Consider the following 144,179-nt stretch of genomic DNA (forward strand, 5'->3'; position numbering starts at 1 on the left):
CCCCACCACCTCCCCCAGCCGGAAATAAAAATGAAAATGAAGGCTTTCCTTGGGATGCCCAGACCCTGGACAGGGAGACAGCCATTTTAGAACAGAGCTGAGAAGCAATCACTTAATACAGAGTTTATAAATTTTTGGGATTCTGCAGCCAGAATTCTGTGTAGCCTCAGTCCATTTAAGGCAGAGGTTATTATTTGAGGTCAGGAGTTGTGAGATCTGTGGCAAATTGTGGATGAGGCAGAAAATGAGCTCTGGTGGCAGAGCAGATTTTGTGGGTGATTGAACCACCCAGCTCCTATTCCCAACTGAAATGCTGGTTACTCTCAACTTCCCATGGATGCCGAGTGACCGGAGTTTCCCCAGCCCTATTGTGCAATGAAGCTCCTATTCCTGCCTTCTTGGAAGCATGTGTGGAGCAGAAAAGGAAGTGAAGACCGTCTGAGAACATGAAGCCTTTGGTAAATGAGCTCCTTTTCTGGGACAAGGTGCCTTGTTAACAAGTGTATGTACTGATTGCATCATCGCCTGATTTGGAAATAGAAGTGGCCAGAAATGCAGAATGCTGCACAAGGTAGCAGACAGAGCCAGGCCCATCATGGGCTCTGATTTTCCATCAACGTAGGTGAGGCACTGCCCTCAAGGCAGCCAATATCAGAAAGGACACCCCATCCCCCCTCCCCCACCATCACCCTGGTCACAACCTCCTCTCACGGCTCCCTTCAGGCTGAAAGGACAGAAGCCTGAAAACCGCATTTCTCAGTTCAAGGACAGTTCCTTTCCAGCAGCTAAGGTGCAAGAGCCTGGGTGCTGCTCTTTGCAAAGTCTTGCACTGGACGAGAGAATCAGGATTGAAAATCTCCTCTTATGACTCTAATCAAGGAGTTGTTCCAACAGCACAAAAGGACTGACTGAACTCTTGTTTTGCACTGGGATTATTCTACATATTTATTATATAATTATTTTATGTATTTATTTTTAATTCAATTAAGTTTATTCTCATAGGTTATTTTACAAATAACCTGTTCAACTGCAGCAAGTAACAATTTTAGTGCATCAAGTGGGATCATATCATTCAGGGAAGGGGAACTCAGAACAATGTCCTAGGAATGTTGGCCTTAAGGACGCACAGCACCTGAACAGGGGATGTGAGGACCAATTTCATCTCACACACATCTTTATCTGAAAGGCACCAAATAAAACCCTGCAGGCACTGGAGTGGAGAAGACTGAGGGGTGATTTGAGAGGCATTTAATATTATGATGGGGGCAGATAGAGTCAATGCCGACAGGCATTTCCCCCCCCCCTCCCCCCATTGAGAGTGGGGGAGATTCAAACAAGGGGGCGGGGTTTGAGATCGAAGGGGGAAAGGTTTGGGGGAATTTCTTAACTCAGAGGGTGGTGGGAGCGCGGAATGAGCTCCCGAGATGCAGCTGGATTTTAATATGCAGGGAAAAGTTGGATATGGACGAGAGAGGGTATGGGCTGGATGCGAGTCAAGGAGGATGAGGCGGGAAAAGGGGTTGGGCATGGACTAGAAGGGCCGAACTGGCCTGTTTCTGCTCTGGAGAGAGAGAGAGAGAAGCGAGCACGTTTCAGGGGCCAGACTTCTTCCCCCCGCCCCACCCCACCCCTCTCGCCCCAGCCGCGACCGATCTCCGTCGTGGGAAGGGCAGCCGGGCGGCGATCACAGCGGCGTTCTCGTCCCGTCTCTGCGCCCAGCCCCAGCGCAGCTCTGGCCGGGAGCCGCCGGCAGCAGGTGGAGCTCCGCCTTGCGAACAGGGCGGCGTGAGGCTGCCAGACCCATGGCAGAGTGGCGGGACCTCCTTCTCCCCCCCAAGGGCAGGGAGAAGTGCCAAAGCTGGACGGGGAGCCCGGGACAATATAAAGGGCAGACCCGAGGAACTCAGCGCGGCGAGCTCCTTCCACTGGCAACCCACCCCCTCCCCTCCAACCGAGGGGCTTCACAAAGGGAAGGACACCCCCTCACTTCAGCAGCCTGAACGGATTTAAAGGGCAACTCTCTCGCAGGTGAGCGCTCGCCAGTCGTTTTAATGCACAACTTTGCTTGCAATTTTTAAAAAATCCCAAACGTGTTTCTTTCCTTGTTGCTTTGCTCTATAATCTCTGCAGTGGTTTCATTGCCTTCGAACTGAACTTTAACAGGTCAGTCAGCAGAGACAGGTAAGAAAAGTCATTTTGATTTAATATTCCACCAGATTGAGTCGATTTGCAACCGGGGAGAGAGGAACGGGGGCAGATTTCGTGCATTCGGGAGCTGGCTGGGATCTACCCGGTTTCCAGTCTTAACCTCCCAGAATTTCTCATCCCTTCCAGCTCCCCAGTTGTTGGGGATGGTCCCCAATTTCCAGCCCGTGCATAGGTTTCCCCACCCCCCCCCCTCCCTCTCCTTGCAGGGAGCGGACAGATCTTCCGTTGGCACAGCCGGACCTGGAGCTGCAGGGTCCCGACCCCACTCTATCATAGTTCGAATGAACAAGGGGTGAGGGGGAGAAAAAGAGACGAGCGGGGAAGAGGAGTGAAAATCAAAAAGAAAAGAGGCCAGAAAACGGTCATCATGGGCAGAGAGGAGCAGTCCAGGTTTCAATTCCAACTACTAGAGGTGGGAAATGTTTCTCTGTCTCACCGACTCTGAGAGTCTCCAGCATTTCCCAATTTTATTATCTGAATTATTGCGGACAGACTCTATCCCCTCCCACTTGCTTCTTCCCTCTGTTTTGTCCACTTCCCTCCCCTCTATCCTCAGCCTCTCCTTCCCTGTCCCCCTCTCCCACTGGATCCCTCTTTCCAACACCCCCCCCCCCCCCCGCAACTGTCTTGGCATCCTTCTCTCTCTCCCTTCCATCCACTATCATCAACTCTCGGCCCCACTCCATTCAGCATCCTTCCTCAACCCTCTTTCCTTGCCCAGCTCTCACCCTCACCTCTTCCCCTCTCTCTAACCTCTATCCCATCGCAGTTTCCACCATCCCTCACCCATTCCATCCCCTTTCCTATCTTTTACACTCTTTGGTCATTCCTTTCCCTTCTTGTCCCCACCTCCTCCCTGCCCCTCTCCCTTTTTAACCTTCTGCCACACACCTCATGATATCCTCCTTTTACCTCCTCCCTGCCCCCTCTCTTTTTATCCTTCCACACACCTCATGATATCCTCCTTCTACCTCCTCCCTTGCCCCCTCTTTTTTAACCTTCTACATCTTCCCTTCTTACCCCTCTATCCCCTTCCAGTTTTCCTTGTGTCCATCCCTCTTTTCCCATCTTCTACTCCTCTCAATGCATTCTGCCCCTTCCCTCCCTTCATTTCCTTCTTTTCTCTCCTCTCTCCTGACCTCTTCTCCCATTCCTCCTCCCACCGTTTCCCCTTCCCTTCCCTGCGCTGGCAGCCTTGATGGATGAGTTAGGAGACCTTCAGTTCTCAAGGCAGCTTCCTTTATCAATGCATGGTAGAAGATACTGGCTAATGATAGAGAAGATTGTCTAGGAGTCAAACCAAGTGTTAAAACCAAAGAAAAGAGAGGGAAAGAAACATGGAATGAAGCAGGAGGTGGGGAAAAAGAAACACTGGCCACCACTATCCACCGATGTAGCTGAACAATTTAAATTTTGCTTCTCTAGGGGAGGGAAGTTGTATTAATAATTAACAGATTATTTAAAGGATAATTACCAGCTTTAACTTCTTCTGTGGTAAGTTTAATGGATTTCAGCACATTTTTCTAATATTGGGAAGTGTAAGGATGTACCTTTCTGTCAGAAGCAGGAGCATAGACTAGCAATTTCTGGAGGTACAAATTCATGCTGTGGATTCCTGGCTAGTTTACACACCGTGTATCCAGTAAAACCTGGCCTCACCTCCAGGAAACAGGCAGGGTCTCCAGTGTAGCAGGGAAAACCTGGAGTCTATGCTTCCTCAGGACGGTGGTAGTCTGACTTGTGCAATGGACCATATTGAAGGTGCTCATGCCAAGTCAAGTCTATCGTCTGATATGACAAGTACAACCCAACGAAACAGCATTCTCAGGTCCTCGGTGCAAAACGCACAGACACATAGTTGTTTTGTGACTATGAGAGCCTCAGATGGTCAGTGTGAGCAGTTCCTTTGGTCGTTCACCATTCTCACTGCCTGTGGGAAGAAGCTGTTCGTCAACCTAGTGGTGCTGGCAGTGATCCTCCTATATCCCTTTCCTGACTGGAGTAGCTGGAAGATGCTGTGTGGGATGGCAGGATATTCTCCCATATCCCTTAAATCCCCTACTGTGGGGAAAAAAAAAATCTATCCAACCTTGTCTTAAATATATTTTCTGAGGTTGCCTCCACTGCTTCAAAGGGCAGGGAATTCCATAGATTCACCATCCTCTGCCTCTCCTGCAGAAAAGGAAACTCAGGGTGAGATGTGCTGACAATAAATCTGAACCCTCTGCGTAAAGCAGTTCCTCCTCATCTCCGAAAGATACTGTGCGCAGGGTGGAAGGGGTCCTCCACACTGCTCCCCCTAAGCTGTGTGGGTGTGCACGCGCACGTTTTCCGACCAAAGCACCAAATTAATCTGCCCACGAAAGGTTAGTCATTAATAATTATACTTGTTGAAACAGTTTCAAGTTTACATTTGCACAAGCATTCAGTGCACGTATACTTTTGTCACAGGAAAAAAACATTTGCACAACAGAATTTATATGCACACACTGATAACTAGAAATTGGAGGGGACATTGGTCCTCCGTGGTTTTCAGACAACAACCCCGGCATGTGTGTCTGTGAGGTTGTTAGAGGAGGTCTACAGTTCGAGGACGTCGAGTGAAATTTTCAAGGAGCAAAGAAGTCATGGCGAGAAAGGTGAACAGAGTAGATTGGAGAATTGTGGCATGAAGAGAGGTAAATTAAGAGAGGGAGAGATGTCAGAACCGAGTGGGTTTGGGGGATGAAAGAGATTAATGACTAATTACAAAACCTTGCAATGGCAAAATTAGAAAAAGGACACAGTGCCAATTACTGCCACTCAGACGGAGGCAAAACACCAGCAAACCATTAAACTATCAACAGCAAAGGATGAATGAATCAGAGAGCAGGGTTACACTGCAGATTTCTCCAACACCATTGGTTCCTTCATTTAAATCGTTTTTGTAAAGAATTAATGTCACTGAAAAGGAGAAAAATTAAAGGGTTATATTGAATAAATCGGGTAGGCACCACTCCAGGAAATCCCCATCCTTCTGAGATCGGAGATGCACTGCAGGATGGAATGCAAAGGTTTACTCAGGACAGAAGCAATGGCAGGAGCCAAGAAAAAAAAATTAGATGAGAAGAGAAGCTTCTGGGTCTTGTCATTGGGCTGCTGGGTAAGAGAAAAGGATATTGTGAAAGGTGGCCAGCACCATGGGACCAGGGTGGGAGAGAATGGCTTGGGCAACATGCCATTGGCTCGGGCTCTGCTGAGTGTCAAGCACACCTGGATTCTCACTGGATGCATGGAGTTCTAGAATCCATGCCAGAGGCTGGTAGCGGGGTGGGGGGGGTTTATATTAACGTGGATGGAGAGGTGGTTAAAGGGAGTCAGGCAATGATGGAATCAATGAGTCATTTTTACTTCAGCAAGCACTGTGTAGTGGGGCACCACAGGGATCAGTGTTGGCACTCAAGCTATTTTCTTTCCAAGGTAATAATGCAAATGAAAATTCAGGATGTAATGTTTTCTAATTGGGAAAATCAGCTTTGAGAATATTTCAAAGGTGTGCAGACAGGCAAGTGAGTGGGTAAAAGGGCAGGAGGTGGGATGTAATGAGAGAATGTGAGGTAATTAATTTTGGTAGGAATAACAGACATTTAGAATATTTTTAAATGGTGAGATTAGTAAGTGGGAAGTGAAGTGAAATGTCTCTTAAAATTAAAGGGATTTGCAAAGCAGGGATCGGGAAGTGTGGCTGCAGTTATACAGGAGGTTCTAGTGGCCCACTCATGGATCAGTTTGTGTAGTTAAGTCTCCTTGGCTAGGAAGGGCACACTGATATTGCGATAATGCTAAATAGGTTCACTGGGCAGATTCTCGCTACGAGGTTCTTCCACGTGGAGAATGAGTGTGATCGATTTATTTTTGGAAAAGGGATGAATATGATCTCACTGCAACGCACATTACAGTAAAAACCTCTGGTATCTGGCACCTCCAGGGGTTGGTAGATGCCGGATAAGCATGTTTTCCAGTTGCTTGAGACTCACTCTTAAAATGCCTAACTAATGCAATATTTGAAAGACTAAATCACTATTCTGTACTTACACTGAACAAAATTGACTTGCATGAATATATAAACCTTAAAGCATTTTACTTTATTTTCAGTCACATTCTTTGAAAACATTTAACCGTCACTGTATCTGCAGGTTCCTCCCCCTCCACGGAGCTGATGATTGACCCAACCCCGTGATTGACCCAACCCCCCCCAAGTTTACAGATGAAGGCTTACTAATATACTTAATAATAGGCTCTTACTAAGCAGGGATAAGGAGACACTTTAAGAGAGTCACTGCCTCAACAGTGAGTGGCATCAACCAGCTCTTCATCCTTGGCAACGCAATTTTATTCAAACAGCCGCTATGAGCAAAGCCCAACCAAAGCCCTCCACTGGCTGAATATTTGCTCCCATCTTCACCAAAGATTTATATGTTACTTTATAGAACATTTACTTTTATAATTTTAAACTTAAAAAAAAAAATTATACTTATTTATTTTAAATTTTTAAAACATTATTTGCTTTTTTGATTTTTTTTTTGCTGGTTGCTTGAATTCTGTTTAACCGAGGTTTTACAGTATTCTGAGATAAGGAATTGATACAAAATCCTGTTTACTTGGAAGAAGAGTTTTGACCTATGTGGAGTAGTCTTAGGGGAAGGAGTGCAGTATTAGGAACTGTTTTAAGAAGTTATTTCTTTACTGATGGTGAATCATTTCTGTTGCCTACTGCAAAGGATCATTGATTTTGATAATATTCAAATTTGAGAAAAGAGGATTTTGGATGCAGAGTAATTACGAGAGGGGAATGCTTGATGGGAAGTGGCTGAGGTAAAGGTTTAGCAACGCTCTGATTTAATGGAGAGGAAGGTTTAGGGAATGGGGGCAACTGACCCCCTTCCATTTCTGTACCACAGCTACTTCTGGGCTGATTCGTCAGCTCTTGGGTTGCCTAAGGAATCTCATGTTTTGATGGCTTATTTAGAAAGTGGCTGACCAGATATTCAACTGACTTTAGCCTGGGTGCAGGTGGATTTTCGGGTGCTGGACAGAATGCAGCCAGGACAGGAGACTTGCATTTTTCCAACCCAGAAAGCGTTTTGGAAGTATGTTTACTGTTCTAATGGAGAAAGCCGAGCGGTCATTTTAACCGCACCATGAGCTTCTGTTTTGCACGTCTTTAAGACGTCAATTTTTGTCAGAGCAGCAGAAATTGGGCTGAGAATTCATAGAACCATAGAATATTATAGTCTGTGCCAAACTACATTATTATTCTGCCTAGTCCTACTGACCAGTACCCAGTCCATAGCTCTCTCATCCATGTACCTGTCTACATTCTTCTTACATGTTAAAATTGAGCCCGCATTCACCACTTGCACATTCCTATCACTCTCTGTGTGAAGAAGTTCTCCCCTCATGCTGCCCCTAAACTTTTTCCCTTTAACCTTTAACCCATGTCCTCCCTTAACCTAGTTGTTTCTCATCTATCTTCAGCGGAAAGAGCCTACCTACATTAACTCTGCATAGCCACCCCCTCGTAATTTTAAATAGCTCTATCAAATCTCCCCTTATTCTTCTACATTCCAGGGAATAAAGTCCTCACCTGTTTAACCTTTCCCTGTAACTCAGTTCCTGAAATCCGGGCAACATCCGAGTAAATCTTCTCTGCACTCTTTCTATCTTATTGATATCTTTCCTGTAGTTCTGTGACCAGACTGTACACAATACTCCAAATCTATCTCTTCATTTTTTAAATTTTCTTCATATTGGGCACAGATTGAGAAGTAGTACAGGCAGATGTTCCAGTGGCTACTGGGAGAGTGAAAGAGAGTCAGATGTTAGAAGAGTTAAATGAAAGGCTCTGCCTTGTTTCTTAAGGCTCCTAAAATGGTACTGGAGTTTAATCATTTTTGGAAACTTTGGCAAACTCCAGCAAGACAACAATTTAGTCATGCCTCATTTCCAAAAATATCTTTTAACCAATGGGCTCCTTCTTGCTAGAGCAACAGGGAGAATTAAAGCAGAAACTGCTGGAAAATGCGATAGGTTGGAGGAGAAACAGAATGAAGAGTTAAGGTTGGAGATTCTTCCTCATCTGCTAGGTGTTTCCATCACTCATAGCTTCTGTTTCCTGAATCTGCATCTTTTTACTAACTGACTTTTTACATGGAAAATAAAACTCCTGGCTTAACGTCAAAGTAAAATCACAGAACATACGAACATAAGAAACAGGAGCAGAGATCTCGGCTGATCTGACGATAGGCTCATCTCCACTGACCTGTCTTTTCCCCCATATCCCTTAATTCCTCTAAAATGTAAAAGTATATCCAACCTTGTCTTAAATATATTTACTGAGGTTGCCTCCATTGCTTCAATGGGCAGCGAATTCCATAGATTCACCACCTTCTGGGAAAAGTAAATCCTCTTCTTCTCCGTCCTAAATTTATTACCTTGAACCTAGTTCTAGTCTCTCCCACCAATGGAAACAACTTATCTACCTTTATATTATCTATGCCTTTCATAATATTTTATGTTTCTGTAAGCTCCCCTCTAATTCTTCTATATTCCAGTGAGTACAGCCCCAGATAACTCAATCTCTCCTCACGTTAACTCCCTTATCTCTGGATCAACATGGTGAACCTCCTCTGCACCATCTGTAAAACCAGTACATCCTTCCTCAAGTAAGGAAACCATAACTGCACACAGTACTCCAGATGTGGTCTCACCAGTACTTTGTACAGTTGTAACATAATTTAGCCTCCCCGCTCCAAAATTCAACCCCTCGAGCAATTAAGGCTAACGTTCAATTTGCCTTCACGATAGCCAACTATTTGTGTGATGCAGAACCCTCTTCATCCATCTAAAGAGCCTCTGTGATGCTGGGTATGTGAGAGAAGGCATGCTACACTCCCTCAGTATTGCACTGAGAGCAACCTCAGTCGAATGTGCTGCCATTTGGTCTGACTGGCACATCCACCATGTGACTTGGCTGAAGTCATCAGCCAAACATATAATTAGACTTAGCTGCAGTCCTGTCAGAGACATTCAGTGTGGTCTTCTCTACATCAGAGAGAATGAATGCAGGCTGGGTGAATACTTTGGTGAAGACTTTCACTCTGTCCACATCCGTGACAGGGATCGTCCAATGGCCAACCATTTCAATTCTGCGCCCCACTCCTGCACTGACATGTCTGCCCATGACTTGGGACTGACTTTAAAAAAATTTTTTATTAATATTTGACGTATAAACATTTGAACAATACTATTATACAATGTGCAACACAATTAAAATAAAATAAAAATTCCCAAATGGGAACACAATTCAAAAATCCAGAACACATTGGAAATAGTCTATCAAAGCATAGCATCAAAAAGAAAACAGCCCAAAGGAGGAGAAAAAGAAAGAGAGAAAAAATGAACATAATGTAGCGGTGGCTACACTGCTAACTGAAGGATTGCACAACCAGACGGGTTGAGTTCAGTGAGCAAAAACTGATTTATTTCAGGCTGCCTGGCTGGTCTTATACTCCCAACCCGGACCTGGCTGAGAACCGCGCTGGGGGCCCCCGATATCACCGGGGTGTCACGTGGGTCACCAAGCACGGGCTTCTTCGCCCGGTGCCAAGGTCAGGAGGAAACCCCCAATGGCGCCATTTTGGCCAGCTGCCCTGCCGTGTGTATGACAAGCAGGGCCAGTTCACCTGCCTAATGGTGTACTACCATAATAAATTCTTTTTAAGAAAGTTATAAAATTTCTTTTTATATTAAAGGTTATAATTCTCTTCTCTTCTATAATAATGTTTTGCAAAAAAAAACACAGAAAAAACCCCTCTATAAATCAAAACACTGACCACGAAGCAAAGGTTAAAAAAAAGTACATGGGAATCAGGTGACACCAACCTGGAACTGGACAGCACAGTATCAAAGCATCTAAACACCCTAATTCCTTAGGTTATGATAATGGTCCATAAATGGGCCCCATGTCTTTTGGAAGTTAATATTTGAATTTTTAATAGCATATCTAATTTTTTTATAGGCAGATAAGACATGATATCACTTAACTATTGTGTATGTGTAGGTGGAGTATTACCTTTCCATTTAATGAAAATTGCACATCTGGCTATCAATGATAAAATTTGGTTTTGATTTGGAGTCAGTAAAATATCATCTTGTTGAAATGATCCCAATAAGGCAATTAAAGGGCAAGGTTCCAGTTTGACCATGAATATCACCGATAAAGTTTAAAAGATGTCTTCCCCAAAATTTTTCTAGACTAGGGCAAGTCCAGAACAATGAAGCATCCAAAATTTTGCCTTTGTCACAGAGAGGATTTATATCTGAATAAAAATGAGACAATTTAACTTTAAATTGCAACAATAGTGTCTGCACAAAAGGAGGTCATATTAATCCGATTACAAATAGGGTCTCAAACCTCATCCGACAAATGATAAATTCACATCCTGTTCCCAATCGTTCTTGATCTTAACTACTGAAGCTATCCTTAAATTCAGCAAATTCATATTGAACCTTTATGAGAAAGCTGTAAATCAAATATTTGCCTCAGGACTTTGCTGAAAGTCAGGGATCTTTGATTAAACAAAATGTTTAACTTGTAAATATCTGAAAAGAAATGAGTGTTTGGGTAAGTAAAAATTTACCACAATTGTTCAAAAGAAGCAAAATTGTTTTGAATAAAAAAGGTCTTTAAAACATTTGCGATCTAATCTATGCCTGTCCTTTAAAACATTATTGAGTAAAGAAGGTTGACACAGATTGTTTGATGTAAAAGGGTTGGCAAAAGAAAAAACTGAAATCCAAAAACTTTCTAAATTGTCCCCAAATTCTCAACTTATAGAAAAGGATTTAAAAAAAAAAAGACCCTAAAATTCTGCTAGCCCATTACTCATTCACCCTCCCTTCCCCATCTCTCTGTTTTTTTCCTCCACCTCTCCACCCCCTTCCCTCTCCTTTCACTGAGCTGCGCGCCTCCCCCTCCCTTATTCACCTATTCCCTCCTGCCTGAGGGACTGTGCTCCTCTCCCTCCCCCTACCCCCACCATTTTGTTCAGACTCCTGTCTACATTTTACTCACACCTTGATGAAGAGCTCAAGCCCGAAAAATTGGTTATGTATCTTTATCTGCTGAGTTTCTCTAGCATTGAGTTTTTACTTCAATCACAGTGTCTGCAGACTTTTGTGTTTTATGCCTTTCAGTTCACATGTTTCTCTATGTTATAGTAGTATCTGCATCTCATAATAGGTGTTAGATTAGGGTTTCATACTCAGTACTGTTACAGGTTATGTTATATTTTACATTACATATAAATGTCTTTAAAAGAGATAGATTGTGGGGGCTTAGTGTAGGTCACTTCACAAACAGTTACTTTCACCACATCTCATTTAAAATGCAAGAGCTTTGCTGAAGCTAGACATTCAGGTACCATGACGTTGTAGAGACAATGGAACTGCTTTGGAAAGAATTTCCAAATTCCAAAGCAGGTGCAAATGGAAAAGTCCGGGTTCAAGTGCTGGTTTTTACAAACAGGGAGATAGGGAGGGAGAGGAGGAGGAGAGTGAGCGAGAGAGAGAGAGATTAGTTTTTTTGAAGCTTCAACATGGGAAGCTGGCAGCTGTTGAAAACTCCATTTTGAAGATGGGTTGTGAGTTCTGAGTTCAGCCTGTTGAAAACCCTTGTAGTCCTTACAATAGGAAATGGCTGGCTAGATTATTTCTCCTGAAATAAGGGAAACAAGAGGAACTCTGTGGTGACCTGGAAGAAAAAGTTATTATTTGGAAAACCATGATAGGGTAAGTTTCTTTGGTAAGACACTAAAGTGACTAATTGGAGGAAATCAGTTTGTATGTGCTCAATGAGCAACACATCTCTCTCTGAAACCAACAAGAACCTTCCTGAGCAGTAACCAATGAGCTTTAAGCCCCAGAGCATGGTGGGAATTCATAAATGTTAAAATGTGTGCACAGTATAATACCGCTGAACTTTGAGGAGTTAGAAGTGAAATTGGACTGTGAGTCAAAGAACTTCCCTAAACATATACACATTACATACATGTGCATTTAGAATAGAAGGGGGTTAAGTTAGGTTAAGTTAATAGTAATAAGTTAAAATTTGATCCTGTAGTTATGCTTAAAGAAAATTAAAAGCAACTTTTGTTTAAGTAACCATTCGTCTTGGTGAATTTCTATTGCTGCTGGATTTTGGGGTCCTCTGGGCTCATAATGGTATGCTTGAAAGCCTCAACACTGTGTCAGATTCTACAATCAATGACCACTGACCATTGACATAGTTTAAGGAACAGAAGAATGTCTGAGCAAAAAATTATTCACCTTCTAGTTTTCAGGTAGCTACATAAATAGCATAATATAGTGGCTGTTCAATCAATTAATGTCTCAATTGACATCAGCACAAAGCAGAAGGGAGCAAATCACCAGAGATGGGAAGTTTTAAAAAATATATTTTAGTTAAGTTTTAAGAAAATCCAGAATATTGGACTCAATTAATATAACAATAATATATTGAATACAAAATTAGAGAAAAATATTCAAAAGGTCTGGAAAAAATATAAAAAGGAAAGAAGAGTCCCTCTTCTCCCAGCATCCCCTCCCCAGATTCGAAAGAACAGGGGACAGACAGCAGGGAAAGAGGGAGATAAAAGGAAAGAAAATAGAAAAGAAAAAGCAAGGTTCGACATCTCAGAGTCACATCATTTTAAAAGTATTAAATTTCTAATAAGGAATATACTAATTGACAAATCTCAAAATAAAGGATACAATCTGGGCATTTAAGTAATCTAAATTAGGTTGCCAAATTTCGATGGACACACTGTATCTATTCTTAAGACTATTAGTAATCTTCTCAAGCGGAATACAACATTGCATGTCCACGTTCTAACGATCAATGTGAAGTAGGAATCAGATTTTTATGTTACCGCTATATATTTCCTGGCTATTGACAACACAATTTTAATAAATTTAGATTTCTGGAGAAGCTAAATGCCAAATTCCCCAGAAGAAACAGCTCTGGGTTTAGAGGGAAGTTCACCCCCACAATTTTGGTCAACACTTCCCCCAATTTTATCCAAAAGGGTCTTAATTTCATGCATAACTAGGTGGAATGTAAAAAGGTTCCAACATCCAAAAGACCTATCAGAAAATTCTGGTTTATTTTTATGTATCTTTTGAGAGGTGTGTTACAGAAAAATCAGTCTATATCGAGAATTAATTAAGGTAGTCATTCTACCTGCACATAGATCTGACCAGCATTGTGTCAGAGATGGGAAGTCCTTCAAATTGTGGATTTCTTCCTGGCATATTGGCTTCCCTTCCTTACTCTGTGTGCATCCACCTCCCCCAACAGGCACTGAAGTAAAAGTGGAAGAAGGTGATATTTCTCTTCATTCTTCAAAGGTTCACCAAACTTTATTCACTTTACTCCTCCCATTCCCAAAGGAATTGCAATACACCGTGTCAATTTTTTTTCATGGGGGTGTGGACTACACTGTCCAATTTCAGCTTTTCCTGGAGCAGCTCTGGACATCCTGTCCAGGTGCAGGAAATTAGGTGCACAGGTCTGGAAACTCTTTAATTGGTGCACCTGATTCAGGTGTGCACTAAATTACGTCCCTATCATTTGTGCCTATAATGACATTAATTGGAGACAAAGGTCCCGTAACCATATCACAATTGATTTCAGCAATGAGCAGCTGAAATATTTATTCACTAAGTGGTCAAACTCCATTACGAGAAGCATCATGTGCCCATGTCTGGACATCCAGGATGGTGACAGAACCTCAGGGGTCAGGAGCCAGGATGTGTACCTCAGCAGAGAGTCTATTTGGTGTAGAATCTACAGAAGAACAACAGTTGTTGGCCTCATCAGGCAACAATGATGAATCATGATACAGGGAAGAGGTGGAAATTCTTATGATATGAAGTGAGCGTAATAACCTGAGTCTCAACATGGACAAGATGGAAGAGATGATCATGGACTTCATGAGGACCAGTGATGACCACCCTCCACTAAACGTTAATAACTCTGTAGTATCGAGAGTGGAGTTAACTAGTGATCTATCGTGGACAATCATCATCTCACTTGTCAGGTGGGCATAACAGCGACTGCATTTCCTGAGAAGACAGAAGTGGGCAAGGCTACCGGCCACCATTATTATATCAACTATCTATAGGACCTCTATAGAGAGCATCTGGAACTGCTAAATCACAATGTGGTACAGATGCTGCATAACAATGGATTGGAGGCCATTCCACAGGACCATTGGAGTGGCAAAGAGGATCACTGGAGACTTCCTCCCTCTATTGACGTGATCTACAGGGATAGTTGGCTGAAGAGGGTGCGCAAAATCACTAAGGACCCCTTTCACTCCACACACACCATCTTTCAGCTGCTCAAGTCAGGAAAGAATGACCATAAGAACTGCTCTCACTAACCATCTGAGACTCTCATATTTACAAAACAATATTTGTTTCCCTGAATACTTGTCCTGCATATGTATTGCTTGTTTGTATGTGTGTTATGACGGATTGTGTATTATTTACCAAAGACCAGAGAATGCTGCTTCGTTGAGTTGTATGTGTGCAATCGGATGACAACCAATTTTCCCTTGCAACCGCTGCAACCGTGCCTGCCTGTTCCGCCTCGGACTTGTCAGCCACAAACAAGCCTGCAGCTGACGTGGACGTTGCCCCTCCATAAATCTTCGTCCGCGAAGCCAAGCCAAAGAAAGAAACTTGACTGGACCTGGCACCTCATCTCTCCACGACCTCTTTGAGGAACCACTTGTGTTTAGGTTTTACAAGGCTGTTGGCACTGAAGTATGGGACATTCTCTGTGGGTGGGTGGGTGGGTGGGGATTCTCTGGCTACTTTCTCCGGAATGGATTGTTAACTCTAAGCTTCCTTGTTCTTTCCAAGCAGCCACGTGGTTCTCTGCCCTGTCCTCCAATTTACTGCTCACTGCTGCATCAGGGAAGTCATGTATCAGGAAAGGAATGATTTTGTCCACTTTGAATTTTGTGCATTCTTGGGTGCTAGGATTGCCAGCATTCCATGCTTCCCATACCTTCATAACTTGAACAAGTTTTGCCCTTTCAGTGCAGAGATGGTTGTGGATTATGGAAAGACTGTTCTCACTGTGATCTGAGGGAGGAGGCAGGTCACATATTTCAGATTCATTGTCAGAGCATATACAATCCTGACATTCTTTTTCCTGCGGTCAAGGCAGACTTAACACTTACTGGAGATGCAAAAAAAAACTGCACTCAAAAAGATACCTACACACGTAAGCAAATAGAGAAATGTAAACAAACTGACTGTCCAATACAGAGAGAAAAAAATCAATAAAGTGCACAAGTGAGAGTCCTTAAATGAGTCCCTGATTGAGTTTGTCATTGAGGAGTCTAATGGTGGAGGGGTAGCAGCTGTTCCTGAACCTGGTGGGTGCAAGTCTTGTGGCACCGACACCTCTTTCCTGATGGCAGCAGTGAGAGCAGAGCGTGCGTTGGGTTTTGTGGATCCTTGATGATCGCCGTTGCTCTCTGACGGATCCATGGATACTCAATGGCCCTGAAGGGACCCTTCTCTTCCTCTCTTTCTTGTCTTGATAGTGGTACTGAATAAATGCCACTTCTTTGTGTCCCTTTACAGAGCAAACAGGGGCAAATGTGATGTTTAGTGTACATGACAATGAAGGACTCTTGAACCGTGACTGGTTTTAGTGAACACTGCTGCATGGAGGTGGCAGATCTCGGGGATCAAGGTTACAACACTACTTGCCTGGATCTTGACATCAGCATGGACGTGCAGCAATAGTTGAGGACACATGCGTGTTATTACTGGAAAAAGCTGTTGGACTCCTCAAGAAGGAATTCCAATGTGTGCATCAGTGCTGGGCACTTGTGCAGCAGATGTGGAGGCCACTTCATCATCTCCGACAAATGTTGACACCAGCGGGTGCCAGAGAAAGAGCAACGAAGAGGCCTGTAGCTCGTCGAGTGGGACAGGCAGCAGGAAGAATGAGGCCATGAGGAGGAGGACTGCTCTTCCAACAGCCTCTTCTCACTGGCTGAAGGAGAAAATGTTGTTGTACAGGGTCATGGGGTTATTGTACATATTAAGGTACGTATGCAACAAAATTATTATTACTTCTGCTGAACAGGTACAGTGAAACCTCATTAGAAGGCGATTCGTTAATCCACGGAATCGCTTAGAGCGTGGGTGTCTGTGGACCCCAAACGTTGATTTTAGGATGCCAGGCTAACTGTGGCTAACAGCCACAAACTCAAAAATGGGCTCTTATGACTCATTTACAAGATGTGCATGTTAATATGTGGAGTTTAAAGGTCTTAAAGGACTTATTATGCGGTTTGAGTCACAGTATTCTGTTTTCCTGCTTCCTGAGTCATGACATGTGTGCATCTGTTCCACGACTCGGCTGTAACACAGTATGAAGTCTTGGACCCCAACTACCGCATTCTAATAAGGATTTGCTATACTTGCAAAGACGAGCTATACTTGTAAACCAATTGGATTCAATTAAGAAACAATAAATACATGATGGGTAATATTCACAGCAATTATAGTGCATCAAAAATGACCTGCAATAGTGCAGACCGTCCTTTTGTGTTGTCAGAGCAGTCCAAGAGCCTGCTGGAAAGAAACTGTTCTTGAATCTAGAGGTGATGTTCTTCAGGCTTTTGTACCTTCATGGCTGAAGGCAGCAGTGCGAAGAGGTTGTGTTGGGGGTCCTTTATGATGTCGCCTCCCTTCTTGGGACAGTGCCTCACATAGACGTCTGCGAAGGATGGGAGGCCGGAGCCTGCGACGTTCCGCGGCCTTTTGTGTTTCTTGGGCACTCGATTTGCCGAAGCAGGCTGTGATAAAATTAGCCCGTCTACCTTTCGTACTCTTTGTGGCTGCAGTTCAACTGTGGAATGGAGTGTGCTTTGAAGGATGAATGCCATTCTTTAAACGCTACTCTCACTGGGAGACGTGTGCCATCCTGTGAAGATCTGTGCAAATGAGTCTTAACCCTTCCTCAAGTGTTTATTTGACTATCTTTGGATCATTTTTTTCAGTAGATCCAATTTCTGCTTCTTTGGCTTGGCTTCGCGGACGAAGATTTATGGAGGGGGTAAAAAGTCCATGTCAGCTGCAGCGCTAAACACACTAAACTCATCCTTGCTAGAGAGAGATTCACGTGAGACCTTTGGGGAAAAAGCAAATAATGGAGAAATATTAGTATAAAATAATAAATGATGGAGAGAAAATGAATGGAGCAATGATTCCGAGAGCCTTGGAAAATGAGGAAAGAAAGAAAATACCGTGAAAAACAAGAGGATTTGAAAAGGGACCGAGGCAGAAACAAGGTGGGAAAGATAAGAGATGCAAAGAGAGTGAGTGCAAACAGTATGATCTTTTGTGTGATTTAGTTAAAATTGTATGAAGCAAGTTGGGCGATGTGCTCTTTGTGTTCTGGCGAGTTGAGGCTGCATTGGTTGAAGTTGTTCAGTAGGTACCTGTGAAGTTGATAAAGAATGTGTTGCTTTGTCAGAGCATTTGTTTCATTGCTGACTTTGAACATTAAAAGATTGCTAAGCTGTGCTTGTCCTTGGAGTGCGCAGCTGTGAAAATGGAGTTGGAAACTACATGCTGAACCCTTTTCTGCACCCCCTCCCCCCCCTATCATCCCAGGAAACCCCCACAGCTTTGTGAAACCTTTAGTTCACTTCCTGTGCTGATCTTTTATTTTCCAGCAATTCCTTTGAGAGACCTTAATTATTATCCCGAATACTCTGCCGATTAGAGGCAGGGCATTGGACCAGCACAATTACAATCAAGAGTTCAATTTGTGGCATTCTCAATGTGCCAAAGGAAGATTCCATTTTAAAACAGCTAAACGACAGGAATTATTTAGATCAGGTTTGAAACCCTTTGTCTCTGTGCTGAAAGCGAGGAGGAATTATTATTCTAAAGAAAACACTTATCTAGAACCCATAGTCACGGAATCAACTTCTATTCTTCTTTCAGGCTGAAGCCAAGTGGTTTTTCTTTTCTGCATCTACCGATCACCTGTTAGTTCCGAGATCAGCGGCACACTTACACCATAGGAAGACTGCTGTTCATAGACGACAGAAGTGAGTAATTCTTTTTCCCTCATTCTATTGACTTGCATTGAACTAGACTGATGCCAACTGAGTGGAAATGCTTTCTCGTTAAGATGTGCGCCATTATTTTCTTCACTGCAACTCAGCCCCTTTCCTCCGAGACCATCGGCTCCCACTGTCAGCCAATGTAAAGATAAATCATCCATTGGAGTTGTTGGGATGACTCCCCCGAGAATTTTTTTTTACAGAAATCTCATTTACCAGTTCCACAGGACCCGGGGGGGGGGGGGGGGAGGGGGTCAACGCACACATTGCAATACACAAACATGCTGGAGAAACTCATCAGGTCAGGCAGCATCTGTAGTGACCAACACTTCAGGACCGGATGTAGATTGGGAGATCGTCGCATTGGACAGCTCTCTGTCCGCTGCAAAAGCGTGGACCTCACAGTGGATGACTATTTCAGTTCCATACGAACATGGCTGAGCATGGCCTCATGCACCACTAAATGAAGGCGAACCATGAATTGGAGGAACAGCACCTCATATTCCAACCAGACAACATTAACCTCCATTAACCCTCTCCTCTGAGTCTCTCTTGCCCTATCCCATTGTCTTCAACTCTCCACCCCTTCCCTTCCCTCTCATCTTGAGAGAGGTATTCTCAGCCCCTATCACATCTCAGTTTTTCTCTCTTCTACCCTCCCCCCTATGACCTGTTAGCTTGTGCTCCTCCCTTTGTACCTTCCTCCCATCCTCTCCTCACCCACTCTCCTATAAAAACCTACCTGATGAAGGGTCCAGGCCTAAAATAATAGCTGCCTTTTACTTCCTATGGAGGATGTGTGACCTGCTGAGTTCTTCCATTATGTTTCTGGATTGCACTCGATCCCAACATCTACAGACTTTCTTGTTTAACCTCTGCACAGACTGTCCTGTATTTGTTCCTTAGTGAAATTTTACGAGAGGTGGAAATTACTCAGTGGTTATAATCCTTGACTCTAACGCAGTGCTCTGATGTGCCCCATCTTGAGGGACTTCCATGCAAAAGTCTTCGCTGTCGGTGCAGTGTTGAAACAGAGCATCCATGTCTGTGGTCCCAGTTATTTGGGGAAAGTCATTCAGGCAAACCTTTGTGTAATCCCTCGTTTATGTAGAGAAATAGCAAGGTAGTGTCCATTCACGGGTCGAGGTGGCAAGCCCTTGAGGGTTCTAGTTGAGCTGATTGCCTGTCCCTCTTTCAGGGTTACGTTCGGTCCTATGTGTTAGCACGCGCTACGGTGGGCAAGTTCCGGGAACGGTAGACCCCCAGGTGATCATATGTGTGGTAAATAGTAATGACAGGATTTTAATTTGAAAGTGTAATAGTATGTAGTTTATTATATCTGTTAAATAACTTTGTATGCAACAAGGGGCAGTATTGATTAGTGCTTATCGTGAATTTCCGACAATGTAAATAGCATGTTTAGATGAAGTTCTGTGTATAGTTTGTGTAGTGTTGTGGTAATTTGAATAGGCTTTAGGGCATGTATTGCCAGTATTTTGGTCAATCCTTCCACAGATTGTCTTTTAACAAAGACAAGGGCAGCACGGTTAGTGCAATGCTGTAATAGCGCCAGCAACCGGCAAACGAATTCAGCGCTGTCCGAAAGGAGTTTGCACATTCTTTCCGTGTTTGCGTGAGTTTCTCTCCGGGTGCACCGGTTTCCACCCACCCTTCATAACGTACAGAGGTGGTAAGTTGGTTGGGTGCAATTGCGTGGCACAGGCTTGTGGACCAAAAGGGCCTGTTACTGTGGTGTATATCTGAATTTAAGTTTAAATTTAAAATAAATGAACCGAGGGTAAAATAGACACCAGTTTCATGTAACAATCGTGGCAGGGCTTTTGAGCAAATTTTACTGCCACTTGCAATGTGCTCGACAATGACTGAAGGGAGCAGATTGGGGCAAATTGGGATTGTACTCGCTGGAGTTTAGAAGATTGAGAGGGGATCTCATAGAGACATACAAAAATTCTGGCAGGACTGGGCAGAATGGATGCGGAAGGGATGTTTCCGATGGTGGGGGAGTCCAGAACCCGGGGCCATGGTTCGAGGATAATAGGCAAACCATTTAGAACAGAGATGAGGAGCAATTTCTTTACCCAGCGGGTGGTGAATCTGTGGAATTCATTGCCACAGAGAGCAGTAGAGACAGGTTCATTGAATATATTTAAGAGGGAATTAGATCTATTTCTTCAGTATAAGGGAATTAGAGGTTACGGAGAGAAGGCGGGGACGGGGTACTGAACTTTAAGATCAGCCATGATCTCATTGAATGGCGGAGCAGGCTCGAAGGGCCGAATGACCTACTCGTGCTCCTATCTTCTATGTTTCTAACCCATGGCTTTTCCTTGAATGGAGTTTTTTTTATACCCATGTAGAGGAACAAGTTAAGGGCTATTGTTTTAAAGTTGGCTGGAAAATATGCCTTATGATAATTACGCTTTAATTTATTAACTTTTAATTTGAATGGCAAGGACAACGTTTATTGCTCATCCAGATAGTTCTTAATATGGTCATTAGATGCCCTTAATTTATACTGCAGTAATAATGCAAATCTTTAAAGTTAGCACTCCTGTCCTTTGCTGGTTTTGGACAAGATAATACAACAATTCTCGGCAATGTGAGGGCTCCGACCGAGGTACTGCTGTACGAAGTGAACAGAGAAGGCTTCATAACTGGGAAGGAATACATTAAAACCCTCTTCTGATCATTCTCCCGCATCCTAATTGGTTTCTTCATCTCCTGAGGTTACCCTGAGGTGCTAATTTACATCAATCGTACAGACCTGGGGAGTAGATGTGTACCAGAAGTTGTCTAACATGGAACTGAAAGGGTTCCCCTTTTTAATACCAACGACCTGACCAATCCATTCTATTGAGAGTGTCATAACAGTAGAGCCTACAATACTTATTAGGAGGGTTCCTCATCTTCAATACCAAAGTGGATGAATGTACAACATCAGTTAGACAAAGATGTTATGCCAACAAAGTTTGTCCTTGCGGATCAGCCACAATTTGAATGGTGGGGCAAACTCGTTGGTCTTATGGTCTTAATCTGAGAAAGATTAAAGAGCAACACAATTGAACAAAGCAATATTGAGCTAATTCGTTGATAGCCAGGGTGGTAATCCCCTTCAACGTGAGTAAAACGTGAAGTGCACAGGGCTCTCTCCCTCCACCCTCTGACTTCCCCAACTCTCCCCTCCTTCCCTTGTTGAACTTTTCCTACCCTCCACCTCCTGATCCTCCCCTCCCACAGCTACCTCGACTACACCTCTTCACACCCTGTCCCCTGCAAGGATTCCATTCCATTCTCTCAATTCCTCTGTCCCTGTTGTATCTGCACCCAGGATGAGGACTTCAATTCCAATTCATCAGAGATGTCCTCCTTCTTCAAACCACATGGCTTTCCCTCTTCCACCATCAACTCAGCCCTCACCCGCATATCCTCCATTACCCATTCATCTACCCTGACCCCCTCCTTCCCCATGCACAACCAGAACAGGATTCCTCATCCTCACCTATCACCCCACCAGCCTCCGCATCCAATACATCCTCCTTTGCCATTTCCACTTCCTATTATGTGATCCCACCACTGGAGATATATTCCACTCCTCCTCTCTCCTCCTTCCACAGGGACCACTCCCTCCACGACTCCCTTGTCCACTCCTCCTTCCCCACCGATTGTCCCCTTGGGACCTATCCCTGTGTCTGCAGGAGATGCTCCACTTGTGCCCACACCTCCTCCCTCACCACCATTCGGGGCCCCAAACAGTCCTTCCAAGTGAAGCAACATTTCACTGTGAATCTGCAGGGGGTCATCTACTGCATCCGGTGCTCCTGTTGTGGTCTCCTCTACACTGGAGATACTGGACACAGACTGGGTAATCACTTTGTTGAGTGCATTGTCTCTGTCTGCCACAATAACGTGGATCTCCCAGCGGCCACACATTTCAATTCCCCGTCCCATTCCCTTGCTGACATGTCTATCCATGGTCTCGTGCACTGCCAGACTGAGGCCACCCACAAATTGGAGGAACAAAATGGTTCAAAACCTACTGGTGGGAGTAGGATAATGAGATATAAATTGGGCGGCATGGACTCGTGGGGGTGAAGTGGCCGGTTTCCGTGCTGTATGCATGTGTGTAACACCTCATTTCTGTCTGGGCACCCTCCAACTGGATGGCATTAACATCAACCTCTCTGGCTCCCACTTCTCCTGTTGCCTTCCCCCAGCTCTTTTTCTCTTGCTTTTCCTTCTGACTCCCCTCACACAGACAAAATCAATTCTCACCTCTCTCCTTATCATATCCAATTAACACCTCTTGTTGGTGTGGACTCCTCCCCCAGCTGGCACTGATATATTCTGAGATTTCCTGTTTTTAGCTTATTCTTTGTCTACTCCTTGAAGGGCTCAGGCCCGAATGTTGCTAATATATCTTTATCTCCGGTGGACACTGCAAAACTGGTTGAGTTCCTCCAGACTTCTATTATCCCCTTTAACGTACAGATCCTGGGAACAGTCTTCCCTTAAGGCATTGCCATGGGGAAATGTATCAGATGGGATTATATTTGTAAGTTGAACTTTAGTTCAGTCTGGTTTTGAGTTGAAGTATTGATAAACTGTCGCCTATTTTGCCCAGTACTGATCTGGAATATCATTGCACAGCATCTAGCTTCCCTGGGGATTGGGACTGATGGAGGCCAACAACTTACTTTATGTTGAGTTAAACTTTAAAAGGAGGAAGAGGCAAACTGACATTCAGAAATGTTTGAGTGTTCTTCTACAATGTGTGACCAAGGGCAGATCACGAGCACACCAGCAGATGAACAAGAGACGAGAATGATGAATGGCATCAAAAATAAAATGAAGTGTGGAGATTTTCATTAGACATAAACACAAATTTGTTTTACCATTGAGGCATTTAAAATAAATGAATTAAGGACTGTTATTACTATTAACACATTGCAGGGTCGGCGCCAGAACAAATATTAGAGGGGGGCTCGTTCAGCGGGGAGGGGATTGGGGGATGCAAGCAGGGACCTACCTATCGATGGGGGCGGAGGGTGCTAGCTGGGATCTATCTGTTGTTAACACCATCCGCTCCTCTGACATAGTGGATGAGGGCACCCCTTTTATTGCGTTAAACGTCACTAGACGCTACTGACGCTTGACACACGTTAGTGATGCGGCCGGGGATGGGTGGAGAGTCACTAGTGTGCGTCAAGCTAGACACTAGTGATGAGGGAGGGGAGTAAGGACGGGTCTGACGGCCAGTGATGGCCATGACTGTATAGGGGCATGGCACCTCGTTGGGGGGGCACTGCCTGCGGATGCCCCCTTGGCACTGACCCTGACATGTTGTAACATGTTAATGGTGAACATGATTAAGTGTTGCACCTCTACAAATCTCTGGTGTTCAGTTCTAGTCACCCCATTATAGGAAGGATGTGGAAGCTCTGGAAGGGGCGCAGAGGAGATTCACCAGGATGTTACCTGGATTGGAAAACAAGTCTTATGAGGCACGGTTAGCAGAGCTGGGACTTTTCTCTTTGGAGTGTAAAAGGATGAGAGGAGACTTTGGACGTCTCCAAGATTATGAGAGGCATAGATAGGGCGGACAGCCAGCACCTGTTTCCCAGGGACAGGCACATGGTTGAAGGAAAACAGAAGGTTACAGGGTGGGGTAGGTTTATTACTTTTTTTAAGGAATATATAGGTGGCACAACATCAAGGACTGAAGGGTCTGTACTGTGCTGGAGTGTTCTATGTTCTCTGTTAACATCTATTTAGTTCACTCTGGTGAGTTTATGTAACTGATTGAAATCACTGGCCGAAAGGCACAATTTGTGATAAAGCTGATTCTAAAGCCGGGGATTGTTCAGTACAGTTCATTCCTGTTAATTTACCCAGATTACTCCATCTGTCTTTTCAAGTCAGTTTCCCAATAATGCAATGAATACTTGCTACTGTTAAAAAGGTTGACGTGAAGAGGAAATCAAATGTCATAAATCTCATTGTATAACTTGTACAATGACAATAAAAAGCTTATTATTAACAAAAAATATAAAGTGTTCCGATAACCTTTAGAAATTTGTATTGGTGAAGTAAAGCTACGAGGATTAATTCAGCTAGGATATGATTAACATCTTACAATAATTTTCCACTGAGATTCTCGATGAGCTTCATCCAGATGAACTGGACTTGAGCAGCATTGAGATTCCATCTTCTGCAGGACTGGAAACAGATGGTTCATTGCCTTAGAAAGTCTGACTTTTCGCTTTGATTTAGATTCCAACCCAAACTGACGGCGAGAAGATGGGATTGTATTTCAGGAAATGGTACATTGCCTCGGGGGGAAAAAAAAGTCTAGTTCTAATGGATGGAGAAGAGATACAAAGTAAAATTAGTTTTTGCATGAAATTTGTTTTCATTTGAGTCTTCTAACCACAAGGCCCTATTATTTTCATCTTTGATTAGTTTAATTTTTGCCTTTGAGGTTGATTTACTTAACACAGAATAATCAACCTATATTCTGGTGAAATCACTTGTAATTGCTAAGGGATCTAAAATTAATTAATCTTTAAAAAAAAAAATAATTATACATCGTGATAAATCGTACAATATAGATACAAACAAGTAAAAACATAATACATACATAATAATTTTACCCCTTACAACCCCTCCCACCCTCTACCCTAACCCACCCACCCCTCCCACCCTCTACCCTAACCCACCCACCCCTCCCAATCCCCTGCTAAACAACCCCAAAAGAAAAAGGAAGAAAAAGAGGAAAGGAAGAGGAGGAGATTAGATAACGTAACACCCTTCAATTATTTGCCACAGTTCGGGGCAACACCATCTGTGCGCGGGGGAAAAAATTAATAATTCAACCCCATATATTCCAAATATGGGCTCCAGGTTTTAATAAAAAAGGAAAAATTATTACATAACTTGTATGTTATCTTTTCCAACGGAATACAGGACCTCATTTCCAAAAGCCATTGCTGAATATTCAAAGTAGTCTCGTTTCTCCAAGTAATTGCCATTTTCGAGCCACAGCTGGAGCCAATCTCAAAAAAGCACTTTGAAACTTATTTAATTTTAACTCAAAGCTCAATTTCTTAATATAACCCAATAGAAATGCCAAAGGGTCAAGTGAAATTTTCAATTTAAAAATAGCTTCCAAGGGTTCCTTAAATCTACCCCAAAAAGGTTTCACTGTCTCATAAACCAAATAGAATGTCAAAAAGAGCCAACTTCCTTATGAAGTCTGAAAACGTAAATCAGAAGAGATAAACTTACATTTCCTTAATTTCTCTGGAGTTGAGTATAACTGAAGAAAATTATAGTGAACCAATCTATACCTTAAAATTAATTAAACTTTTCATAATGTTACTCATAGACCAGCAACAATAGAAATTCAACAAGACAAAGGTACTTTTGAAACCGTATTTTATTAAAAATATACTAAAAGTCTAACATTTCACTAAATCTAAACTGAACCATAACTCTGTGTGTGTGTGTGCGTGTGCGTGTGCGTGTGCGTGTGCGTGTGCGTGCGCGTGCGCGTGCGCGTGCGCGTGCGCGTGCGCGTGCGCGACCCAAACCATTACAGCTTAGGCACAATTCTGAAAAGTCAATTCAAAGTTCAGCCTTAGATATCCTGTATTGAAACTCAGAACCTTTAACCTGATGTTTAGAAGTAATTATAAAGCAGATGAGACACTGAGTCATCAGACTTCTTGAAACACTTCAATACTTATCGAGTTGATCCAAAGAAATGTTCCTTCATGAAAATGTTTGTCACCACTTCCCTCTCCGTTGTGTAGGGGAAACGAAACTTGTGACTTCCACGAACCCAGGTAAAGGTTAAACGAAATGATCATGATCCAAATGCAGGAATGACCCGTTTCCTTTTCCCAGATATAGGTAAATAAAAATGACCATTACGATGCTCACAGCAGATTACTGATTACCCCTGACAAGGAGAAAAACACAGCAGGTGTCCATCTCACACAAAGCCCCTCAATTCTGTGACTCTGATTACTTATTGAACAATCTTGCTTCTTCAATTGTCTCAATCATGTGACTTGCTTGATCGATCCTGGTTTCAATTTCCATTTCCCAAAGCATGAGCCATAAACATATGGTCTTCTCTTTGAACAGATGCCTTCTCTCTAGGTAAACAATCCCTTGTTACAGTCTTTAGTTGAGAGCATTAATTAGATTTACAGCTTGCTGTTAGGTGCCTCTGTGTCTGTTAAAAATGTTGTTATGAAGTCTGCGAATGTCTTGCGCCTTAGTCCAACCCCCTACAGGAACTCACTGAAAAATAACAGAAGTCTGCAACCATAAACTACTGGCTAGTTCCATCCCATTGCTTTCATTTCTGAGTTACAATGTAACACGATAATAACGAGGGAATAAAATCATTCGTTGAGGGAAAAAAAACTTCCAAACTCATACTTTTTTTAAAAGGTTCATTCGCACAGAAAGTAGTGAGAGTGTGGAACAAGCTGCCATCTGAAGTGGTGAATGCAGGCTCATTTTTAACAGTGAAGAGCCATTTGAACAGATACATGGATGGGAGGGGTATGGAGGGCTAGGGACTGAGTGCAAGTCAGTGGGTCTAGGCAGTATAATAGTTTGGTAATGACGAGAAGAACCAAAAGGCCTGTTTTCTGTGCTGTAATGTTCTATGGTTCTATGTGAAATGTATTGAAGTTAACATATTGCTATGGATAAGAGCAGTAATTACAAATAGCCACGTTTCCCTGCCTGTTGTAATGTTGCATTTGAAGATTGGATTGGAGGTATTCATAAACTCTGTGGAAATCAGCATCGTTAATCCACTTGTTTCTTGATGCTGGTCCCGTCCCATTCAATCATTTCACATCATATACAATAGTATCAACCTCGCGTAATTGGTTTGATGTTTAACTATACTCGCATACTTTCCATTGTGGTTATCACATTGCCGGTGATGTAAATGTTTGCTTCAGTGATAGATTCTAGCAAAAATCAGTAGCAATGGTCAGAAAATAGACATTTCAGAAACTTCCTTTACAATAAACTTCCAATCTGACATCCAAGTGTTCATCCGGTATCTGGTCCAGTCATTGGTCCAGAATGTGAGCTAGAGATTCAAGTCAAAATTATTGTCACCTGATTGCACAAGTACAACCCGATGAAACAGTGTTCTTTGGTCCTCAGAGCAAAAGACACAGGCACATGTTCAGACATAACACACATACAGACAAACAAGACGTACACAGGACAAGGATTTATATATTAAAATAAATAAATAAATATTGTGTTGTCAACATGAGAGTCTCGAACGGTTAATGTGAGCAGTTCCTTTGGTCGTTCATCATTCTCACCGCCCATGGGAAGAAGCTGTTCCTCAGCCTGGTGGTGCTGGCTCTGATACTCCTGTATCTCTTGCCCTGAGTGTGGTGGAAGGGATACTCAATGATTTTGTGCGCTCTCTTCAGACAACGATCCTGGGAGATTACATCAAATGGAGGGGGATTGAGACTCTAGCGATCCTCTCTGCCACACTTTATTGTCCTGTGGATTGACCTCTGATATTTTTCTCTGCCGCAATTGTACCACACTGCGATGTAGCTGGCCAGGACATCCTCGATAGAGCTCCTGTTGAAGGTTGGCATGCACGATGGTGGTCGGTAGCCTTGCCCACTTCAGACTTGCATTCGCTGTTGCACCTCCCAGGCAAGTGAGGAGATGTTGTGTGTCCACGATAGGTCACTAGTTAAATGAACTCCAAGGAACTTGGTGCTCTCCGCTCTCTCCACAACAAGGTTGTTGATGTATAGTGGAGGGTGGTCATTCCTGGTCCTCCTAAAGTCCATAATGTGTGGCTGGGCCCAGGGTTTTACTACTTTCTTTAACCATTCAATCACTGCACTTTGGAGATACAGGTCTTAAGAAATGTGCATTTTTCTGACCCCTGATTTTATTCCTCCATTTCATTGAATTTCAAAGCCGAGCTGAGCTCAGTAGTCACAAAAACCTGATACCTATAGTCTCTTGCAGCTTTGTTCTCGAATAAATTGCATTGAAAAGGCTCAGTAATTCACACCCATGCTCTAAACAGGCTTCCTACTTGGATATGACGCTAATTTAAAAAGTCTCCATTGTATTGGTGTGCAAAGTTGATTGTACATTAACTACTCTTTTATTTACTGCTTGACACAGTTTGGAGCAGACTGCATATTTTCCTACTTCACAGCTTGCGTTGTTCCATTGCATTTCAAAATGTTGAATACAATGCTAACTTTTATTTATTCTCCACCATAGAAAACAGGCCCTTTGGCCCTTCTATTCTGTGGTGACCTAGTTCCTTTGACCTGCACCATCCAAAATCCTCCAAACCCTCACCATCCATGTGCCTGTCCACAATTTTCTTAAATGTTAAAATTGTGCCAGTATTCAGCTAGCAGCTCCACCCATACTCCCACCACTCTCTGTGTGAAGAAGTTCCCCCTAAACTTTTCCTCTTTCACCCTTAACCTATGCCCTCTGGTTTGTATCTCACCTGTACTCAGTGTACAAAGCCTACTTGCATTTACTCTGTCTGTACCCCTTATAATTTTGTATACCTCTATCAAATCTCCCCTCATTCTTCTACGCTTCAGGGAATAAAGTCCAAACCTGTGTAACCTTTCCCTGTAACTCATTTCCTGAACTCTGGACAACATCCTAGTAAATCTTCTCTGCACTCTTTCTATCTTATTAATAACTTTCCTGTAGTTAGGTGACTAAAATTGCACACAATATTCCAAATTTGGTCTCACCAATGTCACCAATTTGCTCAGTGGAATGTCCTTCTGGAAGAGGTAGTTGTAGCAGTGTCAATTCTGTCATTTAAGGGGAGATTGGATGAGTACATGGATGTGATGGGGTTGGAGGGTTATGGATAGGGAGCAGGTAGGTGGAACTAGTGGAGTTTCATTTAGATCAGTGTGGACAATAAGGGCCGATATGGCCTGTTTCTGTACTGTAATTGTTATATGGTTATTCTTTGGCTTGGCTTCGCGGACGAAGATTTATGGAGGGGGTAAAAAGTCCACGTCAGCTGCAGGCTCGTTTATGGCTGACAAGTCCGATGCGGGACAGGCAGACACGGTTGCAGCGGTTGCAGGGGAAAATTGGTTGGTTGGGGTTGGGTGTTGGGTTTTTCCTCCTTTGCCTTTTGTCAGTGAGGTGGGCTCTGCGGTCTTCTTCAAAGGAGGTTGCTGCCCGCCAAACTGTGAGGCGCCAAGATGCACGGTTTGAGGCGTTATCAGCCCACTGGCGGTGGTCAATATGGTTATATAATACAACTATACCATACCATCCTGACTCCTGTACTCAATACTTTGATTTATGAAGGCCAATATGCCAAAAGCTCTCTTTACAGCCCTGTCCACCTGTGATGCCACTTTCAAGAATTATGTATCTGTATTCCCAGATCCCTCTGTTCCACCACACTCCTCCGTGCCCGACCATTCACCGTGTTTGTCCTTTCTCGGTTTGTCTTTCCAAAATGCACATCTTGCAATCAGAAGATGATCCAGAGTAAACAAGAGGCCATTCAGCCCATTGTGTATGACTAATTTTTTCAACAAAAAACAATTCCACTTCCATGCCCTCTCCTACCCATCTCTTAACTCACCACAGAAGCTGGCCAAATAATTTCATTTTTCCTTATATTTCCTCACAACAGATGTGCCCCAGGTAATCCCACTATCCCATTCTCACCCCATTCCAATGGAAATTGTTTTGATTTAATATGTGCCCAATTCCTTTTTGAAATTTCAGGTTTGATCTTCCTTCAAATGTCATGCTGTCAGGTCAGGCATTCCTGCAAAGTGAAATGATTTCTCCTAATCTTTATTAACCAATCCTAATCTGACCCATTAGACAAAACCTTCTAATTTACCCTGGTAAAGCTCTTGATTCAAGGCATCACAATGTCCTTTTGCTCTTCCCCTCTTCTCCCGATCTCACTAACTTTGTTTGTCGACACCAGTGGTTCTCGACCTTCTATTTTCCACTCACACACCACCGTAAGTCACCCCTTAAGATGGTATGTGGGTAGAAAATAAAAGGTTGCCTCACATTCAACCGTTCTACAAAGGCATTAAACACAAGACCAGAGGTCTTCACAGGACAGTTCACATCTTGTGAAGTGTTGACAATTCTGGTCAAATTGCAGGATATACAGTAAGTGATTGCACTGGGAGAAGTACGTAGAAGATTAACTACAGCTCACAGGAAAAATTGGATAAGGGAGGGTTGTTTTCTTTGGAATAAAGGCAAAGGATAGGCTGAATTTTGGTTTATAAAATAATGGGAGGTTGGCTTATAAACAAATTAAAATGAAAGAGCCTTTTTTCTTCACATCGGTTAAAAAACGTGTGAGATTTATACCGTTGGTGGAAGAATTAGAGGGAGATGAGAAAAAACTTTCACACTGAGAGTGACAGAAACATTAAATTCAATTTGCAAAGACACCAGTCATATTTTAAAAGTGTCTGGACGTGCACTTGATGAGTTGTGAGCCACAGAATAGTGACCTTATGCTAGAAGGGGAATTAGACTGCCTTTCGGTGCTGTCCCTGTGGAGTTTCCCCTGTAGCTGCGTGGGTTTCCTGCAGGCGTTCCAGTTTCTTCTCACCTGCCAAAGACATTCAAGATTCAAAGTTCTTTTATTGTCACCTAATAAAATAGAAAATGTAATAATGCACAAAATTTCCTGAGTGTACTGCAAGGCAAAGATTCACCATCAGCAGAAAATGCCCGGTGACCATTACAGTCAGAGAAAGAGAAGACCCCACCCCCAAGATTCACTGAGAGTCCATGGATTCTCCTCCAGCTTTCCCACAGCCAAACCCCCATTCCTATCTCGGGACACTGAACGGCTGATTTACTGGGATGCAAGTGTGAAAGGGGCTCAAGATTGTTAGTATATGCCGGATAAGCAAATTTTACGGTTGCTTGAGACTTACTTGCAATGCCTTACAAATACACTTGCATTAATAATAAAAAGTTTAAACAGTGAAGTTTGTTCTATGAAAGTACAGTGTAGTATTTTTAAAGTTTATTCTTAATGCAGGTGTATTTGTTAGGCATTTGAATTCCAGATAACAGTGGTTTCACTGTATTCTCTTTGTGTTTATCCATCCATCTCCCAGTGCCTCCACTTCAACCTAGATTGTTTTCTCTCTTTCCCAGTGTGAACTTGAAGTGGATAACTCCCTATAAAACAGAATAGAGAGAGAGTGGGAGAGTGAGGGGAAGATGGGGATGGGAGAGAGGGGGAGACAGAGGGGAGGTGGGAGAGAGGGAAAGAAAGGGAGGGGAGAGGGAGGGAAGGGAGGAGGGGGAGTGGGAGAGAGGGAGGGAGAGATGAGGAGGGAATAAAGAGGGGGAAGGAGGGGAAGAGTGGGGAGGGAGGGAGGATCACAAGCTTGCTGGAGGAACTCAGCAGGTCACGATGAGGAAGTTAAAGGCTTCCTATGGATGCTGCGTGTCCCGAACACTTTTGTGTATTGCTCTGGAGCCCAGCATTGGCACATTTTCTTGTTTAACTCTGTTCAGGCAGCATCTATGGGAAGAGCGAAGAGGTAAGGTCAGGGCCCTTCGCCAGATTTGGGATTGAAAGTAAACATTCACTTGTTTTCTTGCTTTCATAGTTCAGTTAAAGTGTCTTCAACCTGATGCTGCCTGATCAGCTGTTTTCAGCAATTTCTGTTTTTCTTTCAATATCAAGGTTCATATTATTGTCATGTAATAATACATCAAAATGTAATAGACATGAACTTTTATCTGTGAGGCAAAGAAAGCATTTCCGTGAACATTGCCCCATGCCCCTAGCAATAAGAGAGAGAGAAGCAAAAGAGATTCCCTTCAGAGTCACCGAGTGTCTGTGGATTCTTCTCCAGCCCTCCTGCAGCTGCACAGACTCCTGTTCAAACCATCGGCCACCCGAGCTCCAGATCCAAACCTCCGACATGATCAAGAAGCCTTCAGCACTCCCCCCCCCCCCCACCCCCGGCCCTTCAGGGGCCCTTCTCGCTCTCAGCACCCTCTCGAATCCCGGTTCCGATACCTTGTTTCCACCAGTCGTCTCCAATATCTGTCCATATTTCAACAGATCCTTCAACCAGTCATCACTCTGCTTGCTTCCAGGTGGTGAATATTTTTGGATGACCTTTTTTTGGATAGGTTCGTTATTCCTCTCTCAGAGAATGCAGTTCTTCCATTTCAGTACAGCCTGTGCTTTTTTTGTTGTGGTACCTATTTCCCATAATATTATCCCAGCACATTAATTGGAAGACACAATCCTGCTGCTTTGCAATCGGCTGCCGACAATGTAATGTATCCTCTGAGACAGCTTGGCCTCTTCCCTATCTTGTTTCTTAGAAGCCTTTCGAAACGCTGCTTGCCAAGGTCACCAAGGCCTTCCCCCTCCCTGTAAGACTGCTGATTATCTCCAGCGAGGCTGTCCTGACCCTTGCCAGCATGATGTTTGCCATACCACACACAACACAATCTCCAGAAGGTTACCCAGGATTCGCATTGCTTTGACTTGCTCGAACTCATCTTTGGATGAAAACAGCCTCAAAAGGAAAGGATAACTTCTCGGGAACAAGCATCCAAATGCTTCTCTAAGCACGACTCTGGGGATGTGACACACAGCAGGGAGACTCGACTTTCTTGGGAATGGTCATCTCTAAGATCCTGCCACAACTCCCCCCTCCACCAACTTCCCAGATATGAACCGTGGGATTGTCGATTTGTTGCTCTCCTCTTCACCAAGGTTTTCGATTTCTGTGAGTTTATCATGCGCTGCCAAGGCCTGGTTATTTCTGAGTAAAACACAACAGCCTGCAGACACCATGATTGAAGTAGAAACACAATGATGGGAAAACTCAGCAGGTCGAACAGTGTCCTTCATCTCGCAAAGGTGAAGATGGACAACTAAAGTTTCAGGTTTGAGTCCTTCATCAAGCTAAGGTTCATAACCCTGATGAAAGGTTCAAGACTGAAACGTTGATTATCTATCTTAATCTTTGCTATATGAAGTACACTTCGAGCTCTTGAGTTCCTCCATCTTTGTGTTTTTACTGGTTATTTTTGAGTTGGGTATAACCTCCTGATTTTTCATTAGTCAGGTGTGGTACCAAGGTTACCTTGGATAGATCGCAGGTGAGATGGAACCAAAGATGTAGCAAGATTTGGTGGTTTAAGAATAAACAAGAAGACTATAGGTGCAGTCCTTCTTATAATCAGGCCTGGCACAGTCAGCAGATTGATCAGAGAGCAGTTCCCCTACGACTTTTTAATATAAACAAAGATTTCTAATGCTAACAGGACCCTGGGAAACAAGAGACTTATGGATACCAGTGCCTAGGTCCATGAAAGTGGTAGCACAGGTGTGCTTGCCTTCTGTGGTTGGGACATTGAGGGCAAGAATCATGGCACCATGTTACTAGACATTGGTGAGGTTGAACCAGGATTATTTTGTGCATTTCTGGTTGCAAAACTCAAGAAGGATGTGATTTAGCTAGGGAGAGTGCGGGAAAGATTAATAAGACAGGAAGGCATGTGCTATAAGGAGAGACTGCATAGATTGGGACACCTATTGTTTGGAGTGAAGGGGGCTGAAGGGATGACCTTTTAGAGGTTTATAAATTCACGAGGACATAGATAAGTTGGAAGGTTATCATCTGTTTCCAGGGTAGGGGAGTCTAAAACCCGAAGCATAATTTTGTGAGAGGGAAAGATTTAAAAGGAACTGAGAGGTGATTATTTTGTGTAGAGGCTGGTGGATCAAATTTATAAAAAAAAACTTAAAATTTAAATTTAGGCATACAGCACAGTAACAGGCCATTTTGGCCCATCAATCCGTGCCGCCCAATTTTACACCCAATCAACCAACACCTCCCGGTACGTTTTGAATGGTGGGAGGAAACTGGAGCTCCCAGGCGAAAACCCACATGGACACAGGGAGAACGTACAAACTCCTTACAGACAGTGCGGGATTCGAACCCTGGTCCAGATCTCTGGCACTGTAAAGGCATTGCACTAATGGTAATGAACAAGGTGCTAGAAATAATGGTTAAGGTGGGTACAATTACAATGGTACCTGGATGGAAGAGATTTGGAGGGATATGAGCCAAACACAGGCAAATGTAACAAGCTCAGTGTGACAGAGTATATAGAATATATAGATATGTTTTTTTGGAGATAAATTGGTAAAGTTTTGTTAGAGTAGGTTACATACAAACACTTTAAAACAGATCTTATTTGAAATACTGGAGCTCTGCCCAATGCTAGACATATCGTGGCCTCATACTTTTTGCAAGAGCTTAGAAGAGTACGCAATAAACTTCATTAATGGATTGTTGTTTACCAAAGGCAACAGATGAAAGAGAATGCTGGAGCCACTGCTGTCTGGAAGGAGAACTTGTTGTTGTAAGAGGGTCATGTGCTTTTGTAAGCAGAGAGAGTCAAATAGGCTTTCTGTCTGTGTGTGTGTGTGTGTGTGTGTGTGTGTGTGTGTGTGTGTGTGTGTGTGTGTGTGTGTGTGTGTGTGTGTGTGTGTGTGTGTGTGTGCGCACGCAAGAGAGAGAGAAAGGGAGATCACTTGACAGTGTTACAGCCAGCATGAGTAGTTGGGATTGGAACAGGACAAGCCCATTTGGAAGATGGCCTAGTCAAAGCCCTTGTGCTTCATGCAAGAGGAGAGGACTGGCTGTCTAATGTTTCACTTGGAATAAGAGAACAAAAAGGAAATCTGTGGTGACCTGAAAGAAAGTGGTTATCATCTGGAGAACCCTGAAGGGAGCAGGTTTTGTCAGCAAGACACTGAGGTGACTGTTGGAAGTACATCAGTTGTGGATGTCCTGGAACAACACATCTCTCTCTGAAAACCAACAAGAACCTTCCTGAGTGGTAACCATTTACCTTTCGAGCACTAAAGCCTGGTGAACTTTATACCTGCTAAATTCTGTGCACAGTATAAGAACTGCCTGCAACCAGTGAACTTGGAGGAGTGAGAATTGAGATTAGACTGTGAACCAAAGAACTTTTCTGAACTTACACACACGTTACATACACGTATGCTTAGAATTAGAAGGGGATTAAGTTAGATTAAGTAAGGTAGTCATAAGTTAAAGTTTGATTCTATTTTCATGTTTAAAGATAACTTTTGATTAAGTTTGTCTTGGTGAATATCTATTACTGCTGGGTTTTGGGGTCCTCTGGGCTCGTAACATCAGGGCAACACCTTGGTCAGCATAAATGAATTGGGCTGATGGGCTTTTATCCATGCTGTATGATTGTATATGGCGTGTTATATGGCGAGCTCTCCAATGGCCACCGTGACAGAGGTGCACCAAAGAAAAGGTACAAGGATTGCCTAAAGAAATCTCTTGGTGCCTGCCACATTGACCACCGCCAGTGGGCTGATAACGCCTCAAACCGTGCATCTTGGCGCCTCACAGTTTGGCGGGCAGCAACCTCCTTTGAAGAAGACCGCAGAGCCCACCTCACTGACAAAAGGCAAAGGAGGAAAAACCCAACACCCAACCCCGACCAACCAATTTTCCCCTGCAACCGCTGCAATCGTGTCTGCCTGTCCCGCATCGGACTTGTCAGCCACAAACGAGCCTGCAGCTGACGTGGACTTTTTACCCCCTCCATAAATCTTCGTCCGCGAAGCCAAGCCAAAGAATGTTTGTATGACTGCTTGGCTCTTGTTTCCAGATTTGACAAGGCCACCTATGTGCAGCTGATTGAGTGTGGTTTTCTTTCCCCTTCTGGGCTCAATGTTTAGTGAAGTTGGCGAAAGAAACAGTTTATCCCGTAACTTTGCAATTAAACTTCCCTCCTGTAACTGAACCTGTCCAAAGTGGTGATAGCTTTGATATCAACTTACTTTTTCCAAAAGCCATTTGTTCGATACCACCTTGTGTCCAGTTAGGCCAAAAACAGACCCTCAGACAAATCGTGATGATGATTCAAATTCTGGGTCACACTTTTAAAAATGAAGCCAATGAACTACAGGAGAAATTAGGGTGGCACGGCCAGTGTTTTTGTTACTGCACCACTTACCTGGGTTGGAATCCACTGCAGTCTGTAAAGAGTTGTACGTTCTCCCCGTGTCTGAGTGAGATTCCTTGGGGTGCGCCAGTTTCCTCCCACCCCCATGTAAAACACATGGGGGGGGGTTTGTGGGTTAATTGGTGTATTTGGGTGGCATGGGCTTGTGGGCCAAAGGGCCTTTTGCTGTGCCATGTGCATCTCAATTTAAATTATGTTCATCGACAATATTATGGCTGATTGAATTTGGACCAAAATGCTAACAAAAAGGAATTTAAGCAATCAATGGTGTAAGATTCTGGAAAGCAAGAGATTTGGAGCAGTTTTGAGAGGAAGAGGCAGTAATAATTTTTCATGTAAGCGCTCAGTTGAAAGTTCATGGATTTAATTCTCATCCAGTGAATATTCCTTCTGAAGAACACCCCTGGTGTTCCAAGGATGCTGCACTGTTGGCAGTCTTGAGTGAGATCTTGTCCACCATCTTGGAAGAGAGTCATCATCACGTGATACTATTTTCAAAGTCAATCCGTTTCCTGTTGCCTCCTTCTGGAGGCACGTCAATAAAGTAGATTAGAACCATGGAAACAGGCCTTTCTAGTCTTTGCTTAGTCCCACTGACCTGCACCTGGTCCATACCTCTCTCATCCATGTACCGCTCCAAATTTTTCTTACATGTTAAAATTGAGCCCCCATTCACCATTTCACCGTTCCACACTCTGCGTTCCCCCAAATGTTCCCCCTGAACTTTTCCCCTTTCACCCTTAACCCCTATCCTCTGGTTTGTATATCACCTAACCTCAGTGGAAAAAAAAGCCTAGTTGCATTCACGCTCATAATTTTGTCTACCTTCATCAAATATCCCCTCATTCTTCTACGCTCCGGATTGCTATCCATTACCACATAATTCTTTGTTGAACCCTACAGTGGAATAAAGTGACTACCATTTAGAAGACCATTGTTCATTGGGAACAACTGAGGGTGTGACTGCATAAATACAAACTCTTCCTTTCTTTGGTAAATTCCTCGTAAGCAAGAGTAGTAACTATTTGCATGACTATAGCAAATTTCTTTATATCAAGTCTAAATGCTGCCAAGATAAAATAATGCTTGTTCAGAGCCAATCGCTTATTTCATTCTTGTTTTTAATGAGATCTGTTCAGCTCCTCAATTACATTTAAAGCCACCAAAAATGTTCAACATAGAGGATGGGTACCACTGTCCTCAATCCTCAGGGATCCCTGTGGATGAATGGCCCAGTTTATCCCGTAACTTTGCAATTAAACTTCCCTCCTGTAACTGAGCCTGTCCAAAGTGGTGGTAGCTTGTGCCAAAATGGCCATCTTGAGGGAATTACTGCTCTGTGTGCTTTTAAACTCAATTCCACCAGCCAGGTCCTTAAAATAGAGGAAAGATTGAAAGTTAACTGTAATAATATAACAACTGGCAACATTATTTCAAAACATAATTGTGCCTTTTAATCATTGCCATGGGGACGGTTCACTCCAAACTCTCAGACCACCTGAGTGTATGCTTCATTCCTGTGGAGGTGCAGTCAACAGGCTCCTGTTTAAATTCTTTAATTAAAGTCTCAAAGCCCTTCATTTCTTTCTCGACAACGAACCCAACCAGTCCTTCGCTACCCCCCCCCTCCTCCACTAGGCAGAACTTGTTCTCACCCTCAGTAACTTCTCCTTTGGCTCATCCCACTTTCTCCAAGTCAAAGGGGTAGCCGTGCATACCCACATGGGTCCCAGCCATACCGGCCTTTTTGTTGGCTGCATGGAGCAGTCTATGCTGCAAGCCGACGTAGACCAGGCCCCTCAACTCTTCCTCTGTTACGTTGACAACTGCACTGATGTTGCCTCATGCACCCGTGATGAGTTTGTCAAGTTTATGTACTTTGCTTCTATTGGTGATGACCTCTTTTAATTTATGTTGGATTGAAGAGCAAATTCTATCCATCAAATAAAAACTGAAGAGTAGAAAATTGGGCCCATTGAGTCTGCTCTGGCCATTTAATGAGATCATGGCTGATCTGGCCTTGGACTCATCTCCACTTACCCACATGCTCCTCATAACCTTACTTCCCCAACTATTCAAAAATCTTTTGACCTATGTCTTAAATACAATTGGGCTGGTTCACTGAGCCAAGAATTCCGCAGGTTCACTCCTTATTATTCATTAACTCTGTCTTAAATCTACTTTCCTGAATCCTGAAGGTTTGTTCCCCCTTACTTCGTCTCATCTATCAGTGGAAGCATCTTCCCTGCTAATTACCAGCCTTCCTAACATGCCAAAGCCAGGTTCCAGGACTGATATGACAGCAATATACCAAGTAGAAGGTTTGATACTGACACAAACTTCGATTTTCAACTTAGCATCATAGAAACCTTTATGCCCAACTGATAAGGGAACACCTCATTCCAGAGACTGCACCTCTGATGCTCACTGACCTTGGGTCTTCCAAGTGTTTTTTATCAATGAAGAGGCGGAAGGATGGGCCAATAAGTTTATGGATGACAGGAAGGTTGGAGGAGTTGTGGATGGAGCTGAAGGTTGCCGAAGGTGACAAGAGAGTTGCAGAATTAGGCAGAAATGTGGCAGATGGATTTCAATCTGGATAAGTGTGAGGTGATGCATTTTGGAAGGTCAATCCAGAAGGCTGAGTACAGGGTTAGTGGCCAATTACTTAAGAGTGTGGATGAACCGAAGGACCTTGGGCTTCAAATCCATACATCCCTCAAGGTCATCGCACAGGTTGATAACATAATTAAGAAGGCCTATGGGATGCTGGGCTTCATTAATAGGAGGTCATGTTCCAATGCTACAAATCTCCGGTGAGACCACATTTAGTATATTGTGTTCAGTTCTGGTCACCTCATTGTAGGGAGGATGTGGAAGCTATGAAGAGGGAGCAGAGGAGATTTGCCAGGATGTTGCCAGGATTGGAAAACAATTTTTATGAGGTAAGGTTGGCAGAGCTGGGACTTTTCTCTTTGGAGTGTAGAAGGATGAGAGGAGACTTAATAAAGGTTCCAAGATTATGAGAGGCATAAATAGGGTGGACAGCCAGCACCTGTTTCCCAGGGCAGGAACAGCAAATGCCAGAGGGCTTGCATTCATAGGTGAAGTTTGGGGGAGACATCAGGGGTAAGTTTTTACACAGAGAGTGGTGGTGGAGCCTGGAACGTTAGGGGCATTTAAGAGACTCTTAGACAGGCACATGGATGGAGGATTATGGGGTAAGGTGGGTTTAGTACTAGGGATATATGGGTCACCACATCATTGAGGTTTGAAGGACCTGTACTATGCTGGTGGAGTTCAGATTTGTCTGGGGAATTTGGAAGTCACTGCCAGTTTCAATCTATTCCGAATGAACTCTGAACAACTGTACTTCAACTAGTGCAGGTGCATGAACAGGAGTTGCAGCATTGTGGCCAGTGATGGCAAAGGACAGACATTGACCATTGTCCCGGTTTTCATCTGTCTGGCAAGGCAGCTTGCCCTTCTGGCAGTTTAGGCTGTAGGCTTGGAAGTTGCTTTCGAAGCAGCTTTGCCACAGCGCATCTTGTCAATGGTACATCCGCCAGCCATAATGCGCGGGTAATGGGGGGGAATGAAAGTTAAGTGAGAAGGCGGGGTATTGAAATGCCTGTGACCCCTTTTGAAGCAGCACAGCTCCTCCACTACAAAGATGCAGCTTCTGAAACTATCGCTTTCAGAATTGTTTGCAACAGGGACCAGTTGCATGAGCCCATAAGACAGAATTAGACCATTCAGCTCATCGTTTGCTCTGCCATTTGAATCATAGCCAATGAATTTGTCTTTTCAATCTTTTGCCTTCTCCCCAAAGGTTAATTTGTGACACAGAATTGCCAAGAATACACCATCTGCGCATATATTCCATGTCCAAATTAGCAACAAAATGATTACATCAAAAGGGGGTTGGGTCTTTCTGATTCCTTCACACATCTCCCCAGTTACCCTAACTATGGTTTTTCATGTAAATTTCACTGGTAGTACTGAACCGGAGGATTTTATGACAAAAGCATTGTTGGAGTCCAAGCAAGTTCAACTGAATATGAGTGGAGGATGTTTGACTCAAGAGATGGAGGATCCTTTAACCCAAGAATTGGAACATTGTTCGACCCAAGTAGAACTCAGAATGGGGTTCGAGAGTCACTCTTTCTCAAGCTCGCAAAGGCATCCTGAGCCATGTGAATTAATAACCAAACTGAAGATCACAATCTTATTCTTGGACCTCTCAGCCCTCTCGTGTGGTAACTGCAAGTCTGTGTAAAGCCTTTGTATCCTACCTGACCCAGACCTAATGGGAGATCCAAGGGCCTTTCTGTGAGTGGTTGGAAGGATTTGAAGGTCAGCTCAGGGTGAGGTTGGACACAAAACTTTCACACAGCCTCCTAGCCACCACACAGGAGGCGGTGAGGTCCGTGAATAAGGCTGCGATTTATTGGTTTGGGCATCACCTCACATCACTCAATCTGTCAACACCTGACTTTGAAATCCCAACTTAGTGTGGCATCTCTTCACAAACTGTTCAATGCCACACAAACTGTTGGATCTTCAGACACCCTCCTGCTACCTTGAGAGAGCTACTTTATTTCAACTCTCAAGGTGACCCAGGCTTCAGAACCATGAAATCAAATGAAGATACCCCCTAGAGATAAAGGGCATTCAAAGTTCTTGGGTCATGTGGTATCCCAACAGCCTCTGCTTATGTCCAGAACACAATTCAGTTTGATTGGGTTGACACACCTTGCAATGTTTCTTCTTTGGCCTACTGCTCTATCCAGAATGGTGCAAATCTATACATAACTATGGTTACGAGCCCAGAGGACCCCAAAACCCACAGCAATAGATATTCAACATGACAAATGGTTACTTAAGCAAAAGTTGTTTTTAATTATTTTTAAACATGAAAACAGAATCAAACTTTAACTTATCACTATTAACTTAACTAACCTAACTTAACCCCTTTCTAATTCTAAGCCCACAATGTTTGTGTGTGTAAATTTAAAAAAAGTTCTTTGGTTCACAGTCCAATCTCACTTCTCATTCCTCCAAGTTCACTGGTTGCAGGCAATTCTTATTCTGTGCACAGAATTTAACATGTATAAAGTCCACCAGGCTTTGGTGTTTGAAAGGTCAATGTTTACTGCTCAGGAAGATTCTTGTAGGGTTTGCAGAGAAAGATATTTGTTGCTCCAGGATTTCCACAATGGAGGTACCATCATTAGTCACCTCAATGTCTCGCTGATAAAACTTGCCCCATCAGGGTTCTCCAGGTGATAACCTCTTTATTTCAAGTTACCACAGAGTTCCTTTCTGTTCCTCTTACTCCAAGAGAAACATCAGACAGATAGGACTTCCAGCAATCCACCGCTCTGGAGCTTCTGTTTCAGTTCAAACAAGCTTCTCCTGGCTTGTTAGCACTTTCTCTGTTACACATAGTCAAAGACTGCCTTTTCTCTCTCTCGCTCTCTCTCTCTCTCTCTCGCTCTCGCTCTCGCTCTCGCTCTCGCTCTCGCTCTCGCTCTCGCTCTCGCTCTCGCTCTCGCTCTCGCTCTCGCTCTCGCTCTCGCTCTCGCTCTCGCTCTCGCTCTCGCTCTCGCTCTCTCTATCTATCTGAGAAGATTCAAACTGCCAGCAGCACGTCCTTCTCTCTCTCACTTGCAGGTCTCGGACTCTGGCTTTACCCTACTCTCAATTTGGTCTATGTGTTGTCTGAGTCCAGCGTGCTCGTTGAATGAAGTGATAGGAGAAGGTTTTCGGTTTCACAATCAGTTTATTACATAGTACAAGAATAAAGCTTAACAGAGCTCTGGTTCAGTCGTTAGTTCATAGGTTACCTGCTTGGTGAGCTATTCCCCAAGACTGACTCCTACTGTCCAGTCTCTTCTGTCTATATAGATCAACATTGTTACATTGACCAAGAGTTGGCTTTCTTTGATAGACTCCTTGCATAAGATTTATCTCAAGCATTTATTTCCTGCTCTGCAATTATCTATGGTGTAGACCTCCTATCTTAATCCCAAGGCCAGAACATCCTGTTGTTTTGATCAGAAGTCGATTAATACCCTAGCTATTTCTAATTATTTCTTTGTTCTCGTCTGGCCATAGTCTTCTGTTCTAATCAACACCTCCCGTGTATCCTTACGACTTATCATTCCTACTAAATTGGTTTATCCATTTTTATTTGTCTTTGACTTTCTCAGTCATGGTACTCTTATCGCTTATCCTTGCAATACACTTACCTTCCTGTCACTGGCCTGTTTCAGAATAAATCACTGTCCCTATGGTTCCTCCAACCTCATCCTGTCTAACTTCTCCTATCTGATATCCTGTTACTCCCATGTGTGTTTTTGATGTTTTCCCTCCGGTCTTGTGCTTTACAATTAGCAGTGTAACCTTGGGGATGAAAGTATTTTCTCTCTTTGTATTTGGAGGCAACAAATTCTACACATACTATAATCAGCCAACTTTTCTACATACTGTGGCTGTTACTTAATTGCATTAATATTTCCCTTAAACAGTATAATTGAAGTAAATAGTAAATTGTTACATAGTAATGGATTAATGAATACATAATGAATAGTACATAGGCATATTTGCCATGATTACTTAACCCTTTGGTCCAACAAGTCCCCCTTTTGGTCTCATGAAAATGAGACCAACCAATTAAACTTCTCCCTCGTATTTTAAAGCAAGTAATTCGGATCAAATTCCTACTAACTTAGTACGATCCTCTACTTTAGCAATCAAACCTGTCACTGTGGCAATCAGCCTTCTAACTCTAATTCCCAATATAAATCATTCTTCTGCTGCACACGTAAAATTTCACTGCGTTCTATTCGTATTCAGTTTGGCCCACCCAAATCTGGACGCGTGCCAACTTAGGGTCAGTGTCAGCGTCGTGGCTCGCATCATTCTATCAGCTATATATATATATATCAATATCCAATAGACAATCACATTAATTCAATAATGTCCTTCATAAAATCCGTAGAAGTTCTTAATTCAAAGTCTCTTTACTGGGTCTCAGCCATCTCTGTTCGAGTCTGTTCAAAGGTCCAAGTAGGTGGGTCCGTTGCTGCACACTGATTCCAGTGATACCAAGTCTTTCCTTTTCCTTGTAGTTGAACTGCGTGGGTCGCTCTTTCCACCACTCTGTAGGGCCCTGTCCACCTGGGCTCCAACCACTTTCTCTTGATCACCTTCAGTAGAACCCATTCCGCAACAGATGGTATCGGGGTTTCACCTTTTCGTTCGGTACTTGCAACCTGTTGTGAAAAAGCTGATACCAGAGCCGTTAGTTTATCATAATAAAGCTTACATCTCCTTGGGCTTACCTCTTCCTTCGTGGTCTGAATCCCGGTTCCAGGTCCCGGAAACTGGTGCCCCGTTTGTAGTTCATACGGAGTAAATCCTGTCACAGAACTTACCGAACTCCTTATTGACATCAATGCCAGGGGCAGCGCATCCACCCAATTTAATTTGGTCCTGCACTTTCCCGATCTTACCTTTTATTGTTTGGTTCATCCTCTCCACTTTCCCTTGGGATTGTGGATGATACATCGTTCCAAAGGCATGTTTTAACCCCAACGTCGCTTCTACCTCCTGTAAATCTTCATTCTTAAAATGACTTCCATTATCTGACCTGATCTTCCTAGGAAACCCGTGTATAGGAATATACTGGTTGATTAGGAACTTAATTACCGTCTTTGCATCTTCTCTTTTGGCAGGGATTGCCTCCGGCCAACCTGTGTACACATCTACTGCTACTAAGAGGTATCGATATCCCCTTGCCCTCTCTATCATGTCCGTGTAATCAATTGCAATTTCTTGCCCTGGTAACTTAGGCAACGGAAACTGTCCTTCGTGAGGTTCACAGTCGCCTTGACATTATGTTATACATACCTTACACTCTCTAATATGATTCTCCACCATCGCCAGCAGGAAGGGGTGCCACCAATGTATCAAATACCTTATCATCTGTTTCTTCCCACAGTGGGTTAACCCATGCGCCTCTTCCAGGAGGGGTTTCATGAGTCCAGATGGTAATACTGGCCTACCGTCCATTGATCTCCACAGTCTCTGATCTTTGGTTACCCCCCTTTCTTTCCATACCATCATTTCCTGGGGTGATGCCTTCGCCTGTTCCTGAATTATTACTCCTACCTCACAAGGTGGCAATAAGTCATGTGCCGTTCTCTCTGCCTGCATCATAATAAACTGAGGGCCGTACCCTGCTGCTCTTTTTGCGGCCGTGTCCGCTTCCTGATTTCCCTGAGCTACCATCGTATCTGTTTTATCATGACCTTTACATTTAATAACTGCTACTCCCCTTGGTTTCAGGAGGGCCTCAGCCAATTTCCTAACATCCTTCTCGTGTTTAATTGGGGTCCTTGCTGCTGTTAAAAACCCACTTCTAATCCATTGACTAAGCTCAACCTGTATTGTCCCTACCACATATGCCGAATCTGTATATATATGTAGCTCCTTTCCTTCTGCCCATTCTAATGCTGCTATCATTCCCTGTAGTTCAGCCAGTTGTGCTGACTCCTTCCCCCTTACTGTCCCTGTAATAATTTCTTCAAATCCTTCTGTAGTTTTCCGTACTACCGCATAGGCATCTTTAAATCCATCCATGGGGTGTCTGTAACAACAACCACCTGTAAATAGGGTTTCGTCTGGTTCTCTCAAGGGTGTAGCCTGTAGGTCAGGTCTTATTTTAATATCCCTTAATACCCTCTTTTCTCAACAGTGTGGCTCTCCCTCTCCCATATTGTCTGCCATGTTAATGCCTTCATGAAAAAACGTAATATTCGGAGCATTCAAAATCTTTTCCAGTCTTGTCTGCCTCAGTGACGTCATTGTAAACGCTGTCGAGCTCACAAATGCCACAATACTGTGTGTTGTTAATACAGTCAGGGCATGTCCCATCACTATGTCTGCCACCTTTTGTGAAATTTTTGCTATCCCCGCTGCATGTCACATACATGGTGGGTGTCTGTCTTCAGTCGGATCCAGTGTGATACTCACATACATGAGCACACATCTTCCACCCCCTTTTTTCTAAAAAAGGACGCCATTAATTGTGTGTGCTTTTTCAGAAACATCCAAAAATAAAGGGTCTCTATAATTTGGAATTGCCAAATCTATGGCGGTTGTAAGAGTTTGCTTAAGTAGAATAAAACTCATTTCAGCCTGAGCAGTCCAATCAAGTGTAGCCCCCAGATTCCTCATCCCCTGCTCATTCACCAAAGTTCGCAGTGGATGTATCAACTCACCATATGATGGGATAAACTGCCTACTATAACCCGTCAAGCCCAAAAACGAAAGCATTTCCTTAACTGTCTTTGGTTTTGGATGATGTAGTATCGCTGTTCGATGCACAGGGGATATTCTTGTATCTTTCGCTGAGACCATTCTTCCTAAAAAGGAGACCACTTGTCTGCAACATTGCAACTTTAAACAAGAGATTTTAAAACCTGCCTCGAAGAGCTGCATTAGCAGGAGCCTTGTGGCCTCCAAACAGGAGACATGATCAGGTGCTGCCAATAAGATGTCATCTACGTACTGGATCAGAACTACCCCACCTGGCAGCACTAGCTCCCCCAGCTGTTCTTTCAAAACCTGATTGAAAATCCTTGGGGATAAGATAAAGCCCTGCGGGAGTCGAGTATAACGTAACTTTATACCTCTATACGTAAAGGAAAACACATCTCTTAATTGTTCTGCCAGCGGCAAACAAAAGAAAGCATTTGCTAAATCTATACAAGAGAATCACTTGTGGTCAAGGGTTAAAGCAGTCATGGCGGTATATGGGTTTGGTACCGGAACTGTGGGATTCGCACAATATCTTAAGTCATGGGCCATCGATATTTGCCTTAAGTCATGGGCCATCCGATATTTGCCCGTGTCCTGTTTCGGAACAGGTAAGATGGGCGTATTCCAACTTGAACACGAATGCTCCAACACCCCTGAATACATTAGGCCATAAATGGTATCTGCCAGACCACTTCAGCCTCGGGTTTATGGGGATAATGTGTCTGCCAAATGGGAGTATAATCTGAAAGTTCAAAGGTTATGGGATCAACCTGCTGGCAAAAACCCACATCTGCTGGTCCCACTGACCAAAGGTCCTCAGGGAGAGAATCTAACATAGGGGCAGAGTCGGAATAATCCATCTTTTCTCTACCATGAAAGTGTTCAATCTGTCTATGCTCAAGGAGGACCCGATCATTTGAAGGGTACAAAATCCTGTGTGCCTGACCAGATGGAGAAAACTGCACTGTCGGTATTTGAGTATCGGACCAGTCCCTCAAGGACATCAAGTTCCGACATATTGGTCCCAAATCTTTTGCCTGGTGATTAGTGCCAATTGCAAGAGTAACATGAGGAACAGCCTCACCGGCCATCACATACCACTTAAGCTGCTCAGATGTCAGTGCAACCGTAGCGACCACTCTCTCCTTTCCTAACACTATGTAGTCCGAATTAATTTCCCATTGCATGCCCTCTATCTCTTCATATAAGGCATGCTGATGAATTTCATCCCCATCTCTATCGTAAAAGAGGATAACATGGAGGGGGTCCGAGGGAGGGGTATACGGGTGTAACGTCTGGATCCATGGCTTCCATTGATTATAAAGCTTTAGCGGCCCTCCCTTCTGTGGGTTCTCTGGTTCCAGCAGTCCCCAGTAAATGTCGGCCCACAGTCCCTCAGACGAGGATCCTCCAGCGGCTGACAACAACATCTGAGAACCGGAATGAAGCATAGTTAATGAACAGTTCACTGAATATCCATTTGGAAAGGTGACCTCTATTCCACTGGGTCCACAAAGGACCGATGCTCCACACCTGACCAGCAGATCTCTGCCCAAAAGATTAGTAGGGCACATCGCCGACAGAATATATTAGTGTATGAAAGTCTGTCCGGCCACAGAAGTGATTAGTGGCTTAGAAAATGGAAGATTTCCTGGTGTACCTGAGAACCATATCAACTGGATGCTAAAGGATGATTTTTTAGATTGAAACTCAGCGCCAGTAAGTGTTGAAAATCTAGCTCCTGTATCTACTAAAAAGGATACTTCCATGTCCATGACTTTTATTTGCAGGAAGGGGTCTGCCAACCCAGCCTGGTCCTGGGTACTCGGGCCCCATCACTGCTGGCACCATTGTTCCTCCTCTGTCAGCAATGGGAATTGTCCTGTCGGAGCTATAGCCGCATGGGGTGCTTGATGTACCGGGGTTGGGACTGACGATGTCTGGGGCTGGACCCAAGGCTCATATTGTAGTGGTCCATATCCCCTTCCGCATATTAGGGGACACTCTCTTTTCCAGTGACCTGGCTGACCACATCCAAAACATATGGATGGCTGCATTCGTGGAACACCCCGACCTCTCCCTCTTCCTCGGAATCCCCCCATTGGACCCCCAGTCCTGTTCCCATAGGTGGAACCCGGTGCCCTATTTGGGGCCGGGTGCCAATTCGTATTATTCCCTTGTGGTGGCTGCTGAACCATCTGGTTTGCACCCTTTGAGGGATTCTTTTTTGTCTCGTTGGCCTTTTTCCTAGCCTCTTCCAATTGGAGCTTAAGTAGCTGCACTTGTGCAGACTCCATACTTTGTTTGTCCTCCTCTTGCTTAGCCCTATAACACCTCATATGATGGGTCAAATGTTTTTCCCATTGCTCAGTCGAGCAACCAGGAATGTCAGGGTTATTCTCTAACGCCTCCCTGACTACAGCTGGCAACCCGTTCATTACGGCAGATCTAAACAGTGTAGTTTGCAAGGGTCTTGTGGCCGGGTGTACAAGTCTCTTTACACTGATTCAAAAAGGTCGAGACCTCCTCATCCTCCTTAATGGAAAATGTCAGGGACTGCATGACACCGGGGCGAACGGGAAACTTATCCCGCATTGCACCTCCTAGTGCCGTAGCATGTTTTGCAAATGGTTCGGCATCAGGGCACCTAGTGGTTCCTGCGACCATTTCTACCTGCTGTATTTCCCACAGCCCAAGCTGTTTGCCTAATAATGCTCTCCAGTCTCCCATGGCTATCTTATGTCCCATCGTATGTTGGCAGAACTTTCGCATCCACGCTCTGCCTCCCTCAGTAGGAGGTGGCATTTTATCCAAAACACAATTCATATCGGTGAACGAGAAGGGTTGATGCCTTTCCCCAACTTGCGGTCCCTTATAAATTAGCGGCATCTGTCTATACCTTTCTGGAGGACGTAATTCCTCCCGGTCTCGCAACCTATATCCCGAAGGGGAGCGAGCTCTTCCCTGACCCTGTCCTTTATGTGTAGTCATTTTCCCCCTAATCGTTATTTGATGCTCCATATCTTCATCCTCACTTTCCACACTGTCACTTGCACTTCCACTTTCCTCGTCCCGAACTCTTTCTCGCTGCCATCTTACACTCACTGGGTCCCCTCCCCTCCTTGTCTCCTTGACTCCTTGTTGTTTGTTGTGAGGAGTGGGGGTGGAGTGATCCTCTGACATTCCTAACGAGAAGGCATTCTCAAGTGTCTGTTCCTGCTCTCTCTCATTTGTCTTTTCCAGTCGCATAGTAGTTTCCCTTACTTTACATACATCATCCTGTATTCCCTTCGTCAATTCCTTTATTGTCTCCACACTTTCCTGCACAACTACTTTAAATCTCTCTTTCACCTTCTGGAGTTCTTGTCCTGTTAATTCAGTGACATTCACTATTCCCTCATTTATCTGCATCACTGGCATCTGGGGAATCGGAGAAGGTGGTGGCAACTTCTCTGGTAACTTTGGATAGGGTGGGGCTGATGGCTTAACCTCCCCTGTCACCTCCTCCCCCTTTTTCTTCTTTGTGATAGGGGATCCCTTTTTAGTAGCATGCTGAAGGTTTGTTTCCACAGTCATGCAAGCCAATGTCATATTATGTAAATTTGCCCTCCTCTATTCCTTCGCTTCCTTTTGTTTAAATTTTCTTCCATTCAAGATAGACCCTTGTCCCTTATTCTCATGTTCCTGTGCCACCTCCCTTTCGGCTTCTCCTAGATACAATACAAGCCTGACTTTTTCTAATCCTAGCGGCATCTTCCCCTGACTCTGCAGCTCTTTCCACATCTGATCATACCGTTTCATAACCTTTCCTTCCTCCCCCTTTCGCAGTCCTCCCACCAATTGACTCCTTGTTTTTTCCCACTGCTGGTTCACAGATGGAGGAATCCATTCACATCCCCCATACTCCTGACATTCATCCCCAAATTCTCCTTCCATCTTTCGTTCCTATCTTTATACCTTCAGACCTCGTAATTCAATGAGTCTCTCACCTGGTAGGATTTCGCCACCCGTCAACCTACTTTGAACCTTCACACTTTCTTATAAACACAAAAGGAAAACTTAGCACAATACTAAAACTAAACTAATACTAAATTTTATTTGGCCAAGAACTTTAACTTTTATGTCTATGTCACTACTAGGGGACTCTAACCCCTATTCCTCTAGGGGGACTCTAACCCCCATTTTTTTTCCCAGGGGACTCTAACCCCCGGGTTTTCTCCAGGGGACTCTAACCCCCGGATCTTTTTTCCAGGGGACTCTAACCCCCGGATCTTTTTTCCAGGGGACTCTAACCCCCGGATCTTTTTTCCAGGGGACTCTAACCCCCGGATCTTTTTTCCAGGGGACTCTAACCCCCGGATCTTTTTTCCAGGGGACTCTAACCCCCGGATCTTTTTTCCAGGGGACTCTAACCCCCGGATCTTTCTCCAGGTGACTCTAAACCCTGGATCTTTCTCCAGGGGACTCTAACCCCCCAATTTTTTAAGCATTATTCATTGACTTCTACTAGGACTTTTGCAGAGTAGTGACAACACACAATTTTATCGTTGCCAATAGCAGAACTTCGTTTAAACAGGCATCTGCTTACCTCCTTTTTTTGAGTGGCCACTTGTTATCACCACACCACAATCGACTGTTGTTTCGTCTCTTTCTCTTCCGCCACTTCTCCATCTTCATCACGTCGGGGTCACCAAATCTGTCGGACTCTGGCTTTACCCTACCCTCAGTTTGCTCTGTGTGTCGTCTGAGTCCAGCGTGCTCGTTGAATGAAGTGATAGGAGAAGGTATTCGGTTTCACAATCAGTTTATTACATAGTACAAGAATAAAGCTTAACAGAGCTCTGGTTCAGTCGTTAGTTCATAGGTCACCTGCTCGGTGAGCTATTCCCCAAGACTGACTCCTTCTGTCCAGTCTCTTCTGTCTATATAGATCAACATTGTTACATTGACCAAGAGTTGGCTTTCTTTGATAGACTCCTTGCATAAGATTTATCTCAAGCATTTATTTCCTGCTCTGCAATTATCTATGGTTTAGACCTCTTATCTTAATCCCAAGGCCAGAACATCCTGTTGTTTTGATCAGAAGTCAATTCATACCCCAGATATTTCTAATTATTTTTTTATTCTCGTCTGGCCATAGTCTTCTGTTCTAATCAACACCGCCCGTGTATCCTTATGACTTATCATTCCTACTAAATTGGTTTATCCATTTTTATTTGTCTCTGACTTTCTCAGTCATGGTACTCTTATCGCTTATCCTTGCAATACACTTACCTTCCTGTCACTGGCCTATGGTTCCTCCAACCTCATCCTGTCTAACTTCTCCTATCTGATATCCTGTTACTCCCATGTGTGTTTTTGATGTTTTCCCTCCGGTCTTGTGCTTTACAATTAGCAGTGTAACCTTGGGGATGAAAGTATTTTCTCTCTTTGTATTTGGAGGCAGCAAATTCTACACATACTATAATCAGCCAACTTTTCTACATACTGTGGCTGTTACTTAATTGCATTAATATTTCCATTAAACAGTATAATTGAAGTAAATAGTAAATTGTTACATAGTAATGGATTAATGAATACATAATGAATAGTACATAGGCATGTTTGCCATGATTACTTAACCCCTTGGTTCCAACACAGGTAAACAGTAACCTCTCAATGACCTCTGAGTGAGCACTTTGCAGAGAAGTCAAAGGCCTTACAAAAAGGTCCAAAACAGACAACCTGGCTCTGGTTGTTCTTCGGAAACAATAGTCCATTCATTTCATGATATTATGGACGTGCAGTGTGTATGTAACCTACTCTAATTTAACCAATTTATCTCCCAAAAACATTCCCAAATATTCCATCACACTATATATTTGCATATCCTGTGAAACGACCATGCTCATGGTCAACATTCTGATGTGCGATGTACCTAATGGTTTATTTCTGAAGGATTGAATCTAGTAGGTTTATAGTAAGGAGTTAAGTTGTTAAAATGCTCAGAGTTGGCAAATTGTTGATGTAAGTTGCAGCCCAGCAGCTTGAGTCTTTAATTTAGGATGATAAATTGGTTCTAACCTGAAGAAGGAGGTCAAAACGCACACTAAATGCTAAAGGAACTGAGCTGGTCTCACTGTGTCCATAGGAACTAAAGATGTATTACAAACATTTCAGGCCTCAGCCCTTCTTCAAAGTATAAACAAGCAAAACAGGAAAGTGAAAGAATAAAGACGGAAGACTGGCCGGGGGAAGAGTCTAGACCAACAACAGGTGGGGTGTTAATTGGATAAAAGGTGAGAATTGATTTTGGCTCTGTGAAACGAGACAGAGGGAAAAGGGAAGAGAGAAAGAGAGAGAGGAGAGAGACAAAGTTGAGGGAAGAAGTGGGAAGGAGGTTTAACGGAAATCTGAGAATTTGATGGCAATATCACCTGGTTGGAGGATGCTCAGATGGAAGATGAGGTGTTATTTCTCCAATTTCTGGGTGGTCTCAGTCTGGCAGCGAGACCATGGGCAGACATGTCAGCATGAATGGGAGGAGGTGCTGGTTATCAGGCGAGGCATGGGAGAAATATTCTGCTGACATCTAAAATAAACAGAAGGCCAAACACTCAGCAGGTCAGTTTGTGTGGAGAGAGAAATGGAATCAATATTTCAGATCAACACACTTTCTTAATATTAGAAATATTAGAATATCTGTTGAGTGTTTCCAACAGATATTTTGTGGTTTAAACTGACTGATGAATGGAATAAAATCCTTCCCAAGAAATTCAACTATTATCCTTTTCATTGTGTCATCTAATGTAAACCATTTTCTTTTCTGGGAATGACATGGACCATTTCTTGTCATTCCTCATCATTCTTGGAATTCAGCAATGTCCTGAGGCACTTACTGACATAATTTCTGCTTTGCGATGGACACAATGCCTTTAACTGGCAGAGGATGATCTGCAGGACTGCTTTAAATCAGTGGACTGGACCTTAGTCAGGAATATGCAACATATTTCAGCGACTTCATCAAGACCTGTGTGGTGAGTGCATGCCCAGGCGCACATACCGAGTGTTCCCCAACCAGAAGCCTTGGAGGAATCAGAGGATTCGCAACCTGCTGAGGGTGGAATCAAGGGATTTAAGGCTGGGGATCCATATCTCTACAAGAAGTCCAGGTACAACCTGCAGAAGGTTGTCTCTGAAGCAAAGTGGCAATTCCGGAAGAAGCTAAAGTCAGAGGCAAATACATGCCTGCTATGGCAGAGAGTGCAGGCCATTACAGCCTACAAAGCGAGGGGAAACCCCATAGGTGGCTGCGATGCTTCAGTACCCAATGAGCTGAACACCTTCTACTCCTGCTTTGAGAAGGAGAACCCAGCAATACCAACTACTGCAAAGGTCGAAAATCTTGTGGTATCTGTCTCTGAGGTCAAAGTCAGAACACCATTTAAGAGGGTGAACCCTCGCAAGGCATCAGACCCCGACGGTGTACTGAAAATCTGTGCCAACTAACTAGCTGAAGTGCTCATGGACATTTTCAATCTCTAATTACTGCAGTCACAGGTTCCCACCTGCTTCACAAGGGCATCTATCATCCTGTGAGAGATGAGAAAAACTGACATTGCAATATGAACATGAAGAAATGAAGAAAATAAAATGATACATAAGTAAATGAATGAAGCCAGTACAAACAACATGAGACATGGATATTAGAAGGCAGGAAGCTGACACTGTCTGAGTAAGATAAGAATCTCCTACAGCAGCAAGTTCACTGAATGAAGGAGAGAAGGACAGACAATTGAGAATAGAAGTAGAGTTAGTCTGAACGAGATAAGGGTCGCCAAGCCCCAGATAGAATTAGCAAGGCTTGCATAAATAATTAGAAGACCTTAGACAGTATTAGCAAGTTATACATATATAATTAGTAAGCCATACACAGATTTTTCAAGTATGCATATTTAACTAGTAAACTCTAGACAAGATTAACGAACCCTGCAGATGAAGGGACTGTAGCCCTGAGAGTCGGGAAGGTGTGAATGGGGACAAGGGCTAGGTTGTGAATAAGGACAATGGGAATAATGGCATAAGAAGACACCGACAGGATACCCCCTGGTCCTCCAAGTATACTGAAACTGCACGTAGGCAGGAAGGATTGCCTCTGCCAAACCCGTCCAGGGGGGGCAGAAGAATGTAAGGGGGAGGGTATTCTGATACTGAAATTTACTGTATAAAAGTTGGGTGAGCCCCAGTGTACGTGTGTATTCCCAGGGTAAGGGGAAGCACCCAACTTTGCATTGTTGTTGTAATAAATGTTCTTTGTTCTCAATATTTGTCTCGAGCAATTTCTTTAAAGGTACTTCTGTTTCTAACAAATGGGGGCTCGTCCGGGATCACACTCCCTCCACTGACAGAGTGCCCGACGACGAGAGTAGGTGCACCCCAGCTGGACTCGCGGACGACGGGTGGCTGGTCAGTGGAAGAAGCGAGTGATATCCGAGAAGAGGCATTGAGAACAAACGACGGAAGAACGTTAAGGTTGAGCGCTAGAGCCTTGCTACTGGAACCCGGTAAGAAGAATTTTACTTGCCTATCAGTATGGGAAATATGGGTAGCAAGGAAGAGAGTCCTGGTAAAGGATGTGAGGATCAGATAACTACGTACAGCCCACTTGGGTTGATGTTATCTGAGTGGGGCACGGGAAGGACCCGTGGAAAGGACAAACTGACCATGGTCAGGTATTGTTGTAGAGACTGGGTTAAATACCCGATTAAAGGGAGCTCCGTGTACTGGCCAAAGCTCGGATCCGAGGATGACTGGATGTGTCAAGCTTTGAACATCTGGCTCTATCAAAATCAGAGAGATAACCTAGAGAGCAAGGAATATGCAGCCTGCTGGCTTAGGGGATTGAGTGATCAATTGGTTTTGAAAGAAAAAGAGTACAAGGACAAGAGAGAGGAGGAAACTTTTGTCCCTGAACCACAAGGGTGGGATGTGCTACATTCCCTCCCTCCACCTTATGTTCCTCCTATGCCGGCTCCTATCTTTCCTCCCCCTCCTATAACTTATCCTTCTGCACCTCCCCCACCTCCCCCACCACTAGAGAAGAGAGAAGAGAGCAGGAGTGGTATGATGACTCGCTCACAAAGCACTCGATTACCACCTCCATTGACAGGAGAGAGAGGAAACTTAAATTTAGAACAGTGTGAGACTCTTCAGGAAGAAAGGGCAGAACCCCCCAATCCATCTCCCAGGGAGCAGGAACCCAGACCTAATAAGCCAGAAACCAACTGGATGCGACCCCTGCGGGAAGTTCCCGTAGGAGAGGGTCTCGGTTTCGTAAATGTGCCCCTGACCAGTACTGAAGTGCGTAACTTTAAGAAAGAACTGACCTCCCTGATAGAAGATCCCCAGGGATGTGCCGAACAGTTAGACCAATTTTTGGGACCAAATCTATATACTTGGGAGGAGTTAACATCTATCTTTAAGACTCTGTTTACTTTGGATGAGCGTGGAATGATCCGCCAGGCAGGGATTAAAGTCTGGGATAGGGATCACCAAGGGGGACCAGATGCGGTACCAGGAGAAACTAAATTCCCCTTGGCAAGACCTAATTGGGATAAAAATACCAAGCCAGACCTCATTGAGGGCTCAGTAGTGGAGAGGGTCAAGAACTTCAAATTCCTGGATATCAACAAGGATCTGTCCTGGAGCCTCCATATCGATGCAATCACCAACAGCTATACTTTGTGACATGTTTGAGGAGATTCAGTATATCACTGAAGATTCTTGAAGACTTCTACAAGTGAACCATGAAGAGCATTCTGGCTGGTTGAATGACTGTCTAGTACAGAGGTGCCAACGATCAGGACAATAAAATACTCCAGAGGGTTGTTAACTTGGCCTGAGACATCATAGGCAACGGACCACTCCATCTAGGACATCTACAAGAGGCGGTATCTTAAGAAAGCAGCCCCTATCCTCAAAGACCCCCACCACCCAGGCCGCTCCCTCTGCACTGTGCTACAAGTTGTAGAAGCCAAAGGCCGGACACTTGGCATCGCAAGGACAGCTTCTTTGCCGCTGCCATCAGATTCCTGAATGATGAATGAACCACAGGCACTGCCTTACCGTGCACTATTTTTATTTATTGTTGCAAGGTGGTTTTATATGATGTGATGCTGCCGCAAAACAACAAATTTCACGACTTTCTCATGACAAAAATGAGAAACAGTAAATGCTGAAAGACTGCAAACGAGTGAGTTTTCTGGATTCTTGAGATTGTGTGCTCCTCGGGGCGCCAATTTTAAACTTCGGTATTTCTTAACTATTTATTTTCCATGATTTTTTTTTCCTTGCTGGTTGATTGAGGCTGCTGCTTGTTTGAATTCCGGATTTTATTGTGCCACAATACACAGGATTGAGATTACAATCAGATGGTTTGCTAATTGGATGCAATGCATCCTGAATGAGAATGAACCTAATTAAAGTTGTTGATTTTCTTTTTTTTTAGGGAACACCTGAGGGCTTTGGTGGAAAAGTCCCTAGGATTTGGATCATTGGAAGGAGAGTTAATTTACCAGAAATACAATGAAGGTTCTATTGTTGCTGATTGCCAGTCTGAACCTCACCTGCGCATTCATCCCAGGTATCAAGATCTCATCAAAATTGGTTTCATTGACCACAGATTTTTTCTAGATCTGTTGTAAGTGCAAACTATTTTAAATGGTTAGTTAATAAGCTGCTGGTCTGTCGGGTGCAGAATCACATACACAAAGAGTCTATCCTTCCTCTGATCCATTGCTGCTCTCAACTGCTCTTCCAAGGCCCTCCAACCAGTCTCCTTCCTGAAGAAAGATCCCATAGAAGTGCCAAGTCTTGGCTTGTGACAAATTTCTGGGGAATTTTTTAACATCTGGAATGAAGCAAGAATGAAATCTCTAGTAGACTTTCAGTCACGAAAATGCTTTCCATGCTCTTGACTTTGAAATCAAATTGGCAACTGTTGTGTGAATACAAGAAGTCCCCTCTCAATCTTTGCTCTGGAGCGTAGAAGATCGAGGGGGGACTTGACAGAGGTGTTTAAGATTTTAAAAGGGACAGACAGAGTAAACGTGGATAGGCTTTTTCAGTCAAGAGTGGGGAGATTCAAACGAGAGGGCATGGTTTAAGATTGAAGGGGGAAAATTATAAGGGGAGCATGAGGGGAAATTTCTTTACGTAGAGGGTGGTGGGGATGTGGAATGAGCTTCCGGCAGACGTGGTCGAGGCGGGATCATTGGTTACGTTTAAGGAAAGACTGGATCGTGACATGGATAGGAGGGGACTAGAGGGGTATGGTCCGGATGCTGGTCAGTGGGACTAGGAGGGTGGGGATTTGCTACGGCATGGACTAGTAGGGCCGAACTGGCCTGTTCTGTGCTGTAAGTGGTTATATGGTGATTACTTTCCATTCCATGAACAAAGGAGAGTGATTGGATCCAGATTAGTAGAACATTTTCTGGGGGGAATTTCTTCGGCCTGGGTTATCGTGCTGTGCAGGGTGGTGGGGGAGGAGATATACAATGATGATTGGAATCTCCAGTGATGGGTAGGAGGGGGACTTTAGTGGTGATGGTGAGTCAGACATCAGGGAACTCACGAGGGGCTGAGGGGGATGATTGGGGCACGGGGAGTCAGATCGGTCGTCTGGCGTGGAATTAGTTCTTTGAAGTGGTGGGGGGGGGGGGTCTGAGCGAATAATGGAAAATCAGGAATTTATCTGACACGTCTCATTTTACTTAACAAAGGGTGTTTGGCTACCAATGGAGCAACCGGTGGCAACTCATGGAAACTAAGTTCAATGGATGTAGAAATTGTGTAATGTGAGTCTTGCGGAAGGGAGAGTGGGGTTGGTGGAGAGTGGGTGGGAGGTCACACTGATTGCATTGGGTCTAGTGGGTGTTCCACAAATTGAACTTGTGCACATAATCTATGGTGGTGGCTTATCTGAGCCCAGTTGGGAAGCAATTGATATAATTGTCAGTCATGCAAACTTGACTCCAGCAGAGAGCAGGTGAGAAGTTAAACTACTGGTTGCTTGTCCAACAAACCTTCCCTTTTGTGTCTCCATTCGAGGGGATGGGAGATACACTAAACCCAGTTCAATTTTTGGAGCTGTGTAGTGCCTGTTATGTTTCAGTGATTTTGTTATTCTTGAATTTGTTCTTGAGGATGCAGTCAGGTTTTCTTCCCAACCATTTCCTGGTATGCTAACCATTGCTCCTTTCTTTTTACAGTGGATTTATTTGTAAATATCTCACAGAATTGCATCCAGCACATACGATCTTCCACGAAGATAGATGGGTGTCACTTAATACTATCTTCCTCCTTGAATTTAAATGAAATGTTAAATTGTTTGTTCAGTGTGATGTCTAATCATTTGTCCATTGCCAATCTATATTTGTCTTGTAATTTCATGTGTTATTGTGTTTCATTTGTCCTATTTCATTTGTTCATTGTTGCCTCTTCAGCTCATTGCATCCTCCCTTGCAGACTTTATTGGCCATAGGGTGGGGCAGTGTCCTCCCTTGGAGGAGGTTAGCGCACCTCCAATACCCCAAACCACCATCTGCACCTGCAACCACCTGCTTGCTCCCCCATCAAACCTTGGTGAGGGGGTTCCCTGCAGGCAGAGTTGCAGAGAATCATGAAACTCCTCTCCCACCAGGACATCTGTCCATTGTCCGCTAATGGGACCAGCCAGGAAGCTTGAGAGTCTTAGTTCTTGCATTTGGAGTCAAAGTGTTTAAGCTACTGATGTTTAAGGACTATAGTTCAGACATACAGCATGGGTAACAGGCCCTTCTTGCCCATGAACCCATGTCCCCTGAATACCCTCCCCTGTAACCCCTGTACTATTTTGAATGGTGGGAGCACCCAGAAGAAACCCATGCAGAAACGAGGAGAACATACAAACTCCTTACAGACAGCACAGGATCCAAATCCGGGTCGCTGGTGCTGTAACAGTGCTACGCTGACTGTTATAATAACCGTGCCATGTTAGTGAGCCATAATTCTATGTATGGAACACCTGAACAACCAACGGTGTCTCTCAGTCCTCCAGTTAAGTGCTTTCATCCTGAGTAGGCCCTGGAGTGAGAATGAGGGACAACAGCAACAGTGGTGTAGTGGGCTTTAATTTGAATTTTTAGCTCTGGTTAATAACCTGGCAGATATAGGGTGGGTCATACACCCACATGGAACCTCCCTGCATTTCATTGTCTTGGAAATGGGTTGAGCGCTGTGGGGATCTTGAAATGTACCAGGTTACCATTCCGTTGACCGTGCAAGAAGCATCCCTGTGACAATTGGTAGAACATCTCCTTGAACCTCCGCCCCACCCTTTTCAATTTAATTTTGAAGTTCATTTCATTTATGGCCATTAACTACGTGACAACTCCAAGTCCGGGGACACTTGAATAACCTCTAGTTTTTGGCGTCTGCAGAGATATGATCCCTTTTAATGTTCCCATCTCTTCAACTTCAATAGGCAGTAGACCTGCTGGACTCAAGAAAAAGCGAATCTATCATCAGATGCGGCAGCCTCCACCAGGTTAGGCAGAGCACAGAGGCCATTCATCTCACTTAATGTTCCATTTGTGGTGTTGTTTGTCTCACTGTGTTGGGAGTGGGCCTGAGTGATATCTCGAGCACCGACAGGCCGATGTTTCATTGCTGAGCCCTGCATCCTGCGGCTTTGGATCTTTAGCTTGGTTAAGGGGGAGGGGGTGGGGTGGGGGGGGGGGGGTGATTTCCCATTTTTTTTCTCTCTCTCCGTAACAGTTAATCGCATCCTGTAATAAGCATTCGTGTCTTGCGAACCTGAAGCTAATTTTCTCCTCCAGTCGCACATTATTACCATGTGTAATAATTGCACCACGTGCAGGAACTGTACTTCATCCTGGTGGGAATGGAAACTGAGGACTGAAAATATGCTAATACTATGGATATTCTGTTTGCTAAGGTGCCTGCATGTCATTTCCTGCTGATATACTTTGAATGCCTTTGTCATATGTGCAGCGTATGGCAATCCATTTCCAGAGCTAAATATTGCCTGGTCCTCTACCAGGGGCAATCTCTAATCATGAAGTAATTAACTTTGGATGTGAGAGGAAACTTGAAAACACGAGGAATCCCAGGTGGTCACAGGGGGTACGTCCCAATGCCGTACAGCACTGGAGATTAGAATCGAACCCAGGTTGCTGGAGCTGTGGCCATTGGGACAAAAGTTACCAAGAGAGGGCCATAAAAACCCATGACCACGCTTTAGTTTGATCTGCAATAAATAGGAGCAGGACAGCAGCTTACGTGCCAAACGCTGGTGAAGTAACTTGTGTCTGAAATATCGATTAAAAACTGCTGCGATGAATCAATCAAGTGAGTCCTTGAATCTAATCAGCTTGTGTTGCTTGTTGCAGAGCATGAAATGAGCCCAACCTTTTGGAGAAACCAAGCTCAGGAAACACTGAAACGGGCGCTCAACTTGCAAAAACTCAACATTGGTGTTGCCAAAAATATTATTCTTTTCCTCGGAGATGGTACGCAACAGCAGTAGAGGATTACTAACATTACGGGATTATTAAATTGTGTTGAGTTGTCGTTGAATCTAGAATGTGAGCTAGAGGGAGAGCCAATATCCTGACAGGGTGATCTGCTGATGAATGCATTTTATTGTCATGTGTGCCGAAATTGGGTAAAGTGCTTTTTTTTGGTGCGCTATCCAGGCCACCCATCTCCCTCAAGAGGTGGTGCAGAAAACGAGACAGCAGTGAGGGAGAGGCCATGACAGTCATCAAATGGAGATCAGGGAATAGAGAAAAGTATTGTTCTAAAAGACAGTACAAGAGTAGCTTCGCCAGTGTGAAACCCATTGATAACAGTAGGAAAGAAGCTGTCCTTGAATCTGGAGGTTTGAGTTTTCAAGCACGTGGTATTTTCTGCCTGACGCAAGGGGGAGGAAGAGAACGTGGCCAGGGTGGGATGAACTCTCTCATGACAGCACGGTAACAGGCCATTTCGATTCACGAGTTTGTGCCGTCCAATTAACCCCTCAGTATGTTTTGAACATTTCGAATGGTGGGAGGAATTCGGAGCTATTGGGGAGAACCCACGCAGACATGGGGAGAGGGTAAAAACTCCTCAGTGCTGGATTCGAACCCAAGTCCCTATGGCTAGTGCTGTAACAGCATGGTGCTAACCACTACACTAACCATGCCAGTTAATGGAAACATGGCTGAGAGAAAGTCGAGGCTGGCAGCTCAGTGTTACGGAGTACAGATGCTAAAGGTGTGATAGATGAGCAGACAAGAGAGGAGATTGGGGTGATTAGTGAAGTTTTAACATCAGTGCTTAAAAAAGATATTCTTGGGTTTTGTCCATTGAGGCTTTCCGGGCAGGACATCGAAACAAGAGGGAATGATCATTTTGATTTGACTGTGTTGTTGACTCCCCAATGGACAATGGGTATTGGAGAAGCAGATGTGTAAGTGAATTACAGGTAGCTTTAAGATTAAGAGCATGGTATTGCTGAGAGATTTTAGTTTCCCTAATTATTGCCTGGTCTCACTGAGCTGCACTTAGTGCATAGTCCTCCACACTTCTCCCATCCATATATGTGTCCAAATTCTTCTTAAATGTTAAAATTAAGTCCACATTCACCACTTCAGGTGGCAACTTGTTGCATATTCCCACCACTCTCTGTGTGGATAAATTCTCCCTCAGGTTCCCACTAAACTTTTCCGTTTTCATTCTTCACCCATGTCCTCTCGTTTGTAGCTCACCTACCTGCAGTGGAAAAAGCCTATCTCCATTTATGCTGTCCATCCCCCTCATAATTTTAAATGCCTCTATCAAATCTCCCCTCATTCTTCTATGCTCTAGGGAATAAAGACCAAACCCTTTTAACCTTTCCCTGTAACTCAGTACCTGAAATCTGGGCAACATCCTAGAAATTTTTTTCTGCACTCTTTCAATCTTATTGACATCTTTCCTGTAGTTAGGTGTCCAAAACTGCACGCAATACTCCAAATTTGCCAATGTACAATTTCACCATAACATCCTGCCTCCTGTGCTCAATACTTAGCTTTTGACATCTTGACCTTCATAAATCACTCTTTACAACCCTGTGAAGCCACTTTCAAAGAATAATGTATCTGCATTCCCAGACCATTTACCGTGTAGGTCCTTCCTTGGTTTGTCCTTCCAAAATGCAACACCTCACACTTGTCTGCATTAAATTCCGTCTGCCATTTTTCATCCTATTTTGCCAACTGGTCCAGATCCCTCTGTAAGCTTTGAAAAACTTCTTCGCTGTTCACAATGCCTCCAATCTTAGTGTCATCTGCAAACTAGGTGATCTACTACCTGGGAGGGGCACTAAACAAAGTTGCAACCCTCCACCTGCCTTATGGTAGACAAAAATTTAAAGAATTACATGTATGTTGTATTCTAAATGTAGTATTACATGACAATAATTGAACCTTTACTTTCACCTTTACCTTTGTCTACTCTTTAGCTTCTCCCATCCAAACATTTTCAAATCCAATTCACTACTTCACCTTGAATACCTAGCATCTGAACCTTCTGACCAACTTCCCATGTAGGACCTTGTCAAAGGCCTTACTAAAGACAACATTCACAGCCTTTCCTTTTGTGGTAACTTGCTTCAAAAATATAAGATTGGTTTTCCATAACAGTTTTCATTGCTTCTTATGAACACCTAAGAAAATGAACAGACATTTTAATTATTCTACTTGTGGTAGGCTTGTTAGAACATGTCTTGTTGGCAAGGATAAAACTATGGATAAAGTTAAGATGTATGGAGACTAAAACATGCGATGGTAATCTAGGAAAGCACAGAGGGAAGAGTGCTGTTGACCTCACTGTTTCCTCTCTCAGGAATGGGAATTCCCACGGTAACCGCTGCTCGAATTCTGAAAGGCCAATTGGATCACCAAAGTGGAGAGGAAGGTTTCTTGGAAATGGATAAGTTTCCACATGTGGCTCTTTCAAAGGTATTTATTTTTAATCATTCACTGCAAGTTGTCTTAATCCCCAGCCCAGATAGTGTTTGAGATATTGAATTTGGTCTTATTATATCCTGTTACAAGTCCAGAGGACCCCAAAACCCAGCAGCAATAGATATCCACCACGACAAAGGGTTACTTAAACAAAAGTCGCTTTTAATTATCTTTGAACATGAAATAGAATCTAACTTATCTCTATTGACTCACTTAACCCCCTTCTAATTCTAAGCGCACGTGTGTGTAATGTGCGTGTAAGTTCAGCAAAGTTCTTTGGTTTACAGTCCAATCTCACTGGTTGCAGTTGATACTTATACTGTGCATAGGTTAACATTAATAAAGTTCACCAGGCTTTGGAGCTTAACAAGTAAATGGTTACCACTCAGAAGGATTTTTGTTGGTTTTCAGAGAGAGTTTTTCTTGTTTCAGGACAGCCACTCCAGTGTCTTGCAGACAAAACTTTGCCCCTTTCAGGGTTCTCCACATGATAACCTCTTTCTTTCAGGTCACCACAGAGTTCCTTTCTATTACCCCTATTTCAAGGGAAAAACCAGACAGCCAGTCCTCTCCTTTGACCAGACCATGTTCCAAAACTTGCCAGCTTGTCCCTCTGGAACTGATGTCTCTCTCTCTCCTCCCCCCAACTCTGAGGGCAAAGTGTTTTTCTCTGCTCTCTATCTGCAAAGATGACATGACCTTCCAGACAGTAAGTTCTGTTTTCCAGACAGAGCTGCTACTGCCTGTTGTTACATTTGTTGCTATTTGCAAATGACAGTCCATCATGACTCTCTGAGCACTCTTGCAAAAGCACCTGGAAAAATTCTGTGTTTTAAAATGTTTGTGTGGGACCTGCTCTAACAAACCATTCCCAATTTATCTCCCAACCACTTCTATATATTCTGTCAATATCTAGGTAGCACTAATGGGAAATTGGGATTCCCCTCTGTTAGAAATGGTCGTCATGGTTCTTTCCTATTGAGAAGCAATAAACTGTTTTGTGGGAAGCTGCTTGCTCAACTTGCATCTACCACATCCCTGGCTCTACTCTGGGATGTGAATCAGCTCAGTTAAAGTCCCCTCTCATTGCAATTGCATAAGGAACCAATGTGGGGAGAGGGGAGGGGATTTGCAAAGAGTAAAAAGGAATTGGTGAAGTGGGCAAAATCATTGCGCTCCCCTCATAGAAATCAACTTAACCTTGAAACTCCATGACTTGTCTGCATTTTTGACCCTGATCTTCTGCATTGAATGAATGTCCCCTTCCCCAATACTTAATTTCATCATCTTGCTGTGCTGGTATTTCTAACTTTCCCTCTCCCCTCTCTCCATTCTAGAACCATCCCCGCTCAGTTTCCAAACAAATGTTTCTCCCAATCTCTTCATCACTTCCATGACTGGAGGTCCCATCCCAACTCTTCCCCGCGCTCTAATTGCTCTCCTCTAAAGAATACTGGACTCCATTGTCCATTCCTGGTCCCAGCTTCTTCCACAGAGCATCAGTGACAAACCTTAGCTTTGAGTTCACCTTGATCAGAAACTTTGGGCACAAAGGTCATGAATATCTCAATCGTTGAGCCAGCTTTCATAATTTCAATATATTTTGGAGCGGGAATGGCTGAAGATAAATGCTTCTAACAACAATGACATTACTCACTCCCAGTAAAGATGCCCATAAACAGCTTGGCTACATCATTGTTGCTGACTTACAAGATTGGCAATTTTAATTGATTAATGATTATGAATATGTTGTATGACCTTTGGTTGCCTTTGTGAGGTGGTTGTTTAGAAAGTGGAAGGATAAGGTTCAGTTTGATGTTTTTTCTGTCCCTGTCCCTGTCCCTGTCCCTGTCCCTGTCCCTGTCCCTGTCCCTGTCCCTGTCCCTGTCCCTGTCCCTCTCCCTCTCCCTCTCCCTCTCCCTCTCCCTCTCTCTCTCTTTCATTTCCCAGACATATAACACCAATGCCCAGGTACCTGACAGTGCTGGCACTGCAACGGCCTATCTGTGTGGCGTTAAGGCAAATGAAGGCACGGTGGGTGTGAGTGCAGCCTCAGTACGTAGACAGTGCAACACCACCTTCGGCAATGAAGTGACATCCATTCTGAAGTGGGCAGAAGATGCTGGTTAGTGTTGCCTCAGTCCATGCTGTGTTTCTTATCAATGCATTCAACGTGAAAATTTGCAGACACAATGCTGGAGAAACTCAGCAGGTCAAACAGTGTCCTTTATATTAGCAAAGATAAAGATATATCACTAATGTTTCAGGCATGAATGCATAGCACTTAAGATATCAATAAGATAGAAAGAGTGCAGAGAAGATTTACTTGGATGTTGCCCAGAATTCAGGAACTGAGTTACAGGGAGAGGTTAAACAGATTAGGACTTCATTCCCTGGAGCGTAGAAGAATGAGGGGAGATTTTATAGAGGTATTTAAAATTATAAGGGGTATAGATAGAGTAAATGTAGGTAGGCTTTATCCACTGAGGGTAGGTGAGACACAAACCAGAGGACATGAATTAAGCGTGAAAGGAAAAAGCTTATGAGGAACATGAGGAGGAACTTCTTCACACAGAGAGAGTTGCGTGGGTGTGGAACAAGCTGCCAGCTGAAGTGATGAATGCAGGCTCAATTTTAACATGTAAGAATTTGGGCAGGTACATGGATGAAAGGGATATGGTGGGCCATGGACTGGGTACAGATCAGTGGGACTGGGCAAAAATAATGGTTCGGCACAGACCAGAAGGGCAGATGGGGCCTGTTTCTGTGATGTAATGTTCCGTGCAGTGCTAAATTTTAGGTGCTGGAACTCACCAAAAATGGTGATGAGGTGCTGGAGCAGCTCTTTTTTGAGCACTGCACGTCTGGTTCTATAGAAATGCTCGATGTGTTAATATCTCTCGGCAATTTAATGCTTCCATTTACCTTGCTTAAAATTTAATTTGATTTGGATCGTTAACTTTCAATCCCACCATCTTAATTGTTTGTAAATATTGTGAATAATTCAAGCTCCAATTTTATGGGCCACCATTAGCTATATCCTGCCAATTTGAGCGTGGACTTTCTCCCTACCCTCTGACCCTGGCTACTCAGCCAATCTTCTAAACAGCTCAAAACATTGTCTTAAAATTTAGCAGCTTCAACTTCTAACAGCAGGGTTTGTTTGTGACTTTATAACATAACATAACATAACAATTACAGCACGGAAACAGGCCATTAGGCCCTTCTAGTCCGCACCGAACCAAACACCCCTTTCTAGTCCCACCTCCCTGCACAATGCCCATAACCCTCCATCTTCTTCTCATCCATATAACTGTCCAACCTTTTCTTAAATAATACAATTGACTCCGCCGCCACTATTTCTCCCGGAAGATCATTCCACACGGCTACCACTCTCTGAGTAAAGAAGTTCCCCCTCATGTTACCTCTAAACCTCTGCCCCTTAATTCTTAACTCATGTCCTCTTGTTTTAATCTTTCCTCCTCTTAACGGAAATAGTCTATCCACATCCACTCTGTCTATCCCTTTCATAATCTTAAATACTTCTATCAAATCCCCTCTCAACCTTCTATGCTCCAAAGAATAAAGACCTAATCTGTCCAATCTCTCCCTATACTCTAGATGCTTAAACCCAGGTAACATTCTGGTAAACCTTCTCTGCACTCTCTCCACTCTGTTTATATCCTTCCTATAATTAGGCGACCAGAACTGCACACAGAACTCCAAATTAGGCCACACCAACGTCTTATACAATCTCAACATCACCTCCCAACTCCTATATTCCATGCAATGATTGATAAAGGCCAGCATACTAAAAGCCTTCTTCACCACCCTATTCACGTGAGTTTCTACCTTCAGGGAACGATGTACCGTTACTCCTAAATCTTTCTGCTCTTCTGTATTCCTCAATGCTCTCCCATTTACCACGTATGTCCTATTCTGATTCTTCTTACCAAAATGAAGCACCTCACACTTATCAGCATTAAATTCCATCTGCCATTTTTCAGCCCACTTTTCTAAGCAGCCCAAATCCCTCTGCAATCCTTGATTATCCACTACCACTCTCTGGCCTTACCCTTTCAGCCAATGTTCAATCCATTTGACTATCTTAAAATTTATACCTAAAGACTGCACCTTCCTAACTAACCTTCCATGTGGTACCTTATCGAAGGCCTTACTGAAGTCCATATAGACAACATCCACTGCACTACCCTCATCCACATTCCTAGTCACCTCTTCAAAAAATTCAATCAGATTGGTCAAACATGACCTTCCTCCCACAAATCCATGTTGAGTGCTCCTAATCAGACCCTGTCTATCCAGATGTTTATAAGTACTATCTCTAAGAATTTTCTCCATTAATTTACCTACCACAGACGTCAAACTTACAGGCCGATAGTTGCCAGGCTTCCTCCTTGAACCCTTTTTAAATAACGGAACCACATGCGCAATGCGCCAATCCTCCGGCACTATCCCCATATCTAATGACATTTGGAAAATTACCGCCAGAGCCTCTGCTATTTCCTCCTTCACTTCTCTCAATGTCTTGGGAAAGATCCCGTCTGGTCCCGGAGACTTATCCACCTTTATATTCTTCAAAAGCCTTAAAACTACACCTTTTGTAATCTCTATATTCCCCATATTTACCCAATTTGCTTTTTTTATCTCACATCTCCCAATATCCTTCTCCTTAGTGAATACCGAAGAAAAGAAACTGTTCAATATCTCCCCCATTTCTCTAGGCTCCACACACAGTTTTCCGCTCTGATTTTCTAAGGGACCAATTTTGTCTCTAGCTTTCCTCTTACCATTAACATATTTGTAGAACTCTTTTGGATTAGTTTTCACCCTGCTTGCCATAGTTTTCTCGTACCTTCTTTTAGCTTTCCTAATTCCTCTCTTAAGATTCCTCTTACATTCAATGTATCTTTCAAACATCTCCTTAACTCCATGCTTCTTATATCTAATGTATACCTCCCTTTTTCTTCGAACCAAGTTTCCAATATTCCTTGAAAACCACGGCTCTCTCAAACCTTTTGCCCCTCCTTTTAACCTAACAGGAACATAAAGCTTTTGCACTCTCAAAATCTGATCTTTAAAAGACTTCCATCTCTCTACTACATCCTGCCCATAAAACAAATTGTCCCAATGCACACCCTGCAAGTCCTTTCACATCTCCTCAAATCTAGCTTTTCCCCAATCAAAAACCTCAATCCTTGGACCTGATTTCTCTCTTTCCATAATGACATTGAAGCTGATGGCAGTATGATCACTGGACCTGAAGTGCTCGCCAACACTAACCTCCGTCACTTGACCCATCCCATTTGCCAACAGTAGATCTAACACTGCTCCTTCTCTGGTCGGCACCACTACATATTGTTGTAAAAAACTATCTTGCAAACATTTCACAAACTCTAACCCATCCAGTCCTTTCACAGAATGTGTTTCCCAATCTATATGTGGAAAATTAAAATCTCCCATAATTACAACCCTGTGCTTATCACAAATATCTACTATCTCCCTACAGATTTGCTCCTCTAGTTCTCGGTCCCCTCCGGGTGGTCTATAATACACCCCTACAAGTGTAACCTCTCCTTTCCTACTCCTCAGTTCCACCCAAAAGCTTTCTGGAAGTCTATGTACGAAACATGCAGAGTTACCAGGCGATACCTTTACAAACCTCACTCAAAGTAAAGATACTTTACAAATAAAAAATATGAATTTAAATTCATTGTTATATAGCTGGAATTATCACTTTATTAAAAACTTCACATTTTGCCGAGCTCAGAAACGGTCAAGTTTTGTGTTTGTTATGTAAATACACTGGACAATGAAGATTCTGCTTCCTGAACACAACTTTATGGATTTTGGGCTACTGATCATGAAAATCACCTTAACGTTTCCCTATCACGTACAATTTTGTTTAAAAATATAAACTATTTTGTGATTTCCTGTCATATCTTAAGTCTATTAGTATATTGCCCACAAAGCAAGCTGTTGTGTTCAGATCAAGCATGCCTGGACATGCACTCAGTGCAAGAGCTATGCAAGTATTGTCTTAGGCCTGAGCACGGTTAATCAGGATAGATGCAGACGGGCTATAAAGGCAGCTCACATATATAGATGCTGTGCATTACATTGATATAGATTGACCACATGTTGATACACATGTTCTTCAGGCAACAGCACAGTGAGCGTTTTTACCAATACAGTAGAAGTCTGAAAATCCGAGCTGTTCGGGGAATGGGTTGGTGTGGATTTTCAGATTTTGCAAATTCTCGGGCAGTGCTTTTAAAATTAAATTTTGATCGTTTATTCATCAGCAAGTACAGCGTGTTTCATTTATTAAAATGAGCAGTTTTAAAGAAAAAGAATGTGGGTTGCTTGTGACTGCTGTGCATCGGTGGGTCTTGCACACGCACGCGCACACTCAGAAGCCCACTAAATTGAAAAAAAATGGAGATTTTTCAAAAAATCCAGATTCTCAAGTGGTCTGGATTTCTGGCATCCTGATTTCTGGATCTGCAGTTTCGCATTTATCATCTTCAGGAAGATTCAATGACAACAGAATGATATCATCAGTGTCTCAACTGGTGTGATTCATTCTGTTACATTTTTTGCCATTAGACGCTTCGTGCTCAGCTCAATAAACGTTGATTGATCGCTTCTCCAACTTCCTATGTGATACAGCAAATCTGAAATTATCTTTGTGTTCAGCTTGAAGTTGTCTATCACAATCCCCAGTTTTATTTTTAGGAAGCGAACCTTTTGGGGAAAAAAAACATTGTCCAGTGTTACTGATGAAGAGTACTCTCCACCTCTTCATGCTTTTCTACAAAGGAGGCCTTGGAAGAAGGAGAGTCAAGGGACGAGGCTTGATTTATGCAGTGTAGTTGTTAAACCTGGGCCTCATTGATGGGAAGCTGAATTACCAGGAGAGAACAAGTTGACTGCACCTCAAGAATCCACCAAGACTGAAGTGTGTACCACCAAAAATATTTTTTCACCAATCCCCAATCTCAGGTGCCATTATTTGAAGTGAAGCGAGAGAGTTTCCTTATTGTTCTTGGAAAAGGTGTCTAATGCGTAGGAACAGCACCAACTGCAGCTTCCCCACATTACTTGCCATGCTAAACTGAAAATGTATCACTCTTCCTCCCGTCTTTCTGTGTCTAAATCCGCAGAGTATCCCACTCAACAGCACAGTGGGCTCACCTTCATCAGGAGGACTGGTGGTTTAAGAATGTATTTACCAAGGGCAACAAGGAATGCCAATCGCGTACAGATTTTAGAAAAAAATAACTGAAGTGAACATTATGCATGGTATCTTGATGAAGGTGCTCAGGCCCAAATCGTTGGCTAGATATCTTTGCCTCCCATGGACACTGTAGAACCTGCTGGGTTTCTCCAGCACTTTTGTGTATTTACTACGATCACAACGTCTGTAGACCCTTGTTCTACTCGCTGAAGAGCACAGATCTTGTTCCCTGCTCATTGCTGATTGTAGGAGCTTGTGATGGATAAACTGCCCCACCTGTCCACTTTGGGCATAATTCATAAGTGTTATATACTGGCTGGAACATGACCTCAGACCACTTTTGGCATTGTGCATCAATTCTTCTGTCATCACAGAGGAACATTGGATGCCAACTCAGTTAGGACAGGAGCCGAAATGTTATAAGGAGTGAAAGGGGAAAGAGAGGAGGAACAAAATGCAGCATTTATCCCATGGCCACTTGAAGTCGACGGGAGAGGAATTAAACGTGGTGATGGACGAGGGTGGAACTGACGGAATGCCGAGATCGTCTCATTGTTTCACTCTTCCTCCCAGGTAAATCCACGGGCATCGTAACGACCACGCGGGTGCAGCATGCCACCCCCAGTGCCGCCTATGCACATTCCGTGAACAGGGACTGGTACTCGGATTACGAGATGCCAGTGGAAGCGCTGCAGCAGGGCTGCAAGGACATTGCGCAACAGCTCATCTACAACATCCCTGGCATCGAGGTAAGGCAGTGCTATAATGTAGGACTGTGGGATAGGTCTTGTCACTCAAGGGGAGAAGTGTGCAAGTAAAATGAATCTGCGGCAGCTAACGGAAATGTGGACGATGCAGTCACAGGGGCTACCATCTTCCCTTAAAATGACATAAAGTCTGCTCACACCTTTTCCTCATTACAGCTCATAATACATACTCTCCCCATTACAAACTATACTCCGCTCTATCCCCAATATTGTCTGTTCACTCATTACAGTCTTCCCCCCCCCCCACCCTTACTTTATGTACCACACCCTCTGTAGCCTTTTCCTCGCTGTATTCCACTGCTGTTTGTAACTGTGGTATCCCCCCATTACAACGTCCTCTTTCTCTCCCTATTACTTCCCATTACAACTTTTACCATCTTCCCCATCACCGCACATACCCACAACCTCTGCCCACTATGACCTGTGTCACACCTTTTCCCCGTTATAACCCAATCTTTCGTCAGGTTCCTGATGACTAGAGCATTTGGGTAGCAATTGGCTGGATTGGATTTGTCCTACCATTGGAGAACAGGGAAAACCGGGCCAAATGTACACATTATCAGGTAGGTGGCCATTTATAATGAGACCAGAACACTTGGCCTGAGATGTAGCTCCTTCTGGTGTGCAGGTCTTAAGTATAGTAAAACCCCTGTTATCCGAATTCAAGCAACTGGCTAAAAAATACAGAAAATAAATAGGTAAAATAATTTAAATCATCGCCCACCCCCACCCCAGTGGTCAGTTCACCAATGCACATAACACACAATCTCAAGCAACTGGAAAATTCACTTAACTGGCATCATCTTAGGTGCTGGATACCGGGGGTTTTACTGTACAGGTACACAATCCTTTATCCAGACATCTAAAATCTGGAAAGCTCCAAAATCCCGCAAGTGGGGACTGGTGGTCGGGGGAGGTGGCTGAAGGACCAGCGGTCGGGGGAGTCAGCCAAGTGACCAGCGGTCAGGGGAGGCTGCCGGGTGGCCGGGAGACCGCGGTCGGGGGAGACTGCCAGGCGGCCGAGGGACCAGCGATCGGAGGAGACGTCCAGGCAGCTGAGGGACCAGCGTTTGGGGGAGGCAGCTGAGGGACCATGGTCGGGGGAGACAGCTGGAAGGGGGTGGGTTGGATACAGCAGCACAATTTGGGTGGGCTTTCTGAAATCTGGAAAAATCCAACATTTGGTACACACTGTCCCCCAAGGGTTCTGGATAAAGGACCATGTACCTGTATTACTGCCAGGAGATTGCCTGGTCTAATAATCACTGCTGTGACCATGGCTCACAATTATTTCTTGCGATCACATCGAACGAATCAAGTTGTTGGAAGATTGACTTCTTCGACGGTGGGGAATCTGTGCAGGATCCCCCACAGGTGCTTCATCCTTAACCTACACACTCGTAAGCTGAGGATTTTCTTGGACCCCCTTTCCCCCTTTTAACTCTTTCTGGATGTGGCAGTATTGTGCCAAATGTAAAAATAAAAAAAAAACTGCAGACGCTGGAAATCTGAAATAAATTCAGAAACTGTTTGGAAATACTCTGGAGGTCAGGGAGAACTTGCGGAAACCATTCATATTTCAGTTCAGATCAAGGGTCCTGGCTTTGAAATGTGAACTGTTTCTTTTTTCCACAGATGCTGAATGGCCTGCTGAGTGTTTCCATCATTTTCAGATTTTATTCCTAAACTCTGATGTGCTTTGTTTAATGTGTTAGCATCACTTGGCCTATTACAAGCTGCTCTTAATGCACACACAATCTGTGCTGCTGGTTTGCACCTCATTTTTCTGGTGCTTCTCCTGGCCTTCCTCATTGGGCCACTCACCTCTTGTGTTAGAATGAGGGATATGCCGGGCTATGTGGGTACAGATTGAGTGGCGGACATTTCTACTGCCTTCAAAGGTGTCCAGGTTTGAACTGCCAGATCTGTTCAATGTCCATCCCATTTTGCACAAGTGCCATACAATGCCATGTAGTTTGTACGTCTTTGTTTGTGCATCCACATGGACTGTGCAATGGTCTATTTTGTACTAATATGGTTAACGCGTCTGGCATTGACAGACTGGTGAGTATGGGGGTCAAGCAGATTGACCTTTCACATTGGTTCACCAACTACCTAACACAGACCCAGATGAGCAGTTCAGGATCTGAACAGCTTGGCCTATCCTGTGCTACCAAACCATCAGGGGCAGTTTTCCTGACTACCTTTGACTGATGCCATGAGCTGTAAGCCTGTGCTCTTCCACCTTTCCTCTCCCCCTCTCCCTTCCCCACCACTTCTTATTTAGGCACTCCTCATTTGGCATCCCTGATGAAGGTTTCAGGCCTGAAATGTCGAATGGGTATTGTTTTCCATGGCCTGTTGAATTTTAAATTTATTCTTAAATTAACTTTGGGACCTTGAGCCCGTGCTACCCAATTACACCTAATTTACCTGCAACCCCTGGTATGTTTTGAATGGTGGGAGGAAACCAGAGCCCCTGGAAAATGTGGAGAATGTACAAATTCCTTACAGACAGCATGGGGTTCGAACCCCGGTCGCTGGCACTGTAGCAGTGTTGCGCTAACCTCTACGCTAACCCTGCCTTTTTGTGTATTGCTATTGACCCAACATCTGCAGACTTGTTTAACCACCATGAGACTCCCATCATCCCACCCTTGTGCTGGTCCCTCTAGTGGAGGGACAGGGAACAACTGAGAGTTGCAATGGAGGAGATTGGGACTGCCTTTCAGGTCTAGATCTGTGAGTACGATATTTGAAGTTGTTACTTGATTAGTCTCCAGAACAGGGCTTCTATCATAGACAATGCTCCTCAGATGTAGGTATGGAGACTAGGCAAACAAGTCGGAAAGCTATTTAGCCATGTCTGAATTTGTTGATGTTAGTAAATGGTCTGGATTTTTGACTTCTCTATTTCAATGTAGCTGTTATAGTGCAAGAGTGGACCACTAGGCTGTTTGAAGGTGTACTACAGTGGGGTTTGGATTCACGTGTAGGACAAACTTGGGTAAGAGGGATAACTTTTTTCCCTGAAGGATAATTGTGAGCTTCCCATCGTCTATGATGGGAAGCAATGATAGGAATAATCGTCTATGATTGTTACAAGTCTTTTGTATTTACTTCCACGTTATTGATCGAATTAAAATTTCACAGCAGTAGTTGTGGGATTTGAACTCTAGCACAGGAGATAATGATTGTGCACCGTCTGCATGGACACAAGGCTTTTGGTCCCATCCTAAATGCTCCTTCTCCACCTTGACCTGTCATAGACCAGAGTTTCCTCTGAAATCAGTGAGATCGTTTTCACCACATAATTGAATCTCTTCTTCTGTCGACCTGACCTGGTGATCTCATAGAGTCAGAGATGTACAGCACAGAATAGACCCTTGGACCCAACTTGCTCATGCCTGCCAAGTTGGCACTCTGGACTAGTCCCATTTGCCTGCAATTGATCCATATTCTTCTCAGCCCCTCTTGTCCATTTATCTGTCCAAATGTCTTTTGAATGTCGCAATGGTTCCTGCTTCTATAGCTGGGAGTTCATTCCAGATAAGGTCCCCGTCTGAATGAAAAAACAGCCTCAAAGTAAAAACACACAGAAATGCTAGAGGAATTCAGCAGATCTCACAGTGTCCAGAGGAGACAAAGATATACAACTAATGTTTCAGGCCTGAGCCTTTCTTAAAGGTATCAAGGTAAAAGTTGCCTATCAGATCCCTCTTAAATCTCTCCCTTCTCACCGATGCTCTCTTGTTCTAGAATGATCTTTCTCTGGGAAATTTACTGAGAGCATATACTTTATCCATGCTCCTCATGATTTAATAAATCTCTATAAGAGATCTGAGGCGCCTGCAAGCTCACACCAAGACACAAGAGGAACTTGTCCGTGAACTACACTTTGCAGACGATGCCGCTTCAGTTGCCCATTCAGAGCCAGCTCTTCAGCACTTGACGTCCTGTTTTGCGGAAACTGCCAAAATGTTTGGCCTGGAAGTCAGCCTGAAGAAAACTGAGGTCCTCCATCAGCCAGCTCCCCACCATGACTACCAGCACCCCCCCCCCACCATCACCATCGGGCACACAAAACTCAAAACGGTCAACCAGTTTACCTATCTCGGCTGCACCATTTCATCGGATGCAAGGATCGACAACGAGATAGACAACAGACTCGCCAAGGCAAATAGCGCGTTTGGAAGACTACACAAAAGAGTCTGGAAAAACAACCAACTGAAAAACCTCACAAAGATTAGCGTATACAGAGTCGTTGTCATACCCACACTTCTGTTCGGCTCCGAATCATGGGTCCTCTACCGGCATCACCTAGAAAGCTTCCACTAGCATTGTCTCCACTCCATCCTCAACATTCATTGGAGCGACTTCATCTCCAACATCGAAGTACTCGAGATGGCAGAGGCTGACAGCATCGAATCCACGCTGCTGAAGATCCAACTGCGCTGGGTAGGCCACGTCTACAGAATGGAGGACCATCGCCTTCCCAAAATCGTGTTATATGGCGAGCTCTCCATTGGCCACCGAGCCAGAGGTGCACCAAAGAAGAGGTACAGGGACTGCCTAAAGAAATCTCTTGGTGCCTGCCCCATTGACCACCACCAGTGGGCTGATATCGCCTCAAACCGTGCATCTTGGCGCCTCACAGTTAGGCGGGCAGCAACCTCCTTTGAAGAAGACCACAGAACCCACCTCACTGACAAAAGACAAAGGAGGAAAAACCCAACACCCAACCCCAACCCACCAATTATCCCTTGCAACCGCTGCAACCGTGCCTGCCTGTCCCGCATCGGACTTATCAGCCACAAACGAGCCTGCAGCTGACGTGGACATTACCCCTCCATAAATCTTCGTCCGTGAAGCCAAGCCAAAGAAAAAGAAGATAAGATCACCCATCCAGGGAATAAATAACCAGCCTCTCCAACCTTTCCTTGAACTCAAGTCCTCTTGTCCCAGCAACATTCTGGTCGATCTCCACTTCATCCCTTCTAACACTGATAAGGTGAATGACCACTGTCTTTTTCCCAGGTCAGGGAAAATAGAAGTAGTAGAGGTTAGTACAATTACAATGTTTAAAAGAAGTTTGAACTGGTATGCGAATAGGGAAGGTTTAAAGGAAAATGGATTGAACGCAGACAAATGGGATTAGCTTCGAGAGGCAACTTGGTTGGCATTGACAACCAATGTTCTGTTTCTGTGCTGTCTGACTTAATGACATGGTACACTTAGTTCTGAAAATTCAAGTTTATTTATCATCCAATTGCAACAGTACAACTTGACAAAACAGCAATCTCCGGTCTACGGTGCATAAACAGTGCAAACACACATAATGACAAACAATACAAATACACAGAACCTATATGCATGTCTTATATACATGCATCAAAAATATATATGTTATAGTGGAGTCACGGGGAGTTGTTTTAACCCACAGTTAAATATAGTCTCAAAACCCATCCTTACATGCCTTTGTCTTCCTTGGGCAACACAAAGCATCAGACCATTTGACATACTGCACCACACTGGCCTTGCCTGAGGGCACCTGATGAATAGGACTGGATCTGCCCTTGACTGGAGGTGCCCCAGAGTGAATTGAGGTGGGAGGTGGCAGGCGATGCTCAGTTTTGTTTGGCACTATTCACCAATCTCTTTAAAATAGTAAGCACGAACCTTAACATTGGACGTCAATGGGAGTTGTATACAAGACTTGTTCAACACTTGCCCTATACTTATCCAGTAGTTTTGTCCATGCTCCAGTGTAGTAGTTAAGGAAGAAAAATTTGTGAAATTTCATCCACTCCCTAATCTTTATTAAATGTTTATGTCAAGGGTCCCAGAGTCTTTGCTGTAAACAATACATTATTTATTTTTTTTTAACATTTTTAATTTTTTTTATTTTTCACACTATAAACCATATTGACCAAAATACATACAGACTTTTTTCTCTTGAATATATAGAGTGTCATTTTCTCCCTCCCTCCCTCGCCCCCCCTTCCCATTTATTCAAAGTTCAATCTATAAGATACATTAAACCCATTAAACAATGTCATCACTTAATAAAAATAAACAAAAAATTTTTGTCTTTTATATACTGAGTCAGTTCATTTCGTTGTCTTCTCCTTCTGTCATTTTAGGTGGTGGAAGTCCGTGGTAGGATTTCTCTATTGTGTTTCATGTATGGCTCCCATATTTGTTCGAATATTGTGATGTTATTTCTTAAATTATATGTTATTTTTTCTAATGGAATACATTTATTTATTTCTATGTAACATTGTTGTATTCTCAAGTTGTCTTCTAATTTCCAGGTTGACATAATACATTTTTTTGCTACAGCTAGGGCTATCATAATAAATCTTTTTTTTGCTCCATCCAAATTGAGTCCAAATTCTTTATCTCTTATATTACTTAGAAGGAAGATCTCTGGGTTTTTTGGTATATTGCATTTTGTGATTTTATTTAATATCTGGTTTTGATCTTCCCAAAATTTTTTCACTTCCTCACATGCCCAAATTGCATGTACTGTTGTTCCCGTTTCCTTTTTACAGTATCTGTCTGATACTGTTGGGTCCCATTTATTTAACATTTGGGGTGTAATGTATATCCTGTGTAACCAATTATATTGTATCATGCGTAACTTCGTGTTTATTGTATTTCTCATAGTTCTGGAGCATAGCTTTTCCCATGTTTCATTCTTTATCTTGATGTTTAGATCTTGTTCCCATTTTTGTTTAGGTTTACAGTTTGCTTCCTCTTTCTCCTTTTCTTGCAGTTTGATGTACATGTTTGTTATAAATTTTTTAATTATCATTGTGTCTGTAATCACATATTCAAAATTGCTTCCTTCTGGTAACCTCAGACTGTTTCCCAATTTGTCCTTCAAGTAGGTTTTCAGTTAATATAAAGCTAGAATATTATCGGACCATTCACCCTTAATATTGACAATAGAGTTAGAGGACATCCCTCCAAGAATGTATAGATGGAGATTAAACTCCATGCTACTCAAAAGGCAGGATTTTAGAGAATTCATTGAAAGACAAATTAAAATATATTTTTAAATAAATACGGAATCAGTGAAAGATAAGTTTATACTATGGGATGCAATGAAAGCGTTCATTAGAGGGCAAATAATAAGTTATGTAACCAAGATGAAGAAGGACTATAATCAGGAAACAGAGCAGATGGAAAGGGAAATAGTAAATTTTGAAAAAGAATTAGCAATGAAGGAAGATACAACTAAAAGAAGAGAATTGACAGATAAAAAAATAAAATATGAAACACTACAAACATATAAGGTGGAGAAGAACAGAAATATTATGAACTAGGGGAAAAAATGCACAAAATTCTACCGTGGCAGCTTAAGACAGAACAAGCTAAGAAAAATGGTATTGGCATCAAGGAAAAAAGACAAACAAATCACATATAATCCAAAGGAGATCAAGGAAAACTTTAGAGAATTCTATGAACAATTATACCAAACTGAAAACAAAGGGAAAGAAGGGAAAATAGATGAATTTTTAACTAAAATTCAACTACCAAAATTACAAATACAGGAACAAAATAAATTAACAGAACCATTTGAAATAGTAGAAATACAAGAGATAATAAAAAAATTACCAAATAATAAAACACCAGGAGAGGATGGATTCCCAATAGAATTCTTTAAAACATTTAAAGATTTATTAATTCCTCCCCTCCTGGAAGTAATCAACCAGATTGATAAAACACAAAGCTTACCAGATTCATGTAAAACAGCAATAATTACAGTAATACTAAAGCAAGGGAAAGATCCACTCGCACCAGCGTCATATAGACCAATATCATTACTTAACACAGAATATAAGATAATAGCTAAACTATTAGCAAACAGATTAGCAGAGTATGTACCGAAAATGGTAAATCTAGACCAAACTGGATTTATTAAAAAAAGACGCACAACAGACAATATTTGTAAATTTATTAACTTAATTCATGCAGTAGAAGGGAGTAAAGCGCCAACAGTAGCAGTTGCTTTAGACGCAGAGAAGGCCTTTGACAGAGTAGAATGGAATTATTTATTCAAAGTATTGCAAAAATTCAGTTTACCAGAGAAGTATATTAATTGGATTAAAGCATTATATAAGGGGCCATTGACGAAAGTGACAGTAAATGAATATATATCAAAGCAATTTAACTTAAGCAGGTCAACACGGCAGGGATGCCCACTATCACCCTTATTGTTCGCGTTAGCTATAGAACCACTAGCAGAATTGATAAGAACAGCAAATAATATAAAAGGGATAAAAATAAAAGACAAGGAATATAAAATCAGTTTATTTGCGGATGATGTTATAGTATACTTAACAGAACCAGAACTATCATTAAAAGAATTATATAAGAAATTGAAGGAATATGGAGAAGTGTCAGGTTACAAGATTAACGTAAATAAAAGTGAAGCAATGCCAATGAATAATGCGGATTTCTCAAAATTTAAGAAGGAATCACCATTCAGATGGCAAATGCAAGCAATATGATACCTAGGTATACAAATAAATAAAAATCTCGGCCATCTATATAAACTCAATTATTATCCACTAATGAAAAAATTACAGGACGATTTAGAGCATTGGAAAGATTTACCATTAACACTAATAGGAAGGATAAACTGTATTAAAATGAACATTTTCCCAAGGATATTATACCTATTTCAGGAATTGCCAATACACTTGACAGAGAAATTCTTCAAGGAGTTAAAGAAAATAATAAGGAAATTTTTATGGAAAGGGGTAAACCGAGGATAGCACTAGATAAATTAACAGAATGGTATAAACAAGGAGGCTTACAACTGCCAAACTTTAAAAATTATTATAGAGCCACACAATTAAGATACCTATCAGATTTTTATCAAACAAGGGAAAAGCCAGATTGGACTAGATTAGAATTAGATAAAATAGGGGAAAAGATACCTGAACACATATTATATAAATGGGATGAAAAATTGGTACAACGTAGGAGTTCTCCAGTATTACATCATCTACTCAATATTTGGAAAAAGATTCATGTAGAAAGGAATAAAACAAATTATCAATTACCAAAACTAATATTGACGCAAAATAAGTTACTCCCTTTTACAATAGATAACCTTTCCTTTAGAGAATGGGAGAAAAAAGGGATCAAAAGAATAGAAAATTGTTTTTCAGGAAATAGATTATTATCCTTTGAACAAATGAAAGATAAATACAATATAACTCAAGATGCAGTGCTGGCATATTACCAATTGAGATCCTACTTGAAGGACAAATTAGGAAGCAGTCTGAGTTTACCAGAGGGAAGTAACTTTGAATATGTGATTACAGATACAATGATAATCAAAAGATTTATAACAAATATGTATATTAAACTGCAAGAAAAGGAGAATGAGGAAACAAATGGTAAAACTAAACAAAAATGGGAACAAGATTTAAATATAAAGATAAAAAGGAAACATGGGAGAAGTTATGTTCTGGAACGATGAGAAATACAATAAATACGAGGTTACGTATGATACAATATAACTGGATACACAGGCTAAACATTACACCTCAAAAGTTAAATAAATGGGACCCAACAGTATCTGATAGGTGTTTTCGATGTAAAAAAGAAATGGGAACAACAATTAATGCAATCTGGACATGTGAGAAAGTAGAAAAATTTTGGGAAGATCTAAACCAAATATTAAATAAAATTACAGAAAACAATATACCAAAAAATCCAGAGATCCTCCTCCTAAGTAACATAAAAAACAAATAATTTGGAATTGATTTGAATGGTGCACAAAAAAGATTTGTTAGGATAGCTCTAGCCGTAGCAAAAAAATGTATTATGTCAACCTGGAAATTGGAAGATAATTTGAAAATACAACAATGGTATATAGAAATGAATAAATGTATTCCATTAGAAAAAATAACATATAGTTTAAAAAATAATATTGAAATATTTGAACAAATATGGGAGCCTTACATGAAACACAATAGAGAAAACCTACCGGGGACTTTCACTACCTAAATTAACGAATGGAGAAGGAAATGAAAAGAATTGACTCAGTGGAATTTCTTGTTTATTTTTATTGAATGACAACATTGTTTGACTGGTTTAATGTATCCTAGATTTTGTACTTTAAATGGATGGGGGGGAGGTAGGGAGGGTGGGATGGGAGGAGGGAGAGGGGGGGGAGAGAAAATGGCACTGTATATATTTGAAAAGGAAAAAGTATGTATCATGGTCAATGTGGTTTATGGTGTGAAAAATAAAACATTTTAAATAAAAAAAAAAGTAGGTTTTCAGTTGGTGGTATGCAAACATTGTATCATGAGTCATGTGATGGAGTAGTGACCGGTAAGAAAATACCAGCCCTCTCCAGAAAAGTAAAAAAAATTAAAAAAAAAAAGCAAAGCCACAAACACAGATACCATAACAAATTAAAAATAAAAGTGTGGAGAAAATGGCAGCAAAGAAAGAAAAACCAAAAACAACGGGAAGAAAAGAAGAAGGAAAGACATTGGAAGAGAAAGGTGAAGGCCTTACCTGTACGAGGAGGCCCGCTGTGGAGAGAGAAGCCCGCTCCCTGAGGTCAATGAAAACCCCGAACTCAGGACTACAAAGATGGCTCACGGAGCCAAACAAAAGTGCGCGATGCACAAGACAAAAACAACACCGACGGGTGGGGGGGTCCAGCTGAGGAGTAAATCTTCACAGCTGAAACAGACAAGTATAACACAACAGCAAGACTCCCAACAGTAAAACATAGAAAATAATGGGAACAAGAAGGAAGAGAATAAAAATAGGAAATTAGAGAAACAACAGATGACCAACCCAGAGGAAGAAGACCAACACCAAGACACTTTTAATAAAAATAAGAAGACCAAAAATACCCAACAAAATAAAATAAACAACCCAACAAGAAGATCAGAAGAGACAGGGGTAAAGGACACAGATCCTGAAGTGGACTCAGAAGAAGAGGAGAGAGAACATCAAACTCTACACAGAGAAATGGAAGATGAAGGAAAGGGACAGTACATGGATATATTTTTTTAAAGAAAACAGTAAAAGAATGGCTGACACAAGAATTCAGTGAAATAAAAAGAAGAATAAAAAGTACAGAAGAAAAAGTGAATAGATTAGAGATGGTCATGACAGATATAGGAAAAAGAGTAGACAAGGTGGAAGAACGAGAAACAGCCATAGAAATGGAGGTAGATGACTTAAAAAAGAAATTAGAAGAATCTGATAAAAAAGTTAAAGTAACACAGGAGCTGTTAGCTCAGAAGATAGACATAATGGAAAACTATAATAGGAGAAACAATATAAAGATAGTGGGCCTTAAGGAAGATGAAGAAGGCAAAAATATGAAAAGAATTTATAAAAGAATGGATCCCCAGGGTCCTGGGAAGACCAGTATTACAGGAAGGAATGGAAATAGAAAGGGAACACAGAACATTAGCCCCTAAACCACAACCACAACAAAAACTAAGATCCATTCTAGTAAAATTCCTAAGATATACATCAAGAGAAAATATATTGGAGAAGGCAATGAAAAAAGTAGAAGACAAAAAACCACTGGAATACAAAGTTCAAAAAAATTTGTTCTACGCAGACGTAAGTTTTGAACTCCTGAAGAAGAGGAAGGATCGCAGATACACAAGGGAATATACTAATAGGAGGGGATTTTAACCTTAATGCGGACTCAAACATGGATAAAACTGGAAAAAAGACTAACAGAAAGAACAAAGTAACCAAATTTATAATTAAGTCAATGCAGGAAATGCAACTTTTGGATATATGGAGGAAACAACACCCAAAGGAAAATGAATATTTATATTATTCGGGTAGACATAAAACATACTCAAGGATAGACCTATTCCTGTTATCAGCCCACATTCAAGGAAGAGTTAAGAAAACGGAATATAAAGCTAGATTGTTATCGGATCACTCACCCCTGTTATTGGCAATAGAGCTGGAGGACATCCCACCAAGAATGTACAGATGGAGATTAAACTCCATGCTATTTAAAAGACAGGATTTTAGAGAATTAATTGAGCGACAAATTAAAAAGTACTTTGAAATAAATACGGATCAGTGAAAGATAAATTTATACTATGGGACGCAATGAAAGCGTTCATCAGAGGGCAAATAATAAGTTATGTAACTAAGATGAAGAAGGACTACAATCAAGAAATAGAACAATTGGAAAGGGAAATAACAAATACAGAAAAAGAATTAGTAATAAAGGAAGATACAAATAAAAGAAGAGAATTGACAGACAAGAAAATAAAATATGAAACACTACAAACATAAGGTGGAGAAGAACACAATAAAGACAAAACAGAAGTATTATGAGATAGGAGAAAAATGCACAAAATACTAGCGTGGCAGCTTATGACAGAACAAACTAAAAGAATGGTATTGGCATCAAGGAAAAAGGACAAACAAATTACATATAACCCAAAGGAGATCAACAAAAACTTCAGGGAATTTCAATGAACAACTATATCAAACTGAAAATGAAGGGAAAGAAGACAAAATAGATGAATTTCTAACTAAAACTGAACTACCGAAATTGCAAACAGAGGAGCAAAATAAATTAATAAAACCATTTGAAATAGAAGAAATACAGGAGATATTAAAAAAACTACAGAACAATAAAACACCGGGAGAGGATGGACTCCCAATAGAATTCTATAAAACATTTAAAGACTTATTAATTCTTCCTCTCCTGGAAGTAATGAACTAGATTGAAAAAACACAAAACATACCAGATTCATGCAAAGCAGCAATAATTACAGTAATACCAAAGACGTGGAAAGATCCACTAACACCAGCATCGTATAGACCAATATCTCTACTTAACACAGATTATAAGATAATAGCTAAACTATTAGCAAACAGATTGGCCGACTGTGTACCAAAAATAGTAAAACTAGACCAAACTGGATTTATTGAAAAAAGACGAACAACGGATAATATCTGTAAATTCATTAACTTAATCCATGCAGTACAAGGAAACAAAACTCCAACAGAAGTGGTTGCTTTAGATGCAGAGAAAGCCTTTGACAGAGTAGAATGGAATTATTTATTCAAAGTACTACAAAAATTCAACCTACCAGAGAAATATATTAATTGGATTAAAGCATTATATAAGGGACCATTGGCGAAAGTGACAGTAAATGGATATATATCAAACCAATTTAAATTAAGCAGATCAACAAGGCAGGGATGTCCATTATCTCCCTCATTGTTTGCATTAGCTATAGAACCACTAGCAGAACTGATACAAATAGAAAATAAAATAAGAGAGATAAAAATAAAAGAGAAGGAATATAAAATCAGTCTATTTGCAGATGACGTTATAATATACTTAACAGAACCAGAAATATCAATAAAAGAATTAGATAAGAAATTGAAGGAATATGGAGAAGTATCGGGGTACAAGATCAACGCAAATAAAAGTGAATAATGTGGATTTCACAAAGTTTAAGAAAGAATCACCATTTGGATGGCAAACACAAGCAATTCGATACCTAGGTATACAACTAAATAATAATCTCGGCCATCTATATAAACTAAATTATCAGCCATTAATGAAAAAATTACAAGATGACTTAAAGCACTGGAAAGACTTACCACTAACACTGATAAGAAGGATAAACTGTATTAAAATGAACATCTTCCCAAGGATACAATACCTATTTCAATCATTACCAATTCCCCTAACAGAGAAATTATTCAAGGAGCTAAAGAAAATAATAAGGAAATTCTTATGGAAAGGGGGGAAACCGAGGATAGCACTAGATAAATTAACAGAATGGTACAAACAAGGAGGCTTACAACTACCAAACTTTAAGAATTATTATTGAGCAGCACAATTAAGATACCTATCAGATTTTTATCAAACAAGGGAAAAATCAGATTGGACCAGATTAGAGCTAGATAAAATAGGGGAGAAGATACCTGAACATATACTATATAAGTGGGATGAAAAATTGGTGCAACATGGGAATTCACCAGTATTGCACCATCTGCTCAACATTTGGAAGAAGATTCACGTTTCAAGGAATAAAATAAATTATCAACTACCAAAATTAATATTGACACAAAATCAACTAATCCCTTTCACAATAAATAACCTTTCCATTAAATAATGGGAGAGAAAAGGGATCAGAAGAATAGAAAATTGTTTTTCAGGAAATAAATTATTATCTTTTGAACAAATGAAGTACATCATTTATTATTGAAGTCTAGTCATTTATAAATGATGATATTAGCTGCATGGCCCTCCTAAAGGATAACTGTCTTCATACAATCGAACAGGGAGGATAAGTATTCATGAGACCCTGAGCTTAATAATGTCTCAAAGCTCAAAGAGGGGAAACAAAATGTTCGTTTGCATTTTGGAATCTTTAAAGTAGGAACAATCTTGCAATTCATTTGCAGAGTTAAAAATGCCCAGTGATTAATAAACCTGTTTAATAAAAAAACATCTGCAAGGAGATGGCTGCCAAGTGCATTTGCTGCTTAATGACTACTGAATGCATATATAACCATTTCAATGGCACTGAATCTCTTTGGCACTTGCTTTGCATTGGGGGGTTCTCTGAATCTGTGGTTTCATTCAGAATCCGGACACTGAGGAAATTTGGAGGTTATTTGTCCTGTTGGCCAGTTGTGCTGGAGTTTGGGAAGATGGATTGAAGAATATTTAAACAATTACATTAATACCCCAGTATCTGCAATTCAAACAACCAGCAAAAAAAAAGACAAAATGAATAAAATTAAAATAAATAGGAATCCATTAAAAATTGATATAAAAGTTCAAAATTGTAAAAAGAAATATTCTCCGAAGCACCAAACAACGCTTTGGTGAAGATCGGAGCAAACATACAGCCAGAGGTGCGTCCCGGTTGTGTTTGAATGAAATGGCGGCGACCAGGATGAAGAGCTGGTCGTCACTGGGGCGACTCTCTTGAAGTGTCATCCTCCCCCTGCCCTAGTAAGAATCTTTATCTTTATATATATGTTATTAAGTATATTAAGTCAAGTCATGCTTATTATCATCTGATTGCACAAGTACAACCTGATGAAACCGAGTTCTCCGGTCCTTGGTGCAAAACACACAGACACAACTCACATACAAACAAGCAATACGTATGCAGGACAAGCATTCATATATACAAATAATTAAATAAATATTGTTTCCTGAATATGGGAGCCTCGGACGGTTCGTGTGAGCAGTTCCTTTGGACGTTCACCATTCTCGCTGCCCATGGGAAGAAGCTGTTCCTCAGCCTGGTGGGCTGGCTCTGATACTCCTGTATCTCTTCCCCGACAGGAGCAGCTGAAAGATACTATGTGCCGGGTGGAAGGGGTCCTCAATGATTTTACGTGCCCCCTTCAGATGATGATCCCAGGAGATCACATCGAAAGGGGGGGGGTGTGGGAGGGGTGGGGGAGGGAGGGAGACTCCGGTGATCCTCTCTATGGTTCTGTGGATTGACCTCTGATCCATTTCTCTGTAGCAACTGTACCACACTGTGAATCAGCTGGCCAGGACGCTCTTAATAGAGCTCCCATAGAAGGTTGAAGTGGTGGCGTCCAATAGCCTTGCCCGCTTATGTCCTCTCAGGAAGTACAGTCGCTGTTGTGCTTTCCTGACAAGTGAGGAGATGTCGAGAATCCACATTAGGTTACTAGTTAACATAGAGCTTTCCACTAGTGAGTTGTTGATGTGTACTGGAGCATGGTGGTTTCTAGTAATCCTGAAGTCCATGATCATCTCCTTCATCTTGTCCACATTAAGACTCAGATTGGTAAGGCCTTATCTGTAAACTTGTGTGAGAGGAGGCTGATTATGACAGCTGAAACATAGAAGATAGGAGCAGGAGTAGGTCATTCGACCCTTCGAGCCTGCTCCGCCATTCAACGAGATCATGGCTGATCTTAAAGTTCAGTACCCTGTCCCTGCCTTCTCTGTAACCTTTAATACCCTTATACTGAAGAAATAGATCTAATTCCCTCTTAAATATATTTAATGAACCTGCCTCTACTACCCTCTGTGGCAATGAATTCCACAGATTCACCACCCTCTGTGTAAAGAAATTCCTCCTCATCTCGGTCCTAAATGGTTTGCCTATTATCCTCAAACCATGGCCCCAGGTTCTGGATTTTCCCATAATTGGAAACATCCCATCTGCATCCATTCTGTCCAGTCCTGCCAGAATTTTAAATGTCTCTATGAGATCCCCTCTCAATCTTCTAAACTCCAGGGAGTACAATCCCAATTTGTGCAATCTTTCCTCATAAGTCATTCCTGCCATTCCAGGTATCAGCCTGGTGAATCGCCTCTGCATTCCCTCCATTGCAAGAACATCCTTCCTTAGATAAGGTGACCAAAACTGCACACAATACTCCAGGTCTTGGTCTCACCAAGGCCCTGTACAGCTGCAGTAAGGTATCCTTGTTCCTATACTCAAACCCTCTTGATATGAAGGCCAACATACCATTTGCCTTTTTAACCGCCTGCTGTACCTGCATGCTCGCCTTCAGAGACTGATGTACAAGTACCCCTAGGTCTCTCTGCACTTCCCCATCTCTTAATCTATTGCCATTCAAATAGTAATCTGCCCTCTGGTTTGTATTACCTAAGTGGATAACCTCACATTTATCCACATTGTAGTGCATTTGCCATGTATCTGCCCAGTCCCTCAATTTATCCAAATCACACTGGTGCTTCCTGACCCCCTCTTCCGTGCACACAAGCCCTCCTAGCTTAGTGTCATCTGCAAATTTGGAGATATTACATCCAATCCCCTCATCCAGATCATTAATGTAAATTGTAAACAGCTGGGGTCCCAGTACAGATCCCTGTGGTACCCCACTGGTCACCGCCTGCCACTTAGAAAATGAGCCATTTATCCCAACTCTCTGTCTTCTACCTGCCAGCCAGTTCTCAATCCACATCAATACTTTGCCCCCAATCCCATGAGCCTTGATTTTGGAAGCCAGTCGTTTATGCGGGACCTTATCGAAGGCCTTTTGGAAGTCCAGGTACACCACATCCACTGGCTCTCCCCCATCTATTTTACCTGTCACCATCTCAAAGAATTCCAATAGATTTGTCAAGCACGATTTACCTTTTGTAAATCCATGTTGACTCTGTCCGATCCCTTCTCTGCTAGTCATATGCTCCGCTATTACATCCTTAATAATTTGGTTAGCGAATTACCTGATTTAAATGAACTTTGCATAATTAAGAACAACAATACTGAATGTTTTTTTTTCAAATTACTTTACATTTTGGATTGTCTTTTGTCTCAAACTGTTTATTCTTAATGTAGATGTATTAATTAGGCATTGCCAGAGTGAGTCTCAAGCAACCGGAAAATTTACATAACCAGCATCCACAGTCGCCAAAGGTGCTGGATACCAGGAATTTTACTGTATCTTCCTCCCATGGACTGACCACCTCAGTCCTTCAGCATGCCTTGAATTGGCTCAAAAAGACCAATGGCTTAAGCCTTAAAGCAGTACTAGACCATGCTTTATATGCCAGCTGAGTTCCAAAGTGGGCTAACACCTTAGCAGTTGTGTGGGCCTTATAGATGCTGTTTCAACACCTGTGGGATCGCAGAATGCTAGAATACTCAGAGGTCAGGCAGCAGTTGCAGAGAGAGAGAAGAGAGAAGAGAGAGAGAGAGAGTGGCCCTCTTAATTCCATAGGGCTCTTTCATTCTACCCCTTCCATAATCCAAGCAAGTTCCACATCCCACCACTGAGGTTTCCATCGCTCCCAGAGGGCCATGGACCCATAAGCTCTTTACCCCTGCCCATGCAGTTTATGCACTCCAGCCTCCATGTTATGTATCCACCTCTGTCCTGCCCCCTGCCTATTATACCCTTATCTCTTCACTGTTTAGCCCTATCTCTGGGTATTTTCCCCTTTGACAACAATCCGCAATGAGCTGCATTGTCTAATTATGGTTTTGAAGGTGTTCCTGCCTGGACACACTATGTCATTTATTAATGAGTATTTAAAAGGAAAAAAGCATTGCCATGAGAAAAGTGCAGGAAGGATTCAATCTACTGAGGGAATCCTGGAACCAAAGGATGTTTGCGGGTTGCTTTGGGAATTTCCCATCGAAATTCCAAGGCAATGGTTCGGCGTAGCGGTTAGCGCAACACTTTTTACAGCGCCAGCGATCGGGACTGGGGTTCCAATCCTGCGCTCTCTGTGAGGAGTTGTGCCTGCGGGGGTTTTCCCTGGGGTGGGGGGGGGGGCGGCTCCGGGTTCCTCCCACCGTTCGAAACGTACCGACGGCATAGGTTAAGTGGGGCGGCACAGACTCGTGGGCCGAAATGGCCTGTGACCATGCTGTATGTCTCAATTTAGAAATGACAGCAATGCCAATCCTTGACCATCTCAGGCTATTTTAAGATGCTCCTTCCCCTACTGTGTTTGACAAATTTCCTTTGAAGTATTTTACTTTAAGTATTATCTGCTTTGTGACTTTGAGGAAATAGTTTTCCTAAAGGAAAATGGGTTATGTTTTGGTTGTCTGTGTGAAGGACACATCAGCAAAAACTGCAAGAAATTACTCAATTGTGACATATTAAAAAATCCCAAAATGCTCCACATCCTTCAAAAAAAAGGGAAAAGAAGAATATAAAAAGGGAACAAACAGAAACAAAAGAAACAGAGGGAAACAATGCTATAGCCTTGGTTCAAACAAGTGGTCTTGGGCTGGTGAAGATAATTGCAAACTTTTGTTAGTACCAGTGTGAGTCAAAGCCAAGGAAGGAAATATAATAATGCATATTTATGCATGTTTAGACCCAGGTAGCACTACATTGTTTTGCACAGAAAAGCTGATGAAAACACTCAATCTACAGGGAAGAAAGTCAAAGATTCTACTAAAAACCATGTGGCAAGAGAAGGTTTTGGAAACCAACATTGTTTCTGGCCTAGAGATTGCTGGTAAAAATAGCAATGATTACGGGGATCTTCCAGACACATACACTCAAGAGACTATGCCTGTGCACAAAGAAAACATCCCACATCAAAATGACATTGATGCTGAGAAGGATGTTTCGATTCTCTTTGTCAATGCTCCAAAGAGACATTTGAGTGATTCAGAGGTGGAGCATTTCCTTTCTTGGATGCTATCCATCAAACGCCTCATCCATTCAAGCTATAAAATCTCTTGCAAATAAATTACTTTCATCTGATCTATGGCTGTTAAGTTAACTGAAACACGTACTCCAGGCCAGAAACTCAAAATGATTCCGTCATGATGTTACAGGCTATATAATGTGTTTCCATTGATTCCTTATTCCTGAACCAGGTGATAATGGGTGGTGGCAGGAAGTACATGTTCCCAAGGGACACTCCTGACGTTGAGTATCCGGATGAGTGGAAGGCCAATGGCTCCCGGCTCGATGGGAAGAACTTGGTGGAGGAGTGGAAGCACACTAAAAGGGGAAAGGTCAGCTGTTAATTCAATTCACTGGACAACTTTATGAACTGTTTCATTAAATCATTGAGATTTATCCCCTCCTAACCATTGCCATCTGGTAGATAAAGTATAAGGTATTGATGTGGAACACCCCAGGGGTAAGGTGACCTTTGACCTGTACGCTGATTTCTTTTCCTCCCTTTGCCCCTCTGCTGCTCGTTCTTTCTCTCCATTTTTGGTGCGTCCATTCCTTCACCCAAATTGTTTTCCAATCTTCACTTCCTTTTGGAATTCCTTCAATTTTTAACAAAATAAAATACCGGTAAATTCAGTCCTAGAGCATGGTAACAGGCCCTTTTGGCCCACGAGCCTGTGTTGCTGCCCGCCCACCCCCCCCCCCCACCATTGACTTATAAACTCCGTACATTTTGAAGGATGGGAGGAAAGCCAAGCACCCAGAGGAAACCTTCGCAGACACATGGAAGCCCGCTAGAAATTCCTTACAGGCAGCGCCAGATTCGAAGACACTGTGTAATAGTGTTGTGCTAACTGTGCCCAGCTTGACTGCACTAAATACTCACAACTTGTTCTGCAATGTGCAGCTTACTCTAGTCACTGACTGCAGAGCACTTTTTTTCATTTCTATTCCTATCCATTTAATTACAAGCCAATCTTGTCCATTGAAACCCATGTCACTCAATAACACCCAGGTAACCTACAACCTGCATGTTTTGGAGGGTAAGAGGACGCTGGGGCTGAATCTTTGGGCAGGACTTCTGAAATAGAAGCAAAAACTGCTGAAAACACTTAACAGTTGAGATAGTGTCTGTGGGAAGACAAAGTTTCAGGTTAGACACCCTTCATCAGATCTGGGAAATGGAAATAAACAGAGAATTTTAGCAGAGAGGGGCAGGGTGAGGGAAGGTTTGGAGAAAGGGAATATCTGTGAAAGGGTGGCCACGTCAATTGTCTGTTGATAAGTGTCACAAACAGGAGGGTCTGGAGATGGTTGCATTGATGAATAAATTGCAGCAAAGATCTCCACTCCTGCCTCAGGCAGAGACAGCCAGTTGCCTAAAGTTGGAGAATTTGATACTGAGACTGGAAGACTGCATCCAGTCAGAAGATGTCGTTCTTCAAGATTGCATTGATCTCATTGAAATGGTCAATGGCACACAATCTCATCTGAGATGCAGTCAGCCTATGCTGTGATTGTGGTAAAAAGACACAGTGAATGCTGGAGGAACCCAGCTGGTCTCGTAGCGCCCATGGGAGGTAAAGAGAGGTCTGAGCCCTTCTTTAAGGGATTTTTGGAGCAATTGAGAGAAAGGAATGGCACCCTTTCAGAAGGAAGAGGTGAGGTCGAGGCAGCTGTGGGAGTTGGTGGGTTTGTGGAAGACAAGTTTTCTGTTGATAAGTTGCTCTCTTGGGAACACTCTTCGCTGAGAATAATCCAGTAACAGGTCATTTCATTTCCTCAGAGAGCTCACTATATCTGGAACAGGGAGCAGCTGAAAAGGCTCGACCTAAACAAAGTGGACCATTTAATGGGTAAGGATCCCTCCGTTCTTTCGGGGGTAGTCCACTTTGACTGTTCTTGGCTACGAGGTTTCTAATATATTATTGGTTCTTTATTGCTGATTTTATTATTTTTTTCCCCTGAAGATACAAACATTTTGTTGGGGGAGTGCCTGGGGTGGCGTTGGGGGGGGAGGTGGGTGGGGGGGCGGGTGGTGGGAAGCACAATGGGACAGAGTTTCGATTTAAGCTCCTTTGATGTTGAGATTTTAGTGGATGTAGTGGGCTTGAGAAGTTTTTCCTTTCTTTTCTACTTGACTCCTCCCGCTCATCCCAGCCTCTATCTTCTTCCCAAAACCAGGGTCAGTAGGTTCAACTATAAGTCCCCGGTCAAGCTGTCCCAACACAAATGAGCTGGCCCTCATTTGCAAGAGGGATGAGGTCTGCTTAGAAACTGTCCCCAACAGTGTATATTAAATTAAAATTAATAGATTCTGCAAATCTATTTAAATGATTCTTAAAAGTAATTGGAATGATTTATGTACGATATATATATATATATATATATATATCACACACACACACACACACACACACACACACACACACACACACACACACACTCTCAACACACACACACACACACTCTCTCAACACACACACACACACACACACTCTCAACACACACACACACACACTCTCTCTCAACACACACACACACACACACACACACACACACTCTCAACACACACACACACACACACACACACACTCTCTCTCAACACACACACACACACACACACACTCTCAACACACACACACACACACACACACACACACTCTCTCTCAACACACACACACACACACACACAGACAGCACATGGGTTAAGGTTGAGTGATAAAGTTTAGGGGGAACTTTTTCACACTCAGAGAGCTGTAGGGAGTGTGGAAAGAGCTGCCAGCTGAAGTGATGAATGCAGGCTCAATTTTCACATAGAAAAATTTGGAAAGGTACATGGATGGGAGGGGTATGGTCGGTGGGATGAGGCAGAATAATAGTTCGGCACAGACTAGAAGGGCCAAAGGGCCTGTTTTCTGTGCTGTAGTGTTGTATGTTAATTACATCTCAATTTGGTTTTTCAATTGCTTGTGATATAAATATTACTCAGGGCACTTGAACTAGTAAGCTTGAGATTCTTTCCCCTGCTGTCTCTTGGCAATCTAATAACAGAACAATGTTCCTGAATAGTGGAATTGACATGTGCTCAGCCTGTGTTCTTTCATCTTCCTCCCAGGACTTTTTGAACATGGCGACCTGCAGTACGAGCTGGAAAGAAATAAAACGACTGACCCCTCACTCGAAGAGATGGTGACAGCAGCGATCAGGATTTTGAGTAGGAATCCAAACGGTTTCTTCTTACTTGTGGAAGGTCAGTGGATGGGCACTCTCCAAATGGAGGAATATCTTGGTGAGGGTTGAACTAGACCAAAATCTCTTCTAATAAGACACATGAGAGTGTGATGGACAATAGAAGAGGCAAAGGGTGGATGATTCACGACATGTAGGGCAGCTCCCCATCTTGATCCCCATCTTGGCTGCTGACTGTGAGTTTGCAAGTTCTCCATGCAACTGAGTGGGGTTTCCCCCAAGTACATGATTCTATTGAACCTCAAAGGTATGCCGGTGGGAAGGCTAATTGGTCACCAGAAATTGACCCTAACTCTGTAGGTCGGTGGTAAAATCTCTGGGGAGCTGATGGGAATGGGGGGGGGGGGGGAATGGGTTATGAGAAGAATTAATGAGGAGTAGGATTGCTCTGAGTTTGCATAGACCGGTGGACTGAATGGCCGCCTTTGTGGTGGAGCCACTGCTAATACTGTTTGTATGCATACGGCTGGCCCACCCCTTGCTAATTGTACCTGTGGCTCTTCCCCCTTAATTCCCCTAATAAAGGCGGCAACGCCATAACCCCTCCCCCAGTACAAGCTCAGGTTTTGGGTCAGCAATATGAGATGTGCCATCTGGTTTATTGTCATGAAAGCCTATCAGTCAGATAGCTTCTAGTCTTTGGAGTTATCAATAGCACACCAGCCTTCTACGTCAGGAAATGTCAAATACGGAAGATATATTCCAGTAACAATAGCCATCGTGCATGGCATTTGTCAGTCTGCCACTGTGAATGACCAGAACATCGGACACTCAACACCACTCCAAGCACACATGGAAATTCATTGTTTTTTCCTTCATTTTCAAAATTGGTGTACAATCCTTGAACTTCCAACTGATGACGTGGATCCCTAAGGAATGCAGTCACCTTGCTCCCATCCCCTTGTCCAGAGAAATTAAGGTTGGACATTTAGTCTCTCATACGTACATGAATGAAAGTCTCAAAGAACATATTACTCCTATTGATCACCTCATTGGCAATCAATACAAATCACTCATTTTGCCATTTTACTGCCATACAATGACAGGTTTCTCATATGGACAATCTACTTAATTACTGACAGGATCAGGATCACTGGTTGAGGAACCAGGATCACTGGTCGAGGAACCAAGATCACTGGTCGAGGAACCAGGATCACTGGTCGAGGAATGAGGATCACTGGTCGAGGAACGAGGATCACTGGTCGAGGAACCAGGATCACTGGTCGAGGAACCGGGGTCACTGGTCGAGGAACCGGGGTCACTGGTCGAGAAACCGGGGTCACTGGTCGAGGAACCGGGGTCACTGGTCGAGAAACCGGGGTCACTGGTCGAGGAACCGGGGTCACTGGTCGAGGAACCGGGACCACTGGTCGAGGAACCGGGACCACTGGTCGAGGAATCGGGATCTCTGGTCGAGGAACCGGGATCACTGGTCGAGGAATAGTGAAGAATATAAGAGGTTGCCGTTTAAATGCCACAGATAGAAATACTGCAGGTCAGAATTGGAATTATCATGGTTAAAGGTTCAGAATTAGTAATGTAAAAATTAGAGTTTGAAATATTTCAAATTAAGGTTAAGAATATCACAGGTTAGACCTTGCAATATCATGAGTTTGGGCTAGATTTAGAAATGCGACAGATTGTAGCTTGATTTAGGAAGATACAAACCACAAGTTAGAAATATTTTGGGCCACATCATCTGTATTATTGTATTTTGGAACACAAAAGCCAAAAAAAAAATTCCCTTTGAAAATTGTTGTCAGATGTAAAGGAGTTCAGGATGGATGGGTAACACTGCCAACAGTGTCTGGGAAAGACTGTGGCTCTCTCATTGACCTCACTCTCCTTTCAGACGGCATGATTAGAAGCAGGGAAATCCATTCAACTCCATGGGAGCCTGCTACCTTTGAAATGAGCCTGTTACTGGCTCTGTGCACAATGTTGACAATGAGTCATTGTTCTCCATAAATTCAATGCCAATATGTTGCTTTTGCAGCATTTCAGAATTGAAAGTTGGCTGTACCTGGAGCAGAACTTGGTTGAAAATGAGCTGTATTGGAGTATTAATTGATTACAGGCTGTTTTATTATCATTCCTGCTGGATTCACCATTGAACATCTGAAGCAGTTTCCACATGAACCACACATGGGGTTATGTCATTCCTTAAACTGGAAACAGTCCTCCCCAGACCCCAGAACATTTCACGTTGCTAGCAATCTCTTGCTACCTGACAATAAATGGAATTACTTTGATTTTGCATTCCCCATACAGATGGGGATGGGCATCAAGAAAATAACCTACAATTTTGGAAGATCAGACTGAGTCATTTCAGGTGTGACTGTTATTGGTCATTATTGGGACTCTAATCAGGGACATTGCCAGATAAATCTCTGAATTCCATCACCTTTTGCATTCCTTACACCACACAATGCTGACCCCTCTCCCTCTCCGCTTGTGAATCACTGGAGGTTCAGGCACCAGCAGATCCATTCCCTGACATTCCACCATTCACACCCACTGGCCACTTCCCTCACTGTCGCTTCTGAAACCCCACCTCTTCGAACCTCAGCCCCTATCTTCCAGGAAGATGTCATCCCTCTAGCCCCAAACCTTTCTTGCAGACCATTACCAATGTCCAAACCTGGCCACAAACATCAATCAGTGAGCCATACCCAGACCACAATCAATATGCCCAAACACTAGATGTGAAAATCAGCTCCATTTGTGTCTTTGCCACCCAACCCTTTTCTGACGGGCAATTGGTGAAACTTTCGGTGATAGGATACTGTTTTGTTCCTTTTACTGGTGAAATGTTGGTCTTTCTGACTTTTAGTTCCTTTGCAATGTCCTGCATAGTATTCATTCCTCCCCCTCACCTCCCCAACCCCTCCTTTAAAGCAGAAACAGTCAGTTGCTCTCTCTCCATCCTGAACTAATGGATGAATGTTTCCTTCCACAGGTGGCAGGATAGACCATGGGCATCATGAAGGGAAAGCCAAGATGGCCCTATATGAAGCAGTGGAGATGGACAAAGCCATTGGGAGGGCCGGCACATTGACGAGAAACACTGACACTTTAACGGTCATCACTGCTGATCATTCCCATGTCTTTACCTTCGGAGGCTATACATTCCGAGGAAGCAATATATTTGGTGAGCTCAAGAGTTGACTCTGAACTTGGTGGAACCATTGAGCATAAAGACTCATTTAGGTGTTAAGATTGCTGCTATGGACTTGGGAATAGATTTAATAGTGTTCTAGTCTAGAACCTCACCTTGAACTCACTAAAACGTGATCCTAAATGCAACTTACAGCCAGTCTGGTCTGTCTGTTCCACACGTTGAGACAATTGATTGAAGTAGGTTGTTCAGGCTCCAACCCACAGACCTCAGGGAAGCTGTTAATGTTAACTCAGAGTGAAAACATCTCAGTGATTCTGTAGTCAGTCATTGAAAATGTTCCTTGCGCTACTAAGAATTTTGTCGGACAACCTCTTGTTTTAAACTGGGTGAATTGGAGAAGGGAATGCAAATTCAAAATGTTTCCCTTAAGCGTAGGAACTTGTCAGTTCATTACGTGAATGAATGGAGCTAATTTTCTTACTGATCAAGAATTGCTGGTTCCCATTTTCCAACAGAAGGGGACTGGTTGATCTTTTCCATGCCCGAACATGGATCTGAGCTGTGAGCAGCTTTACTTTTGGACAGCTGAGAAGGCAGCCATTGAGTATAGATAAATTAAAGGCTGGAAGTGGAGGCATTCAAATATTAATTAAATTATTCATTTAAAAAAATTAGACACACTGCACCCTAATTCAGCCCTACAAGTCTGCGCTGGCCAAAATGACACCCCATTAACCTACACTCTGCTACATTTTTGAATGGTGGGAGGAAACCAGAACCCCCAGAGAAAACCCATGCAGACATGGGAAGAACGTACAAACTCCTTACATACAGTGCGGGATTTGAACTGTCCGTTCCCCAATGCTGGCGCTGTAATGGCGTTGTGCTAACCGCCACACCAACCATGCCACCCATACCTTGAATATCTTGAAGGTAAAGATTCTAAAGAAAGGAAGTGTCAAGATCTAGGTTGGATTTGAAAATCAAAGAGATAATAGGGGCAGCACGGTGAGCGTAGCGGGTAGCGCAACACTGTTACAGCACCAGCAACCCAGGTTGGGATCCATCATGGCCTGTAAAGAGATTGTATGTTCTCCCTGTGTCTGCGTGGGTGGGAAGGGAAGGGTGAGAATCACTGCCCAAGACCCAATTGTTTCTGAAATATTTTGCTTGAGAAAATTTTTAATTGGCCTTTTTCCTTTGAAGTTATGAAACCGTCCACATAATGAGTCAATGAGGTACAATTAAAACAGTGGTTTTCAAACTTTTTCTTTCCACTCACATACCACTTTAAGCAATTCCTTACTAATCACAGAGCACTTATATAATAGGGAATACTTAAAGTGGAATGTGAGTTTTTACAAAAAAGGTTGCCCACTCCTGAACCAGAGATCTATTATGGAATGAGACAGGACAGGTGACATGTATGTGGAGGGGAGACAGATGAAAGATGTATGTGGAGTGGGCTGTCAGGTACCGGGTTGGGGAGCTGTTAGGTTGCAGGGCAGGGGAGGGCTGTCAGGTAGTGGAGTGGGGTCTGACAGGTAACAGGGCCAGGGATGCTGTTCAGGTAGCAGGGCTGGGGGGGCTGTTAGGTAGTGGGGGGGCTCTCAGGTACTGGGCATGGGAGGGGGGCTGTCAGGTACTGGATCAGGGAGCTGTCAGGAAGCAGGGTGGGGGGCTGACAGGTAGCGGGGCCTGGAGAGCTGTCATGTAGTGAGCAGGCTCTCAGGTACCAGGCCCGGGGGGGAGGGGGGCTGTCAGGTACTGGATCGGGGAGCTGTCAGGAAGCGGGGTGGGGGGCTGTCAGGTAGCTGGGCAGTGGGGCTGTCAGGTAGCTCAGCAGGGGGGGTGTCAGGTAGTGGAGTGGGGGGGCTGTAAGGTAGCTGGGTGGGGGGGACTGTAGTAGTGGGGCAGGAGGGGCTGAGAGGTAGTGGGACTGGGGGAGGCTGTCAGGCAGTGGGGTGGGGCTGTCAGGTAGCAGGGCTGGTAGGGGGGGTGCCAGGTACTGGGGTGGAGGGCCATCAAGCAGTGGGTAATGTAGTCAACAACCCACTTCTAAGCAGCCCCTTACAGTGGCTGCACATTCTGGTGCGTCAGTGGAGCCCAGCACTTGACCGATTATCCCTCCCTGAGGAGGGTTAGCGTTGGCGCCTCAGAAGCGCTCTGGCTGCATTCTGGTGAGTGGGTATTGAGCCGCAAGGGGGGAAATTCTGCAGCTTTACACAGGGGTGTAAAGGGCCTTATACAGGTTAAAGAGGAGGATGCGTTTCCTCTCTTAAAGCAGGTTAAATCACCAGGGGATAACAAGATATTCCCTTGGACCTTGACGGAGGTTAGAGTAGAAATTACTTTATGTTTAAAATGTCCTTTGGCACAGGTGAGGTGTCAGAGTAGCTCATATGTGGTTCCATTATTTTTTAAAAAAGAATCCAAAAGTAACCCAGGAAATTGTAAGCCAGTGAGACTGATTTCAATAATGGGTAAGTTATTGAAAGATGTTTTAAGAGATAAGGTATACAATTATTTGGATAGTCAGGGATGGATTAGGTATAGTCAATATAGCTTTGTGTGTGTTAAGTCATGTTTAAAAAAATCTTAGAGTCTTTCAAGAAGGTACCAGGAAAGTTGATGAAGCCTACAAGGCCTTACTAAAGGCCTTGGCAACGCCCCACACGGGAGGTTAGTCAGGAAGGTTCAGTTGCTCGCTTCTCATGGCGAGGTAGAAAACTAGATTCGACATTGGGTTTATGGGAGATGCTAGAAAGTGGTAACGGATGATTGCCTTTGTGACTGGCGGCCTGTGACTAGTGGTGTGCCTCAGGGATTGGTGCTGGGTCTAAAATTTGTCATCTGTATTAATGACCTAGAAGATAATGTGGTAATTTGGAGCAGCAAGTTTGCAGATATTACAAAGATTGGATGTGTAGGGATTAGTGAGAAAGTTTTTCGAAGCTTGCAGAGGGATCTGGACCAGCTGGAAAAATGGGCTGCAAAATGGCAGATAGAATTTAATGCAGACAAATATGAGGTGTTGCATTTTGGAAGGACATATACAGTAAATGGTAGAGCACTGAGGAGGGTGGTGGAACAGACGGATGTGGGAATACAGATATATAATTCGCTGAAAGTGGTGTTACAGGTAGATAGGATTGTAAAGAGAGCTTTTGGCATCTTGGCCTTCATAAATCAAATGATTGAATATAGGAGTTGGGATGTTATGGTAAAATTGTATGAGGCATTGGTGAGGCCAAACTTGGGCAGTTCTGGTTACCCAAATATAGGAAAGCTATCAATAAAATTGAAAGAATTCGGAGAAGATTTATGAGGATGTTGTCAGGACTTGAACTAAGTTACAGGGAAAGGTTTAACAGGTTAGGACTTTATTCCCTGGAGTATAGAAGAATGAGGGGAGATTTGATGGAGGTATTTAAAATTATGAGGGGTTAGATAATGTAGGGGTAAATGTAGATAGGCGTTTTCCACTGAGGGTAGATGAGATACAAAGCATAGGGCATGGGTTAATGGTGAAAGGGGACAGGTTTAGATGGAATATTAGGGGGAATTTCTTCACACAGAGAGTGATAGGAGTATGGAGTGAGCTGCCAGCTGAAGTGGTGAATGTGGGCTCAAATTTAACATTTAAGAAAAATGTGGACAGACACATGGATGGGAGGGGTATGAAGGGATATGGAATGGATGCAGGTCAGTGGGCCGAGGTAGAGATGTAGTTTGGCACAAGCTAGAAAGGTGGAATGCCTGTTTTCTGAGCTGTTCTATAGATTTATGGATTGGGAAGCCTTATAAATTAAATTAACTTCAAAGTCCAGTGTTTATGGTAGTAATCATTATATTAATTCCCCTGAAGAAGAGATGGCTCAGATGCCTGGTTCTGGTTATACTCTCAATAATCCTGCTTATGACCAGTGCTAAAGTAAAACAACTGTAAAGGGGCCAAAAAACACATTAGCACACAAGCACATAAACCCATATATTGAATTTGATCACAATCTGCTGTTTATTTCATTGCCATGTGATTCAATTTTTTTCCAATCTGTGAACACAATTAATTCTAGTTCCCTTTTTCCCACACACTTCCTGGCCTAAGGCCTGTTAGAGCATCATGCCCAGATGTTCTGGAGAAACTCAGCAGGTAATGCGAAGGACCGGAACATCGGTTGCCTTTTACATCCTATAGATCAGTGGTTCTCAACCTTTCTCTTTCCACTCGCATTCCACTTTAAGCTTTCCGTATGCCATTGGCGCTCTGTGATGAGTAAGGGATTGCTTAAGGTGGGATGTGAGTGGAAATAAAAGTTTGAAAACCACTGTTTTAATTGTCCCTCATTGACTTGTTATGTGCAGGGTTTCTTAACTCCAAAAGAAATGGGCCAGTGACAATTTTTCTCAAGCAAAATATTTCAGTAACAATTGGGTCTCGAGCAGTGATTCTCACCCTTCCCTTCCCAATCACAGCCCACCTTAAGCAATCCCTTACTAATCACAGAGCACCGATGACATAGCGATTGCTCAAATTGGTATGTGAGTGGAAAATAAAAGGTTGAGAGCCACTGATATACATTAATGATCTGGAAGTGTGTACTGGGTGTGGTGTTTATAACTTGGCTGATGACACTAAATTGAGTGGGAAAGCATATTGTGTGGAGGCTAAGGAGAGCCTGCAGAGTGATATAGAAAGGTAAATTGTGTGGGCAAGGGTCTGGCAATTGAAGTACAATGTTGGCCAATATGTGGTCATTCACTTTGGAAGGAAAAACAGAAGATCAGATTATTACTTAAATGACAATCAATTGCAACATGCTGTCATACACTTGGACTTGGGTTGGTTTGCAGGGATCAGCAGGCTATTAGGAAGGCAAATGGAATATTGCCTTAATTGCTAGAGGGATTGAGTTTAGGAGCAGGGAGATTCTGCTGTAGCTGTCCAGGGTATGGGAGAGGCTGCATTCGGAGATCTGTGTGTTGTTCTGGTTTCCCTAGGTTTGGAAGCGTTGCAGAGGAGGTTCACTAGATTGATACCAGAGACGAGGGGGATTGCCTATGAGGAGAGATTGAATCGTCTGGGGCAAGTTTTTTTTTCCACTGGTAGGCCTAAATAGGGGAACTGGAGGACATAACCACAAGATTCAGGGTAGTAGGTTTAGGACAGAGATGAGGAGGAACTGCTTTTCCCAGAAAATCTGTGGAATTCGTTGCCCATTGAAGCAGTGGAAGTGACCTCGGTAAAAATATTTAAGAGAAGGTTGGATCTATTGTTACATAGTGGTGGAATTAAGGGGCATGAGGAAAAGCCAGGTAGGTGGAGATGAGCCCATCATCAGATCAGCCATGATCCCATTGATTTATTCTGATTTTTCATACAATTGGTTTATTTGACTTTTCTGATGGATGTCGGTGGTCCCATGGGAACAATAATAAATGCAAGGCCGATTCTTCCCAGTGCGCTGATCATGTATATCTTTGATCCCACATCCCTGTGCTGCTTGTGGGATCCAATGTTGGTAGATTGGACATTGTCTCCTCCATTAGACCAATGCTTGGTTCTTGAAGAATGAGCACTCACTTGGCTGCGAAATGCTCTTAGACCCGATTGGAGCACTCTGAGCAAAAGCAGGTTCCTTCTCTCCAGCAGCCAAGGCTGGATTTAGATCTTATAAACATTGTGTAGTGGATGATGATGAGTCAATAGTTTCTGATCCAACTTCACAAAATAGGCAGCTATGTGGAACGTACAGTTAATGTTTCAAATCTAGAATCTGCCATCAGAGCAATGAACAAGAGAAATCAAATTAGTTTTCATAGCAAAAAAAGTTGGGGTGGGGATGATGTTATTTATTTGTATGAGAATAGTGGTTGGGGGCTGATGACGTGTTCAGTCACACAGCCTGGAAACAAAGCCTTTAGTCTGACGAGACCATGCTGAACAAGCTTTCTTTCCAAGTCAGGCTTGCTGCACGCTCGCTTTGCTGAGCACCTTGGCTCTCGCCGCCTCAGTGACAGAGATGTCCCAGTGGCCAGCCATTTAGATTCTGCATCCCCACTCCCTCGCTGACGTGCCTGTTCACGGCCTCATGCGCTGCTGAACCAAAACCACCTGTCAATTGGAAGAACAACATCTAATTTTCTGCTTGGGCACTCTCAAATCAGACGGCATTAACGTGGACCTCCCCACTCACCTTTCTCACTCTCTTCCCCATCCCTCTGTCTTCTTTCCTTCATTCACAGGAGGAAATAGGTGGACAATGGAGGGTGTGCCCTCCCTGCCTTATCCACTTATTACCTCCTGCCTGTGGGACTGTGCTCCTCCTCCTGTCCCTACAGCCCCGCTATTTTGTTCGGCCGCCCGCCTACATTTTGCTCACTCCTTTTTAAAATTTTTTTTAAAAAATTTTTCACACTATGAACCATATTAACCAGAATACACACAAACATTTCCCTCTTGAATATACACAGTGCCATTTTCTCCCCTTTTCCCCCCTCCCTTCCCTCCCTTCTTCCCACCCCCTCCAAACCCATTAAACGTTCAACATATACAATACAATAAAACCATTAAACAATGTCATCACACAATGAAAATAAACAAGAAAATTGTGTCATCTACTTTTGCACACTGGGTCAGTTCATTTTATCTTCTCATTCTATCATTTTAGGGAGTGGAGGTCCATGGTAGGCCCTCTCTGTTGTGTTCCATGTACGGTTCCCAAATTTGATGAAATAATGTGACTTTATTTTTTAAATTATATGTTATTTTTTCCAATGGAATACATTTATTCATTTCTATGTACCATTGCTGTACTCTCAGGCTTTCTTCCGATTTCCAAGTTGCCATTATATTTTTTTTGCTACTGCTAAGACTATCATAATAAATCTTTTTTGCACTTCATCCAGTTTGAGGCCTAATTCTTTACTTATATTGCTTAGAAGAAAGATCTCTGGATTTTTTGGTATGTCGCTTTTTGTGATTTTATTTAATATCTGATTTAGATCTTCCCAAAACTTTTTCACTTCCTCACATGCCAAAATTGCATGTACTGTTGTTCCCATTTCCTATCTATCTGATACTGTTGGGTCTCATTTATTTAACTTTTGGGGCATGGTGTATAGCCTGTGTAACCAATTATATTGTATCATGCGTAACCTCGTGTTTATTATATTTCTCATAGTTCCGGAGTATAGCTTTTCCCATATTTCATTTTTTATCTTTGTTTAGATCTTGTTCCCACTTTTGTTTGGGTTCATACCTTATTTCATCATTTTCTTTCTCTTGCAGCTTGATGTACATGTTTGTTATAAATCTTTTAATTATCATTTGAATATGTAATCACATATTCAAAGCTGCTTCCTTCTGGTAATCTCAGTCTGTTTCCCAATTTGTCCTTCAAGTAGGTTTTCCGTTGGTGGTATGCAAACATTGTACTATGAGTTATTCCATATTTGTACTTCATTTGTTCAAATGATAATAAATTATTTCCCAAAAAATAATTTTCTATTCTTTTAATCCCTTTTCTCTCCCATTCTCTAAAGGGAAGGTTATCTATTGTGAAAGGGATTAGTTGATTTTGCATCAATAATAATTTTGGTAGTCGGTAATTTTTTTTCCTTTCTACGCGAATCTTCTTCCAAATGTTGAGCAGATGGCGCAGCATTGGTGAACTTCTATATTGTACCAGTTTTTCCATCCCACTTATAAAGTATATGTTCTGGTACCTTCTCCCCTATTTTATCTAGCTCTATCCTGGTCCAATCTGGTTTTTCCCTTGTTCAATAAAAATCTGATAGATAGCTTAATTGTGCTGCTCTATAATAATTCTTAAAGTTTAGTAGCTGCAAACCACCTTGTTTGTACCATTCTGTTAATTTATCTAGCACTATCCTCGGTTTCCCCCTTTTCCATAAACATTTCCTTATTATTTTCTTTAGCTCATTGAAGAATTTCTCTGTTAAGGGAATTGGTAATGATTGAAATAGGGAAAATGTTCATTTTAATGGAATTTACCCTTCCTATCAGTGTTGGTGGTAAATCCTTCCAATGTTCTAAGTCATCTTGTAATTTCTTCATTAATGGCTGATAATTTAATTTGTATAGATGGCCTAGATTATTATCTAGTCTAATATCTAGGTATTGGATTGCTTGCGTTTGCCATTTAAATGGTGATTCTTTCTTAAACTTTGTGAAATCCGCACTATTCATTGGCCTCACTTCACTTTTATTTGCGTTGATCTGGTGCCCTGATATTTCTACATATTCCTTCAATTTCTTATGTAATTCTTTTATTGATAATTTTGGTTCTGTTAAGACTATGATGTCATCTGCAAATAGACTGATTTTATATTCCTTCTCTTTTATTTTATCCTTTTTATTTTATTTTCTGTTCTTATCAGTTCTGCCAGTGGTTCTATAGCTAACGTGAACAGTGAGGGAGATAGTGGACATCCCTGCCTAGTTGACCTGCTTAATTTAAATTGGTTCGATATATATCCATTTACTGTCACCTTCGCCACTGGACCCTTATATAACGCTTTAATCCAATTAATATATTTCTCTGGTAGGTTGAACCTCTGTAATACTTTGAATAAATAATTCCATTCTACCATTTCAAAGGCTTTCTCTGCGTCTAAAGCAACAGCCCACTGTTGGTGTCTTATTTCCTTGTACTGCATGTATTAAGTTAATGAACTTACAAACATTGTCCATTGTTCGTCTTTCTTAATAAATCCAGTTTGATCTAGTTTTACTATTTTTGGTACACAGTCGGCCAATCTGTTTGCTAATATTTTTGCTATTATCTTATAATCTGAGTTAAGTTGAGATATTGGTCTATACGATGCTGGTGTTGGTGGATCTTTCCCCGTCTTTAGTATTACTGTAATTATTGCTGTTTTACATGAATCTGGCATGTTTTGTGTTTATTCTGTCGGGCTCATTACTTCCAGGAGAGGAGGAATTAGTAACTCTTTAAATGATTTATAGAATTCCATTGGGAGTCCATCCTCCCTAGGTGTTTTATTGTTCGGTAGCTTTTTTAATATATCTTGTATTTCCTCTATTTCAAATGGTTTTATCAATTTGTTTTGCTCCTCTTCTTGCAATTTCAGTAGTTCAATTTTAGCTAGAAACTCATCTATTTTGTCTTCTTTCCCTTTGTTCTCAGTTCGGTATAAGTTTTTATTGATCTCTGTTGGGTTATATCTAATTTGTTTGTCCTTTTTCCTTGATGCCAATACCTTTCTTTTAGCTTGTTCTGTTTCAAGCTCCCAAGCCAGTATTTTGTGTTTTTTTCTCCTATCTTGTAATAGTTTTGCTTTATTTTCATTATGTTCTTCTCCACCTTATACATTTGTAGTGCTTCGTATTTTATTTTTTTCTCCGCCAATTCTCTTCTTTTTGTTGTATCTTCCATTGTTGCTAGTTCTTTTTCTGTATTTACTATCTTCCTTTCCAGCTGTTCTGTTTCCTGATTGTAGTCCTTTTTCATCTTAGTTACATAACTTATTATCTGCCCTCTAATGAAGGCTTTCATTGCGTCCCATGATATAAATTTGTCTTTCACTGATTCCATATTTATTTCAAAGTACATTTTAATTTGGCGCAATAAATTCTTTAAAATCCTGTCTTTTAAGTAGCATGGAGTTTAATCTCCATCTATACATTCTTGGTGGGATGTCTTCCAGCTCTATTGCTAATAACAGGGGTGAGTGATCCGATAACAATCTAACTTTATATTCTGTTTTCCTAACTCTCCCTCGGATATGAGCTGACAACAGGAACAGGTCAATCCTTGAGTATGTTTTATGTCTACTCGAATAATATGAGTATTCCTTCTCCTTTGGATGATGTCTCCTCCATATATCCAAAAGATGCATTTCCTGCATTGATTTAACCATAAATTTGGCTACTTTGTTCTTTCTGCTAGTCTTTTGTCCAGTTTTATCCATCTTTGAATCCAAATTAAGGTTAAAGTCCCCTCCTATCAATATATTCCCCTGCGTATCTATAATCTTCAAAAAAATATCTTGCATAAACTTTTGATCGTCTTCATTAGGTGCATATATATTGACCAAATTCCAGAGTTCCCCTTCATAAATCTATGCTGTCCTTGAGTGAAATGGTGAGAATGATGAACGACCAAAGGATCTGCTCACTCTAAACCATCCCAGACTCTTATATTCACAAAGCAATATTTAGTTATTTATTTTTATATATGAATACTGCATGAGTATTGTTTGTCTGTACGTGTGCTACGCCTTTTTGTGTGTCTGCATGTTTGGCACCGAGGACCGGAGAACACTGTTGTAGTTGTGCAATCAGATGACAATGAACTCGATAGTAGCTCTCTGTTTTCTCCCTCATCCTTCTTGGTTAAATGGGTCAGATCATACGCCGAGCCACCTCCCCAGGGTAGAAGCAACCACCCCACTGGGTAAGTCATATCCATCCTATGGTACAAAGGGACCCATCCTGCTGGGCCAGACACACCCATCTTATGGTGTCACAAGTCTCAGATTCATCCCATCAGATCATTCAGACCCCTCCCAGGAGCCAGGCAGACTTCCCATGGAGCCTAATAAATCTATCCCAGGCCAGACTGACCCAGTTGGACCATCCCCCCAGGCAGACACAGCCACCCTCTGTAGCAGACTGGCACTCAGATCATATGTTGGGTGTGCGGAATGAACTCCGTTACCATTCTCTGATATCTCCCATAAACCCAATGTCAAATCTAGTTTTCTACCTCGCCATGAGAAGTGAGCGACTGAACCTTCCTGACTAACCTTCCATGTGGGGCGTTGCCAAGGCCTTACTAAAGTCCATGTAGACTTCATCAACTTGTTGTTACTGTGGTTTCGGGGCTAATGTTCTGTGTGCCCTTTCTATTTCCATTCCTTCCTGCATTTATGACATTCCCAGGACTTTGGGGATCCATTCTTTTATAAATTCTTTCATATCTTTGCCACCTTCATCTTCCTTTAGGTCCATTATCTTTATATTGTTTCGCCTACTATAGTTTTCCATTATATCCCTCTTCTGAGCTAACAACTCCTGTGTTTCTTTAACTTTTTAATCACTTTCTTCCAATTTTTTTTTAAGTCGTTCATTCCATTTCTACCCCCATTACACGTTCTACCACATTTTCTAATCCTTTCCCGACATCTGTTATGGCCAGTTCTATTCTACTCACTTTTTCTTTACTTTTCATTTTTCTTTTCATTTCAGTAAATTCTAGTGTCTGCCATTCTTTTAATCCTTTCATTTGTTTTTGAAATTTTTTTATCTGTTCTGTCCATTCATTTTACCTCCTATTCCTCTGTGCAGAGCTTGGTCGTCGTCGTCTCCTCCTCCTCCTCCTCTTCCGCTTCCTCTTCCTCTTCGTCCTCCTCTTCCTCTTCCTCCTCCTCCTCCTCCTTGTATCTGTGTCTCTTCTGACTTTCTTGTTGAGCTGCTTGTCTCAGTTTGTTGGGTATTTTTTTTTCCACGGTGTCTTGAGGTTGATCCTCTTCTTCTGAGCTGGTTATCAGTTCTGTCTCTTGCTTCCTTTTTTCTTTCTCACCCCTCCCTTTCCCGTTGCTTTCTTTATCTTCCAGCTGGGAGCCCTGCTGTCGGGTCTCTCTCAGCTGTTCATGCTGTGGAGTTTGACTCCACAGCTGGTCCCCCCACCCATCGATGTTCTCCTTGTCGTGCGCATCATTCCATATATTTATCACCCTCTGTGTGAAAGATTTGCTCCAAAGAACTATTTCATATCATTTCCCTCTCCCCTTATATCCACACCCTCTAGATTTCGACTCTTCTACACTTAGCTACCCTATCTAAGGTACAGAGGAACTCAACAGGACCTTTCCCGAAGAACATGCATAAACCACTTCAGTTTTTCTGTCCATCACCAACTCAATGGTCTCCTTAATCAAACTAAAGGCTTTAATTCCAGATATTTCAATATGAACACAAAGCCATATGTTGTGATTTCAGCTCCTGTTCCAAATTTCTAGTTTATCACTATTTTTCCTCTCCAAAAGAAGAATTTTATCTCTTACCCAATAAGAAATTGAAAAGGCAGAATCCATTCGTGAACTCCAGTGATGTTCATGCGCTGGGTTGGTTTGGACGATACAGGATGATTTGAAGAAGGAAAACAGATCCTCTTCTCAAAGCGGATAACCTTTCTTTGGTGGATTTGGAAAGGTTACTGAGATGAGGAGGTGCTATGAAATAGACTATTTAATAACTTCCTTTTATAGTCTTGGCACCCCAAAATGCATGATCTTCTTTACTTAAAACCTATTTTGTTATGGAGTCACAGATTTATTACAGCGTGGAAACTTGCACACACCAACCAAAATGCCCTATGCAACTAGTCCCACCCATCTGCATTTGGCCAATATCCCTCTAAAAACAGTGGCTCTCAACCTTTTTCTTTCCTCTCGCATACCACTTTTAGTATTCCCATAGGTGCTCTGTGATTAGTAAGGGATTGCTTAAGGTGGGATGTGGGTGGAAAGAAAAGTTTGAAAACCACTGTTTTAATCGCCCCTATTTGACTCGTTATGTGGACTGCTTCAGAACTCCAAAGGAAATGGGCCAATGACAATTTTTCTCAAGCAAAATAGTTCAGTTACAATTGGGTCTCGAGCAGTGATTCCCAACCTTCCCTTCCCCACTCACACACCACCTTAAGCAATCCCTTACTAATCACAGAGCACCGATGGCACAGGGATTACTTAAAGTGGAATGTGAGTGGAAAGAAAAAGCTTGAAAACCACTGCTCTAAGCCCATCTTATTCCTGTATTTGTACAAATATTTCTTAAAAGTTGCAATGGTACTTGCCTCAACTACCTCCTTTGGCTGCTTGTTTCATCCACACACTACTCTCTGCGCTTTAAAAAAATATATAGCTATCCCGCAGGTTCCTCTTAAATTTCTCCCCATTACCTTAAGCATGTCCTCTGTTTACTGATTCATCTGCTCTGGGACATCTACAGATTTGAAAAAAAACCAATACAAATATGATGAGATCAAAATATCTGTTTCCTTATTTATTGTTGGAATGCAGTCACAGTTGTAATGTAGGAAATCTATGTGGGGTGCACAGAACGTGTGATAGGACTCTGTGTACCAGCATATATTGAGTGCAAGGTGATTGAGGTAGCTCAGAGAGATGCTGTGTGATGATCCCGTACATAGCAGGGTGATACAGAGTTCCCATTTGTGGTGTGTGGTCCCATTCGAGCATTTAACTGGCTGCACACTGTTGAAATTTGATGAATATAAAGTCCAAATTCACAATGCAACATTGAGTTTGAATGACATGATCTATGTGAGACCCCTTGTTGCGAGTCACCTAAATGAGTCACTGAAAGCACGAGTCCCTGCTTTAAGAAGCATGCCTTACATATGAAACCAGAACTTTAACTGCCAGGAGTTGAAAATCAGAAGCAAATGTCGACAGATAACAACCATCCTCACCACCCACTTGGAAGAGATTGCAGTGAACTCCTGCAGCAACTTTCAAAGTGCCACGACTGATGTGTTCTGAATTTTTTGTGAAGAAATAAATTGGGCTAAAATGGCCTTCGCATCCTGAACATTCTACTTCATGGTCTTGCTCTCTGGGTGCCAACGGATTGAGAGGAGTTCTCTGATGTTCTGATCTGTAGATGTAATTTTCAACCCTCCGTAATTGTCAAAGAGATTGCAGAAATTAAAAATTAAACTTATTCCTGATTAGAGCAGTCCAGAGGAAAATGGTCCTTGAATATGTTCACCCATTAGTTACAGAACATCAGCGACGGGAAATAGGGGCTTGATCAAATAACAGGAAATGGTAGAAATTCACCTAACCAGAGGTGTGAAACTTTATCCTTATGCCTTGCTTTACCTCCTGATGATGGAACTCTTGGGCTGTGCATTACTTATGATGTGAAATCTGTGTTGTTCACATTGTGATTTGTGGGCTCAGTTATACTTGTGATGTAATCCATGAGCCTGTAATATCAATATATGTACTTGTGAAATCTCTGTATGATTGATAACTTCAACAAGTGGGGTCTATGTTACTGACTACAGTGGCCCATGGGTCATAGAGATGAGTCATAGAGTGTGAAACAGGCCATTTGGCCCAGCTTGCTCATGCTGTCCAAAATGTCCCACCCACACTTGTCCCACCAGCCTGCCTTTAGGTCCTTTAACACATATTATTGAAACCATTGTAACCTGAATTGTTGGTGAAATGACTGGTATTGACATTATGGCCAGAGAATCCTGTGCTGAGGAAAGGTGATGTGTTTGTGGCCATCACTTTCTCAGGCTTGTGTTTTGTTTTCTTCCAGGCCTTGCTCCGTACTTAAGTGATGTGGACCGCAGGCCATTCACCTCAATACTGTACGGAAATGGACCTGGTTACGCGGTGCAAAATGGAGAGAGGCCAAATGTTTCAACGAGTGAGATAAGTAAGTTATTGAATGACCCTGTCAGTAAAATGAGATGAGCTTCGAGTATTTGGGAGTGCTTTTTCATGACAAGTTCTTACCACAGTTCATCCTATGAGATGTTAAACAGGTGAAGTTATTTATATTTAATTTCATGGATCTGGAATTCTTTAACTACTTGCGACATTAAAGACAAGCATGCTTTTCAGATAATTGAGCCAATTGTGTGAGGTTAATTAATTAGCTGGTAATAATGAGGACGAGTGAACAAAATATGAAAGAATTTTTATCATAGCTTTGAAACTAGGACCTTCAAACTAAATGCAACAAATTTCAATGGGGTATGAGGCAAATTGGTGAAGATAGATTGGAAAATGGATGAAAGAAATATTACCAGGAAACTGATTAAAAATATACAGCTCTTCAAAATTGTGCCACAAGTATTTCTTCCAACCTGAGAAACCAGTGATTTAATTACACTTGGCAGAAAGATTCACCAGACAGATAGGTAGGATGCTATGTGGGCAATTGAGTATGTTAGGCCTCTATTTTTTTGAAAGTTAGAAGAAAGGGAGGTGCGCTAATTGAAACATGCACAATTCTTCCAAGAATTGATTGAGTGGATGCAGGGGAGAAGCTTTGCCTTGGTTGAGGAGTCCAGCTCGAGGAAGTGGGTTGGGGTGGGGTGGTCACAGCCTCAAAATCAGGGTCAGGGCATTAAGGAAGTGATAAAGGAGAAAGCTCTAGTTAGAGGATGGTGAATCTTTGCTCAAGGGCTGTTCTTAGAAGGCTCATTGAAAAGTGAGATCAATAGATTTTTGGATACTAAAGGAATCGGTAAAGGAACGGGGATCGGGCAGGAACATGATGTTGCAGTGGAAGATCCACCACAGTCCCTTTGATGAACTTTTACACCAAAACCATCTTGCTGTACCTGGGTGTTTGCCCATCTTTTGACAACGATAATGAGTTTATTGTCATATACATTATACAATGTACATGTGCACAGTAATTCTTATTTATTGCCACCAATAAAAGAAAAGCAACTGCATTAACAAGAGATAATAAACACAAAAGATGGATACTAATATTCACTGTTATTGAGTCTTTGCCACAGTGCAGTTTTATGATGTCCCTGATCTGTGTAACAAGGGGAGGTTCAAGTGCCTCACAGCTGTTGGAAAGCAACATTTCTCGAACGTCAAGAGTCTAAAATGATATTTGATCCCACAGACGACTGAGTCTGACCCTGAACCGAGAATTAAGGTTATTTCATTCGCGTTTGAGTGGGAAAGGGGTAACTGGGATTGATGGTCGCCTTCTGGAATTGTGGCTATTGAGTCCCCACCTCAATCCAGGCAACAATTTGAAATAGCCAGGAGTAAGATAAACCTTTGAGTTTAAATTGTTTAGACATAGAGCACGATAGCTCGTGCCACCCCAAAGCCACCCTATTAGCCCACAGCCCCTGTATGTTTTGAAAGGTGGCAGGAAACCAGAGCAGCTGTTGAAAACCCACACAGACACGGCGAGAATGTACAGACAGTGCCGGATTCGAATACCGGTTGCTGGCGCTATAACAGCGTGGCACTAAACACCACCCCTACAACAAATACACCCAGAAAAATGCAGGAAACCCTCAGCGGGACAGGCAACATCCATGGAGGGACAGGGAGAGAGAGAGAACCAGTGAATATTTCAGACCAATTATTCCCCCTTTGGAAGGCAACCATAGGCTGCTATTCACATTGGTTGTAAACACACTTCGGTCTTCAGGCAGTGGGTAATGAGGAAAAAGAGATGGAAAAAACCTTTTATATAGCATCTGCCAAAAGCTGATTAATGAAGAACATTTGCTGCTCCTCAACCTAATCTGCAGGAATTTGATTTCCAAAAGGATTAGCACAGGGAGGGTGAACGTGAACGAAAGATAGTTCGAGAACGAATTATGCATGTAGGAAGTAGTGAAGGAGGGAAGGATTGTTAATTTGTTCCTTGTCAGAGATTGATTTTGTCCCAATCCAGACTAATTCGAATGCTTTGCCTTATCACTGTGACCTTTTGATTTAAGCTGGGATGCAATCACTGGCATTGATGGCAATTACAATATTGAGTCCAGGAGAGTCGGGGTATCCTGCTGTTAAATGCCACCAGGAAGAAAAGTTTAGTAAACAAATTTGGTACAGAGACTGCTCAGCTGCCACATTATATTCTAGTCACCTATCCAGGAGCAGGTTTGTTCTAACAGCTTGTTTTGTTGTGTTTTTACCTGCCTTCCTCTCCCTCTGTCATACATTCATTCCCTCCCCCTCCCCTTTGCCCTCACTCATTCCTTTTTTCCCCTTCATTTATTCGCTTTGTTCTCTCCCTTCCTTCCACTCTCTCCCCTTCTCACTTTCCTCCCATCTCCCCTGCCCTCCCTCTCTCCTCGCTGCTTTCCCTGACCCTCGACCCATCGCCTGGTCCTCCTTCTCTACGTTTCCACCCCCCCCCTCTCCCAGATGAGAACGACTACCAAGCGCAGTCAGCCGTGCCCCTGAGGCAAGAAACCCATGGAGGAGAAGATGTTGCCATATTTGCAAAAGGCCCGATGGCTCACCTCTTTCACAGTGTGCATGAGCAGAACTATATTCCGCACGTGATGGCGTACGCAGCCTGCATCGGCCAGAACAAGGACCACTGTACCAACCTAAACATGCTGCCCTTTGACAATGGTGCATGGGTGGCTCAGGGTACCAATGCCATTTTGTTAGCCTTGCTGGCATTACTGGCTTGCGTCTAGTGCAGCACTTAACTGGGACTTGCTCCAGTGCAGGACTGTCCTCTAAGTCAGGAATACCCCCTCTTCTCAATGCAATGATTGTGAAGCATTGTGGTCAGAGGTATGAGCTATGGGAAGGGATTTAGGACATCTAGATCAAGTTGGGGGTCTTCCTGATCACAGCACTGCATGGAGTAGAATGGCCAATTCCCTTCCCTTCTTCCTTCTGCTCTTCCCTGGCCCACCAGCTATCTCCTCTTGCACAACCTCTGACTGAGATCTGTAATTAAAGGCATGAACCTTAAACAAACAAAAAAAACCACTAACTAATCACGTAGCAAATTAATTTTCATAGGCAAGGTCTGGGTGTAGCCACTCTCGTGGAAACTGGTCGATGTCTTTACTCAGTGCCTCGGGGACCTGACTCCGAGGTTTTGCTGCATCCCTGATGGATGAATGCCCATGCTTGGAATATTGACTGGCCAGACCCTACAAGCCTGCGCTCTGAACCAAAATGAGGTCCTCGTAGCCCAGCACCCACACTCGCCCAAGCCCCCAGTATCACTAGAACCAGTGTAATGGACGAGAACCAACGGTGGCGAGAGCCTCACTCTATCTTCTTGAATTAGTGTGGACAACCTCTCCATTTCTCCCACATGATTCATTGCATTAACCATTGTGTCCTTCTCTAGCTTCAAATGTTTCATCATAGTTCAACTGTTTTATCATCATTAGGTAAAAGGAGTGAACGGATGGGTGAATGTGGTTAGGAAGGGGAGGGGAATGTGACTAATAAGTAACCTGATTTCCAGCATGGTCAATGTTTTGGATTTAGTTGGTCAAAGAATCAGTGCAAGCTTAATTGTTGGGCATGACTGCCCTGATGGTTAGTCTTTCAACTTAGAGGATCATTCACCAGAGGAAGATACCACAGGAGAGGGTGTCAGATCATAATGACTCCATCCAGGGGCGAGGTGGTTATCCTGGAGATCTTGCCTCCCATGTGACCCCAGCCCTAACTCCATGTAATAGTAGAGTAAAACCCCTGTTATCTGGAATTCCAGCAAAAAAAATTGCTTGAAAGGTAAAAACCACCAGTTTAAAATTGGCACACATTGCCATTCGATGGCAACGTGGCAATCTGAAGCAACCGGAAAATTCACTTCTCCGGCATCTACCAATGGGTGGCGGATAAACAGGGTTTTTTAAAATTGTATTTGCTGAGATTAAAGGAATGCATAAATCTCGCCAGTTTCTGAACACTCTAATGGGGATTATTGGTTTTGGACAGGCCAAAGGACCTTCCAGTTTTGGATGGGTGCAAAGTTAAGTTTGCTTATGTTTTGCAAGCCATATACTCCACACATGCTGCGTACTGGGCTCCAGTTGACCAGAAGGCTCCCCAGGAGTTCTTGCACCAAGACTTTGGGTATCACTCGCATGTTTTTGTACATTTTTAAAGTCATATGAAGCATCTCTGTACTAAAATAAAGACTGCAAATTCTAGCAACCTGAAAAAAATCAGAAACCGCTGGAAACACTCAGCAGGTCGATTCCTTTCTTGTCATGTACAGAACATGCAATATTACACAAAATTGCCTTTTGCTTGCCTGTGGTGCCCATTACAGTATGAGAAAAAGAGAAGCAAAAAAAGAGTCCTTTCAGTGTCTGTGCATTTACCTCCAGTGCTCCCACAGCCTCTGCAGCCACACGGACCCCTGTTTGTTCCATAGGTAACCCAAGTACCAGATCCAAACCTCCGACATGACCAGGAAGTCTTCAGCACCCAGGGCCCTCAGGAGCCCATCTTGCTCTCAGCGTCCTCTCAAATCCTCGCTGGTCCATCGCCGTGGTCACCATCCTGTAGGATATGCCATATTAGTCTTCTCTGCGTGGGGTGGGGGGGGAGGGGGTCTTCTCCACATTTCTGGTACCCTGTAGCCCGGAGTCTGCAACCCCTTGACCACAGGCGCTGCCATCTTAGGCCCAGGCCTCACAGTTGCAGGATTCTACTTACAAACACCAACGACGCCTTCAAACAGGCTGTTTCATACCTGTACGGAGGTGGTGCATTAGGAGCCTTTGGTGCAGTGCTGCGTCTCCATTCTCCTATGTCCACACCAGAGGCCGCGCAGTGTCCCTGCTCACTGCTCGCCAGGGTCCATGCATCTATATGTCAGGAAGTATTTCAGATTGAACACCCTTTGTGAGAATGTCGTAGATCTCAGTCTTCCACCTGAAACAATAGATTTTCTGTCTCCATAGATGCAAGCTGACTGGCTGAGTGTTTTCAGCAATTCTGTTTTTATCTGTTGATTTTACATCAAAATAAACCAACAAATTATTTGGATGCACGTGTTTTTATTCCTTCACTCCAATCTTCACTTCCGGCAAGCTCTGTGTGGCTCGTAGAATGAAATTCTTTTTTACGGGGCTGGCATCAAATGCCAGTTGGTGCTTGGAGATGTTGTACAACTCCCTGAGGTCACTTCCTTCCTCTTACCTTTCGGTGGGGGGTGGGGGGGGGGGTGGCCTTCGGGAGGCAGTGCAGCAAGGGCAGTCACTGTGAATGTATTCAATGTGACAGGTTTGCCAGCTCCGCTGCCCTTGGGCACCGTGATATCAGCACTCCTGGCTCCCTGGAGGAGTTCATCATGGGGGTCCTGAACCTTTGGAACTCACTGAAGCCTCCCACTTGACTCACCCATTAGAGCACGAGTATTGGCAGAAATCACAGACTTGAAAAGTACAGAGATGTGAATCAGGATATCCTTATTTGTTATTCCTCTAAGACAGTTTTGAGGTGAAACATTACAACAGTTAAATATAAAACATTCAGCAAATCAGGTTTGAAATGTTTCCAAATGTGTTCACAATATCTTAATTGTACTTACAGAAATCTTGTATAAAATAAAATGTTTTCATTGTTTTATCAAATGCTTTCCAGGGCCTCATTTCCTTTCCTTGATTTTATTTAATAATTGAACTCACAACTTTCTTTCACATAGCCAGATGTCGTTAAAGCATTCACTTGGCATTCAGTTCTTCTTTCTTTGGCTTGGCTTCGCGGACGAAGATTTATGGAGGGGTAATGTCCACATCAGCTGCAGTACAGTAAACTACTAGATTTAGTAATGCTTCAGACTGAACTATTTAGTAATGCTTCAGACTGAACTATTTATCTGAGGCCATGAGTTCAAAACCAAATTTGGCATTGCAAATTCAATTAGTTAATCCTTCCAAGAAAAAAAAGAGAAATGGTAAAACTAAATCTATCTGATTTCTATATCTTTGAGGGAAATGGCATCATTCCCTCGTCTGGCTCATATTTGACTCCATCCAGCCTTACAGAAAGTTGGTTGACTCTTAGCCGCTTCTGAAGTGTCTTTGTCTTTGAAAGCCAGTCATCTCAAGAGTAAATACTCAAGAGTATTCAGTTACCTCTCATACTTCTTCACTCCAAAGAGAAAAGCCGTAGCTTTGTAAAGCTTATTTTCCAATCTTGGTAAATCTCCTTTGCACCCTTCTCCAGGGCTTCCACATCCTTCCTATAATGAGGTGACCAGAAATGAACACTAAATGTGGTCTTACCAGAGATTTGTGGAGTTGCAACATGACCTCTCAACTCTTGAATTCAGTTGCCCTATCAATGAAGCCCAGCATCCCATAGGCCTTCTTACTTATCTTATCAACTTTTAACTATCCTACCAACATTGACCACCCGCAGATACGAAGCAGTCAAAGGTTTTACATGCTCCAAGGCATGTTTGGAGGGAGGAGACTAGGCCTTTATTAGGGATCTTATGGGGAGGAACTACAGGGACAGAAGGCAGGCCAGCCTTCCCACTCCAGCAGGGTATTGCCTGCAGAACCGTGTTCCACCACAGGTACCAAGCTACCATAAACACAGCTAATGTATCGCAATTTGTCAAACGATCAACTGCAAATGAAGCATCTTCTTTGATCATCTCACTGTGCTCTGCTTAGAACAAAAACCAGCCCAGTAGACTGACATGTGCTCAAAATTTCAAGCAGATAATTCTGGGACTGCAGACCACTTCGCATTCTCTCCTTTTTATGAACATACCACACCTAAGGGGAAAATCCCTGAGCTTCAAGATGTAGGAGGAGAATTAGGCCACTCAGCCCCATCAAGACTGCTCTGCCATTCAAATCATGGCATTCATTCCGCACACCCAACATATGACCTGAGTGCCAGTCTGCTCCAGAGGGTGGCTGTGTCTGCCTGGGGGGATGGTCCAACTGGGTCAGTCTGGCCTGGGATAGATTTATTAGGCTCCTGGCTCCTGGGAGGGGTCTGAATGATCTGATGGGATAAATCTGAGCCTTGTGACACCATGAGATGGGTGTGTCTGGCCCAGCAGGATGGGTCCCTTTGTACCCATAGGATGGATATGACTTGCCCAGTGGGGTGGTTGCTTCCACCCTGGAGAGGTGGCTCGGCATATGATCTGGGGTCGAGTCCCACAGGTAGCAAATGTGACCCATTTAACCAAGAAGGGTGAGAGGGAGAAAACAATGAGCTACTGTCGAGTTCATTGTCATCTGATTGCACAAGTACAACAGTGTTCTCCGATCCTTGGTGCCAAACATGCAGACATACAAGAAGGCGTAACACACGTACAGACAAACAATACTCATGCATTATTCATAGATACAAATAAATAACTAAATATTGCTTTGTGAATATAAGAGTCTGGGATGGTTTAGTGTGAGCAGATCCTTTGGTCGTTCATCATTCTCACCATTTCACTCAAGGACAGCATAGATGTATGAAGGGGAACTAATGTTTTAAAGAGCTATCGGAACTTTTCGAAGTTGTAATCAGAAAAGTAGTTGTTTATAGGATCTACAGTAAAAACTCTGTTATCGGAAATTCAAGCAACTGGCAGCCTCAAGCAACCAGAAGATTCATTTATCTGGCATTTACCAATCCCCATGTGCTGGATACTGGAGGGTTTTTTAAAAAACTTTATTTGGACTTTAAGCAGGCCCTTCTATTATTATTAAACAGGATCGGAGCACACAGTGTAGAGGGTAATCAATGGCAAGGACTGAAGATGAGTCAGGAAATTGAGCATCAAAATAATTGGGTGATTTTTGAGTTGGGAAGCCATTGCCAGAAAGCAGCCGAAACTCATCAGAATTGAAGTTGGCAACTTGGGTCTGGTGACAATAGCTTGAATTCCTTTGCATGCCATTCAGGATAAAGAACACCGCTCAGACCTTCCAGCGCCTTATGGACTCAGTGGGCAGGGACCTGGATTTCATCTTCATTTACTTGAATGATATCCTCATTGCCAGCAGGGATCGGGCGCAACATAAGGCCCATCTACGTGCCCTCTTCTCCCGGCTGGCCGACTTCGGCCTCACCATCAACCAGCCAAGTGCCAGTTCGGGAAAGAGTCCATGCAGTTCCTGGGACACACCATCACTGCCGAAGGAGCCACACCCACCGCTATGAAGGTCACCACTATCAAGGAGTTCCCATGCCCGGACAACCTCAAGGGGCTGTAGGAGTTCACGGGTATGGTCAACTTCTATAACCGATTCATCCCGGGAGCTATTCACCCTCATCACTGCCAAGCACAAAATGCTCACCTGGACTCCAGAGGCCTGCAGTGCATTCAAGGCCACGAAGGATGCCCTCATGAAGGCTACCATGCTTGCCCACCTGCACACCGACCTGCATATGGCGCTCTCCATCGATGCCTCTGCCACAGCCGTCGGCACCTTCCTGGAGCAGCAGGTGAATGAACAATGGAAGCCGCTTGCATTCTTCAGCCAGCTTCTCCGCCCACCAGAGCGCAAGTATAGCGCCTATGACCGTGAGTTACTGGGTATGTACCTGGTGGTACGGCATTTCCGCTATTTTTTGGAGGGGAGGACTTTTACCATCTTCACTGACTATAAACCTCTCACTCAGGCGCTTGTGATGGCAAAGGATCCCTGGTCGGCCCACCAGCAGCATCACCTCTCCTTTGTGTCGGAGTTTACCACTGACATTCGGCACAAGGCGGGGAAGGACCACGTGGTCACCAATGCACTCTCATGACTGGCCATCTGCGCGCTGACACCCGGTCTCGACTTCGACCAGCTTGCCCGGGACCAGAAGACCGATGAGGAGACGTGAGCCTTTAGGACTTCCATCACAGGCCTGCTGTCCTGAGACCTCCTGACTCCTAGCGGAGTAGGCACCATCCTGTATGATGTCTCCATGGGCACCCTGTGGCCAGTGGTTCCCCAGCATTGGTGCAGGCAAGTCTTCCATCACATCCACGACCTTTCGCACCCATCCATCAGGTCCACGGTCCGTATGGTGGCAGAGCGGTTTGTCTGGCATGGGCTGCAGAAGCAGATTGCAGGCTGGGCCAGAACATGCATCCATTGCCAGATGTCCAAGATGCACAGGCACACCAGGGCGCCCGTGCAAGAGATTGAGCACATCCAGGAATGGTTCAGCCAAATTCACGTGGACATAGTCGGGCCCTTACCTGTTTCCCAGAGCAACTGCTACCTGTTCACTGTGGTAGACCACACCACTTGTTGGCCTGAGGTGATCCTAATGCCGGATGCCTCCATGGACTCCTGCTCCTGAGTGCTGTTGCATGGTTGGGTCACCCGGTTCAGCATTTCAAATCACCGCTGGCACTACCCGGTGAGTTCATCAACACACCTCACAACCCCCAGCAGTCGTCACATGAACTACATCCCCACCTCTGGGCCCACTTGGACCCCTTCGCACCCCCACCGCACCCCAGACATGACACACACCCATCTTACATCCCCAGTGAGCTGCACTCCGCAGAGTACGTTTTTATTTAGCAGGGCCTGCCCGTGGCACCTCTGCAGAGACCTTATGAGGGGCTGTACAGGGTTGTCCAGCGTTCAGGGTCTTTGTTCACGCTGGACATCGGCGGCAGGCGGGAGCTGTTTACTGTGGACAGGCTGAAGCCAGCTCACCTCGACCCCACCGAACCAATGATTGTGGCCCAGCTCAAGAAGCGAAGCCGCCCAGCTAAAAAGGACATTGGCGCCGGTTCTGGGGGTGGGGGAGGGGGGTTGTGTGGCGGCACACCACTAGGCAGGTGAACCAGCCCCACTTGTAATCCACACGGCGGGGCAGCCGGCCAAAATGGCACCGTCGGGTGTTTCCCCTTCTTCTCAGCACCGGACTCAGAAGTCCGTGCTGGGGGACACCTGAGTGACGTCGGTGCCCCCCAGCGCGGTTTTCAGCCAGGTCCGGGCTGGGAATATAAGTCCAGCCCAGCAGCCAGCAATAAACCAGTTTTTCTGCTCACTGAGCTCAACCCATCTGGTTGTGTGTTCTTTCAGAAGCAGTGTAGCTGCCGCTACATTATATTGATTAGATTGATGTTATATTTTATTTTGGAGCAGGGATTCCCAACCTTTTTTATGCCCCGCACCCCTAAAAAATTTTAACATGTTCTCGCACCCATTAAAGTAATAATTTATTTAAGAATAAAAGTGAAGGTGACCAAAACAAATTTGTATAATCAATTTTTAATAATACATAAACAAAAATGAAACATATGGAAAAGAAAAAATATTACAACAAATTAAAAGTTGCATAAACCTACAAAAAAATTAAATTTTCATCCATGCATGAAATTTCTTTAAAAAAGTTAAAGAACTGATGTTCAAATGTTCATAAGCCAATTTAAATATAATGACTCTTTTGTTCCTGTTTATTGCTTAAGAGTTTTTCCAAAGCATGTCACTTTGTTGCTGACAGCAATCCGTACGTCTGCCTGTGCACCCAAGTGATTTGTAGATTTTGTCTTGATTGCCAAAGAACACTAAATCCAGTCTCGCATAAATATGTCATCACGAAGGGGGTGAGCCCAGTTAGTGCTTTTTCACAAAGTCTTGGAAACATGTCCATTGCCGAACACCAATATTTTTGATTCAAACTGCATTTCAAGAACACGAATTGTGCGCAGTTCAAGAAGATCTTCCTTCAGCTCTTCATCATCCAACATATTATTCAAACTGAAGGAGTATGGATTTATAAAAAAAACTGAAATGTTAGCTCGCACCCCCTGGAATCCGATCTTGCACCCCTGGTTGGGAAACCCTGCTTTAGAGAATTGATTTAACACAGAATTTAAATTGGATGATGGAAGAGGTATGAGATAATAATAGATATATGATCAATTGGGAGAAATATTAGATATATTGAAATTTAACATTTAGAATTATTTTAAAACATAAGATTTACGTATTTGGATATGTTATAATGTGTTGGTTTATGTAAATCTCTAAAAAAATCCACTCCATTTTGTTTTCTTTTGTTCTTTCTTTCTTTTGTTTCATTTTGGGGAGGGGGGGATAACACAAAATTATGTATCATTTTGCATTCCTTCTATTATAATGTATTGTTCAAGATGTTTATGTTTGTTGCAAATGGAAAATAATAAAAAATGAAGAGCCCCAGCCCTGTTAACTGCCCCCTGTTGGAGGTGCCTAAGTTAAACCACACGATGTGGGACAATTTGAAGGTCGCCACGAGGGCAAAAGACAATGAAACTGCAAAGACTACAGGGGGTTACTGGTTAAAGGTATCACTGCATGCGCACAAATGCTCTCACACGATTTATTGGAGACCCAACACAACGCTCTAGGGCTGTTATCCTATGCAAACTCTGAACTGAATGTCTTTAGGAAGCAGCTGATCAAGCCCGACCTGAATGTGAGATATGCTCATTTGTGGGGACCATCTAACCTTGTAACAAAATTTCTATTTGTTGACGATCTCAGGGAACAGGTGAAAGATTTGAACGAACAGCAGAAGGCGGAGGTTGGCATGGTCAGAGGTTCGAGAGCACAGGCAAGAGGACCTGCTATGTTTCACTCCTATCGCAGGTATGCGGGGAAATTTAAGCAGATCACGCAGTTTCACGCTCCAAGCAGCTACAGCAAGCAGGTCATTTTTAGGGCAATGCCCTCCACGGAGACAGCGGCAGCAGAATTTTCCCGCTTAAAGTGCTTCGTGGAGGTGGGCCCAGAATGCACCAGCCCGCAGACTAGGTGGGTCGAGGAAGTGAACTCTACGCATTTACATGAGTATTCTTGATAATTACAAGGATTTAAAGGTTGACGGTCGATTAATGCTATACGATGATAGATGTTGTAATGATGCCTCTATTCGGCAGACAGTAAAGGGGCATAAAATCAAAAATGACACAGAAATCCCCTCCGATAAGGAACAAGGATCGATATACATTAATGCGCAAACCGCAACTGACGGAGGCTGTAAGTGCTGAGATCATGGTGTTAAAAAGGCAAAACGTCATTGAACGTTGTAGCCATGAGAAACAAACAACTTCCTGGAAGGGAGAGCTATGGCAGTATAAGGCTTTGCCGAATGGGCTGAGCTTGGAGCCCAGGGCATTTACCAAGTTACTGAAGCCGGTGTTTGCCAAGCTCAGGAAAGAGGGGCACATGGTAATGGGTTACCTAGACGATACCCTTATCATGGGCAGATTGTTCGAGGAAACAAAAAGGGCCATAGCAGCCACCTCAAGATTATTTAGCCATGTGGGGTTTCTTATACATCCCGAGAAATCAATGTTGGTACCTTCTAAGAGGTTATGAAGACTTGAGACTTACCCTGCCAGAGGATAAAGCGACAGAGATGAGGACTGCCTACAGAGGGCTCATGTCAGAGTGTCGTCCCTCCATAAGAAAGATGACCAGGTTGATTGGGAAACTGGTGACGACTTTCCCGGCGGTACAACATGGCCCGCTAAATTATAGGTTCCTGGAAAGGCAGCTAAGGGATACTTTGACAAGGCCAGATCCAACCTGGCATGATGGATCGACTATATCTCACAGGCTTACGTGAAGATTGAGCTCAGAAAGGTGGACCTGGAGATCAGGTCAGATGCCAGTGGCAAAGGTTGGAGAGCCATGAATCTAAAGGTCTCTACTGGGGGCAGATGGACAGACATTGAGCTCAGGGAGGCCTCTAAATAAGGCATTGATTATTTGGAAATGCTAGTGGGGTTTCAAGCACTAAAGTCTTTCTGTGAGAGGGAAGCTGACATTCAAGTACTGCTGAGGTTAGATAACACTTCAGCTGCGGGCTAGCTCAATAATATGGGAGGTCTCAAATCTCCTTCCTGTAACAGGTTAGCCATTGAGACTTGACGCTAGTGTGTTCAGAGGAGTATTTGGGTTACTGCCACCTACCTGCCAGTCAGATCAGCATGCAGGCGGGGACCTGATGTCCTGGAAATTCAATGATAGCACTGAGTTGACTCTGGGTAAGAAATATTTTAAACTGCTAGCAGACACCTTTGGCATGTCAGAGATCGGTTTGTTTGCATCCAGGCTTAATGCCCAGGTTCTGAGGTTCATGTCCTGGCTGCTGGATCCCCAAGCAGAGGCCTTTACCCATCAAAATATAACTTTTATGCGTTCCACCCCCCCAACCCCGTTCGCCTTGGTGGCGATGTGCCTGAATAGATACAAGAAGATGGTGCCTCAGGATTGCTGGTAGTTTCTAATCAGCCTTCCCAATGTTGGTTCCCTGAACTTCTTAGGCTTATGGTGGGGACTCCATTGGTATTCACGAAAAGCAGAGGTCCGCTAATCCAGCCAATGTCAAAGATATCTCATCCATTGTCTCACAAGTCTGTAAGGTTGCAGGATGGGAGAGCGAGGATCAACATATCCCTTCTGCAGCCTAGAACTCTGGACATCCTGCAGGCATCTTAGAGAAAATTTACTCAGAAATAGTATGCCTCCATGTGTGGAAGTGGAAAAGGTACCATGCTCAAATCGGACTGAATGAACAGTCAGCCTCTATCTGAGGCGTACTGAGTTTTCTAATCAATAAATTCTATGTGCAGGGGACCAGCTACAGCGCGGTGAATACAGCAAAGAGTGCGCTGGCTGCTATCTTGACGTTCCAGGACTCTGAGAATGAGATGATGAACCACCCCCTGATCAAAAGATTTATGAAAGGAGTGTTCCACTTGTGTCCACTGGTACCCTGGTAGAAGGATATTTAGGATTTAAAGATTGTTTTGGACTATCTAAGGCTACTCTCACTAACTTGGATTTACGTAGCCTGTCCCATAAGCTGATAATGCTGGTGGCCTTGACATCGGCCCAGAGGGTACAAACTCACATCCATATGGACTACATCTGTTGGGAGGAGGACTGTAAGCATTCAAGTTACAGATAGTTTGAAACATAACAGGCAAGGGAGGATTGAGACAGAATTTTCATTGTATGCATATGGAAAAGATGAAAGATTATGTGTGTTGGATTGTTTAAAAAGATACGTTGTATGTACAAAATGTACTAGACTAAATGAGAAATACCTCTTTATATGCTACAAGAAACCACATCAGCAGGCTACCTCCCAGACGTTGGCCAGATGGCTGCGAGAGGCCATGTGATTGGCTGGAGTGGATATTTCTCAGTTTGGGTCCCATTCAACTAGAGCGGCAGCGACCTCAACAGCCAATAAGGCAATAAGGTCCCTTTACGGGATATCCTCCACCAAGCGGGATGGAGCCATGAGAGAACCTTTAATAGGTTCTACAATAAACCTTTAGACTCAAAGGGGCTGAGCTTCACAACTTCCATCCTACATGCGGCGGATTGAACAAGACCGCGGGAAGGGGACCCATTGAACTGATTATGGTCTGTTGGACCACCCAAAGGGGATAAGCCATTGAGCAACAAACTCTCACGTTGGCGAACCAATGAACATTGCAAAGAATAATGAAGAATTAAACGAGCACTTACCTGTGCGAAGTTTGAAGATTATTATTCGATTAATGGGAGTTGGTGAGTTAACGTGCCCACCTCTCCCTCCCCTCTTTTTTCTTGTTTATGGATAAAGATGTTTTGGTTGCAATAAACATGTTCAGTCACAGGTTTGTGTCATGGTTGGTCCGTTTAGTTTAGCGCATTTAAGTTCAGTGGCTTCTCTCCTCCGGACTGTAAAGGAACGGCAGCGCGTGCATGGATGGGATCTCACCAACTCCCAATGCTCGAATAATAATCATCAAACTTCGCACAGGTAAATGCTCGTTTAACTCCTCATTTTCTCTGTCTGGAGTCTTTTCACAAGAGCCCTTCGAGTCGACTCTGCAAATCCACCCTGAGCGAAACTGTCCTCACATCTAGTTCCAAGTTCTGGCCTTTGAACCAAGGGTCAATATCTCAAAGTAATCTAACAGATATGAAATGAAATTTATTTACCCAGCAAACAGTGAATACTTGGAATTGTTCACTGAAGAGGTTTTATGACAGAGTATATAGAGGTGTTGGAAGATAAAATGGGAAAGATTTGTTAGAGCAAGTCACACACAAACAGTTAAAAACACAACATTTTTGCAGGATTTTTGAAGGGTGCCCACCGACTCAAGATGGACTGTTATTTGCAAAAGGCAACAATGTAGCAACATGCAGTGGCAGCTTTGTCTGAAAAACCGTTTGCTGTCTGGAAGAGCTTGTGATCTTTGCAGGCAGAGGCAGAACAGCTTTGCTCTCAGAGTGGGAAGGAGTCAGAGAGAGGAGAAACAGAGACTTTGGTTCCAGAGGGACAAGCTGGCAAGCTTTGGAAGAGGGCCTGGTCAAAGGAGAGGACTTACTGTCCAGTGTTTCCCTTGAAATAGGGGAAACAGAAAGGAACTCTGTGGTGACCTGAAAGAAAGAGGTTATCATCTGAAGAACACTGAAAGGGGGCAAGTTTCGTCAGCAAGACACTAGAGTGACTGATAAAAAGGGATCAGTTGTGGATGTCCTGGAACGAGGAAACTCTCTCTGTGAAAACCAACAAGAACCCTCCTGAGTGGCAACCATTTACCTGTTAAGCACCAAAGCCTGGTGAACTTTATTAATGTTAACTTCTGTGCACAGTATAAGAATTGCCTGCAACCAATGAGATTAGACTGTGAACCAAGGAATTTTTCTAAACTTACGCACACATTATACACACCTACGCTTAGAATTAGAAGGGGGTTAAGTGAATCAATAGAGATAAGTTAAAGTTTGATTCTGTTTTCATGTTCAAAGATAATTAAAAGCAACTTTTGTTTAAGTAACCCTTTGTCGTGGTGGATATCTATTGCTGCTGGGTTTTGGGGTCCTCTGGAGTCGTAACATTTTAGAGACTCAGTCACTGAATACAAGACTAAAAATATAGAAAGTGTTATAAGGAAGTCTGCAGAGGCTGGGGTCGAGGGCAGTACACAAATGTGTAGGAGAAACTCAGCAGGTCATGCAGAATCCATAGGAAGTAAAGGGTGACCAACGGTTCAGGCCTGGGCCTGGGCCCTTCGTCGGGTGCGAGCAAAATCAAACAGGAGCTTGAATAAAATGGAAGGGAGTAGATGAGAGGAAAGGAGGGAGGAAGGGGCAAGTATGAGGAACACAGGGGATGCACCATTAATAATCACAAAAGGTTGTGTTGGAACCAAGGGGTTAAGTAATCATGGAAAATATGCCTATGTACTATTCATTATGTATTCATTAATCCATTACTATGTAACAATTTACTATTTACTTCAATTATACTGTTTAAGGGAAATATTAATGCAATTAAGTAACAGCCACAGTATGTAGAAAAGTTGGTTGATTATAGTATGTGTAGAATTTGCTGCCTCCAAATACAAAGAGAGAAAATACTTTCATCCCCAAGGTTACACTGCTAATTGTAAAGCACAAGACTGGAGGGAAAACATCAAAAACACACATGGGAGTAACAGGATAGCAGATAGGAGAAGTTAGACAGGATGAAGTTGGAGGAACCATAGGGACAGTGATTTATTCTGAAACAGGCCAGTGACAGGAAGATAAGTGTGTTGCAAGGATAAGTGATAAGAGTACCATGATTGAGAATGTCAGAGTAAAACAAAATGAATAAACCACTTGTGTAGGAATGAGGAGTCATAAGGGTACATGGGAGGTGTTGATTAAAACAACAGAATGTTCTGGTCTGGGAGATTAAGATGGGAGGCCAACACCATAGATAATTGCAGAGGAGAAAATTGCTTGAGATAAATTTTATGCAATTTCATGCAAGGAGTCTATCAACTTCAACATAGATTGGGAAAATCAAGTTGGTCGTGGGAGTCTGGAAGATGACTTCATAGAATGCATCCACGATAGCTTTCTTGAGCAGCATGTTAAGGAACCAACAAGAGAAAATGCTCTCCTGGATCTAGTGTTGTGCAATGAGATAGGTAGAGTAAATGATGTAATAGTCAGAGACCATCTGGGAAATAGCGATCATAGTATGATTGAATTTCTCATTCAGATAGAAGGGGAAATAGTTAGATCTAAAACTAATATATTATGCTTAAACAGGGGTGACTACCATAGGATGAGGGAGGAATTGGGCAGAGTGGACTGGGAGCACAGGCTAATTGATGAAACAGTTGAGGAACAGTGGAAGATTTTCAAAGAAATATTTTGTAATGCTCAACAAAAATATATGCCGGTTAGGAAAAAAGGCAGCAAGAGAGGGAAAAATCAACCGTGGTTAACAAAGGAAATAAAGGAGAGTATAAAATTGAAGGCGCAGGTGTACAAAGCTGCAAAGAGCAGTGGGAAACTGGAAGATTGGGAAGACTTTAAGAGACAACAAGGGGTTACAAACCGGGTAATAAGAAATGGGAAAAAGGATTATGAAAGTAAATTGGCACAAAATATAAAAACAGAAAGCCAAAAATTTTATAAATATATAAACGGAAGAGGGTGGCCAGAGTTAACATAGGACCCTTGGAGGATGAGAAAGGAAAACTGGTAGCAAAAAATGAGGAAATTGCCGAGGCATTGAACAAATATTTTGTGTCAGTGTTCACGGTGGAAGACACGTCCAGCATGCCCAAGTGCGGAGTTAAGGATGCGAATGTTGGGGAGGGCCTTGATAAAATAGTTGTTACAAAGGAAGTAGTGATGGAAAAACTAATGGGACTAAAGCCAGACAAATCGCCTGGTCCTGATAATATGCATCCAAGGGTTCTGAAGGAAATGGCAGAAGTTATAGTTGATGCATTGGTGGTCATATACCAAAATTCCTTGGATTCTGGGCAGGTCCCGGCAGACTGGAAGACAGCAAATGTCACGTCACTTTTTAAGAAGGGATGTAGGTAGTAGACTGGAAATTATCAGCCAATTAGCTTGACGTCTGTAGTTGGAAAAATGCTTGAAGCCGTCATTAAAGATGAAATAGTGAAACTTTTGGAACGTAAGGGTTCAATCAGGCAGATGCAGCATGGTTTTAGAAAGGGAAGATCTTGTTTGACAAACTTGTTAGGATTCTTTGAGGATATAATGGGTGCGGTGGATAGAGGGGAACAGGTTGATGTTGTATATTTGGATTTCCAGAAAGCTTTTGATAAGGTGCCACACAAGAGACTTCTCAGTAAGTTACAGGTAAGTGGAGTCCAGGGAAGTATATTGGCCTGTATTGAAAATTGGTTGTCTGACAGGAGGCAGAGAGTCAGGATAAATGGGAGTTTTTCAGATTGGCAGAGAGTGGTAAGTGGGGTGCCGCAGGGGTCAGTGTTAGGCCCACAACTGTTCATCATTTACATTGATGACTTGGTGGAGGGGACAAAATGTGGTGTAGCCAAGTTTGAGGATGACACCAGATTGAGTGGAAGAGCAAATTGTAATGAGGATGTGGAGAGTCTGCAGAGGGATATAGTTAAGCTAGATGAGTGGGCAAAGGTCTGGCAGATGGAGTACAATGTTAGTAAGTGTGAGGTTCTCCACTTAGGCAAGAAAAATAAAAGAGCTGAATATTATTTAAAGTGTGAAAAACTACAGGATGCTGTTGTTCAGAGGGACTTGGGAGGGCTTGTGCATGAATCGCAAAAAGTTAGGTTGCAGGTGCAGCAGGTTATTAAGAAGGCAAATGGAATGTTGGCCTTCATTGCTAGAGGAATTGAATTCAGGAGTAGGGAGGTAATGTTGCAACTGTATAAGGTACTGGTGAGACGGCACCTGGAGTACTGTGTCCAGTTCTGGTCTCCATATTTGAGGAAGAATATACTGGCTTTGGAGACGGTCCAGAGGAGGTTTACTAGGTTGATCCCTGGGATGAAGGGGTTGACTTATGATGAAAGATTAAATCGTCTAGGATTGTATTCGCTCGATTTCAGAAGAATGAGAGGAGATCTTATAGAAACATATAGGATTATGAAGGGTATGGATAGGATAGATGTAGGAAGGTTTTTTTGAGCTGGCTGAGGAAACTAAAACAAGAGGACACAGTCTCAAGATTCGGGGGAGTAGATTTAGGACAGAGATGAGGAAAAATAGTTTTTCCCAGAGAGTAGTGAATGTTTGGAATTCTCTAACCAGGGAAATGGTTGAGGCTGCTTCATTAAACATATTTAAAATTTGGTTAGATAAATTTTTACATGATAGAGGAATTTGGGGATATGGGGAGAAGGCAGGTAGGTGGAGTTAGGTCATAAATTAGATCAGCCATGATCGTATTGAATGGCGGAGCAGGCTCGATGGGCCATTTTTGGCCTACTCCTGTTCCTACTTCCTATGTTCCTAAGCCAACTCTTGTTCAGTGTAACAATGTTGATCTATATAAACAGAAGAGACTGGACAGTAGGAGTCAGTCTTGGGGAATAGCTCACCAAGCAGGTGACCTATGAACTAACGACTGAACCAGAGCTCTGTTAAGCTTTATTCTTGTGCTTTGTAATAAACTGATTGTGAAACCGAATACCTTCTCCTATCACTTCATTCAACGAGCACGCTGGACTCAGACGACACATAGACTAAATTGAGGGTAGGGTAAAGCCAGAGTCCGACAGTTGATATTGGGAAACTCTCAGGCTTTTATTAACTAAAGACTGGAACAACCATCAACCTCATTGACTGATCGAAGCAAAGTGAAAGGGGGAGCATGCAAGGAACTATGGGTAGGATTGGTCTCAGGAGGCATGTCCAGCCGGCAGCAGCCAATCACGGCACAACAGTGGTTTACCACAACAGGATAAAAAGCAGGAGATCTGAGAGAGCTCCCCTCGGCCCTCTCCCCTGTCTCAGCATTTCTACCCTCCTACCTGCACCCACATTTTACCTGTTAGCTTGTGGTCCTCCCCCTACCCCTTTCCTCCATCTTCATTCTCCTCCCCGCCCCCCCCCCCCCACCCCACCTCCACCATTTTGTTAAGGCACCTGCCTGGCATCTTCTTCACGACGAAAGGCTCAGGCCTGAAATCTCGGTCACCCTTTACTTCCCCTACTGGCTTTCTCCAGCATGCCTATGACTTGCAGAAGTATTTCCAATTTGCTTCATGTTTCCTCGTTCGCCTGCTCCCTGTATTGTGCGTTCCTTTTTACTCCTCAATGTCTTGGCCCTTTTCACTGTATTCTGACATTTTCCTAACCCTCTGGCTTACAGCTTTCTTTAGCAATGTTGTAAGCTTTCCTTTGGATTTAATAATGTATTTAATTTCTCTTAAAACCAATGTGGCATCATTTTTTCCTACATTTTTTGCCTTATAGTTTTATCTTGTAAACTATAGATTATTTCATTATAACTAAACTTCTGCTTGTGGGTCTCCCAATCTATGGTATGCTTTTTTTTAGGTTGCATTATTGATATTAAGACTATTACTTCCAATTGAATTTATTCTTAATCTTTACTATGGTGTCTATCCAACCTGATCACTGTTCCATAAAGACATATTAATTAATTCTTTCCCATTACACAACACTGGATCTGAAATAGTCTGTTTCTTCATTCACTACACAGCATACAGAACTAAAAAATCATCTTTTATTTTTACAGAGATCAGTACAGATGTATCATCCCACAATGTTGTGCTGACCGATATAAACCATTCTTGTATACTCCACGAATTCATCCTCCACAATGTTATTGCTGATTTAATTTGTACAGGCTATACGCAGATTCATGTGTGGTGATTCTTTTTATTATCCCTGGATCGTTCATCTCTAGCCCCTTTCACACTTGCATCCCACTAAATTGGTCGTTCGGTGTCCTAGGATAGAAATGGGGGTTTGGATTTTTACACTTGACCACTCGTAACTGGGACAGTGAACACGTTCACATTTGCAAGGAGCCATCCCCGGGGTTAGGACTATTCTACCTTCTACTGGTGACGTCATGACACATTGAACGATGGTGAACCTGCCCTAGATCCTGATCAATGTATTATGAATACATTATAAATTATAAATGTATTATAAATTAATCATGCCTAATTATAACATCATTAAGGTTTATATACAGTTAAGTATGAGCCCTTCAGTTCTTGTTGTGCCAACCTTTATAAACCTTTATAAGGGACCGTGGGAAAGTGCAAGTAATAAATAGCGGACAACTTTTAAACAGGGTGAAGTTGGTTGTGCTTTGGTGCACAATTTATACAGCGTGGGAAAGTTGGCAGCTTTTTTTCATGGTCTTTATAAATTGTGCATGATAGCGCTACCAACTTCCCCACCCTGTTTAAAAATTGTCTGCTATTGCTATTTATTTTCTCTCTTTCTCACTACAACTTTCCCACGGCAAAGTTTATACCTTCATTTTAATTTTTTCTTCCTTCATGTTCCTGCACTCACAAAAATTTGGGTCATTTCAATCCCACAATGCAATTACCCGTTTCACGCTTGCCAGATCTCAACACCGGCGTCTGCAGACTAGGGATTGTACTAGGGGTCGAAGCTAGCGATCCCCAGTGTGAGATGATGTCATCTGACGCCGGCGTTGTGAAGATTTTCTTTTCACACTAGTTAGACACTTTAAAGGCCGATTGGTGGTTAATTCCTGGAATCACTTGCAAGTGTGAAAGGGGCTTCTGTTCTCCTCATTTGTATTATAACCTGCATTACTATTATTACTTTGGAGATTAAACAAAAACCAAGCTTCATCTGAACATGACTCATTTCCAGTTTCTTTCCATTTGGATAATAGCGTACCTTTTCATTCCTTTGACAAAACCTCACAACATCCCACATTATAATCCATTTGCCAAGTTCTCACCCACTCACTTGACCTATATCCTATTGCAGAGTCCAATAATTTCCTGAGCAACATGCCCTCTCACCTATTTTCATATTATCAGCACATTTGGATATCTTAATATTCAGCTCCATCCTCCAGGTCATTGAGGGGCAAGGATTGATCCTGGGGCACTCCACTTGGTACCTCCTTACAGCCTGTAAAAGACTCATTTATTCTAACTCTCTGCCAATGCACTTCCCTTCATGCCATGAGTCCTTACTTGGTGAATTAGCCTTTAATGTGGCTATTTGACAAATGCCTTCTGAAAACACACACTAGGCAAAGGGGTTCCCCTCTCTTGATTCAGCTCGTCATGTCCCCAAGAATTCTATGAGGTTTGTCGAATATAATTTACCTTTAGAAAAATCAGATTGATTTGGTTTAATTATGCCAAGCATTTCCAAAACGATACAGCTGATTCTTTCTTAATTAGAAACTCCAGTATCTTGCCAACAACAGACATCAAGTGTCCATTGATTCCTCCTTTTGTCTTTCTCCCTTCTTTTTACGTTTTATCATCTGTCAGTAATCTCCACCCTGGAAATTTGTCCAGTGGCTCAATTATCTCAGCACTTCCTTTGAAATGCCCGGGTGCAGACTTTTAGATGTGGGGTACATCTCCATTTTTTCTATTATGTACCTTGTTTCACATGTTGACAAGCTTTAGGAGCAGAAGTAGGCCTATCAGCCCCCATCGAGACTGCTCTGCCATTCTATCGTGAGCTGATCCATCCTCCCACTCAAACCCCACACCCCGGCCTCCTCCCCATAATCCTTAATCAAATACCTGTTAATCTCTGCTGAACACCCAATGACCTCACTTCCACAGCCGCCTGTGGTAACAAGTTCCACAGACTCAAGAACCTCTAACTAAAGAAATTTTTCTGCATCCCTGTTTTAAATTGATCCTGTTTTGATCCTGAAGTTGTGCCCTCTTGTCCTCTGCAATCTTGGCACATCTACTCCATCCAGGCCTTTCCGCTTTTGAAATGTCTCTCTGAGTGTGGTAAACCACTGCATATATGTTTGGACATGTTAGCACACGCCCCTTGCTGACTGTGCCTGAGGCTGCTCCCACTGACCCTGGACAATGACAACTGTGCCAAAGCGCCCTCCTCAGTCCAGGACAGTCGACCAGTGTGGACGGACTTCCATTCTGCGAATAAAAGCCTATCAGTTTCTCTACAACTTCTACTCTTTGAAGCTATTGATGGTGCATCACTGAGGTCCCCCTCATTCTTCTGTTCTCGACGAGAACAGTCCAAAAGCCGACAATCATTCCTCATATGGTGACTTTCATTCCTGGTATCATTCTACTAAATCTTTTCTGAACCCTCTCCAATGCCAGCACGTCTTTTCTCAAATAGGTTGTTACGAGCCCAAAGGACCCCAAAACCCAGCAGCAATAGATATTCACCACAACAAATGGTTACTTAAACAAAAGTTGTTTTTTATAATCTTTAAACATGAAAACAGAATCAAACTTTAACTTATCATTATTAATTTAACTACCCAACTTAACCCCCTTCTAATTCTAAGCGCATGTGCATGTGATATATGTGTAAATTTAAGAAAAGCTCTTTGGTTCACAGCTCAATCTCACTTCTCATTCTTCCAAGTTCTCTGGTTTCAGGCAATTCTTATACTGTGCACAGAATTGAACATGTATAAAGTTCACCAGGCTTTGGTGCTCGAAAGGTAAATGTTTACCGCTCAGGAAGGTTCTCGTAGTTTTGCAGAGAGAGATTTGTTGTTCCAGGATTTCCACAACTGAGGTACCACCTCAATGTCTTGCTGATGAAACTTGCCCCATTAAGGTTTACCTTCCTTTCTGTTGCACTTATTCCAAGAGAAACATCGGACAGATAGCACTTTCAGCCATCCGCCGCTCTGGAGCTTCTGTTTCAGTTCCAACAAGTTTCTCCTGGCTGACACTGTTTCAGCTGTGTGTGTGTGTCTCTCTCTCTCCGTCTCTGAGATTCCAACTACCAGCCACATGTCCTTCTCTCTCTCACTGCAAAACCCCCTCCTTCTCCAGCAATCAATAGGAGTCTGTCTTCTGCTCCCATCTGTTGTTTTAGGTAAACAAAATCTCTCAATGACCTTTGAATGAGCACTTTGCAGAGAGGACAGAAGTTTCGTAAAAAATGTCCAACACAGATGACCTGACTCCTCCCAGACAATGGTCTATTCATTTCATGACATCATTTCAATTAGCACCTACTTGTGAAATGTGCATAGCATTCTCCATAATTTCTGTATAGTCACTGAATATGAATTCTTCAGTATTTCAAATAAGATCTGTTTTAAAGTGTGTGTATGTATGTAACCTACTCTAATTTTACCAATTTATCTCCCAAAAACACCCAAATATTACATCACAAGGTGCTCAGAAGTGTACACGGTACTCCAGTGAGGTCTCACCAGCACCCTGAAAACTCTCAACATTACATCCCTGCTCTTCCTCTAGAAATGAACGTGAATATTGCATTTGCCTTCTTCTCCACCGACTGAACCTATAGGGTATCCTGCACGAGGACTCCCAAGTCTCTGCAACTCCCAATTTTAAATGTTCTGTTGAGGGTTGTTGCAAGTTTTTCCTTTTCTTTTGCAAAGGAACCTTGATTAGAGGGAGGGGGTCAATTATTGTGACGCGCTGTGGTAGCAGCAAGCAGACACAAAACACAAAAGACTGCACTACAGGCTTTATTCTGCTGAAAGTCTGTACACACCCGTTTCAGCTGTGGTGGCTCCTGAGTGACTGGCTTGGGGGAGGGGCTGGCTCAGGCTTATATTCGGGTCGGCTGATTGACAGCCGGCCAGGTGGAGTCAGCTCCCAGATGGTCCTCCTGCAGGTACAGAGATCGCCCCCCCTGCAGTCAGCTAGTGGTCATATCACCACAATTAAGTTTAGTTTTTAGTTTTTTTTTCTTTTTATCAATTTTTATTTGGATTAACTTGGCAAATATGGGTTTAGCATGGTTATGTTAGATTCATTCAATAACTTGTTTCATATGTGGATCAGGGAACTGTCTAATGTAGTTCCGTCCATTTAATTTGTACTTGTATGGGATGACTTGTTAAGTGTTTTCCTTAAAATTTTGCATGAAAGTTTATATGTTAAACTCAATTAAAAAAAAGGAGGTTATTGCAAGTTTTTCCACAATGTTTTAACCCCCTGCTTGTTAACCTCTGGGTAGTTGCAACACTGACATTGACTGAGGTAAAGTTTTGGGTTAATATCTGATAATTTGTTGCTTCCTATTATCAATTCCCCTGCCTCACTGTCCAGGGATATTCCATTTAACCTAGTGACCCACTTCCTTTTTATTTGTCTCGAGAAGACTGTGCAGTCTTCCCGTTCACAAGTTTGTTTTACTTGACAATTTTCTGTACTCATAAATTTCCTCCCTCCTTCTTTGTAATTTCATTCCTTGGTACTGGTTGCTAAAATGTTCTCTGTCCTTTGACAACAGCACTTGGATTTGATGTTTTCTTTGGCAATGATAGTTTTTTAAAATTAAATTTAGACACAGACCAATGTAACAGGCCCTTTCGGCCCACCAGCCTATGCCACTCAATTGCACCCAATTGATCTACAATGCCCGGATCAGGAGTGGTGAGCCAGGTTGGGAGTGTAGTTCCCAATGCTGACCTTCATTTGAAATTGAATAGAAGCTCGTGAGGAGTAGCGTTGGTCACCGTACATAGTAGCGACCAGATGGAACGGAGCGCCATAGGGAGAACTTCCTGCCCGCGTGAAAAGACCTCAACTTAAGGGCCAGTTTGACAGCCTTCCAGACTGTGGCGTTTTCCTTTTCAACCTGTACGTTTCCCCAGGGGTTGTAGCTAGTAGTCCTGCTGGATGTGGTGGCCCTCGCCAGCAGGTACTGACGTAGCTCGTCACTCATAAAGATGAGCCCTGGTCGCTATGAATATAGCTGGGATACCTGAACAGGGCGAAAATGGAGTCTTGGGCCTTCATGACTGATGAAGTGGACGTGTCTGGACATGGAATGATGAACGGGAAGCGGGAGTACTCGTCATTGATGGAGAGGAAGAAAGTGTTACCATTCGTGGAGGGGAGAAGTCCCTTAAAATAGATAATGAGCCGTTCGAAGGGCCTGGATGACTTGATCAGTTATGCCTCTGCGGGGCGGTAGAAGTGCGGCTTCCATTCCATGCAGACCTGGCAAGTCTTTGTCATTTCCCTGACGTCTTCCATACAGTAGGGCAGATTGCGCGCCTTGACAAAATGAACAGGTGACCCCTGAATGGCAGAGCTCATTATGCAGAGACCAGAGTTGGCCGGTGTGTGCAGAGGCACAGCTTCCTCTGGATAAGGCATCTGGAGGGTCATTAAGGGCTCCTGGCCAATAGGCCATGTCATAATTGTAGGAGGAGAGTTCAATTCTCCACCTAGCAATCTTGTCATTTTTGATTTTGCCCCTCTTGACTTTATTAAACATGAATGCGACTGAGTGCTGTTCAGTGAGGAGCGTAAATTTCCTACCAGCCAGGTAGTGTCTCCTGTGCCTTACGGCTCCTACAATGGCTTGAGCCTCCTCTTCCACAGAGGGTTTCTAGAACTCGTGGCCTTGGAATATCCGAGAAGAAAATGCAACTAGCTTGCCTGCATGGTTGAGGTCAGGGCTACGTCCACTTGCTCTCCACTTGGAAAGGTACATTCTCGTCCACTGTGTGCATGGCGGCTTTCGCAATGTGGTTCCGGAGGTAGTTAAAAGCCGTTTGGGCTTCAGCCGAGAAGGAGAAATTAGTGGCTTTTAAGAGAGGACAAATCTTATTAGTGTATTAAGGGATCCATTGGGTGTAATATGAGAAAAACCCCAGGCATCTCCTCAAAGCCTTTGTGGTCCTGGGAACGGGTCCTCTCATACTATCAGGATAGAATACTATCAGGGTCGGGACCAATGATGCCGTTCTCCACCACATAGCCAAGGATAGCCAGACGTTTAGTCCTGAAGATGCACTTGTCAGAGTTATAAGTGAGGTTCAGGGCTTTCGCTGCGTGGAGAAAACTCTAGAGGTTGGTGTCATGGTCTTCCAAGGTGTGGCCACATATGGTGATGTTATTGAGGTAGGGGAAGGTAGTCTTCAACCCATACTCATCCACCATTCTGTCCATCTGCCTCTGGAAGATAGAAACCCCATTAGTAATACCGAACGGGGCCCTCTGGAATTGAGAGAGACGACTTTTAGCCTCAAATGGCTTATATGGATTGGCAGGTGGTGATAAGCAGCTTTCACGTTGATGGTCGAATAGACCCGATAGAGTACAATATCATTCACCATGTCTGAAATTCGAGGGAGGGGGTATGCATCCAGGAGTGTGTACCGATTAATATTTTGGCTATTAATAGTCAATTACTAGCCTGGACTTGCTTTCCCCCTTAATCACTACCACTTACACTCTCCACGGGCTGGTGCTAGGTTCGATGATACCTTCATCAAGCAGACGTTGTGTCTCAGATTATATTAAATCTCAGTCTGCTGTGCTGTATCTCCTGCTCTTGATAGCAATATGTTTGCAATCTGCGGACAGATTCGGGAAGAGAGGAGGTGGGGAGGGAGGGTGCAGTCGATGCTCAGTGTGGAGATGTTGCATGTGGGTTCTGATTTTAGGGGCCCTCCGTTCTAAACAGTTATAGGGTGGAGGAGACGAGAATACTCCAAGGTCATGCTTTTAAGGTGACAGAGAAAATCCAGACCCAACAACACTGGAGCACACAATTCATCAAGTACATACAGGCAAAATTTACAGAAATCCCTTCTTCAAACGACAGATGTTCTATACAATGTTGTTGAACACGTGTAGAATGCGAATGAGACGCAAGGAATATGTGATAATTAGAAGGATACATCTTTAGATTGTATTCTTGCACAGTCCCTGAGTCTATGAATCTTTCAGTAGAGCCTGTGTCAATTAGGTATTTAGTGGAGAGTCCGTTTACCTTCACAGTCACTATGGGGTTGCTGAGCTGGTGAGGTCTGTCCTGACCTAGAACCATCAGGATAGGATCCTGGAGACTCCATACTCTTCAGTCGAGTGGCCCCCCACTGTCATGGGTTTCCCGTGGATAAGATGTCGTTGACCTTGTGACACAGCAAGATGGCCGCCCTCCTTCCTCCTCTGACGATGATGGCACTGGGTTTGAATTTAGGTTGCACAAGATGGCCGTCGAGCCTTTTTGTGCCGTTTCCTCACTGCCACCCTCCATCGGCATGTAGCGCAGGGTTTGGGTGAATTCGGGGCAGATGGCTTGGGGCTGGAATTGGGTCCAGGAGTGGTGCAGGCCGCGGACTTCCCCAGGTTTCCCTTTGCGTGGCAAACCCTCGTCCAATATCCTTTTTTGCCACAGCTAGAACATACTGAGTCTTTAGCCGGGCAACGAGATCAGGGATGCTGGCTCTTGCCGCAAAAAAAGCCCTCCCTAGCACGGGAAGCAGCAGATGTTAGGGCTGGGGTGGTGGGAGCAGCAGGTCCTTGGAAGGGATCACCTGGGTGAGTGAGCTCACTGGCTTTGAGGTTGTTGTTCTAGACCTTGACCTGTTCCAACAATTTGGTCAGTTCAACTGGCTAACTAGGTCCTTCTTACCCGACTCAAGTAGTTGCTGCCTCATGTACCTCAAGCGGAGCCCCGAGACTAGAGTGTCCCGGATCTGTTCTTCCTCATGAACGTGGCCCATAGCCGCTTCGTACCTGCACTTCTTGGCAAGCATCCACAGCTCCCACAGGTAGTCATTGATGGTCCCTTCTGGCTGTTGGCGATGTAAAGCAAGTTGGTGCCTCACTAGGACCTCATTTTGTGACTTCAGGTACCAAGCCTTCAATGCCTCGATGGCAGCATCATATGTAGTGCAGTCCCTGATAACTGCATACCCTTTCGTTCCTACCCTTGAAACAAGTGTGGACCTCCTGAGTTCATCGGTGTGGAAAACATCTCTGGTCGGGTTCTGGTAGGCATGGAAACAGTCTAGCCCGAATGTGAACTCCTCAGCCACGTCAGGGGACAGAGGGTCTGTCAGCAGTATACCTGGCTTGAGTCGCGCTCCCATCTTCTAGTGAATAAGCTAATAAAATTGTAGTGTGAATAAAAGCTCTCATGACTGGAGGGAGAACAAACGCTTTTATTAGGTTATAACTGAGGGTGGGGTCTTACAGTGGTCTTCAGAGGGGCTCAGGGTTTAGGCAGGAAGCCAGGGTTATATATGGGTAGATGGAGGTGGAGCCAGCCATCAGTATAACACACCACCAGTGAATCTCAGTTCACTGCACAGGGGACCTCCCTTCCACCACTACTTTCTGTCTTCGTCCTGCAAGCTAATTTTTTATCCGGACAGCCAAGGTTCCACTGATCCCGTCCCTCTTGACCTTCCAGATGAGTCTCTCATGGGGATCCTTATCAAACGCCTTACTGAAATCCATATAGACCACATCAACCCTCATCAATTTCTTTCGTCACTTCCTCGAAGAACTCAATTAGGCTCATGAAGCACGACCTTTTCTTGACAAAGCCATGCTGACTATTCTTGAGTAAATTATACCTCTCCAAATGTTGGTAGATCCTATCCTTAAGAATCCTTTCCAGTAGTTTACACACCACTGACGTTAGACTCACTGGTCTACAATTCCCAGGATTCTCCATATTACTCTTTTTAAACAAAGGGACTATATTGGCCATTCTCCAATCCTCGAGCACCTCTCCCATAGTCAAAGAGGATTTAAAGACCAGAGCTAGTGTTCCTGGAATTCCTTCTCTTACCTCCCACAGCAACCTAGGGGATATCTCATCCGGCCCTGGGGACATCAAATTTGATGTTATTTAGAACATCTAACACTTCCTCTTCCATAATCACCACATGGTCCTGCTCTATTTTGACCTCATCCTGATCAAGGTCCTTTTCTCTTGTAAATACTGACACGAAGTGTTCATTCAGGACCTCCCCTACCTCCTCCACTTCTAGGTGTATGTTACCTCTTTTATCTTTTAGTGGCCCTACCTTCAATTTCATCACCTTTCTATTTTTTACATTTGCATAGAATGCTTTGGGGTTAACCCTAATCCTACCCGCCATGGCCTTTTCCTGCCCCCTTAGAGCTCTTTTAATTTCCTTCTTAAGCTTCTTCCTGGCTTCTATACATTTCCCATGAGTCCATCTGTTCGCTGCTTCCTATATCTAACGTAGGCTTGCTTCTTCCTCTCTATAAGTCGCATTACATGTTTCGTCATCCACGCTTCCCTTTTCCTATTATCTTTTCCTTGTCCTAGTGGGACAAACTTGTCCTGGTCCCAGCTCAATTAGTCCCTCCACATTACTTCTGTGCTCTCCCCCTTGAACATCTCTTTCCAATGAATATTTCCTAGCTCCTGCCTAATCCTTTCATAATGAGCTCTTCCCTTGTTACTGCTCTCCTATTTAGCCCAAGTTCATCTTTTTCTAAAGCTATACTGAAGCTAAGGGAATTTTTCTCCAAAGTGCTCCCCCACCAAGAGGTCACCCAGTTCATTGGGATCACTTCTGGGGAAGGTCAGACCTCTATAAAAAGGAAGGGTTGCACCTGATCCAGGACGGTCTCATCATCCTGTCCACAGAATGTGTCAAGAATCCTTCTTGTACACACCTAGCAAATTCAGCCCCATCTATCCTCTTTGCAGTCAGGAGGTCCCAGTCAAAATTAGGGAAGTTAAAAGCTTCCATGACTACAGTCCTGTATTTCCTGCACCATTCTAAAATCTGCCTGCTTATCTGTTCCTCAGTGTCCGGGAGACTATTTGGGGACCTATGGACGACTCCTCGCCCAGTGATTGCTCCCTTCCAATTTCTGATTTCCACCCACATTGACTCAGTGGACTCACCTTCTGCAGCATCCTCCTTCTGTACAGCTGTGATACTATCCTTAAGCAACAAGGCCACTCCCCCACCTCTTCCTATATTTTTTTAAAAAACAGCTATACCCTGGTACCTGCATCATCCAATCCTGTCCTTCCTCCAGCCAGGGTTCAGTAATGGCTACAACATCATAGTTCCACGCACTGATCCAAGCTCCAAATCCATCCCCTTTATTCCTTATACTCCTAGCATTGAAATAGAGACATTTCAACCTTTCTGGCTGGTTGCATTTATGATTTTCCCCCTTCCTGTCTTTCCTCAACATAGGACTCAAAGTATCCTGCCTTGGTCCTACTACTCTAGTCTCTGTGTTCACGATCTGATTCCCAACCCCCTGCCAAACTAGTTGAAACCCTCCCCAATAGCTCTAACAAGCCCTCCTGCCAGGATATTGGTCCCCTTCCAGTTCAGGTGCAGCCCATCCTTTTATAGAGGTCTAACCTTCCCCAGAAGCAAAGCCAATGATCTAGAAATCTGAAGCCCCCATCCCCTGCACCAACTCTTCAGCCACACATTCATCACCCATAACTTTCTATTAGTACCCTTTCTGGTGCATGGCACAGGCAGCAATCCGGAGATCACCACTCTTTTAACTCCTGTCTTTTAACATCCTACCTAACTCCCTAAGTTCCCTCCTGAGGACCTCATCTCTACTTTTATCTATGTCATTGGTCCACATGTGGACCACAACATCCAACTGCTCCCCTTCCCCTTCCAGAATGCTGTGGAGTCGATCTGAGACATCCCTGACCCTGGCACCTGGGAGGCAACAAACCAACCGGGAGCCTCGATACATTCTGACAAACTTCCTGTCTGCCCTCCTAACCAACCTATTACCTCAGCCCTTCCCTTCTGAGCTGAGGTGCCAGCCTCTGTGCTGGAGACTTGACTGCCTCGACTTGTCCCTGGTAGATCCTCCCCACCAACAGGATCCAAAACAGCATACCTATTCTCAGTGGAAACGTCCACAGGGGTATTCTGCACTACCCATGCCTTCCATTTCCCTCCCCGACAGTCACCCAGCTATCTGTGCTCTATCTACTTGGGGTGACTACTTCCCTGTAACTCTTCTTGATGACTGCCTCAGCTACATTAATAACCCGCTCCAACTCCAGTTGCTGAGTTCGGTCAGTAAGTAGCTGGAGCTGAATGCACTTTCTGCAGGTGTGGTTGTCTAGGGCAAGATCTCCCACATCCTACAGCTGGAACAATCTACAGCCCTAGCTAACTCCATTAACTTTGGATGAAAAACTTTGTATGTGGAGAACGTACAAAGACCTTACAGACAGCACGGATTCGAAGCCCAGTTCAGATCGTTGGCGCGGTAACAGGTTTACGATAACTGCTACATTAACTATTCCACCCACTAGATAGATGGTTCATCTGTCTCAGAGAATTTCCCTTCATAATTGGGATAAATTTCAGTTGCGTGTTATAAACAAATGCACTGCTTGTGCTCTGCCCTGTCCCATTAGCCTCATCCAGCCAAGATAAGTTTATCTTCATACTTTTACAATTGACCTTATTTAAGTTGAGAACACTTGCTACGGACCCTGGGTGTTCACCCGCAGGGGAGTTAGTACTTCCTTGGGGACCCTTAATCACAAGATCTCATTAAAACTGCCCATCATCTATGGCCAACTAAAATTATCCTGGTCCCCGATAGGTTCTGTAACATACTGCATAAAGAAACAATTCATGAATGACACAATCCATTAATTACAATCCCATATCCACAACAGCAATCCCGATGTACACATATAAACAAATAAAGAAATGTAAACAAACAGTGCAATACAGGGAGAAAAAAAATCAATAAAGTGCACAAGTAAGAGTTCTTAAATGTGTCCCTGATTGAGTTTGTCATTGAGGAGTCTGATGGTGGAGGGGTAGCAGCTGTTCCTGAACCTGGTGGTGCGAGTCTGGTGGCACCTGATGGTAACTGCTAGGACAGAGCGCATTCCTGGTGCTGTGGATCCTTGATGATTGCTGCTGCTCTCTGATGGCAGCGTTCCCTGTAGATGTTCTCGATAGTGGGGAGGGTTTTGCCTGTGATATCCTGGGCTGTGTCCACTACCTTTTGCAGGGCTTGAGACTTGAGGGGCATTGGTGTCCCCATACCAGATGGTGATGCACCAGGTCAGCACACTTTTCACCACGCATCTGTAGAAATTAGCTAGGATTTCTGGTGTCCTACAAAACTTTCACAATCTCCTGAGGAAATAAAGGCGGTGACATGGTTTCTTCACAGTGCCATTAGTGTGTGGGATCCAGGAAAGATCCTCCTAAAAACTTAAATTTTCTCACCCTTCCATCTCTAATTTCCCAATGATCACTGGATCATACAGTACACCTTTGGTTTTCTCTCCTTGAAGTCAATCAATCATCTCCTTTGTTTTGGTGGCATTGTTGTTAGAGCACCATTCAGCCAATTTTTGTATCTTCCTCCTGTAAGCTACCTCATTGCCCCTTTTTATGCAATCCACTACTTTGATATCGTCAGTGCATTTGTTCTAA

At 43.1% G+C, this 144,179-nt stretch overlaps 1 protein-coding gene and 1 long non-coding RNA gene across 11 annotated transcripts; one reads left to right on the plus strand and one right to left on the minus strand.

The window, feature by feature from the left end:
* The first annotated feature begins 1,653 nt into the window (after positions 1-1,653).
* Positions 1,654-116,620, plus strand: LOC138754606 (alkaline phosphatase-like). Of its 10 annotated transcripts, XM_069919102.1 has the most exons (17): positions 1,654-2,028; positions 2,131-2,181; positions 18,292-18,398; positions 52,041-52,159; positions 54,211-54,424; positions 56,368-56,502; positions 59,386-59,448; positions 60,314-60,433; positions 62,793-62,908; positions 64,865-65,039; positions 70,746-70,921; positions 90,298-90,438; positions 91,890-91,959; positions 93,222-93,356; positions 96,315-96,506; positions 110,824-110,943; positions 113,424-116,620. In XM_069919102.1, the coding sequence occupies exons 6-17, from the start codon at positions 56,445-56,447 to the stop codon at positions 113,702-113,704; spliced, it is 1,647 nt and encodes a 548-aa protein (XP_069775203.1). In that variant the 5' UTR covers positions 1,654-2,028; positions 2,131-2,181; positions 18,292-18,398; positions 52,041-52,159; positions 54,211-54,424; positions 56,368-56,444; the 3' UTR covers positions 113,705-116,620. The 10 variants fall into 10 exon arrangements, with proteins under 10 accessions (XP_069775203.1, XP_069775207.1, XP_069775200.1 ...); XM_069919106.1 differs by lacking the exon at positions 18,292-18,398; XM_069919099.1 differs by lacking the exon at positions 2,131-2,181.
* Positions 30,902-32,839, minus strand: LOC138754608 (uncharacterized). Its single transcript, XR_011351853.1, has 2 exons — positions 32,533-32,839; positions 30,902-31,098 (listed from the first exon to the last, which is right to left on the minus strand). It is a non-coding gene; the product is annotated as an uncharacterized lncRNA (long non-coding RNA).
* Positions 116,621-144,179: the final 27,559 nt, after the last annotated feature.

This window comes from Narcine bancroftii, chromosome 2 (assembly GCF_036971445.1).
Source record: "Narcine bancroftii isolate sNarBan1 chromosome 2, sNarBan1.hap1, whole genome shotgun sequence".
Taxonomy (NCBI): Eukaryota; Metazoa; Chordata; class Chondrichthyes; order Torpediniformes; family Narcinidae; genus Narcine; species Narcine bancroftii.

Excerpts from the sequence above, each read along its gene's own strand:
- LOC138754606 (XM_069919102.1), top strand. The coding sequence starts at position 56,445 with ATGAAGGTTCTATTGTTGCTGATTGCCAGTCTGAACCTCACCTGCGCA. Across the intron at positions 60,434-62,792 it reads TATTCTTTTCCTCGGAGATG|GAATGGGAATTCCCACGGTA; the intron begins GTACGCAACAGC and ends TTCCTCTCTCAG. Across the intron at positions 65,040-70,745 it reads GAAGTGGGCAGAAGATGCTG|GTAAATCCACGGGCATCGTA; the intron begins GTTAGTGTTGCC and ends TCTTCCTCCCAG.